Genomic DNA, 141,699 nt, shown 5'->3' on the forward strand with positions numbered 1-141,699 from the left:
GTAGAGGGGCCGTCCCGCCTCCATGGGGCCGGGGAGTGCCTCTGGAGGGGCCGTCCCGTCTCCACGGGGCCAGGGCGTGCCCGCCACTGCTCCGCCCCACTAGCTGGCAGCTATGGCACTGCCGGCTCCCTCCGCGGCTTGCAGCTCTCACTTCCGGGTAGGCAAATTTCCGAACTTTGCACATCAGATAAGGCGCACCGGACTATAAGGCGCACTTCCGGGTTTGGGGGGAAATTTTAGTTAAAAGGGTGTGCCTTATAGTTGTGAAATTACTGTACTTTCCATTTTAGTGTTCAGCCTCTCCTACATTAACAGAAGTCAATAAATTGTACTAGCATGATTTATTATAAATAAAAAAATGTGAAATTTATACCTTTTGAAACATGTACCAGAAGTCCTAAAATTGGAAAGCCAAGGAACTAGTGTTAATCTTAATTTGAAGGGAAAAAAACCAGTGTAATTATTAACCTGTTTTCACATGAGGTATTGCTATACTGAGAGACTTTGCTGCTATAACTATACTCTAAATCTTTCTTGTGGCTGCTTTGACAAGCAGGAGACATTTATTTGTTTATTTTGAAAGTTTTAAGCTTAAAATACTTAAAATAGCATATTATCATTATAGAGTGGTTTGGGATGGAAGGGACCTCAAGGATCATCTACTTCCGACTCCCCTGACAGGGACAGGGCAGGACACCTTTCACTAGACCAGGTTGTTCAGAGTCTCATCCAGCCTGGCCTTGAACACTTCCAGGGATGGGGCATCCACAACTTCTCTGGAAAAGCTATTCCATGCCTATTCATTGATCATTTTCTGTATTGCAGCTGATGACTTTAATTAATGGGGAAGAAAATTGAGTGGATTTTTTTTTTTTAATTAGGTACTTCTGAGCCAGCAGTAATAGCTAAGCCACTCACATAGAAATATAGAGATGTAGAGATGTTTCCTGATGATAGCTACATCAGTAAGAGCTTTTTAATGCTTACAGTGCCTTAGCAGAGCTAATGTGAAAACATTTTAAAAATATATAACTGCATCTTTAAGTTCTTAATCACAGAGGCAAGAACTAAATGCGGTGTTGAGTCAGCTGGACACCAACCACATCTATTTAGTGATGCTGTGAATCAAGGTGAGCAGCTTGTCAAGAAAAGCACATCAGGTTTTCTTTTGGCAAGTCAATTAGTCTTTTTCTTTTCTAAAGCAGAGGTTAAGAGTTCTGATGGGTACTTATTGGAAGTCAGAGATGCTGTCTCTCCAAGAAGAAAGATGCTGCCAGCCAATTAATTGGCAATATCTTGCCTCTGTGTACAGCAGCAGCTCTCGGTTTCTGTTCTGTGCAAGTCAGGAGCTGGGAGCTGATGAGGACTCTGGATGCACTGGGATGCTGACCCTGTGCCAGCCTGCCAGCATGGCCTTCAGCACTAGCCATAGCACTTCCTTTTGTGCCAGCACCATGGGATGCTGATGTCTACTTTGTAGGAAGGACAGAGGTCAAACTGGAAGCTGTTTTTCCTTGCCCACTGCCAAATGCAGCATAATCATTTGTTTTGTTGTTACTGATGCTAAAGCAAATTTAACTCATGCTCATAAAATGCCTGCTGTGTGAGTCCTGTATTTTTAGTGGAATACAGAAGTAAAACAGCTGGTATAATAATGAGACCTGCTGCTTGCCATGGATCTGAAGGTATATTTGGGAATGCAGTCCTGGCTTATAATGTTACTGGTGACAATTGAGCTGGAATGACATAAATAAATGATGTTTGAAATCCTCAAATCCAAAACTATCAACTTTCCTCTGCTGAAAACAGTCTAACTAGAGTTCTTTGCTGAAAAGCAGAGCTATGAAAGAAAGCTGCTTTGTCCTATCTTTGCAGTGGCACATAAAAGGCATAAAAAGAAATTGCAGTGTTGCTTAGACGCACAGATGTGTGCAGAAGTGTACTTCATATTGGCCCTTTGGATCTGATGCCTTTGTAGCATTCTAACCCTTACGAAAGTAGTAGATTTTCTTAACAAATTTATTTACATAATAGGACCCTGTGATTCCAGCTTTAGGGTTTTTTTGTGCCTGTTCTTTTTTGCGAGCTGCTCCAGTGATCTCCTTTCATTTTTGAATGCTGACCGGAGGACCAGAGCTTTAGAGGATCCTACTGGCTCTTTTTCCTGAGGATATGCTAAGTGTCACTTTAACAGGCTGAAGAGAAGTATGTACCTTGTTCCTGCAGCTCTTGCTGTGTGGAGGAGCTGTGGGCATAGGAACAGACAGCTGGGACAGAGAGTGGCCAGGACTTGTCTTGCATCCTCAGAATGGTGCAAAAGTTGGGGCTGCTCTACACTTGATACTGGCCTTTCCTCTAGCTGCTAGGGCCTGGAATTGCCCGATGACTTTTTCCTCATCTGCCTTTCCTCACCGTGGGCTATGCCCAGCTGGATAACACTTGATCGTAACTGAAATGCCACCCCTCTGTCTCCTTCAAACAATTTCAGAGGCTAAGCATTGTTTTCTCCCTCTGTTAATAGCTGGGAAAAGTTCTTCTAATCTGTGAAGCTGAAGCTTATAAAGCATCAAGTGTAGAGAAAACATTCAGATGATTCTTTATCTGAAGAGGTAAGAGTGACTGAAGTTCATTTCGGAGTAAATGGTATATCATAATATGTTAGGATCCATTCACATCCTAGAGGAGAAATGTTGTTATGTTGCTAAATATGATGCACACTCAGCTTCAGGCTATAAGGGATGAGGAAAGCATGATGCTGAAGTAAAGTTAAGAAGAATCAAGCTTAGAAGTCTGTTGGCATGGTTCTGGTAGTTAAATATTTACCAGAAGCAGACAGCTCTCAGAGTCTCATTTTTCTTCAGCCATCGGTATAATGAGGTAATAAACCATGCATAGATCATAGGTTTCCAGGGAAGTGGCTGCAAAGGGTCCTGCTTCTTGAGCAAGGACAGTTAATATCCAGTTCCTTTAAGAAAAAAACTAGAACATACTGAGTATTTATTGAGAATCACCAGAAAACAAGTTTCTGCTTGATCTGTGGAGTTGGTGTAGTGCAGCTGGTTTCATGCGGGGTAGAGTTAATTTTCTTCACAGTGGCTGGTATAGGGCATAAGTTTTGGATTTGTGCTGATTACTCAAGGCCTCTCTCTCTGTATCATAGATCACTTTTGCAGGTATGGTCATGAGTTTGCCGGCTTCCTTCCCAGCCCCTCTTATGGTCTCTCTGGCTTCTCCCTCTGGACTGCAATCTTAATGTGCCTGCAGAGGTCCAGAATCTGTGTTACATGGAAGGAAGAGCAACAGCAGTAGAGCAACACCTGCTGTGTGTTAACATAGCTGCCAACATCACCCTGCAGCTGCTACTGCTGAATAGAGAGACTGTGCTTATGTGTACCTTATGGTTTGCATAGGCAAAATACAAGATGAATTTCTGAAGTGGCTGATGGTTTTGGTTTTTTTCCAGGCTATGCTGTCTCACTGGAGCTGAAAATAGAGCCATTTGATAATATAGATTAATAACTGTAAATTCCTTTTGTGTCCCAGTGAAATCAAATGGCATAGATGTTGAGAGAGAATCTGAAAGGCACCTGAAGAGAAATGTGAGAGGCTTTATTAAGATTAACATAGGGCTTATTTTGTAATTTTTGTTGTAATAAATTAAACTTGAAGTCACTTGATATTCCATTTCACTTGGCATTATCTCAGTGCTAGACCAAAAATTGCTGATTAAAATAAAAAGAGGAACGTAATACCTTGGTCGTGCTCTTCCCCATCTCCCTGTGAGGAAACCCACTGAATTTTGGCACTCCTGAATAAAGGTTTTAAATGAGATTTTAAATCCCTGTGAATATGCTAGGGTGGTAGGAAATGTCAGTGTAGTTGTGTTGCATGTGTAGGAGGAGTTGTTTCAGGAGACAAGGGAAGAAGAGCACTGGTACAACAGTAGTTGAAATATTATATTAGTGTTCATGTTACAAAGACAGTGGTCATTGAAGAGAACTCTGAAGCAGTAAATGGATAGAAGCTGTGTAGATTAATTTATGAGGGAAAATGTAAGAATTAAATATGTATAACTTGCCTAAGCAGTTACTGCTGGGGGTTCATAAATCTAACAACTGTGAGAGGTATAAGGAGACACACACATAAAAAAGGAACTCTGCATATAGTTGGAGCTATGTCTGAAATGGAAACTTCGGGTATCCTATGCGTGACTTCCTAGATGGGTATCTAGTAAATATGTAGCAATGAATAGCTTGTCTTTTTAGGGTGATTAGAGAAATCTGTTGAGCCTGGCTGCATCCCATGATGTTAGTCACATGAGCTGTCAGCGTTATTTGAATCTAACATTCATCTAGAGTTAGCTGTGCTGTCTTAGGTCCTAGAGACAAATGCTAGTACTGAAACCTGACAAACTTCACTCTCTTCTCATCCTTGAACACCAGGCTGGGGGAAGGAGTGTCACAATCCTTTTCAATCTCTCAGATTTACAGAACAATATACCCTATAAACTAAACTTATTTAATGAACTAAGTTTTAAATAAATAAAAATAAAAAAATAAATAGAGTAATTTCACGACCATAAGGCGCACCAGACTATAAGGCGCACCCCCCTGGAGTCGGCAAAATTCGCAACTTTGTAGATCAGATAAGGCGCACTTTTTTTTTGCAGCGAGGCTCCGCCCCCAGCATACCCTTCGTGGTTGCTGGCCAAGGCCCTGCCTCAGCCCGGCAGCCATTGGCCCCTGGGCCCGCCTGTACCGGGAAGGGGGGTGCCGTGGGCCCCCTAGCCCGCATTCACCTGGCAGCCATGGGCCCCTGGGCCCACCTCCACCCGGCAGGGCCGGTACCGCAGGCCTCTGGGCCCGCCTCCAGCCAGCTGCCGTGGCACTTCCGGCTCCCCCCACGGCTCACAGCTCACACTTCCAGTTTGGCAAATGTCGCAACTTTGTCCATCAGATAAGGCGCACCGGACTATACGGCGCATTTCTGGGTTCGAGGGAAAATTTTAGTCAAAAGGGTGCGCCTTATAGTCATGACATTACTGTAATAGCTTTTAAAGCCCTTCCAGCTAATTTGATTGTAAGTCTATTCCTCACAGTATAATTGAGCATCTCAGCCTGTGATCCTCAGGCAACATCTGCAGGCAGGAAAAAACAAATACTTCTTTATGTGCTTTGAAAAACCAACACAGTTTAAATAATCTCAGTTACTTAAAGGTAACATAGGTGACATTACCAAGTTCTCTGATTTGTGACTTGTGTACCAGTGAGTGAAGCAGTGACCTCACTGTGCTGATCCTTTCTTCTCCCACACAGGGGGTCTCACTGAGATGAGCAAAAGCCTCAGCAGTCTGACTGCTGCTGGATCTGCTTCAAAAGCTTTTGGGGTCAGCTGAGGAAGTTGGGTCTATAGCATTTCCCTGGGATTCTGAAAAAACTGCCGGGCAATCGTAATGTGAAGGTGATGGCTGCAGGAGATAGCACGCTGTAGGTAATAACAGCTTCTCCTCCTTTGCCAGGGACTCTTTCTTAGAGTTTTGCCACTTTTCCGTGGTGTTCTTCTTTGAGGATGTGCCAGTTGCATTTTTTGCTGTTTATGGTCCCTGAAACATGCAGGAGCAACAGGAGTCCACCTGAAGCAGGCCCCTCTGTGCTGCATTTGCTGTTTGTTGAAGCTGTTTTCTATGTTTGGCAAAATAACTGAAGCCTATGAACTTAGATCTTGTTAATGTAAGTTGGTGAACGTCTTTAATACATGTGATCTTTGCAGTGATAGTTGTGAGACAAAGCAGAATCACAGTGTGGCAGGGATGTCAAGCTGCTGCATTTTGTGAAAGCTACTTTAAAGGTAGAGTAATTTCACGATTACAAGCCGCACCATTTTGACTACAGTTTTGGTCTTTACCCAGAAGTGCGGCCTGTAATCCGGAGCGGCTAATATATGAACAAGATTCTAAAAGTTACCAACACGGAAGTGAGAGCCCGTGGCAGCCCCAAGCCAAGCTGGAGCCTGGCCGGCCCCGGCAGAGGTGGGAAAGCCTGGCAGAGGCAGGGCCAGTGGTGCGGGGGGCAGGCGGCTGAGCCCGAGCCAGCAGCATGGGGGAGCCTGGCGGCGCGGGGAAGCCCAGCAGAACCGTGGCTAGCAGTGAGGGGGAGCCTGGCGGCGCGAGGCTGCCCGGCAGTGCGGGGAAGCCCAGCAGAACCGGGGCTAGCAGTGAGGGGAAGCCCAGCGGCGCGGGGAAGCCCAGCAGAACTGGGGCTAGCAGCGCAGGGGAGCCCAGCAGAACCGAGGCTAGCAGCGTGGGGAGCCCGGCAGCGCGGGAAAGCCCAGCAGAACCGGGGCTAGCAGTGCAGGGGAGCCCAGCAGAACCGGGGCTAGCAGTGCAGGGGAGCCCAGCAGAACCGGGGCCAGCAGCGTGGGGGAGCCCGGCGGCGCCGGGGCCGGCAGTGCCGGCCAGGGCGAGCAAACGCAGCAGTGGCGGTGCAGGTGGCGGGGGGGGCGAGCGAGCCTGGTGGCGGTGGCAACAGCACCACCCGGCCGGCCCCAAGCGGCCCCGCCAAGCTGTAGCGCCAAGCTGGGCCACCTGGCCCTGTCGGCATCCATGAGCGGGCCGAGCCTGCTGGCCCTGCCCTGAGCCAGTAAACCCCGCTATGCCGCGATTCTGTTACTAATTGGCAAATTTGTGAAAGTTGCACACGGATCCTCGCTACGAACTAAAGTGCAGCTAATAATCCGTTGTGGCTTATGTATGGACAAGGACCTAAACGTTGCCGACACCCCGGAAATGCGGTTTATAATCTGTGCGGCTTGTAATCGTGAAATTACTGTATTTTATATTGCTCTTTCAGAGTGGAAATTTGTAAAATGGGCAGTGAAAAGGAGTGAAAACATTTTTTCCTTGTTCTCATTCCTCCTTGGTTACCCCTAAGGGATTTTGGGAGGTTATTGAGCAAACTGGACTGTTGTTGGACCACGAGGACCATTCAGAGGGTTTAAGAGCAGTTCTTGGCTTTCATGCAGTTCTTGTTTCTTCACAGCTGATCTGCTATGCCCTCAAAATACAAGGAGCAGATATTTTGACAACACTCCAAAAAAAACAAGGACCCTTAATAAAAAATATTAAGTCAACAAAAATATGCACTTATAAAAGTAATAGATTTAGACATAAAAGATCTAAAATTAAAAAGTTTTTTGTGGATATGTCCTGGTTTAGGGGACGGTATTGCCAGGAAAGAAAAAGGAGAGAGTTTTTCCCAAAATGGAGAGTGAAAATTCCCTCCCTCCCAGTTTAGTATTATTTGGAAATTAAGGGTTTCTCAGGCAAAAGGTATGGGCTTAGGAATAACAGTTCTTTACTGATATATCTACAACACAAACAAGAGCAACATCAGCTATGAACAGATCAGTGACAAAACAGAAGGAAACTCCATCTCAGTCCTTTTGTCCAGTCAGGTGCCCTCCTCCTCCACACAGTTCCGGTGGAGCAGGGGCGGAGTGGCTTTTTTTTCTCAGTTGCAGGAACTGCAGGAGCAGGCAGGTGGCTGCGGCAGGGGGGTCCCAGGTAGGAGAAGGGTGAAGGAAAAGAAACCTCCGCTCAGTGTTTGTGTCCCGGTTCTCAGCGCTGTTCTCAGAAGCAGGAAGCTGTAGCAGTGTCGGAGTGCAGGGCCTGGTCGCACCACAGAGAAAGAAAGAAGTTCTCTCCTCCGTGTTCGGGCGGTGAGCGCGAGTGGCTCATCGCAAGGACAAAGCAACTTAGAGCTATTCATCCCCACTCCCTCTTTTGTCTTGAGTAATTAGAAAACAGGGAGTTGCCCGGGCCAGGTTCCTTTGACATGCTAATGGCAAAAATTTTCTTCACTGAGGGAAAGAGTAAAAACTCCCCCAACAGGATAGTTTAAATGTAATGTTTATCTTGGTAGGGGTTTTTTTCTGCTGAGTCTTAGGACAGGGAGGCACACAGCACTCTTTCACATGTGATGCAGAGATGGTATTCACACAGACCGGGTTTATTCTTTCCTCTACCGTAAGTTTTTTATGTTACCTGTAAGTAACTTAAATTATTTAAACTGTATTTGTTTTTCAAAGTTGATAAAAGAAATTAATTGTTCTTCCCGGCTTGCAGCAGTTGTCTGAGATTCAGAGACAGTTCTGCTGTGAAGAAGAGACTTCAAATTAGCTGGAAGCGCTCTAAAAGATAAGAATATATTTCCTGCCTCCAACCTTTCCCTGTTCTGCAAATCAGTTTTTTCTAAAACATCTTTTGGCAGGCTCACTGGTCTGTTGTTGAACTGCAGATACTGGCAGCTGTTATGTTCTGTGCAGAGGTGTTCTTTGCTGCCTGTTCCTCAACACCCAGCAGTTGCAAATAAAGCACTGGAAAAGATCAAGATGCCAGGTGCTCATTCTGTCTCATATTTCAGATGTCAGCTGTGATTACTACGTGGGCCAGGCTGTTGAAGCAGAGGCATCTTCTAGAGAATGTGGAGTGTGGAGCTGCAGAGGGCTGTCTTAGGGCACGCCTTTAATCCGTCCTTGGCAGGTGTCAATCAGCTGCTGTCTGTCACAGGCTGAAAGTGTTGGACCTACAAGAACAGCTGCTCCTCAGGCATCAGCTATACTGAGAAGAAGCATGACTTTTTCCTTGACAGGAACTAAACAGCAGCATGAACTAAAGCTAATGGTTTGGTGTAAAGAAACAGCACTCCATGGAGACCTAGGAAATGTGCATCCCTGTAAGAATTTTTGCTCTTGTTCCAGTTTAATTTTCAGGAAGCTCTTCCTCTTTTCTACATTTGAGCTGTTTTCTTTTTGTTGAAATGTTAATTTAGTCAGGTAGTTTACTGTTACTTTATAAAATCCAGGTGAATTACACAGGGTAAAGTGAATACAGGTTTTCAGCACTTTGACTCACACAGACTTGCAATTAGCCTGGCTAAATCTTCGTTCTCCAGGCTGATGAATATTGTTGATAGTTGTTCCAGTTCAATCATCCATTAAATATTAACAGATTTATAGTTGACATAGAAGTGAAACTGTCAAAACAACTTGCCTGATTATGACAAAGAAATAGCTATCAGTGAAATGGCAGGCAGCCTCTGTGCTGAAGTATTTCACTTCAGAAATTTCAGTACCATTTGCATTTTGTATCATTTCTGAGAAATGCATAATGTGCAAAATGCATTTGTGGTTTTTTAAGAATTTTGATATGTCCAAATTTGTCATCTGGCTATTGCTTTTCATGGTACTTTTCTTTGGGGAAAAAAAAGAAAAAGTAAATAGGTTAATTGCTTACAGCATGTATTATTAAAAATACATAGTGATGGGTGAATTTCTACAGCTTAACTGCCTGACCCCATGGTGTGCAGGCAAGTGGTTGAATCTCATTTTTTTAAGTTTTCAGAAGAGACTGTCATGTCAATAATGAAATTGGATAAGTACCAACAGCTAGAAACACAGCAGTTTATGTCAGCTGTTTCTTACCAGATTTCTTAAACACAGGTCTACTTTTCAGATGAGGAAAGTGAAGAGAAATGGTGCAATTGTTCTTACCTTCTTGGCTCCATGTGGAAGGTTTTCCTTTCATGATTCTGATAATAGGAACATGATGTGGAAATGGTCTAATCTGGGATAAAAGTATTATGAGAGAGTGTGGAGAGATTAAAATCTGTTTGTGAGCACCATGAGGTGAGCTAATAGAGTTGCAGGAGTAGTGAAGATTGACAGCAGTGCTCCCAACAGCTTCCCTGAAGCCTTTCTTTTCGTGCCCCAGGCATCTGTCCTCCCTGCCCTGCAGAGCTCCAGCAGAAAGGTTGCTTACCCTTATTATGGAGGGTCTGCCCACTCTGGATTGCTCTTAAGGGTCAAATGTTAAGTCTAGAAACAAACAAACAAACCCCATCATTTGCAGTTTATTTTTGTTGACATCCAAGGCACTGTTGGAGTAAATTCAGGCTGTACAGAATTCCTGTAAAATGTAGGTGATAATAGCAAAATTAGGTGTGATCGCTGGGTTATTGAAATGGACACCGGAAGTGAGAGGGAGGTGTCACTACAGGAATGGTGGCACTGGTGTGGAGGCAAGGCTAAGGTATATAAGGGGCTGTGGAGAGAAAAAACAGCAAATCTGTGGTGCTGTAGGTTGGTGTTGTGTTGCTGGTCACATTTGCCTTGCTGAACTCCCTGTGATAGACTCAAACAGTACAGAAAATCCAAACATTATTGCTGGAACAATGTACTTCGATTTTGTACCTTCAGACCTGTAACATGTTGTGAAGGCTTGAGCCATTTTACAGCTACAGCAACTCCCTTCCCTTGCCTGTCTGCCATGTTCTCACTGAAGTACCACTTTGTTTTGGGCTGAATTGCTCTGGAACGACAGAGGATGTGAATCTTGCCTTGTGGGAACTCTCTGTTCTGTGTGAATTTTACTTATGTGCAAAACTGATGCAGAGCTAAAAGATCCCTTTTTGATGTTTCTATTCAGGTAGCCTGTAATTATGTGATTATAGGTTGCACAAGACAAGCTATTGAAGTTAGATGGCTCATAGACCTAACAAGGCTGTTTTTCTGCAGGTATGTGACAAATATTCCCCTAGTCATCTTTGCCTTGCCCACAGGAAATGCCATGTTGAACTGAGAGTGGGAAGTGTCAGTGGGTCCACAGTTGGTTATGCAAGGACTGTCTGTGTGCCTGCTGTCTCTCAAGACTGAGTGGAAATTTGTTAGCAGGTTCAGGAGCTCCAAGGGTAATTCTCTGTTGAGATTCTCTTCATCCTTTTGTCAATGTAGTGTTTTGATGACCTCGGTCAGGTAGATTTGGGGGGGTGGTGGGATATATGTGATGAATCTCTCCCAATATGCAGCTGATAAATGTGAGAGACTTTCTTTAAAGACAAAAGTAATGTTTGGCCTACTGAAGACCTTTGGGAGCTCAATGTGTCTGGTCACAATGTCTGTGTTTGTATTCCTGGTTGGTAAGAATAAATGCTGTGCTGCTTTTGGAAAACTGGATGCCACATTTCCAGGAGTTAAAGATAGTGAGGATGCAATGCAAATGTTAATGTTCTGGAAATAAGCATGGTTTAGCAGCAAAACAGAAATAGATCAAGTTGAATCAAGCCAAAATAGTATTTTTGTTCCTTACCAGAAGAGAATTCTGAAGCAAACTGGGGAGTTCACTGACCAAAATCCACCTGGTTTTCAGGCTTTTCTAATTTAAACTAAGGACAGGAAGGCTATATATATATGTGTGTGTGTATATATACATATATGTATCTTTTTATATAGAGAAAGATAAAGGTATCTCTGTATCTATATATATAGGTATTAAATAGCTGTTGAAGTGCCTTTGATACCATTTTCCCATACCTCTGGTTTTGGATTGGAAAATCTTGGCTCCAGGCAGAACAGGAGTATGAATCTCTGCAGTGTAGCCTGTCATTTACCTTTAACAGTTAAGATTAAGCTCTGGATAATAATTATAAAGAATAATAAAGAATAGTATTCTTTGAGTTGTTGCTTTAATCTTCTAGAGAGACCACTGAGCTTTAGACTTTGCCTCCCTTTCCTTGGAAAAATAATTGAGTCATTAAGTTCTTTGAAGACAGTAAATGGTTTACTTCCAATTCTTTTCATGTACAGGTGATTGCACTGCTTTTACTTGTAGGACATTAATTATGAAACGAAAGTGAGATTTTTTTATTATTATTTTTATTTTTTTAGTTATGGTGCTAGAGGCATTTTACTGATTACCTTGGAAATTGCGTGTGGCTGGCAGCTTGGTATTTCAAAACAGAAAGAAATTCAACTATTCACCGTTTGACAAAAACTGGGCTCTGACTGCTGTGCAATTTTGTAAGGAAATGGGTAATCACACATAATGTAACAGACTTATGAGATGGCAGGTTAGCTTGACCGTGAAAAAGAAGTGGTGGTTTTTTTTCTTTCTGATTGCAAGGGATTCTTGAGCAGTCATTATGTTTGCATGATGTGAAACCTTTTGCTGTTGTCTATTGCATTTCATCTTTAATTTATATTCTTGAAGCCAGTTGTCCTTATAAAATTGACTTGAAAGCTGTCTTCCTCCTTTTTGTAAAGGAATATCTCTGACACTATGAAAGGTGCAGTAATCCATTTAAAATTCTAAAGTTTGACAAACTGGAGGTGGAAACAAGCAATGCCTAACTGGCCTCCCTGCATATCAATTACTAACACCTAAAATGTACATCTTGAATTTCTAAACGGGATGGCACAAAATAAACTGTGAATGCAGTGATGCCACGTGTTTGGTGTGACTGTGTAAGAGCTCTTACCTGCTGATGGTTTAGTATCCTCAGTGTCTAGAGCAAAATACAATTACTGGTAAGATATAAAAATTACCCAAACTTTTTACTAGTTTTACCAGTTGCTTTGCTGATTAATGGAGAGGTCAGTGGTAGAAAACTCTGTCCTTGCTGAAATTGATTCCTTTGTATCCCTTATATATAAAGGTGAGCAGAAGTTAGGTTAAGTGTCATTATTTCCATCTTAGAGGTGCAGTAACATGTCCAAGGTTTTCCAGTAAGCTACCAAACCTAGTAGTGTTGTTTCGATATAGTTTAAAAAAAAGTAAAAGAAAATTATAGGATATAATAAATAAGATCTGCCATCTGGAAACAGAGAATGTAAATGATCGGTATGTCCTGTAAAATGGCTGTTTGAAAGAAGCATGAGGATAGTGATGGCTGTATTTGAACCCCATTGTAAGGTTGTACTCAAAAGATTTTGGGGCAGGTGGGTATGGGGAGTGTACTGTAAGGTAGGAGTTTTCTCCCAGTGTAGCCTTAGTGAGTCTGGAATTCTGAATGCTGGAAAACTGGAAAGTTTTGAGTTTTCTTTAAAGAAACGACAAGAACTGTTTGCAGAGTGAAAAAATATTATTTTACAACAAAACCCTGAAGATTTTCAATCTGAGTGGTTTATTGTGGTCTACAGGTACCTACAAACAAGAGACATTTCTGAAGCTAGAGAATTGTTAATATAAGAAGGTTAAACTCTACAGATAATGGGCTTGACTCACTGAAGAAAAATACACCACCTGGGCTTTTTTGATTATGCTAGTTTATTATTGTCATCTCTGATTTATGGAGTATCCACAACATCCCTCTATTAAAATCTCTTAAATCAAGTCAAAGATGCTTTCTGGCAAAAAAAAAAAAAAAAAAAAAAAAAAAAACCCAAAAAAAACAAACAAACAAACAAACAAAAACCCATGGAATTCCAGCTTAGGCTGAGCTTTGCAAAGAAATTGCCATGCTGTACATGTACAGCACATCAGATAGGATCAACCTCTCTGGTCCATTCTGGCCTTAATATCTTGGGCTGTGTTTGCTCGTATGTGCTACTGTTTTGATTACTGAGCTATATTTAATAGCTCACCAGAATAGCAAAATGTCCCCAAACCAAACAAAAAGGTTCTTCCTCTTCAGCGTTTTTTTTGGAAATAAATGTACCTGCTTTTCAATGCTTGGTTTGGTTGCTTGTGAGAACCCTAAGCTGAAATAGTGCAAATGCAGTTTAAATAAGATTTTGTCCTAAGTAGTCTTGGCTGCAGTTGCGTACTGGAAGTATATAAATGGTCTTAATATATTGTGACACTTTTTCACAATTATTTTTCTAATAAAAGTGTGGGAAGATAAAAACTGACAACAACCAGAGTTCTTTGCTGTCATTATGTGTTGTTTAGTTGATCAAATCAGATACTTGCTTTCATTTAGTTTTTATTACTGCAAAGACATTGGTTGGGGGTTTTTTGGGCACTACTGGAACAAATTAATTTGTGTAACCTCTTGGCTGTTGAGGTCTCAACCTTAACTAAAAAGTAAATTTTATTCATGGCATTTTAAATGTGTGGCAAAAAAAAAGAGAAAGAATGAATTCAGATATTGCTAGTGGTGTTGTGACACTCTCAGTTGTACCGAGGAGTACCAATACATCCCTATGCCATTTGTTTTCTGCTCTCCAGTATATCCTCTGAAGTCACCAACATTTTGTTTGTGATAGGCATTTATAGCTAGACCTTTCATTGTTTTGCATGCTGCAGTTCCCCTCAACTAGCCATTAGCTGTGTACAAAGTACTCTCTATGTACATCTCACTGGTATGAAAACATGATGCACCAATGTACACTTTGAATTGAACCCCATGAGTGCTATGTGCCCCAAGGAAACCAAAGTGTATTAGGTGATGAATGTTGTACAAAGTCTTGTAAGGGTCTGTATGGAAATCTCTAGTTCTTTTTGCTCTAATCTACTCTCTGCTGAGCGAAAACTCATGAGACAGACCTTGTTAAATCTCATCCTCACAGAATCACAGAATTGTTCAGGTTGGAAAAGACTTCCTAAAATCATCATGTCCAACTATTCAGTGATGTTTTTAATAGATTACGGCAAGTTATGGCTGGCTACATGGTCTGCTGAAAGTCTTACAGCTACATTTCAGTATGAAGCTGAAGTTTAGAAACTGAAAACCCCAGCACCTTATGAGGTGCACGCAGATTTGAGGTTGGAAGGCATGTGAGATTGAGGTTGAAGTGTGTAGTAACTTTAGGGTGCTTAATGCCTGTCTTAAACACCTTGAGGGTACTGCTCTACCTTAAAACTTGGATGTGAATGCCTTTGCCAAGTCTAGACTGTTAAACAAAACCAGAGTTACCATTTGGTCTGACTTCCAGCTCACCTGCTTGCATTGCCAGCAGGAAGAAAATTGCTGCACTGTAGAATGGCAGAGAATGCACCAACATGGTTGTCACTTTTATGGATGTTAAAATTGGTGCCTTTGCTGAGATATGAAAGATATACTCGTATAATAGACTCAGAACAGTTTGTGCTGTCCTTCTCCAGGGGCAACTTAGGCTGTGAAGAGCTTGAAAAAGGACTCTGGGGAAAAAAGCCTGAGAAGTGCGGCAAAGGTGAAGAATATTTTAGGCAGTTTATTAAGCCATTTTCCTACAGAAGGGTGATTTCTTAGTGTAGGTTGCACATCTTCTCTATGTTTTGGACAACACCTTTGTTATAACTTGATTATTCCAAGAAGGGCATGTCTTTGAATACGGTGCCCACAGTGCACTTAGCTTGCCAGCACTCAGGCTTTGTGAGAGGCCACGGACTCTGCACAGCGATATCTGCAGTGCTCCAGTACCCATTCTGCAGGCCATCCTGCTGCTGACCCTTGTGAAAGGTGACGGTCTTTCCTCATTGATAGGGATGTAAAGTGGTTTTTTTGTTTGGTTGGGTGTAGTTTTGTCCACATGCATAGAAAAAACATGTTAAAACTATTTTGCATACAAATTAATTGTTGTTAGAAGGTAGCCTTGCTCTCTTGTTTTGGGGGTACAAGGTGACAAGTTTGCTGTCAGGAGTGAGCAGATATTAAATGTCAGTTTTGAGTAACCTCTCTAATCATATTTAATTTAAAATTAACATCCCTAATGCACTAAAGTATCGTGTGTCCCAGTAGAGGCAATGCAGGCTGTCGGATCTTTGAGCAATGGTTAACTGTTTCTAACTGATGTCTGGCAAGCAGCATAAATAAATTATCTTAAATCTTACTGGAAGCTGACTTTGGTAGACAGACATCTGGTATAATTGTGCTCCTCTTTGTTCTAGGAAGTCACACTACCGAAAAAAAAAAAACCAACCAAAGCCAACAAACCAGGTCATTCTTAACTCTGCATAATAGTCCTATCTTCAGGTGGGACATTAATTATAGGGGGTTTTCCCTATTCTTCTGTTGGCAGAGTTAGTAAGGCTTTGAGTTGCCCCTGATGAACTGAGAAACTTCACCTGGAAAAATACTAGGTCACTTGGAAATTCAGAAGTGCCAGTTAATGAGATAGCTAACAGAGAGCTGCCTTTGCTAATGAGTTTAAAAAGCTTTTCAAGACACCTTAGATTTGTTCAGAACAAGAAATGCTTGCAGTTGTTGATACAAACCTGTACTCTACATCTTCCTTCAGATCAAAACTGAAGGAAGAAACAGAATCCATAATTTTTAAGAACTTTCCACTAAATGGTTTGGTTGATATATAAAAAAAAAAAAACAGGTTGTCCCTCAGTGTTTTAGGGATGAATTTTTCTGCTCTTTCAAGAGAAATTTGATGCAACATGTTAGAGGACCTGTTGGCTTCCTCCAATCTTTTTTTTCCCCCTTCATAAATTTGATCTATATAATGCTTTATAAAATAAGACAAACTTGATATTCTTTGATACTTAATGTCAAAATATAGTGGCAGAATATTTTCCAGGTAGGAAATCTCTTTGCATATGCACATTTTTGTAACAGAGGGAAGGGGTAACTTTAATTTTCCAGTGATCCTGTGTTAAGATTCCAAGAACTGAGTAGTTTTCAGGCCCTTGGAATACAAGTATGTAGTACTGCTTGCTCTGAGTAGTAAAGCATTAATGATGCGTATGCCAAAACCCACAATTCTAAGTTATTTGAAATTGAACTTTACATGGAATTCCTGTGTGAGTTGGGGTGTATGTTGAGAGTGAGGTGAATAGAGAGACCACAGACCATTCGTTTTGTAGGACAGTATTGTGACTTATTCTGGAGTACAGGCTATAAACATGTCAACCTGATGTGGAGTATTCTGTGGGATTTATTTATCCTATATTAGAGTTTTCTTCTAGTATTACTTTCCCAGAATTAGATGCTTCTGCTTAATTAGGAGCAAGTCCAGGGAAAAAAATGGGCTTTAACTTTATTAACTAACAACCTGAGAGAATTTATTGGAGATAGCTTAGAGAAAACTTGCCACCATGACTTCTGTTAGTGCTCCAGGCTAGAGGCTCTGCCCTCTGCAGGAGTCTGATCCATAGATGGCACCTGCATTTAAATATATGCCAAAGATGGAGCTGGGTAAGAGATTCTGTCTTACAATCACATTTACAGCAATCTGCTTGTGTTGGAAGACAAGATGACTACGTACAATATATATATTGGTGTTACTGTAGGCTTGAGGAGAAAAAAAGCAACAGTTTTGAGCTGCTTGCTCTGTGTGGCATTGAATTCTTGTTTGCTGTAGCAACAAAATCCTAAAAACATGTGGTAAACTTGCATGCGGAAGATCAGATTTTTGCCCTGTCTGTTGCATCAGTTAAATGTCTTTCAGATGCAATCTTTCAGTTACGTGTCCTGAATGAATTAATAGAGGAAGAGGAAATAGAACAGCCCTTAACTGCCTGGGGTTCAAAGGCTCTAGGGTGAAAAGCAAGCAGCTAACATGCAGTTTTGCTCACTTCCCCCCTGGGAGGCACAGCGGGCAGGTTCTGGTCCATCCGGGGCACACAGAGCCTTTTACCTTCTTGTACTGGTTGTGATTGTTTTTCTTGAGATAATAAGCTTTAGGAAAAAAACACTAGAAACCTCATTTTGTGTTTGTTTTGCCTGCTCTCTAAAAACGGATAGATGTGCAAGCATGTTATACAGAGTAAAACTGAAGGTCAGAACAATAGCTCAGTGTATCACAGCCAGTACTGGTTGTTGATTTCAGAATTTCATTGCTGTCTGTATGATTTGTGCTTTTACAGGAAAGAAGGTAAAAATCTGTTCATAATGGATTTGGTGTTGCAAATGAGTTCACTCAGTTGCTGGTTCAGCTAAATTATGTTTTTAAAACTTTGATGCCAACAACTGAAACACGGAAGTGGATAGTATCACCAAAGCCACAGCCACTTGACTGTTTTAGTTTAAAATAGCTTTTTGAATAGCAGGGGAAGAACATAGATTTCCAAAAGAAAATTTAAAAATAAAGCAAAAATGTTTCCTTTTTGACATCTGACAACATTTTGGTGTGTCTCTTTCGGAATAGCCATGTTGAGACTTCTGTCCACAAGTATTTGGGAGTGACGGGTCCTTAGACACTAATCATGAAGTGCCAGAAACACCCATGCTCACTGGACCTTTGCTGAACTGTTGGGCTAGTGAGACCTCTGTACTCTTGGCAGCATGTTTGTGTTTCATGCCAGAATGGTTGGATTTTCTAGCTACCTCTGCTGTGGCTGCTTTTCTGTCAGGAATGCTCTTGAGGTGGCTTCTCCCAGCAGAGCTCTCATTCAAGAAAATAAACATACGGTTTTAAACTTGCCTGCAAGATGAGTTTCATAGTTTTGAAACTATTAATGTAGATCTCTGATAAGGACTTTGAATGAAGTTGTCTTCTTCTGTGAAGTGTTGGTCCTGCTAAACCCAGTTTGTTGAAACCACTCTGCAAAATGTGCATGAAAGCTGGAAGCTCTTGAAACTGGTGCATTTGTAGTAGCCCCTTCGATCTTATTCCTTAGAAATATTTACTTCCTTTGGTTTTGTCTGATTTTTTAATTTGTTACGTTTCTTCTGTCAGGCTCTATTAAATGGCAGTTCTGCGGTTTCTGACACCACCTGGTGAACTTTCTATGAAGTTGTGATTTTAAGTTTGCAGCTGGTTGCTCAGTGTGGATGTTTTCATAGTGTCTGCCCTAGACATTTTTAAAAACGTTATTCATACGAAACTATCAGAAGGGAAAGTATTAGGATTCTCTGTTTACTTCAGTTCTTATGTTTTTGTTTTCTTGGGTTGCTTTCTAATAACGGTAAAAAGTGTGTTCTGTACTCCCTGCAAATAATTTGAGCACCCACGAGAATGTAGCAGCATATAAAGCTGAAATATAAACATTTTGAAATTGCTTCATAACTATCTGTTATAAAGGATACAGATCATGATACCTACATCCTGATGCCAGCTGCAAATAGAGAAAGGCATTTGATTTGATCTAGTTTGTCAGTTGTTTTGTTGTTCTGTGTTCTGCTCCTGCTTTTTCTTTTTTTTCTTTTTTCTTTTTTTTTTTTTTAATATTCAATCAGAAGAAATATGTGTTTTCCCTGTTTACAACTGCCTACAAAAAACATGGGTTCTTAAGTGTTTGGGCTAGTCTAATTAGAGATCTTTAAAGAAAAAAAAAAAAGAAATACTATTGTGTTTCTGAAACCATCAGTATATGATGTGCTATTTTAGAATAATTATATAGACAATGCATATCTGGAATTGTTGTGGCAGGAGAAAAAGAAGAAACCTCTTAATAGTGGAACAACAGATAGTCTCAGTATAATTTAGAGCAAATCTAGGTGTGATTAACGCAGACATGGACTGTTACTGTCCTCTGTTGTCTTAGATTTGATCCCTAACATTTTCCTGCCCCTCCAAGCAGTAAATAGTCTGCATTGCCAAGGAAAGTTTTGCCTTTGGGGTGGTGTTTCGGCAGGAAAAATTGCTAGCTGTGGGAAATGCTCTTCAACAGAGCAAAGTTTCTCTGCTATTTCATAGAATAGTGTGGTTAGGTTTTCAGGGAGTAGAAGAAAAGAAGCAGTACAATTGAACAGGGGAGATGGCTGCTTAGATTTTGCAGAGTATTATGGTTTCTCATGATTTATGGTCGGACCCTGGAGGGGGACTAGATGGGAAACATCCCTAGCAGGAGAGAGATAGAAACCCTTTGCTGGACAGGTGGCTGCATAAGGAATGGAATGGATGTGGAGAGCCAGCTCTCCTTGCCTGGGGTGTTGCAGCAGCTGCTGAGCTGGTTCCCTTTCCAATACCTGTTTGATCAAGCGATTCTGAAGTGTGTTACCTGCTAATAAGCTGGGGGAGAGCTGCCACTGGGAATTTCTCCCTGCTGGTAATTTTGACGGACTTTTCCGCACAAATCTATCAGATACTAATTCTAAACCTTGAGTCAGTCAGATTTTCCAAGCATTCTCTTCTTTATTAGCCTAACTGTAAATGCCATAAGGCTTTTGAAATCTGCAGTTGAGTAAAGGAAAGCCTGGGAGAAGGGGAAAGAATGCCCCTAGAAGGGAAGTGAAGTAAATGGGCCAGGAGACCTGCTCCTTTGAAAGGCCTTTATTAGTGAGATCAGCTCTGGGGGGGTTCGCGGGGATGCGCACCCTGCCGCTGCTCCCAATGACGACCCAGAGGAGGAGGAGTGCAGCTGTGTCCTCGCAGGCAGAGCTGGGTCTTCTGTCCTCGACGGAAATCCCTGGGAAGACCAACTCTGTCCGTGGTCTAGGGGTGTCATGTTGGTGGGGCACTTCTTACATCATGGTGTAAATCCAAGCAGCTTGGGGTGGTCCACATCATTTTTCCAGCCTGGGGACACTGGTCTTAGCTCCTGGTGTCATTTGGGCTCGTTGTCCTAAGGGGTGTTAAATCCAAAAAATGTCCCAGTGTCCCTCGCACTCCCCTCATTTGCATGTGGGTCCATGATGTCACCCTCCTCCAGGTGCCATTTTCAGGGAAGCAGCAGCAGCAGCACACTCGACGGAGGGAAAAAGAGACACACAGGTGAGACAGGGTGGGGGCTGGGGCAAAATGGGGGTCAACAATTTAACATTTAACAACTAACATCAATTAACAACCAGAACAGGGAAAAGCTTAACATGAAAAGCTAAAACTTATGAACTTTTTCATAACAATTCCCCCCTCTATTTCTTTGATCAGGCCTTAGCCTGCATCAAACACTGACCTCTGATTCCTGAATATAAAATTTTTTTTTTTTAATTTTTTTTTTTAGTTTCTGATATTGTTAATATATTTCTCTGACCCCTTCTTGCTCTTGCTTCTGACTTTTTTGTTCCCGACTTTCCATTAACATGATTTTGGTGTGTCTTTGGTTAGTTAACTCTGGGAGTTGTATGCTGGCTTGGATGGTAGAGCTCACCATTCGGATTAGGCAGGGAAGTAGGCATGGCAAGAATAACATTCCAGTGATTGCACATACTATAACAAACGCAGCCTTCTTCCACCATGTCCCTTTAAAAGACCAGAAGTTGTCCCACCAATTGGAGTTGATTAGAGGAGTCCATTCTTGATTACCTACATATGCCAGTTTTCGGATTTCTTTGGAAATATTTTTGATAACTGAACTTTTGTCATCAATCTCCAGACAGCACTCAGACGAATTAAACTTTCCACATATTCCCCCTTCATCAGCCAATAGATAGTCCACGGCTAATCTGATCTGGTAGATCACTGCTCTTGTTTGGGTCAGCTGGTCACTGATGTGATCGAGTGCAAGGGCTGTCCGGTTGGAAACTACCTCGAGCACTGCCTGGAGCCTGATGATCCGGTTTAGCATATAAATTGGGGTTCGGTATCCCCATGACCCGTCCTGTGCCCACGTGGCTGGTCCGTAAGTTTTAATAATTTTCTCGGGTGTCCAGATTGTACCTTTCCACTTTTGGCTGCCCCCCATTTCAATTATGCTCCTCTTTCTTTTCTTAGTTTTTCTCAAGTCATCATATACTGGGACTCCTAGATGTGCTCCTGATTCCTTAGGTAGTAAGAAGAAGGCCGGTTTGATAATTCCTATCGTACAACTCCCTGCCCAATCTCCAGGTAATTTAGTATATGCTGTATCACCACAAATCCAAAATAGAGGAGGCGGAGCTTCCCAGAACGTGTCTTCAATTTCAGTTGGGGATTCCCAAAATTTTGATAACTCTCTAATTCCCCAAAAGGGATTCACTCCTTTTCCAGCACATTGGTGTAATTCATATCCCGCATGGTAAATACACCCTCTTTCTTTCTTTCCAATTGACCAGTATCTGTTGGGTTCTCTGGGTACCCATCTGGTGCCAAGATTTTTAGTTACTAGGTACCTTTTGCAGGCCATTTTCCCCATGGGAGTATGGTATCTTTTTCCAGTCCTCATAATGCACTCTTCTCCAATTACCTTAGATTTTAAGTCCCATTGTTCTTTTCCTCTCTCTACCCCAGTTTGTGGCTCCTGTCTGATTTGTTCCCATCTTAGTATTTCCAATGGGCTTAGGCTTATTCCCTCCCATGGCCAGATGTCAGTCATTTGGGTGTTTCCACAAACCCAGCAATCTGTCAAATTTAGCTCTTTACTGATCTTTTCTACCAGGTCGATGAATAAATTCTTTCTTAGAGGAGTGTCTAGGTCATCCCTTTCCTGTGTTTTTACTGGCTTTTCTTTCACGAGGTCTTCTAATCCATTTTGGTTCGCTTCATACTCAAAGCAAAGCCAAGTATCTCCTACAGGGCATTCCCCATACAGGCGTTGCCTATAAGAGGCTGTATTCTTTACTAGCCAATATACCTTCCCATCTTCCTGACAGGTACTTAACTGGGAGCTATTGAAGCACTTGGGATCTAAGTTGGTATGCACCCTTAAGAGGGACTTGAGGTTTTCCCCGTCGTACAGGGGATGATAACATTTGGTGCAGGCATCTTCTTTAGTTCCCAAAGTGTTGTATATGAGTGAGATTACCATTATTCCTCCCAAGAGTCCAGTATGAGCCATCTCCTGCGGCCTCACCTGGTCTTGCCTCTCAGGGAACTGGAAAACTTTCTGGATGCGTGCCAAAGTCCCTCTTCTCAGGGGCCGGCTCCCTTCACTCCCGATTCCCTACCAATTTAGTCACCCCTCTGGGGAATATCCTGTAGGAGATTAGTGCTGTTCTGGGCTCAGAGAATAATATATGAACTTTTTAATATTTTTGGTCAGTTATTGGGGCATATAAACAAAACACTGAACTTGCCAACTTTCAAAACTTTGAATTTCAGGAATCACTTAAGTAACCAACAACAATATCAGAGGAAAAATATGGGTTGAACACACTATCAGGTAACTTCAGGAAATATCAACTCTTATTACAACATAATGTCCATTTACACACAAACTTTTAAGACATAACCAGTTAGTCTTTCCGTATAAATTTCTTAACCGTCTCTTGGTTTCTTTCTCAATGTTACTTTAAGATTCTCTGGGTCTCGAGTAGCAGTCCATTCAAGGGCATCTGTCGATGGTGTTACAGCATCTGGGTCACTGCTGGGAGGCGATACTGGTCCTTTAACCCGAGAGATATGTGTCCAGCCTCGCTCCTGGGTCCGCACTGCAGTGTGTGTGGTTAGCAACACTTGAAATGGGCCTTCAAACCTAGGGGTTAGGGGTTGATTGTTCCAGGATTTTATTAGCACCCAATCTCCAGGATTGATCTGGTGTACATCTGCATCGAGGGGGGAAGTTTGGGGAAGGTATCCCTTTCTTCTGAGATTCCTCAATGTCCTCCCAATAGCCTCTATATATTTTCGGGTTGCTGTCTCTCCTTCTATGTAGTTCCCTGTACTGAAAGGAGTGATAAGGAAAGGAAGTCCAAACATCATTTCATAGGGGGAAACTCCTATGTCTGACCGGGGCCTCGTTCTTATTCTTAGAAGGGCAAGAGGCAAACACTTAAGCCAATTCATCTGAGTTTCAGAAATCAATTTTGTTAAAACATTTTTGAGGGTTTTATTCATTCTTTCTACCCTTCCTGAACTCTGGGGATGCCATGGGGTATGTAACCTCCATTTCATTCCCAAAGCTCTTATTACTTCTTTTAGGGCTTGTGCAGTAAAATGTGAGCCTCGGTCCGAATCAATATTGTTTACTAGTCCATACCTCGGGACTATCTCTTCCAAAATTATTTTAGCAACTACCTCTGCAGTTTCTTTCTTTGTGGGAAAGGCTTCTACCCAGTGGGTAAGATGATCTACCAGTACCAAGAGATGTTTATATCCTTGTATAGGGGGCATTTCCGTAAAGTCCACTTGTATATTTTGAAAAGGTCTCAAAGCTAGCTCTCTCCCTCCTGGTGTTGCCTTTCTCATAACCTTTTGGTCTACCTTCTGGCAGATGACACATCCTTTTGTAACTGCCTTTGCTAGGTTATATACCCCAATACATACGTTTTCTCTCAGGAAGTGGTCACAAAGTCCTTGAATTCCCCAGTGGGTTAGTTCATGTATTTCTGTTAATACTCTCTGGGCCAAGGCTTTATTCAGGAATTTTCGCCCATCAGATGTTAACCATTCCCCGTGTTCCCCTTGATGTAATCCTAACTCTTTTATTTCTCTCATTTCCTTTTCACTAAATGTTGGCCTTCCTTCTCCCTCTCCTTGACCTGATGTTTCTTCCAACCTTAGGATTTTTATTGGCCCTTCTGGGTCTAAAGCTGCCTCTTTGGCCATTTGGTCTGCTAATTGATTTCCCCTCCCCTCAAAGGTGTCTGCCTTCTGATGTCCTTTAATGTGCACTACTGCTATTTCTGCTGGTTTATATAGGGATTCAAGTATCAATTTTATTAACTCTTTATGTACCAAGCTCTTTCCTTTTGAATTTAAGTATCCTCGTTCCTCCCAGATTTTACCAAACGTATGAACAATCCCAAATGCATATTGTGAATCGGTGTAAATGGTCCCCCGATCCTTTTCCAACAAATCTAATCCTCTTTTCAGTGCATAGATCTCACAACACTGAGCAGACCAGTTGGATGGTAACTTCCCCCTTTCTGCAACCTTCATATCTGTCCCTTCTATAATTGCATATCCTGATACCCTCTTCCCTTCTATTACTCTTGAGGACCCATCAGTGAACAAGACCCTCCCATATGGCAGAGGGGTGTCTTCCAGATCTTCCCTTACTTTCGTTTGTAGGTTTATTAATTCGATACAATCGTGTTCTAAATCAGTTAGGGGTTCCCCAGATAGAAATTGTGCAGGATTCAAACTTTTAGAGGTGTTTAATTCTAAATTCTCAGAGTTCATCAGGATGATTTCATATTTTAATATTCGAGAATCAGTCAGCCACTGTTGGGCTTTGTGGCTTAGGACTGTTTTGAGGTCATGTGGTGTATGTATTTTGATTTTTCTTTGTAGGGTCAATTTTTGGGCCTCTTCTAGTAGGACGGCTGTAGCAGCAATCGCTTGTAAACAGGTTGGCCATCCTCTAGCCACTGGGTCTAATAATTTTGATAAAAATGCAACTGGCTTTTTACTCCCTCCCCATTCCTGGGTTAACACCCCATATGCTATTCCTTTCTCGGTGTTAACAAACAATTCAAAACCCTTCTTAAGATCTGGCAGGCTTAGTACAGGTGCTGAGGATAATTTATCTTTTAATTCTTGCAATTGCTCTTCATCTTCTGTTGTCCACCTTACTGGCTCAGGATTAACTAATTTATCATATAGAAATTTAACACTTTGGGTATATTGGTCTAACCACAACTTGCAGTACCCAAATAGACCTAAGAGCTTCCTTATATCCCGCCTAGTTTTAGGGGCGGGGATAGACAGGATTCCTGCAATTCTTTCAGGACTTAATCTCTTATACCCCTTCCCGATAATGTGGCCAAGGTACGTGACTTCAATCTCTACAAACTGTAATTTGTCCCGAGAAACCTTCAAACCTCTTTCACCTAGAAAGTTTAAAAGTCCAATACTAGCTGTTTTCACTTCATTCTGCTCTTTCCCTGATATTAACAAATCATCCACATATTGTAGAATTTGTACCTCTTTTTCCAGGACAAATTGTTCAAGTAACTCCTCTAGAGCTTGCCCAAAAAGGTTTGGAGATTCTGTGAACCCTTGAGGTAAACGAGTCCATCTTAATTGTTGTTTCCTTTTCCTATCTAGATCTTCCCATTCAAATGCAAACCAGTCACGACATTCCTCTGCTAGGGGACATGCCCAGAAGGCATCTTTCAAATCTATAACTGTAAACCAAGCATGATCTTGTGGGATTCGGCTTAAAAGGGTATATGGATTGGATACCACTGGGTGCCTTGTAATGGTTCTTTTATTAACTTCTCTTAGGTCTTGAACCAGTCTGTATTTGTTATCTGCTTTCTTAACTGCCAGTATAGGAGTGTTATGGGGGGACATACATGGTTCTAAAATCCCTGCCTTCAGCAGATGGTCGATTACAGGCCCTAGCCCTTTCCTCCCTTCTGGGGATATTGGGTATTGTCTGATTTGAATGGGAGGAGTATCTTTTTGCATTTCAATATGGATTGGTGGAATATTAAGATAGCCATATTTTCCTTCTTCTGCCCAGACCCGCGGGTTAATTTCTTCTATAATCCACTTGGGTTAATTTCATGATTTTGACCACCATCTTTCCATCCTGGGGATAATTCCCCACCTAACTGAACTTGAAGATCTCTTCCCAACAAGCATCTCTCTAGATGGGGTAAATAAATAAAATCAGCTAGACATTGTCTAGAATTTCCCTTGATTTCCACTCTCTCAAGAACAGATGCTTTGAATGGTTTCCCTTCTGCCCCTAATACCTCACAGACCCTTGTTCCAATGGTAACTCCTAGGGGAGCTCATTCATGCTGGATCGATCGGCTCCTGTGTCCACTAAAATTCAAATTCTTCACTTTGGGGACCTATTTCAAAAGTTTACCAAGGGCTCTTCCTGGTGACTCATTGGATCCCCTAATTTATAGAGCCCCTGACACCCCTAGTCGTCTCCCCTCAAAACTCTCTCCAGGGCCTCTTGTTCTTCTGCTATCGCTTCATCGAGTGTAAGTTTCTTACAGTCCCTCTTCCAATGTCCTAGTTCCCCACAGTAATAACACCTCTGATTATTCATAGATGATACCTTGAGCCTCCCATAATCAGTACACTCTCTGTTAGCCCCTGACAGTGCTCCACCTCTGGATCTTCCACGGGGAGCCTTGATCTATAATCATTATCTTTAACATAGGGTTTTGGTTGATCTTGATTTGCCCTTAAGCTTTCTCTGGCCACAGCTACCATGACTCGTGCATCTGTTTTTACCTTCTCTTCTCCTCTTCTTTGATACACCCTGAGAAGCATCTTTAACAACTCATTTATATTTTTCTCTTGCCAATCTTCCATTTTCCTCTAATTTTCTCCTTATGTCAGGCCAAGACTTGGTGACAAATTGTACTTTCAATAGTCACCTGGCCTTCCGGGACTATCAGGGTCAATATTGGAAGTACAGTTGGAAAGTTTCTCCTTAGCCGGTTAAGCCAAGTGGCTGGGGCCTCATCTCTTTCTTGAGCACTAGTCAAAGGCCAACTTGGTGTTATTACTTCGGGGAACGGACTCTCTTATACCCCTGACCATAAGTGACCGGTAGTCCTGCATGGTCCTCCTACCTTCCTCCCGGTTTGGGTCCCACCCTGGGTCTACTAGGGGCATTTGTTGTCTCCTGGGGGCCCTAACCTATTCTCCTATCCCAGATCCTCATGCCAGCTGCCCGGAATCATCCGAACCTCTTCAGGGCAGAACAATATGTTAAGGATGGAATTCAACTCCCCCCATGTATAAATATTGGGTCCCAAAAACTGATCAACCTGATTGGAGAGTTCCTATCGGATCCTCCACCAAGTTCCCTAGGTCCTTCTTGAATCCTCGAACTTCAGAAGCCGTCAATGGAGCATTCCACAAATCCTACTCCTCCGGCCATTCCACCCATAGGGACCTCTCTTAGGGGGAAGAGTCTCTCTGCCTCTCAATGCCCTAGACCTGGTATGATAGTAAGGTTCTTCCCCCTGAGCGCTACCTTGGGGGACAGAGGTGTTAGGGGCTGAGTTAATGGTTCAATGCCTGTGGGTTCAATTCCCAGTCCGGGGAGGAAAAGGAAGGGTATTGGGCAAGGGGGAGGATATTACAGGGGACACTGGGGATGAGGTCGAGGTTGTATGTGAAGGAACAACAGAAGGGGTTGGTAGTATGGCGCAATGAGGATAGAGGTTGGGGCAGTGGATGGGGTAGGTGAAGGAGTTGGGTTTCGGACAGGAACACCAGGGCAGTTAATGGCTGGTCGCTGATGGTAAAGAAGCAGAGATGTTAGGCTCTGTAGGGGATGGGAGTGAGGTTTATTGGCCAGCAATCAGTGGGGGTACTAGGGTTTCAGTGGGAGAAGAAACCTGAAGCGTAGCTGGAGGAGCTGGAAGGGGGGGCTTCAGACAATGCTGGATAGACAGGAGAGGAGAGTGGTAAATATTCAAGGGGGTCCCATTTCTTGCCTTTTTCCCTTACCTCCTCATCCTCCTCCTTTTTGTCCTTTTTGTTCTTTGTAATTTGTAAATCTTGGCATTATCCAGCCTGTGGGCAATTTCTTGCCAACAGGCGGCATAAGCCAGTTGTTCCATATCGGGACAACTTTGGTTCTTTAAATACTGGTTTAATTGTGTACATAACCACTGGTCTTGAGGTCCCGTACCAAGGCCATTCCCTTGCATTTGTAATTGGGGCCAAACCTTTGTGCATAATATATCAATTTGATTTTGTCTAGACCCGTTGTCACTGTTAGGGTCTTCCATCTATCCAGCAATTGTCCCAAGAGGACTACCAGGGGAATGTTCCTAACCTTCTCCTTAGAGGGGCTTGCCCTCTTGCTGTAACAACCTCCCATTTCTCAGGCCGAAAAAAAAACTTCAACGGTGCCTCTACCCAAAAGGAAATAGACTGACAGGCAACCACAACTCTAAACAACTGAAAATTACTTGGCCCTTCTAAATTATAAGTCAAAAAGTTACTTTACCAAAATCTAAAATGCCCTTACTTAAACTTAATTCATCAATAGCAACACAACTAAAAAGACCTCTTTGTTATAATCTACCTTTTCAGGCCAGAAATAAAAACTTTAAACGGTGCCCCTACCCAAAAGGAAATAGACTGACGGGCAACCTAACACTTAAACAACTTAAACTGCTCAAGCTGGCCTCTCAAATTAACTCCTTTCAAAAGTTTTGCAACTTAAATTCTAACAACACAACTCCTTTTAATTCACTTAAATTTACCGCCAAAAACTCTTAAACGTAAACCTTAAATATGCTTAACCGAACCTGCAATCCCTTTAAGTGACTGCAAACCTCACAAACAGAACGACAAGCCTCTAGAGGCTTAGGTCCAACCCTCCCCGTTGAACCTTTTGGGGCTGGTCCTAGTGATCAGCCCCCTACGTACCCCCGCGCCTCGCCCCAGCGGGACTCTGAGCACCTTTTTCCGACGCTGCCGGGGTCCCTAGCACCAGGCCTCCCTAAGGACCTCCCCTGCCTAGCCTCCCGCCGGGCCGGACGTGTCCAACACCGGACTACAAGCAGTCCTTTCCCTGGTGCCGGTCACTTTCCTAGTTTTTAAAGAGAGTTGGGAAAGCGAAAAAAAAACTCTCCAGGGTTACCTGGGGGCGAAGCTCTCCGTTACCAGGAGAGTCACCCAAGCAGGGCCCGACCCTTTGCCGTCCGCCGGCCCGGCTTGACCACCCTCCCCCAGTAGGATGGCCTAGGCAACAGGGATGCGTGGGTGTGTGTGTGCTGCCTGCCTCGCCAGTCCTCACGCGATTCCCTGACTCCCCGCCCCTGTGCTCTGGGCGGCGGGTTTACAAACTCCACCCTCCCCTGGAGTCGCGACAGGCGCAACACCTACGGCGCGTCTGGTCCGGCCCTGGGGAATGGGGCCCTCCTGGACGCTCGGCGCAGGCAGTTACCTGGGGGTACCCTGACCAAAAACTGCGTGCCACTCACACCACTGCCTAGGCCTCCGCACGAGCCCGAGTCACCTAGGCTGCCTTGGGAGGGGAGCTTAATGCGTGCCACTCACACCCTGGGTTTTCCTCCGCACGCCCGGAGGGGGGGAAACCTACCCCCAAGGAGACGCCTCACGCACTTCGCTAGGCCTTGGCTAGGCCTCACTCGCTTCCCCTTGTTCCCGGCCGGCCCCCTCGCGGGAGATCCGGAACCGCGGTAACTGAAGGGTCCGCACTCACTTCGGGGGTCCGAGCTGCCGGCCCCCGTCTCATGCACACACCACTCGCTCGCCTCCTATTCCCGGCCACGGCTATACTTACCCCGGCGCTCCTCTGGTCCGTCGGCCCTGCGCTGATCTCCCGGTCCTCGTAGCCAGCTGTCCCTCGAGGTCCGGTGGGGCGGGTGGCCGGTCCGTCCCTGGTCCTCTTCGGGCGTGGCTATCCCGGACGAGCCCCCAAAATGAAGTAAATGGGCCAGGAGAGACAGCTCCTTTGAAAAGGCCTTTATTGGTGAGATCAGCTCGGGGGGTGGTCCGCGGGGATGCGCACGCCGCCGCTGCTCCCGATGACGGCCCGGAGGAGGAGGAGGAGTGCAGCTGTGTCCTCGCAGGCAGAGCTGGGTCTTCTGTCCTCGTCGGGAATCCCTGGGAAGACAAAGTCTGCTCGTGGTCCAGGGGTGTCATGTTGGTGTGGTACTTCTACATCATGGTGGTAAATCCGAGCAACTCCGGGTGGTCCACATCACTTTTCCAGCCTGGGGACACTGGTTTTAGCTCCAGGCTGTCATTTGGGCTCGTTGTCCTAAGGGGCGTTAAGTCTGGAAAATGTCCCTGTGTCCCCCTGCACTCCCCGCATTTGCATGTGGGTCCATGATGTCACCTCCTTCCAGGCGCCATTTTCAGGGAAGCAGCAGCAGCAGCACTCGACGGAGGGAAAAAGAAACACAGAGGTGAGACAGGGTGGGGGCTAAGGCAAAATGGGGGAGGCCAACAACTTAAACGTTAACAACTAACATTAGTTTTAACCAACCAGAACAGGGAAAAGCTTAACATGAGAAGCTAAAAACTTATGAACTTGTTCATAACAGGAAGTATATCCTTGTAGGTGTATGAAAACCTGATTCTGTTGAATTGTGGGGAAGAGGGACATGGTTATTTATGTTGTAAATAGAAATGTCCAATGAAAATGTTGACTAGCGGTTCCGTTTTCTGAGTTTCATCATCTTTTTTCCTGTGTGTTAAAACCTGCTCAGTGCTTTCAATCTGAAAAGTCCTGTGGGAGAAAAAGAAGACCTGGCTGTAATTTTGATAAACATGTAAGTGTATTCATCTGACTTTGCATCTTTGTGTCTCTTGTTATCTCATTTCAGCTGAAATTTAAACAAGCTTTTTCTTGTCTGACAATTTGAACAAATAATGTTATTCCTAGAGAAGAGTTTGAGCAAATTTTCTTTTCTTTTTAAGAAATATGAAAGCAGCTGTGTACATTAAGATAGAGTCTTTCTAGAACCTTTGTAGGAAAATGTGCAGCAAGTCCATTTTCTTATCTAATAAAATATATTTTTGAAAACAAAGTCACTCTTGCAACTCTTAAAGTTTTGCAGCATTTCCCAGATCAGCATGCCTTCCCAAAAGATGCACAAGAGCAAAGATCTGTTCTGTGGGTCAAATTAAAAATCCTGTCTGTGCTGACAGTTTAGTCTTTTGACGTAGACTATTCTGGGGAACAGATGATACAGCTCTTGGATGTAGGCTTGATTTTGCTTTTGATAAAGCACAAATACATTTTCATGCTATAATCCCTCTCTCTCAAATTCTTAGCCCTATCTGATTTGCAAACTGCATTTTAGATGTTGCATCTTATCTTTCCCTCTGAAGTAGATTGGGAAGAACACAGCTTTCAGACAAACAGACTTAATTGAAACTGGATGAAAATGCAGTATTTCTAATAACATAAAACTTGTAGACTCAGAAGAGATTTAAGATCTGTTTTTCTTTGTAGGAAGAGAAGAAAAACGTTTGACAAAATAAGATGCAATGGTGTGCTCCTAAAAATGCACTTGGCCTACACAGCTGTCTTGGTTTTAGACCTTTTTTTACACTGATTTGGAGATTGGCTTGTTTTGAAAATGGAGAATAGTTGTACCTTCAGAGTCAGCTGATGGTCATCCTTCTCATCTCCTCAATGCTTCTGGTGTTGCTTCTTTGCAGTGAGGAGTCACTGCAGTGAGGAGTTACTGAAATCATGCTTTTGGTTAGAGAAGGGCAAGGCTTAATTTCAGCCTGCTTTAAATGTCAGTGTTTTCAGCATCTGTTTTTATGGCTTGTAAAACTGATATGGATGCAAATCTTAGTAATTCCCTAGAGCTCTGGATCTGTAAGTGCCTGGTGTAGAGTCAGACGACCCAATGAGACACATCTCAGGAAGAGGGACTTCTACCCCTGTTGCACATTCTCTCCTCTATGTGCATGCACCCAGTGGAGTGGGGTGTGCATGTGGGCAGGGAGAGTTTGGGCAGGGAGTGGATGAGAGAGCACAAAGGAGTAGTGAGAAAGCAGAATGCAGCTGGAGGATGCACACTTGCCCAGCAGGAGATTAGGTGAAAGGTCTCCCTGGCAAAACCCCTCTGCAGTGGTGGGTTTGACCTGGTGGACCTTCATAAAAGAGGTTCTTGGTGACCAGTTGCCTCGATGTACTTCTTACCATAGCTGTCATTTTGATCATTGGTAATGTTTGGCTGATTAAATCTGGTGGCAGCTGTTCTTGGAATCTGAGCAGAGGCAGGAAATGAAAGATCAGCAGGGATGATAAAAGCACAAAAAATAACAGGCACATGAAACCAAAATTTGTTTGCTTGGGCTCTTTTATCGGGTTTTAACAGTGCTGTAAGGCAGGTGAGTTTTGAGGAAAAGTTATACGAATCCTGTATTGCTCTTGCTTCTTCAAGATCCCTGGAACATACATATTCTTGTTGAAACGACTGCTTTGCTGGAAGAGACCTTCTGGTTACTTCTTTTAAAGTTGATTTGTACTGAGGAAGAGGTTAAAATATTGCTGATTTCTAATTAGCTGCATTGAAAGGTTTGAAATATAAATGATTGAAATATAAATGTTGCAGTGCAGTTCCTACAGTGCCTTGTGAAACAGCTGTGATAAGATATTCACTGCATAGCCCATTGAGACAGGAAAACTGTCTCTCAGGAAAAAAAAAAAAAAATCAAAATCTGTCCTCTTTTTGGTTTTTGTCCTAGGAAAGAGAAATGTATCTTGAATATTCCCAAGTGTCAAAAGTATAAAGTATCTTCCCCGGCCTAAAGTGATTTATTGGTATAGGGGTGTTATGACAGAATGAGTGATGTGTCTATTGCAGGGATTTTGTTTGTTTAGTTTAGTTGGGCTTTCAGAAATCTGAAGGATGGCTAAATCTGAGTGATGTGCTCTGAAGCTGCTGTTTGCATTGAGGTTGTTGTTGCATGGTCGTCTAAATCAGTTCTGGGACCAGTGAAGGAACAATGACAATCCTTTAAGTGTAGGAAGAGACAAAAAAAGTTAGTAAGAGAGAAATCATCTTTATCTCAAATGGGCACTTGTAAAATTATTGTAGGCGGTTGTTAGGGCTCCATATGTCTTATTTTCTTGATCATGTAGGATTGCTTGCAAAATCAGCACAGTTATTGAACAGCAGATATCTCCAAAATGGCCTTAGTGACTAATTTTAAAAAGGGAAATACCTTATGTGTGCTTCTTGTAAACTTGACTGGAACAATGATTCATTTTTGGTTAGCTTGGTTGTGCATGATCTGCAGACTTAGTAGACTGTGGCAGCACTTGCTTTTTTTCCTCCTGTCCCTAGGTTTTCAACCATTCTGAAATGTCTGTAGATTATTCTGAAACTGCAGATTGTTATTCTGTAATTAATTAATCTCGGTCAGTTTCTCTCAGAGAGGCAGACAGAAACCAACATCATTCATCTGCAGAGAACTTCTAAGTGTGTTTATCAGAAAAACACGTGTCAATATGGAAAATACACATAGCTATTTATAGCACATGCCTTTACTGAACAGTGGTTAACACATACCTGCCCTCATTTTTCTCCTGCCCTTTCAAGCAGGCAGCACCCAGGGAGGTGACTTGTCCTGCACTGTGCTTCACAAACTGCGTGAGATCAGGATGTGATGAGAACAATGGATACTCAGGATGCTGGCTTGTCTGCTGACCCAAAATTCATTCTTAGGCATTGCAGCTACTAGTTTCCCCCTTGAATTGTCTCCTGTTCCTTTCCCATAGTCCTCCTTCAGTAGCTGTGTGGAGGGAGCTGTACCAGCTGTTGGACAAGGAATCCAGGAGATACCTGAGCTCTCCTCTTCTGTCTGTAACACTATATTACTATGGAAAAGCAAACTACAAGATATGTTGTAATTAGAACATGTTTTGCTGCAGTGTAATTAAGGGTAAAATGCTTGTGCTTTGTGAAGTATGGCATTTTATTATTGTGCTTTTCCATATCAGATTCTTATCATTGCCTCAGAGAGGAGGAAATGAGAATGTGGGAGACCGTTTAGATGATAGTCTGCATTCTTTTTTTGTGAAGACTACTCATGAGTTTGACCTGGGGCAGTCTCTAAAGGATCTTACACTGAAGGAATATAGTATTTCACTCTGTAGTATTGCATGTCCCTTCAGGAAGAGGGCAGACAAAGTTGAGCTGACTCTAGTTTTGGTTGCTTTCTCTAATAAATGCAAGTTATTCGGGACTCAAATGTTGAAGGAGTGTTACATATTTTTTTTGCTGTTGAAATAACAAACAAAAACTGTCATGTCTTCCAAGATACATATAAGCAAAGACAAAAATTTCAAAAATATTATTGCTGGCCAGCTGCATTTTGATTCAGATTTCATATTTTGGTGTGGTAAGTCAAAATTAAGGAAACAGTAATTCAGAAAGTGTTCTCAGAAAGTGTCCTAATAACATCTTCTTGTAGAATTCTATTTTCAAGATGACTTTTTCGTGTGAAAAATATTTTATTTCTGTACTCTCTCTCTTCCCATTCACATTGTAATGTTCTACAGTACAGAAGTTACAGTTCCTGATGAATTTACTATTTGCATATGCAGTGCTGAGGAAGATCAGAGGCTTTCATGTCGCCTCATATGCTGGTAATGATACCAACTTCATAGACATAACTGGTCACAAGTGAATTTGAGCTTAAGTTTGCAGGAACAATCACTTAACATCATAAGAGTTAGATTATTTGGAACAGTTAGCTCCAGAAACTGCAGTGTAGGTAGGTTCAGTCATTTGCCACTCTCAAAAGGGAAAAATACAGTATGTCTATTCCAGTCTCTCCCACTCATCATGTCTGGCTGCCTGGTTTTCCATCTCAGTTATGCTGCTGCATTAGTCCATAAAGCTTTGCTGTAAACCACCAGGTTGTTGACATTTCTACTCTTGACTTTAGCAGTGGCAACTTCTCTTCTGTTAGAGACCAGAGGTGCCCTTAACAGAGGAAGTACTTCTTTAAACTGCACATATATTTTCTGTTTTGTAACAACTGGTGTTTTTAACAGAATATTGGATTATTTTTATCACAATTAACACTCTGTGCCCTAAATTCTCATGGGATTCACTCCCAGGAGAGTCCATGCCTTGAACTGAGTCAAGAGATGTGGCTGACTGCAGCCGGCAGGTATTTTGCATTAGGAAGCAGGTATAGCTGGGGGAGGAGAGGTGTTTCACAGCTACGTGCTGTTCATGAGCCTTTGACTCCTGAATGTAATTGTGGTTGTGTTAGAGGTGTTTTAGCCCGATGTTCTGCCACACGTGAATTCAAATTGAAGAAAGGTGTAGAATGGCTTGCTTAGCCTTTGCATGGTTAGAGGAATTAGCCAAGAAGTTCACGTGCTGGCATATAAAAGAGTTGTAAGTAGTATGCTGTGCTCCTACTAGGTTGTGATGCAGTTAATTCAGGGCACACATTCCTGTTTCAGCTCTCACTATGTTGTGGTGAGGGCAGTCTTGTTGTTTTGATCCTGTAGTTTAAATCTTTCTTGTAGCTGCAGTGCTTGCTGACTAACATATCTTTTCCAGGAGTAGGATAGGGGTCATTCTAAGTATCTCAAAAGGAGCACAATGATTTGGCTGTAGGGTATTAGGTTAATGTTTTAATAACTTCACTGAAAGTGGAGATCTAAATCTAGAAACAGAGGGAGAAAGTTAACCCAGCCCTTCATGCTTCCCAGTTCATCAATCCATAGCTAATATGGAAAGAGTTAATTATTTGGAAATTAGTTCAACTCCATGGCTTTTGCTTTTCTTCTTCTTTGCAGAAAATTTTAATGAGTAGTCTGCATTTAGAGACAACTTTTAAAAAAACCAACAAAACAGCTCCAGTATATAGAGATTCTTTCAGTGGATCATGAATGGTAATGTCAAAATCTAAAGAATAATAGAGTGAATTACAGTGAAGATCTTATTTCAATAAATGTGATTTAATAAGTATTTTAAATTAATATATTAATATATTTAATTTGCACTAATTGTTGAATACATTGTTTCTTCTGTTAGTAAAGTAGATAATTCATTTCTTTTGTTGGAAACTTTCAAATATAGGCAGGGTGCAGTTCATTGCCTGGGGCATGTTGGATGATCAATATCTAGATATTGATTGCAAAGTTACATATTAGATGTCTGTAAAAAGAAAATCATTCCTTATTATCCCTTTTGCATCCCCCTGAAGAAACAACAGTTGCTGTTATGTTCAAAGCTATTGAGTTTTCTGCATACTGTTCCAAAGCAAATCCTGTGTTGAGGACTGTCTCCCTGCTCCAGGCTGTGTGTTCCTAAATGTGTGTTCCTAAATCTTTTGTGGGTACAGGTGCCCCCTGTAAATGGGGTGAGAACTGGTGATCTGTGCTGTGTCCTGACCTGCTCCAGGGAAAGTCTCTTGCTCTGGTGAAGAAAACAGACAAGTTATTGGATGCATCCTAGCTCCGGCTTGTCAACATTCCTGTGCTCCTGCTGTCTGTCTTTTTTCAAACAGTACTCTTGGGTTTAAGGTATTCTGCTGTTGGGTCTAGGTTTCTGACTGTCTTTGATACCTGAAGATTACAACACAAAAATTTCTCAGTGCTGAAAACTCCCAGAATTACTTATTTTTTTTAAATCCTGAAAAGTTTCAGGATTCGGTTCCAGGTAAAAAGTTAGGGCAGTGTCAGCCTCTTTGAAACACAAGATTCATTTATAGATGATTTTTTTATTCAACCAAATAGCATATTCCTATCCAGACAGCCAAGGTTGTATTTCTTTAAAAACAAATAAATCATGTGAATGTGGTAAGCAGTGTTTGGCATATTGAATACCCAGAACCTTGTGCATTTACAGTTTTGTCTTCCTGCCTTGTCAAAAAAATATTATCTTGCAGACTCTGAAAATGCTTTGGCCCTCAAAAGATGAGCTATAAAGCTCAGCAGGGGAAAATCGATTCTTATCCTCTCTCTCTCTCCACATTGTTTTCCACCTTCCTCAGCTGTCATATTTCAGATCCCAGGCCTTGGGCCAGCCCCTATGCAGTTTTTTTAAACTGGCTTGATCAGGGATGTGATTTCCCTCCTTTTACCAGTTACACTTAGTTTATAACAATAACATCTGCTATATGGCATCACTGCAATAGAATTGTTCCTCTCCTTGTGCAGGGGGATTAGCTGTAGAAGCAAAGGACATTGCACCTTCCACAGCCTGGGTGGACAGCTTTAAGTAATGGGTCTGATCAGAGCAGTTTGTCTTCTGTGTTTTGATATGACTGTGCTGAAGTATATCGATGGTTCTCCCCAGTGGCTCTGGAAGGGGCAAGCTTTAGCATGTAACCCTGCAGGTTCAAAAACCTGCTGTCATTTCTGTCCCAGGGCAGAGAGGATACTCACTGCATCTGGCTATGCCTCCTTCAGTCTGGCTCCAGAGAACAGTGGTTCTGGTAGGTGCAGCAGCATCTCTCAGCATGCAATTGAAACAGCCATTCACATTTAAAACATAAAAGATCTTCAAGCTGTATTGTTGTTAGCAGCACAAATCTCAACAACCAGTTTTTGGTACACAATATATAATTACGAAGCAACAGGAAGTGACTCCAGTCCCTTATTATTTTATTTGTGATTGTTGTTCAGGATTCAGCAGTGAGTCTTCACTGAAGCCATGCCCTCTGTTGGAAGTTACATTGTGGAATTCTGCCTTTAGGCACCACAAAGTAGAGGTTTTTCAAGCGGCTGTTTTGTAGGGAGAGGAGATGTTTTATTGCAAGAGTTGCATGAAGCACTTGAGAAATACTGCAGGTTTTTTTCCCTTTCTTTCCTTCCCTTTCCTTTTTTTCCTTGAGTTAATTAAACCACAACAGACAAAAAGTTTTTCTATAGGCAATACTGTAAAACATTTAGCACAAATCATGATTTCTCTAAGGATGGTTTCACCTTTTACATAGAATTGCCAAGTAGGGGGCGGTTTTCTTCAGGCAGGCACCTCTGATGTCATATCACATGGAAGCAGACCACAGTGACAGGCTGGATGCTGCCTTTAACCAGGTACGCCTTGCATCCAGACTATTCTAAGGCAAGTTCCCTTGTGTCCGTGCTGCAGGTGGGGCTCTGGAGGCACACCAGAGCTTGGAGGGACAAGGAAGGAGCACCTTACAGCACACTGGTGCCATCTGATGGTAAGCTTTCACAGCAAACTTCCCCCCTTCCCATCAGTGTAAACAAGCTTTTTATTTATTTTATGAGAGTCTGTGAGATAACATTAGTAGCATGGTTTTATATATATCTTCCAGAAACAGAAGTACTATATTAATTTTTAAAAATCTAGAAATGTTTTGGATAATTTTTCCTTATTTATCCTGTGTTTTAAAAACAGCTTTACATTGAGCTACAAACTACAATGCAACTTTTTCACTTAGTTTTCTTTTTTTACCTCCCAGAAGTAACTGTTAATTACAGACATGGCCTTCCTGTGATAACGCTTATGCTGCCCACAAGAAGTGAACGCTGTCAGTTCACTGTCAAGCCGGTAGTGACCACTGTAGGAGCATTTCTGCAGGATGTGCAAAGAGAAGATAAAGGAATTAAGAGAGCTGAAGTCTTTATAACAGGTATCTTGTATTTCTGCTATTCCCTGAAATAAATGCATTCCTTTTCAAATGGACTGTATTTCTCTTCTGGAGCATAAGTTCAATCCTCTGTCAGGTTTAGCACTGTTGCTGTTGGAGTACCTCTTGAATGCTTCCAGGGTTTATTGTTGTTTCAGAGTTAATAACTGAGTCCTTTTGAAAAGGCTGATTTAAAATGCAGAATTTGATCTATTACTGTAATTCTCCTTTCATCCCAGTAATGTCCTCTGTTATCTTTTTCAATGAGTTTCTCTTTGTAGCACTGTCTTTAAATAAGTATCTCCGGATTTCCTTGATGTCTCTTTCCTTGGCCTCCATGATCATTGTTAAAAGACAACCTGTTGGGCTACTGGATGTGATGCCTGCCAGTTGTTCAGTGTTACCAAGAGCTAAAAGAATCCAAATTTGTGTATGAAAAACTCAAAAATTAAGCAACCAGATAATGTATACAATAGCAAAGGACAGTTTTTTAAGACAGTGAGGAGATTTCATTTATCAGCTGGAGTACAATATTTCACGGTCCTGGGTTGAAAGGAAGATGATTGCTAGGGTCAAAGGGTAACTGGTATTTTAGCATTAGTGTGGACTTTCCTCTAATATCCTGTTAATCCAATTGTCCCAAGTTTTCAGATAATTTTCTCAAGCTTTTCTCACTGTTCTCTTCTATTTTGTCTCTTTGGTTTGTCCATTGATAAAAACTAACATTGAGTTAACCTTATTCTCCATTTTATTTCCAAGAAAACTTGGTGTTGTATTTTGGCAGCGCTCTTGCATCCCCAGCCCTGGTACTAGAGAAGGGTTCAATCTTAAAACTAGGATTGGGATGAAGGTTTTTTTGTCTGAATCTGGTAGAATGGTACTTGAATTTGGCTAATTAAAAGCATCTATTTCTCCCCTTCCCCACTTGCACCCCTAAAAATAAAGAAAAATAAGGACACCTATATATCTATGGAAAGATTGATTTAACAGCAGGTAACACATAAGTAGAAGAAAGGATGGTGTCAATGGAAGTTGGTCTGGTTTCATAGCTGGGTGGATTCATAGCATTCTTTCTGGTTGATACTACAGAGGCCTGCAGGGGCTTTTAAAGAAACTGAAAATAGGTTGATGTTGCCAGAAGGTCAGAAAGCCACATAGACCTAAGATGCTTTACTTTCTTAGTGGGCACATTTAGTAAAATAGGAAAAATACCCCACAGAGCAATTTATTGATATCCTCTGGAGCAATGGAGATGAGATCTGTGTGAATCCCAGTGTGTGCATGAGCTTCAGGAGCTTCATGTACATAGGAGCTTTGGTATTGGGGTTGTTTTGGTCTTGTTTTGCTTTGTTTTGATAGTTTGTTTGCCAGCAGGAGCCGCACAGGGTGGGCGGGACCAGGTGGCCGCAGGCAGCCCCCGGCCAGCAGGAACTGCACAGGTAGAGAGGGAGCAGGCAGCCCCACACCACCCCGAGCTGCGGGCGGCCCCGAGCTGCCCCAAGCCACGGGCGGTCCCAAGCTGCCACGGGCGGCCCCAAGCCACCCCGAGCCGTGGACGGCCCCGAGCCGCCCCGAGCCACGGGCAGCCCTGAGCTGCCCTGAGCTGCGGGTGGCCCCGAGCCGCCCTGAACCGCAGCAACTCCAAGGTGTGAGCCGTGCCCACCCTGAACCGCAGCAGCTTCAAACCGTGGCTGCGCCGAGCCCTGCCTCACCAGGTGGGTGCGGGCGGGAGTGCCGGGGCCCGCGCACGGGGAGGGCACTTGGGGCTGTGTTTAAAGGCTACACCAATCTGTGAAAAATGTTTGCAAATTGAGCACCTGCCAGTAAACTCCACGATTGCAGGATTCCGTTACTAATTTGTTACTTTGTTGCGCGCGGCACAATCTTCGCTGCAAAAAAAAAGTGCGCCTTATAGTCCAGTGTGCCTTATATAATGTACAAAGTTGCAAAATTCGCTGACTCCCAGAGGTGCGCCTTATAATCCGGTGCGCCTTATAGTTGTGAAATTACTGTACTTGCTTTCATTATCTGTAGATTTGGTTTTTGTCCTGCAAACCTTTTGCAGACAAAACGTGACCCTTTGTCCACATTGGAACACTTCTGTTTAGGCACAGGATTATAAGCAGCCTTTGCTTAAAGCCTGTGGGAAATTTTCTAAAATAAAATACCTCCCTTTCCTCAAAACTTTTCTTCTTTTCAATTAATAAAAGGTTGCACAGTTTAATAAGTCAGTGGTGTATCCAGAACATCCAGAACAAAGAGCCTGTCTGGCAATTCTTTTGAAACACATCTTTCCTTTACATGTTATAGAAAGAATTATAAATTCATCTTAATAATGTACATGCAGATGAGCTTTGATGTTTTATTACACTGGAAAAGAAAAAAGAAATGAGTGAATGGGCACATTAAAATTCTGGATTGAAAGCGATTGATTTCTGGATTTGCGTTTCTACCCACACAGAGTGGACAGGCAAGCCAGCTGGGGCATGTGCTTGCAGAGTTCAGTAGTCTAAGCCTCATCAGATGGGGCCTGAGGACAGGGTTCTGGTGAACAAATTATTGAAGATGTAAGATTGTCTGTGAAACCTTTCTGTAATGAGGACAGGTGGAGGGGCTGGGGCAGTAGCACTGTGACAAATATCTGCATATAAAATTCTTGGTATTTTGTAGCCTGTTTGGTTATTCATCTTGGGAGAAAAGCTGCCTAGACCTTGGCAAGGGAAAGGGAAGGTGCCCTTTTTGTGTATAGAAAATGAGAATTGTCTCAAACAGTTACTCTGGGACAACTGCTCCATGGCTTTTCAAACCCTCATGCCAGAGTGATGTGTCCAGCAGCAGTGGTGTGTGGCTCTGGGGGCTCTTGGGCCATCTGAACCCCCAGTGTGCTCCTGGCAACCACTGTTACATGTTCCTACTAACTGATCCAGAGCTCCTTTTTGATAGGAGCTGTAAAATTGCATGTAAAATTTGTGGGGTACCATTCATGTAAATTTCTGATTTAAAAAAATTACAGTAAATTCACGAATACAAGCCGCACTGAGTATAAACCACATCTCTGGGTGTTGGCAAATATTTCGTTTTTTGTCCATAAATAAGCCGCACCTGAATATAAGCCGCTCTGTCGTTCGCAGCGAGGACCCGCGTGCAACAAAGTTGCCAAATAGTAACAGAACGGCGGCAGGGCGGGGTTTACTGGCTCAGCTAAGGCTGTGCAGGCTCGGCCCGCTAGGGGCTGCTGATGGGGCCAGGTGGCCCAGCCCGGCGCTGCCACTGGGCTCGGTCACCACGGTGCTGCCCGGTGCTGCCCTGTGGCGGCAGGCAGGGACGGAGCCCCCCCCGCTCCCGCGGCGGGCAGGGACGGAGCTCCCCGCTCCTCCCCGAGCCGCGGCAGTGGCGGCCCGGGTCCCCCACCGCCTCCCCGAGCCACGGCAGTGGCGGCCCGGGTCCCCCGGGCTGTAGTAGAGGAGGGAAGGAGGGAGCTCTCCTGCCTCTCTCCCTGCCCCCCATGCTGCCTGCAGGCAGCCAGGCTCCACCCGCGGTGCAACAGAGTAGCAATTTGTAACAATCGCAAAATGCCGACTTTGCAGCAGCTCGGCTCGGCACTCTGGCTGGCACTTCGGAGGTTGTAAATGTCAGAAAATTATTCACATATTAGCCGCTCCTGAGTATTAGCCGCATTTCCAGTTTAGGAGCAAAATCTTAGTCAAATTGGTGCGGCTTGTATTCGTGAAATTACTGTAAGTAGAAAAGTGTTCTCCAGTGCTTCAAAGTTCAGCTCCATTCCCTGCACAGCACGGCTGCAAGAATTCAACCATGTGTTCCTCCTGACTGTTTTCTACAGGGTACTCCTCCCAGCACTTTTCTACAGGGTTATCTGCTAATGTTTAAAACTCCTCATGATAAGTGATCTAGAACTGAAATCTTTCTTCTGCAGATGGTAGCAAGGTCTCTGATGCAACTTTGATGGAGGTCTTATTGATGAATGACTTTAAGCTTGTTATCAACAACACAGCATACAATGTGTCACCTCCTGTAAAAGGTAAGAGGAATCCTTAATAACTGATCATCTCACTTCATTTAGTGAAAGATATGGGAAGTGTCAGAAAACTGGGACCTAGGGGAAAGGTATTTCTCCTTGACTTTGTCTTTTTACCATTGGATGGTCCTGCTTTTGGGGTTGGAGGTGGAGAGAATGAAGAAGGGATGTGTTGAAATGGTTTCTATGACAAATATTTTCTTTTCAGATAAGCTGAGTAGTGAGCATGCTACTGAAATGGAAGATATCAAATCCTTGGTTCACAGACTGTTTGTGGCTTTACATTTAGAAAATCACCAGATCAGGAAAGAGAGAGAATTGCTACAGAAACTGGACCATCTGAAAGGAGAACTGCTGCCTCTTGAACAGGTTGGGAAGTGGGGGTACTTGTTTTTTAAACTCAAAAGCATTTCCTTTCATCAGAAGCGAGTCCTGTGGCAGAAGAAAATCAGCATGAATGTCTAGGGTGTGTCTGGTCTGTTTGTTATGTAAATTAGGTCAACTCAAGTAGAATGCAAATTATTTTCAATTCAGTTCTTTTTCTTCCTGTTGTGGACATTAGTGGGGTAGAAACCACAACACCTGGAGAAGGCTATTATGAACATGGCTAGTACTGAGATTGAAAGGCCATTTGTTGAAGTGTCATTGAAAGTCACCTGTTGCTTTATGAGTTCTGAATACTCATGACAGCAAAAAGCCAGAGTAGTGGGTTGATATCATCTGTGTCTTAGGATAGTGGACAACAGGACTCCTGCTTTATGAGGGCCAGCCTCAGTGTTACCCAGAACTGCCTTGAATGGTAATTGGAAATCCAACAGACAAAGATCCCTAGTCGTGCAAAAGGGAGATTAAAAGCAGGAATTCTTGGTGCACAATGGCAAGAAGATCTGGTTGCTCTTGGACTTCAGTGCTTTTATTTTCTCAGCAGGGTAAGTCAGTAAGAGGTGTTGGAAAGCGGTCCTGAGAAAGGATCTAGCCCAGGGGGAGAAAACATAGCTGGGAAGCTGTTCATCAGAGGAGCACTCATGTTTATTTGAACAGGTTTCTGCATTTCTTTTCTTTAGATGAAAGCCAAAATCATGGACAGTGCAGATGCAAAAACCTCCAGGCTTTTATGGGTTGGCCTAGCTCTAATGTCAACTCAGGGGGGAGCGCTGGCGTGGCTCACGTGGTGGGTCTACTCATGGGACATCATGGAGCCAGTCACATACTTCATCACCTATGGGAGTGCCATGGCTTTCTATGCCTACTTCGTTCTTACCAAGCAGGTGAGTCCTTGTCTTCTAAAGGAATGTCTGGAATGTTGGAAAGGGAGAAAACTGAGTCTGTGAATCACAATGTTTGAGCTCTGATGAATTCAGCAAGTGGCCTTGATTGATTCTTAATGAGGCTAGATACAAACATTACATCATGCAAAATCAGGCAGGTACTGCTGCACATGAACTGCAGGCTAGCTGCTGAGCATAACTACTGTTGGTAAGATTTCATAACCTAGGAAACAAAAAGCGAGGAAAGAAGTCTCTCCTTTAAAATGGTTGTAGATCACAAGTGGCATTAAATGGCACCTTGGTCACTGCAGTAATGGGAGAGCAACTGGTAGTGTTGTGCCAGTTTGTGAATGCTGCCTTACTTGAAAACAAATAAAAATAGTAGTTTTTATTTGGTGGAGTTTACATATATGCAGTGCACAGTACCAAGTTTTTGGAACTTTTTGTTTTGGAACCGTGGCAGTTGCATTCCTGAAATATACTGAAATATATCTAGTGCATGAAAAAATGTTACTGCTCCGCTCTTCATAATCTGACTGCTTTTCCATGATTTAGAATGGATCAAGGTAAATACAGGACAGCTGAGATGGAGCAGGAAGCAGGGACTGTGTGGAAGCAAAAAGTTCCCTCAGATCTTAACTTAGCTTCACAATACAGATTTGTTCTGAAATCCTGTTAAGACTTTGAGAAATGTTCTTTTTCCTGTTTTAGCTCGGTACTTTACTCTCAAAGTGGACATCTTGATGTTGAACTTCCTATGATTGAGAGCAAAACTGTTTTTGTTGTGGAATTATGTGGAAGAATACCAGTACTTTATTCCATTATACCAGTGGATCTACAGACCTTGTTGAGAAATTAGGTACCTTTTTTGATGAAGAGCTGGCTCAGAATGTGAGTTTTACTCCTTCTGACTGGTTTTTAAGTAGGGCTAAGCCACTCCTACTTTTTGTAAGTAGATAAAGAGATTACTGCTTGGCTGTGTTGAACAGCTGCTGGTGCTATTGCTTAAGACTTTCAAGTAAGTACTCAGGAAGTAGTTCCTGAATTTTCTCTGACTCCTTGGAAGTAGACTCCATTGACTGAGGTGGCTCGTCATGAAGATCACACTGTGTCTTTATTATAACTGAAAATTCCTTCAGACATGATAGCAATGACTCCTAATATGTGCTTTAAAAGCCCTTATGGCCCCGTAAAGAGCATAACTTAATGTAGGCTCTTCACAAAAAAATATACATGGGTGCTGGACAAGGTAAGTCTTCCTGAAACAGGCTGAGTTTCTAATGTGCTGACCTCTACTCAGTTTCCTTGCTCACCACAAATCTATGTCCTCCTTCCTTCCCCAGGATTACATTTATCCTCATGCTAAGGACAGGCAGTTCCTCCACTACTTCTACCGCAAATCCAAAAAGGAGCGTTTTAATGTGGAGCGATACAACAAGCTCAAAGATGACCTAGCAGAGGTATTTTTAAGAGCAGTCCCTCAATAATGATGCAGCTTCTGGCTGAAGACTTTTTCAGTAAACTCTCAGCTAACAGAAGATTGACCTCAGGGCTTGGTATCAAAACACTGTATTGCTTATCAGCCAGTTTCAGCTGTTCAGATCATCATACAATGTTTGCCTTTGATGTATAAATTACTTCTGCAGGTTATCAGAAAGGGAGACCTTCATGAACTTAATTTAAAACAAATACAGTAATTTCACAACCATAAGGCGCACCGGACTATAAGGCGCACCCCCCGGGAGTCAGCAAAATTCGCAGCTTTGTAGATCATATAAGGCGCACCGGACTATAGGGTGCACTTTTTTTTTGCAGCGAGGCTCCGCCCCCAGCTCCCCCCACATGGTTGCTGGCCGAGGCCCCGCCTCAACCTGGCAGCCATGGGCCCCCGGGCCCGCCTGTACCCGGGAGGGACGGTGCCGCGGGCCCCCAGGCCCACCCAGACCCGACAGGGGTGGTGTCGCGGGCCCCCGGGCCCACCTGGACCCGACAGGGGCGGCACCGCGGGCCCCTGGGGCCGCCTCCACCTGGCAGGGGCGGTGCCAGGGCCCCCCGGGCCCGCCTCCACCCGGCAGCCATGGGCCCCCAGGCCCGCCTCCACCCGGCTGCAGCGGCACTGCCGGCTCCCTCCATGGCTCACGGCTCACACTTCCGGGGTGGCAAATGTCGCAGCTTTGTACATCATAAGGTGCACTTCCGGGTTCAGGGGAAAATTTTAGTCAAAAGGGTGTGCCTTATAGTCGTGAAATTACTGTAAGTCAGTTTATCAGTATGACATCTATTTCTTGCATACTCTAAATAATGTTAACAATATCTGCATTTATTTTGGGCACAGCATGTTTGCTGCACTGCTGTGGTAAACCAATCTCCTCCCTTTCTTGGAAGGAGATTGCCTTGTAGAGTTCAGCATTTGACATCATAACTTTATTCTTTAAGAATAAAGAATAAGATAAAATACTTAGATTTACTGAATGTGGATGGTTGGATGGAAAAGGTGTTATGTACACCTAAGAGAAATTTGGTGGCCTTAATGAAATAATTGCAGCAGATCTCTTACTCCTCAGTTATTACTCCTTCATCCCAACAGCCCTGTGTTCAATGTCTCATAAAAGAAAATGGAAACTACCTCTAATTTTAGCTCAAAACCAATAGTTCAGGTTGTAATTTCATCTGCCATAATTTACATAACGTTAGAATTTGATGCTTCTTCAGTGCCCTGGGGGTATGAGTTTTTTAACTGTCATTTCAGGAAAATAATACTATGGGGTGTGGGTGAGTGAGTTCATGAGCAGGGTTTATTCTTCTCTCTGGAGACTGTATGACTTGAGCAGGTCTGTCAGTGTTCAGCATCCATTTGGTTGGTTTAATTCCTTGCCTAAGACCAGTGCCTTCTATTAAAAGAAAGAAAATGCCTGTGTGAAAGAGGAGAAAACAGAGGCTACAGAAGGATAAACTCTCTCTCTCTTTTTTGTTGACAGGCAGAAGAATCCCTAAGGCGTCTGCGCCAACCTCTGCACCTAAAGCTTCCTATCCAGGAAATCAATGACAAGGACTGACTTTGGTTTTGTGTATATTGGAGGTGCCCTTTCAAAGCTGATATGGACATTTAATTAATCCATAGTACCTGGGTATTTTTGACCACTAACATTTTTAAAAGTTGTAATAAATTGCTTTAAAAATTATTTGGTCGCTTGATGGTTTGGGTTTGTTTTGCTTGTTTTTATTTTTTTAACCCTATGAAGAAACTGCTGAAGCAAAGTTCTTCAAAATATTTGTCACATCTCATTAGTACAATGGAGGCATTCTTACTGCTGGTAAAATGACAGAACAAACAAGGATAGCCTTTTTAGTACCATTTACTGTAACACAGCAGTAGCTCATAGGATAATTAACTTCTGCATGGAGTAGTGAGGATTTTTTTTCCCCACAATTACTGCTTGCATTTCCCTGGTCTGTGCATTGACTCTTCCTAACACCACAGGTAAGTTTAGATTAGCATGACACCTAAGCTTTCTTAGTAAATAGTGCTGGAAAAGTAAGGTATCTCAAACTTGCTATAAAATCATTTATGTTTCACTGTTGCATTTTATTGAAAGAATTTATCAAAACATTCAAACATACATGATTTATACAAAGTTTAAAAGTAGGTGTAGTAAGATCCAACATTTATGGCTCAGAACATAGTATATGGAAAGACTTAACTAAAGCAGAGACAGTAAACTAATTTTTTTTCCCCTCAGGAAAGTGGATTAAAACACTTTGCTCAATTTGAGTTCTCTCTTGTCCCTCAGAGGAACAACTAATAATGTTTAAAAAACACCAACCAGAAAACAAAGAAAATAAGGATTTGCTTCAAGTCAGCACCACTGCAATTACTGATGCTGCAGCAGTAACAATCCTGTAGTGACCATGCACTTTCAGTTTTATGTACCCAATGACAGAGGTATGGCTGATCTTCTTCAAGGCCAAGAGGAGGCCTGATCCAACTCAAAGGCCTGAAGTATGGAGGTTTGCATATGTTATATTTTGTAGAGCTGCCTAGAGATGTCCAGCAGCTTTAGCTTTAGAGATGCGGACAAGGCAAGCTCACCCTGAGCAAGCAGCATATGGTCTCATCTCACTACTGCTGTTTTTCTCCTGAGGATGCAAAGCTGTAATTGTGCCCCAAGCATAAGTTACATTCAAGCAAAAGAAAACCCTTTATTAATCAACCCTATTTGGTTAATCCTATATTAATGCTACAACAGTACTCAACGCATTAATTTCCTTTTTAGTGTTGCAAGAAAATTTAAAAATGCCCAAAAAGCCCAATAAAGCTACAGAAGTTGTGGATTCTGCTGTCCACAAATTTTAAAAGATGCCCTACATACTATATTCCCTGTAAACTGTGCTCTTGGGAGCAAGACAGGTTATTCTAATGGAACATTAGAAATGTTTCGGAAATAGTAAAATGTGCCATAATTAGATGGCAATCAAGCAAGAAGCTTTTAAGAAAAAATAGTTTGGAGCATCAATTTCAATAAAATCTGAGCACCTTCCAATAGTTTGGCACCACTCAAGTTTTCCCAAATTACCTGAGCTTAATTCCCTGGTTTAATTCTAGCTTTAAAACCGCTTTAAGATTTTAGAAACTGTTAGGTATACAAACTGTAATGTTCGATCTTATAGAATATTAAGTCTCCTCAACTAAGATGGTATTCTTTACTTTTGCAACAAGTAAGAGTACTAGTCATCACTGCTAAATAATCTACTTAAATTTTGGATGAAAATACAATTTTTTAGTTAACATTGAGGTAAAACAAGGAATCTGTTTTTTCTCTACAGCATTAGTCTTGTTGAACACATACACTTTGCGATCCGATACTTTCCTGTTAACAACAGTAAGAAGTTCTGTGAACTCCAAGGAAGATCTGTGCTTCCTAAGAGTCTCGCACAAATCTTGGATGTACCAAGAGCCATTTACAATGTCACGATGAGAATAGTAGCCTAGAGTAGAAAAAATGCATAAAATTACATCCAAATGTAAGTAGTGATAACCTCTTGAAAAAATATTTGTGAACAGTCACTGTTTGCTAGCTACTATCTCTAAGGAATCACTAATAGGTGTAAATCTTACTTTGCCAATTATGTAATTTCACTGAAAATTGTAGATGGGAAATGGCTTTGACACCACTTGTAGTGCTCAGCTAAGAGGAACAAGATTCAGGGATTGGTAGTTTAAAGGACTGCACCTCCACTTCATAAGACAGCAGATGGGACTGAGGATAACACATTGGGGGACTGGAGAGAACTGCCATGTAGTGCAGGAAAATTTATAAGCCACCAGAATCCTGGAAAAGAGATGGATGTTTGCTGTCAGGAAGCAGCTCAGCCGCAAGACTGATGACAATGCTTTTGTTTGGCAAATTTAATGCACCTTGATACTTTACTTTCTCTTTTTCTTGAGCACGTAACATTCTTTGCCAGGCAAGGTGCTACTTATCAGACATATAAATCAGATGACCTGGAACTGTTCTCAGTTTTTGGACTGCAAAATGAAGAAGTGTTCGGGTTGTTACAGAGAAGCATGAGACACTGGATGCAAAATATTGGAACTCACCTTGCGCCACAGAGTAGCACATGATAAAGTCCGCACCAGCAGGCAGAGTATTGACACCAGCTGCATCCACTTCAGTCTCATTGACAAGAGATTCACTGCTGCTGTCTGTTGAATCATGAGCAATGACTGCATCATCATGTTTATCACCTCGACAGGCCTGTTGGTGAGAAATGTTGTTATGCTTGCATCCCTGCTGAGCTCACTGTTCATAGATAATTCTGACACTAACCAGAGCACTTCTGTTCAGCTAGGTGTGCCACATTGCCATGACTCTGCCTTCAGAAAGACCCATTTACTTACTTCTCTATCACTTAAAATGTTGGGGACAAAGTCCATGGAAAGCTCAAAGATGATCTCAGAATCACTAATGCTGGAAGGGATCTCTTGAGATCATCTAGTCCAACCCCGTGACTCAAGCAGTGTTAGCTACAGCATGTTGTCCAAGATTATGTGCAGTCAGCTTTTGAGGATCCTCATACATGGAGACTCCACAATCTGTATCGGTGACCTATTCCATTGTTTGACCAACCTCACATTAAAAAAAAAGGTTCCCTTCTGTTGAGATGACATTTTGTATGTTTTAATTTGGCCCAGTTGCCTCTTAACCTGTCCCTTGGGTACCACTGAAGAGCCTGTCTCTCTCTTATGCCCTCCCACCAGGTTTAGAACATTGGTAAGAATTCCCTGAGCCATCTCCTCCAAGCTGAACAGTCCAGCTCTCTCAGCCTCTCCTGATATCAAACATGCTCCAGAGTCCCTTAATCACCTTTGTGGCCCTTCTTTGCAGGACTCACTCCAGTAAGTCTGTATTTTTTCCTTGAACTGGGGAACTCAGGACTGGACACAACACTTCAGATGCAGCCTCACCAGTGCTGAGTAGAGAGGAAGAACTGCCTCCCTTGCTGGCAAGGCAGTCTTAATCACAGTAATTTCACGACCATAAGGCGCACCAGACTATAAGGCGCATCTCCGGGAGTTGGCAAATTTCACAACTTTGTAGATCATATGAGGCACACCGGACTATAAGGCACACTTTTTTTCTTGCCGCGAAGATCCGTGCCGCGTGCAACAAAGTAAATAATTAGTAATGGAATCCTGCGTTCGTAGAGTTTACTGGCAGGTGCTCAATTTGCAAACATTTTTCACAGATTGGCATAGCCTTTAAACGCAGCCCCAAGCGCCCTCCCTGTGCGCGGGGCCCAGCACTCCCGCACGACGCCAGCTGGCGAGGCGGGGCTCAAGGCTGCTGCGGCTCGCGGCTTCTGCGACAGCCCGCTCCCTCCCTCCCCATGCCGCCCCAGTGCTCCGGCAGCCCTGTGCAGCTCCGGGAGCCCCGTGCTCCCCCTGCGCTCTGAGAGCCGTGTGCCACTCTGGGAGGCCCGCGCCCCTCTGGGCTTTTCCCTGTGCCGCCGCTGCCCTGATGCCGGCGGCTTTTCCCCACTGCCCGGGCTGTACTGCCGCACTTTCCCCCAGCCACCTGGGCAGCGCCGCCACTGCCACTTTCCCCCAGCCGCCCGGGCCTTCGCCGCCGCGGCGCTTTCCTGCAGCCACCCAGGCTGCGCCGCTGCTGCCCCGATGCCAGTGGGCTCATACTGCACCACCGCTTCCCTGATGCCGGTGGGCTTGCATCACGCCGCCACTGCCCCGATGCCGCCGCCGGGCAGGCTCTGCTCAGCTCGGGGCTGTTGCGGGCTTGCACTTCTCGTTTCCCCCGCGCCCGGGCTGGCACCGCCCTGCTTCTCATTCCCCCTGACCCCGCGCCCGGGGCGGCACCGCCCAGCTTCTTGTTCCGTCCGCGCCCGGGCCTCCCTCCCCGTGTGGCTCCTGCTGGCCGTGGCCGCCCAATCCCGCCCCACCTCTCGACTCAGTGCTCCCGCGGCACTGCCCCCACATTGCGGCTCACACTTCCAGGTTGGCAAATTTCGCAACTTTGTCCATTATATAAGGCGCACCAGACTATAAGGCGCACTTCTGGGTTCAGGAGAAAATTTTAGTCAAAAGGGTGCGCCTTATAGTCATGAAATTACTGTACTGTCTGAAGCACTGCCATTATTATATGCTGTTACACTTCTGCTCCTAGTGAAATCTCAAATGTGTTTGTTGAGGGAGGGTTTCTTTGTGAGAAGTCAGTAGTGATCCCACTATTGTCAGTGATGCAGAAAGGCTACACATGGAGGATAACAAGGTGAAAACACTCAAAAGATACAAAGGAGCATCACTTCAGAACTACCACTAAAAAAAGAAAACACAAAGAATCTTCTTTACAGTGATAAAGTTTCATCTTGATGTTTCTTCTGATTTCCAGAAGTTAGTGATTTCCAGCCAATTGTGCTGGGAAAGAACTCAGCTGATGAACTAAGTTTCAGTAATTTCACGATTATAAGCCGCACCATTCTGACTAAAATTTTGGTTTGAACCCATAAGTGTGGCTTATAATCAGATGTGGCAAATATATTGATGAGGTTCAGAAATTTGCCAACCCAGAATGCGAGCCTGCCTGGCCCTGGCAGGGGGAAGGCGGAGCCGATCCGAGCCCGCACGGCGCCAGCGGGAGAAAGGTGGGGCCAATCCGAGTACGCATGGCCCCAAGCTAAGCCAGTAAACTCCGCGATCCCGCAATTCTGTTACTAATTGGCAACTTTGTGAAAGTTATGCAAGCATCCTTGCTGCGAACAAAAGTGCAGCTTATAATCAGGTGTGGTTTGTAATCGTGAAATTACTGTAATTAACCTTTTGATGTGTATATTTTATAAATGTTTCCAAGTATTACTTCAAATTGAAATATGAAAGTTTTTTTTCCATCTTTGGCACCAGGTTAAAAAAAAAGGAAATCTAAGTAAATCCTAATGAAAGGTGAATTAATAATATGCTGCTTCTTGCAGCAACCTTGTTCCTAAGGAAGCTTTCATTTGCAGAAAAAAAAGGAAATACTTAGAATTACTCTGTAAATTACTACAGTTACAATCTGCTGAAGGCAAGGTTCATATATGAGTTTGCTAATTGTAATCTGGATAAAGATGGGATAAAGCCCTCATGGTCTGGTTTGACCCCATGACTCTGCTTTGAACGGAAGGCTGGACTAGAGACCTCCTGAGGTACCTCCCAATTTTCATTCTCCTGTGAACCAAGGAAAGAAACAGGAGGCTACATATGGTCTTTATCTGACCACTTAGCACAAACAGTATTCCTGAGACAATGAAGCCTTAATTTGATTCTTTAGATTCTACAGAGATGCCAAGTAGAGATCTCTGTAGGTCATAGACAAAAAAACAACCAACCAACAACAACAAAAAATGAAAATCACTACCACCACAAAAACCAACCAACCAAAAAGTCCCACAAAAAAAAAAGAAAACAAACAGACAAAAAACCCAAACACAAAACCCAACTTCACTGAGGATCAAGTAAAGGGACTTGCCTGGAAGGAAGCAGTGAAGATACAAAGGTTTGATAGCTTATCAGCTTAGCCTAGGGCTGTGAAGTGTGACCAATAGGAACTGAGCTGAGGCTGCACTTAAAAACTCTGGTACTGCCTTCTCTGCTATTAAATACACACTGGCAGTCGATCTGACATAGGCTTAATTTGTGTTTCTTTTCACAGAAGTACTTATTAAGTACAGTTGTAGTAATAGTATTAGCAGTAGTATACATTAGATTTTGTAATAAAAAGAGAAGATGTCTGAAATGCCTTGTGGGAAGACTGCATCAGAAGAATGGACATCTGTATTGCAGGAAGACACAAGTCCATGTTAACTCCACTGAATTCAGAAAGCAACATCTTACCTGAATGATAAATATCTTTGGTTTTCCTACCAAACTCTGGCACTTGTCTCCTCTGAACATGTCTGTGATTGTCTGAATTTTGATTTTGTCATCATATGCATAAATGTGATCATCTTCACCGTGACTCAGGAACACACACACAAAGCAGTCAGCATTGCTATGGTCATCCTTAGAGGCTGAAATAGTCAAGTGGTGTTTAAATGACAAAACTGTCAGGTCTAAAAAACATTGTACATTTGTATCATAAAATTTAATCACCAATCAGTCCTTTTTCAAATGGATGCTATTTTCAGGTAGTGCCACACTGTAGGGATTTCAAGGTGCATTGATTCAACCTGGATGAAGGGCCACTAACAATAAAAAGAAGAATGTAATTATCTTCTCCCAGCTGCATGTACTGTCTGTCAGCTTTAAGTGACTTAATTAGTTCTCTCCACAGAAGCTTCACTTACTTTGCAATAAAATCATCTTCAGTCTAACCTTTAAGTCCTTCTAATTTTAAATTCCTTGTGCACAAGAATTGATTTTGAGTTAGATGAACAGAGAGATTGGAAGAAAAGGTATCTGGGAATTCTGCTGCAATAATTTAGACATAAGCAATACATAGTTTCTTCATAAATTACCTTCATAAATTTTCTGCCGCACATCTTCTGCTTTCAGATCATCAAAAAGTTTGACTTCAAACCCAAGGTCTGTCAAACTATTGTTAGAACAGTATTAGTATTAGTAAAAACCTTGCTCAAATTATACACCAATTACTACCAACTCAGTTTCTTTCCCTGTGGGGGAATTCATATTCTTAGGCATTATTTATGAATGAAACTACGAAAGTTGATTTTGAATTCAAACTGGTGTCAAATACAGGTCTAACACCTAAAGTTACTTCAAACAGTTTGTCCAAAGGTAGTTCTGGACTCACTGAACTCAATAGGACTTGTGCCAGCAGTTTCTGTGAGCTAAAAAAAATGTGCCTTGAAATGTTTTAATTTCAGCTTTATTCACCCAAGTTGCATAGGTGCTATGTCTGCAAAATCTTCCAGCCTCTACTTAAAAACAAGATTTAGGTAGCTCCCGTATTTGACCATGACTTATAAAGTTTCAATTTTTTTAAGGGTTAGTAGGGCAACCAAGTTTCTTACCTGCGTTTCAGATTATTTCCGTCTGCCAAAGTCCCACGTCTGTCTTTCAGCATTAAACGCCATAAAAAGTGCTCGTGATTGAAGATTAATGCAACTCCTCTTCTTTGATGATTCATTTTGTATTCCACTGCAGAATCAAGTGATGTTCTGTTGCCACAGATGGAAAACATTCTTGGTAAATGATGCTGTTTCATTAGTTAAGGCAAATAATGGTGCATTTCAGACATGGCTCCAATTCTCCATGTTACGTGTTTAGCTAAAGTTTAACACAATTGGATAGTACACATATACATATTTGGAACTGTAGCTGTCTGTGATTTGCTTCAAGTTCTTCTAAGTAAATCAAGTGCTGCATTCAAATCAGTAGACTATAAACTGGGGATGAGGTGCTAAATGTAGTCTATCATGCAAAAGGAGAACGAATGCTTATTATTTACCCTAATGAAATGAACGCTATGACAATACAACGTTTCATCGAAGTTTTTAGCAAACAGCCCACAAAATCCTGAAGTTGAAGGACAGAGGTCTCCTTAAGGACAGAATAAATTACCTACCCAGTTTCTAAGTAGAGGACTTTATCATGGCACCAAACACATAGAATACCTGTGTGTTTGGGAGTAGCATTCCACAATTTTTCTTAGTTTATGAGCATAGGATGTGTGACAGCACACTCTGGACTTGACTGTGGACCCACAGCCATGCCACACTTGGACCCAAAAGATCCTAAGTGCTGACATTGCTGTAATGAGAAAGAAAAAGCCAACTATCTTTCTGCTTTTGTACTTATTGGTGCAGAAAACAGAAACTGAAACACTTCTGGCAACAGCACTGGCAATACACAGGTCCAGAGTTCAAGGTACACAGAATGAAAGTCCAGGTCATGCTGCCCTAGGACTGGCTCTGGTCTGAGCTCTCATTTTTGCAATGTTAACACTTTCTTTCATGCTACAGAATATTCAGGTTTGTGCAATTACAGGAGAAAGCTGCTCAGAATATTTGCCTGCGGATGTTCAAATCAGAGCTTCATTAGCATATGCTTTTGTTTCACAAGAAAACCACCATTGTTATCTGTAGACTATCTCTGCTTCTCCGCTTTGTTATGAGTATCACCTTAATGAAACACCTTTTTGTAAATCTATGTAAGAATTCAGAGAGAGAACAGGAATTTAGGCTGATTGTTCAAAATCAGAGAGGTTCTACAATGTTCTACAATGTTGGTTGGATAATCAACAAGAGAAGTTGGGTGCTTTTTCACATTCTTCTGATTCTGAGTACCAAACATGATAAAATGTAAAGATATAAATTTAAGCCTTGTAATTATGAACAATTTCACCTGTACCAGTACCAGTTCAGATTTGGCAATTTCTCTTCCTTAGGATTTGGCTAGGTGCATGGTTAGCAGGGATTTTGGACAGTTTGGTTGCCAGATCCTGTGAATGACCATTGAAGGATGATTCCCTAAATAGTTCTTTCTCTACTCAGCTGTATGGATGAGGCAAAGTTATCAGGCAGGTAGTCTAGTATTTTCAGGGTTTTCATGGAATCACTGTTCCGTGGTCCATTTCCCCTCCTCCCAGAGGAATACATTCCTGTGCTACAATCTACCACTTAGTCTGTCCAGCGGCTCCTTACATTGTGATGGTCTCTGCACATTGCCTACAATAAAAAGACAACACTCCTCATAGTCCCTTCCACATGCCTTGACATCTGCATCTGCTGTAGCCAAAACTAGAAACATGTTTTGTAAGCGGGTGGAGTTGAATCAAATAATCCTGTCAAATTCTTAAAAAAAACCAGAAAACCCTGCACTGAGCTCAGTCCCCTCATTGCCACCACAACTTTACCTTATATTCAATGCATCTACTTCTGTGATGTTCTTATTTCCATCTGTTAGAGAAATCAAAAAGTTATTTAGCCACAAAAATCATTCATTAAAAACAAACAAAACCAATTTTAACTGATGCATCCAGCCTTAAAGTATAGCTGTTAATGTGAACCAAAAGCTCACACATCAGGTAAGTAGGCATGCAGGTAAACAGCCTCATTAGTGTTTGCACCCACAGCCTTTGGAGGCTGTTCTGGAAGTTATGACTCCATCAGTCTGAATTTCAGGTGGTCAAGACATGCAGATTTTCCGTCTATCTATACCTATATAAACATATTCAGAGATTGTGAGTTTATATAACTAGCTGGGTGTAATTTTTAAAAGAACCTCTAACTCAATAGTTACGATTTTACATAACTTAAAAATACACTGGTGTTTCTTTTCTTTCAGTAATGTTGCTAATACAATGCTGAGCATTCCCTTTGAGGTTGGATGCAGCACGCGATAGTGTAACAGCTATTGACAACTGAGAAGATGCAAGATTTAAACCTTTTCTTCTGCTGAACTATACAGACTTCAAGTACCTCCAGTGCAGAATGGACATAAAAGTAACAATGTGGGAACAACAAGGAACGCACATCTTGGGAGTGTGCAGAACAACAGAAGTGCAGTGCTACAGAACTTACAGATGGCTAGGGCAAAATATGCGTCTCCTCTCCCCACTTAAGCATTTCAGTGGGCTATTAAATCACTACTGCTACTGGTAGAGACCAACTACCACATTATGAGAACTGTATATGACACTGTACCTGTGGTGGCTAATATAGGTCTGCTATCCAGCTGGACATGGCCTGCAATTATAAGAAGAATCACATGTACATGTATTTTACAAACTACTTCGCACTTACTGTACTAGCTTTTCACGTCGATTTTTCAAATGTTATTAATGCCTTTTGCAAAACACAGCTATGTATTGACAGAGGACAAAAGCTCTTGGTGATCCACTCCCCCCAAAACAGATCATAAAATTTTACATGATCAAACTTCAAGACAGAAAATATAGACACAGGAGGAACAGAATTCCTGGGCTACAGGAATCTAGGCAAAGATGGTTTTCATGTTAATTACATCCTGTTTAGTAACCCAGTGTTTGGCTTTTCATTGTCACTGTCATATCACAGTTTCATTCACTTAAACACTATTTGAATTATCATGATCTGTGGAAAGTTTTCTGTTTGTCTTACACAGGAGCAAGCTTGTTCTAAAATCTGATTGAGACCAACAGGACTACCTGTCTTTAATGTCGTGAAGATGAATTGCTTCAAAGGAGTCAAAAATCAGGTATCCACTAGGTTGCACTGGAGTCTCACATCATCTTTCCCTGGATGCGTTTCCATCTCAACCATCGAGACCAAAGGGCAAGGCACGTAGAAACAACCCAATGGCATACAAAAGAAGTCCCTTTAAGCCTAGCTGCATCTCCGGGAACCCAACTCATTTGCTGCCCTGCCTTCTCCTGCCCTCCAGTTACACGCCGGGGACTTTCCCCGCTTTCCTGTCCCGCGGCCGCGCCCGGGGCTGCGGGGGGGTTTCCCCTGGGCGAGGTGCGCTGGATTTTCGTGCAAATCCATTTCCTCCTCGGCCGCCGCCATCCTTCGCCGCACACCTCCCCCATTCCCTTCCTCCTCCAGAAGGAAGCACAGAAGGACAGAAGGAAAGGTCCCGCTCCCCATGAGCGCCGGCAGAGCCCTCCGGGCAGCGCTCCCACTCTGGGGGCAGCCCCGCTGCCGCCGGCCCCATGCAAACATTCCCCATCCCGCTCCTGCTCCGCGCGGCTCCGGCAGGAACCCAGCGGGCGGCGCGTCCCGGCCCTTCCCCGCCGCGTCCCCTCCGCACACGCACCCGCCGCTGAGCGCCGCTCCGAGCCCGACATCGCCGTGGACCGAGGCACCGGCGGGACACGGACACACGCTCAGCCGGGCCGAGCCTGACCGTCTCTTCCGCTCCCGTGCCTTCCGGGGGTCAGCCTGTCCCCTCCTCCCGGGGGCGGGCACTTTGTGGCCTTTTACTCCCGGGGCTGCCGCCTCCGCCGGGAGCGAGGCGAGGGACGGGGCCAGGAAAGCCCGAGGGTGAGGTGTTAAAGTGCTCCGTGTGTTACCTGTGCTCCTACTTCAGCGACCGTGGTCGAGTAACTGCACTGCCTTGTCCAAAACCATCGTCCTGAAATATGGTGAGAGCCTCCCCTGTTCACCTAGTTTATTAATTTTCGGAAATTGTACTCAGATTCCCATTTCATGCGCACACAGTTTTCTTTCCTGTAAAGCTCCTGTTCATCAAAGTGCGTTTTCATTCGGGCACCCGCACACAGCCCTTGAGAGGTTTGGATGTGTGGGTCGTTCTGCAGCTTTGCTCTGTTCTCGCTTCAGTTCTCTTCGACGATTTCGGAACTGTGAGCGAGTGACAAGGTAGTGACGAGAGTGCCCAGGTACCTTAACGAGTATTCCCCAACGGGGAATTACGCGGCGCTTACCGGTCACTGATCGACTGCATAACAAACAAGTTTCTAAACTAAAGCCAATGACAAAACCCCATTCTTCTGCATAAGAGCTTTACAGACTGTACCCTAGAGGGATCTGAATTTTCTATCCAGCCTACTTTTAGGGTGATAAACTCAGAAATTAATGTGCACTTAAGAGGGTGCTGCTTCAAGTACAAACAGAAACAGATTTAGAGAAGAATTATAGGCATTTTTACCCAGTCTGGTTTTACCCAGGCTTCTTGCATGGGTAAAGATTTCAGACAAGATGTCTCCCTTTGATTAAAGGAGTCACGGGTATTTAAAATTATCTTTGCTGGATTTTCTCTTGTTCGGGCATGTTACCCTCAGACTGCCAGTAAGCAGCTGGCTCAAGATAGAAGTTTGTTTCAACTGTCTTTGTGTTTACTTTAGTTAGAACATGACACTATCACAAAGCTTGGGTCTTACATGTAGGCTCCTACAAAACAGATTCATTTTTTGTCAACTGCAAATCCCAGTTCTCACAGCTCACGCTAAAGCTGCCCCTGAACCCACCGACAGCGAGACTGCCGTGTGAAGCAGCAGCTGCAGAACCAAAATCTAGGACTCTGTAGCAGCAGACTGAACTCATATCAGTCATGTTCCTCAGTCCAACAGTTCGCTTAGATCTTTGTGAGACAGTGTTTTTCTGCTTTGTTTTGCTGGAGGCTGAGAGCAGACTCAGCCGCTGTGCTCAGGTGAGTCGCGGGTAACTCGATCGCAGTGTATGCTGCCCCAGGTAGCGCTGGGCTGGTGCGCGTTTCCAGCTCCTTGTAATACATGAAACTTTTACTGTGAGACATGGCCATGCGTTTAGAAACACTTTCGGATTGCTGCAGTGGCTTCCCCGTAGGTGGGTATTTTTGGAAAAAAGCATTGTGGATGGATCCAAACTGCAGTCTGAAGCAGGAAGTTTGATTGCGGACACACTCCTGTGCAGTATTACTGACTACACAAAAGCATGCAGTATTGAGTTAAATGAGCTGCTATCTATAAATAGTATTGTTATGCTTTAGTCCAGCATGAAGCAAAACACCACAGGGCTGTTCACTCACTCTGCCCCAGTGGGATAAGGGAGAAAATCAGAATAAAAGTAAAGACAGTTTAACAGGACAGAAAAGAAGCGGAAGATAATAATGAAAGGATATACAAGATGAGTGACACACAGTACAGTTGGTCACCACCCACGGATCGATGCCAGCCAGTCCCAAAGGAGTGATCAGTGCCCTTCCCTGGCCAACTCTTCCCCCCAGTTTTATTGTTCAGCATGATTCCACATGGTGTGGGATATCCCTTGGGTCAGCTGGGGTCTGCTGACCTGGCTGTGTCTGCTCCCAAATCCTTGTGCACATCTGCCTCCCCACTGTCAGGGCAGCAGGAGAAGCTGTCTTTTATCAACATTATTCTCATCCTCAAACCAAAACACAGCATTATATCAGCTACTAAGGAAACATTAACTACAATTGCCACAACCAGGACAAGCATTACATTTTTCTGTGTATAGATATATATAAATATATAAGTTTGTAAATGGTATGATTAATCCTGGTGTTCATAGCTAGCCTTCATCTTAGGGCTATGCTCTACAAAATGCATTTTTGTGTAACTTGCAGGTAACTCTAATCAAGGATTTCTGCACCTGGAAAACTTGTGCAAAGACTACCTGGAAGAAGTGAAATGCCTCCTGTGGTTTGCAAGCAGAACTATCAAAGTGCTATCCAGAAGTATTAAAGCTCTTTTTAGTGTTTTACATGGTTTGAAAGGAACGTCAGGAGGCTGTCATGGTATAATTAGAGGTCAGTACAAGAGAGAACAAAACTCAGCTCTTTCCAACAGTGAAAATTTTCTGTCATGGCTTAACCCCAGACAGTGACTAAGCATATGTGTGTACACACACGGGATGAGGAGATGGAGAATCAGAAAAAGTAAAACTCATGGGTTTAGGTAAGAACACTTTAATAACTGAAATAAAGGAAACAAATAAAAATAACAATAAAATGAAAAGGATAAAGAGAGAGATGAATAAACTCCCAGACAGACAAGTGATACACAATACAGTTGCTCACCACCCCTGTCTAGCCCCTAGGCAGCAGTTGGCGTCTTCTGGCTGATCAGGATATAAACTCCCCTCTATTTATATACTGGGCATGATGCTCTGTGGTGTGAAATATTCCTTTGGGCAGTTTGGTGAGCTGTCCTGGCCATGCTTCCTTCCACCTTCTTGTGCATCTCCTCACTGGCAGAGTACGGTAAACTGAGAAACCCCGGATTTAAGGTAGACACGGCTCAGCAACAACTAAATCATCAGTGTGTTACCACCATTATTCTCACACTACATCCAAAACACAGCACTGCATCAGCTACGAGGAAGAAAATGAACTCTATCCCATCCAAGCCCATTGCATTCATTTAAGCATCTAGTTTAATCCCATTTGTACAGAACTCAACAAGCCATCTAGCTGAATTACAGTGGTTTGGACTCATTGTGGTATTTTTGCCATTTTAAACAGACAACACCATTACCATTCCCTGCTTTAATGTTGAAAAGATTTTTAGGGTTACAACCATGGAATTCCAGGGTAATTCAGAATTGTTTCAATTCTTTGGTAGAAAATAAATGTCACCGAAGTTAGGGGAACTACAAGTTCATCTAGCAAAGTTTCATAAAACTCTACAGTAATACTTCTCTTTTAGTGCTATTTCATATCCACAAATAAGAAAAGAAACCTTGAGGCATGACCAAAGAACTTCTGCAGAAACTTTTGTTTATGAGGCCTTTATATTCACTGTCACATACACTAAGCTTTAGTAACAAACCAAAAACGCAACTGGTAAAGAAAAACCACAAGAAATTATATTACATTATAGTCCATGAGTCCACTAAATTTTATGCATTTAGTTTCACAGATGCAGTATTTTAATTTTCATTCCTCTCCTGCGAATATCCAATGCAGAACTGCTTTTTAATGAAAGCAAATCATTATCTAACAGAGGACCTAATGCGAAAGTTAACTAAGGACTGACATATGTAGATAAGAAACAAGCACAGAGAGTACAAAGAGCAAATGCCAAATAATTCAGACACCAGGTGATTTTAGCTAGAGAAGTCGGAGAGGGAACAGCTGACAAGCACAGGCTCATATATCCATCAGCCTCACAGAGGGCATCTTAAATAAGTTTTTTGGGCACACTGATCTTAACTATGGAACTTGCTTTTAGTTTTCATCAGAACAGACTAAATGAAAGCAAAGAGGAATACAGTAGCCAAGTTGTGCCACAACAGAAGTACAAATCAACATACTTATACATATATACTTTCCAAGCATACAATACCCAACACAAAACGTTTTATTCAAAAACAGACATGAATTGATGAATTTTTAACACATAACATAGAAACTACATTTCACCATTCTGTCAAATCAAAAGTATATCCTTGGGCTGCAAACTGTTCATGTTACTGGAGAGCCCTTAAAAGGATCAACATATTTGATCTGAAAAGTGCTGCAGAAGCAAGGCATTGATACAGAATCAGGTAGAAATATGTAGTGCGTGTACATTGGCTTGGGGCATTTTCCTTGTTTCTTTAACAACAAACCTGCATACAAAACTCTCACATACATGAGAGAGAACTGAAGGCAATTGCAGCAGAAACACACAAATACAGCCTGTGTAAGATGTCATAATGGTACACACAACACACACTTTCCTGTTGAACCCATCAGATGCTTCAACTGCTAGTAAACCCAAATTTGACCTGTATTAAAAATCACCTGAGAATTCAATATTAACTCTTTGATGTGTCTGACATCCCCACTATGGAGTTTTCTTGGGAACATTAAAATGGCACCAGCATTTTAAAACAGCATGTCCTAGGTGAACAAACACCAAAGGAAAGCAATTTCAGTTCCCAAGCTTCTGATATAAAATGGAGAGAAGGACGTAATTCTTTTTTTTTTACATGATTAAGAGTATTGTAGTGATCTTCAAATCAGTAAATTCCTGTCAGTGTTTAATGTATCACTGTCTGAAAAGCACAAAGGTTTGTAACAGAAGCCTTGCTTCATTTTGGCTGAATCTTCAGCTTTGTTCTACACCATGAGGTCTCAGTGCCTTCTTTCAGAGATCTGTTTTGTCCTCGTAACGACACATACAAGCAGCTCTCTGGCTATCCAGGTACGGTTTGCATCCCAAATGTATAACTGCATCAAACAGCAGCTGAACAGTTGATTCACAAGCTGCAAGCAAAGAAGAGTTCAGTTAAAAGTATCCTTTGAGTGGAATATGAAACTAACAGGAGAAAACTCTGGCAAACTGGGAATGACTCTAAGAAAGAGGCAATCTTCTCTGAGGATAGCAAATAGACTGTCAAATGAAAGACGGGACCAACACAAAGTCATTAAAGTTTTGAGTAAAGATTTTTTTATATGCCAAACAAAATGAAAATTCATTGCATATGGAATGTTATCTGTGTTGGAAACATACTGAATCTTGGAAGATGAAAGAGCTGGTTTACCGCCACACTCTTTGCATCCCAGTTTATGCATCAGCTCAACAGAACTGAACAAATATTCACCAGTTCTGACACTAAAGACTAACATTATGCTTTATTTACAGTTAAGTAAATTCGAGAAGTTCAAACAGAAGATTGTTCTAAAATCTTACTGCATTCAGTAGGAGTATTTATTGTGAAAGTGACATTGTCCAAGTTCAAAAAATGGTTATGTCATGTATCAGATCCATCAGATGCAGGCCAATGACCAGAAGAAATATCACATGGCCTGTTACTAAGAAACTTTACATTTACTCACTAGGGGACAGCATTAACTACTTCCACTATGACAGTATCTTATTTTAATACCTTATTTCATAACAGGGAAAGATTCTGTATTTTCCTACAGTTTACTAGCAATCACCAGTAGAAGTGTGGAAATCACACAGAAGAACAGACATGTTACAATAAATGCAAGAATAATAAAGGCATTTTGATCAAGTTGTATTCCCATAGTCATAGTCCCAAATGGGCAGCATTATTTTTTCCCCTAATGTTAAAACTAACCTTAACTCAAATTTAGTTTTAACCCTGATCATTTTCCTATGCTGTGTCACCCCTCTGCTGTACAAGCACCTGAGCTGCACAGCAGAGGGACAGAACAAAGCATCTTTCATCAGCTTATGAAAATGTGGCCTTGCTGCACTACACAAAATTCTTTGCCAAATTAAGCTCAGGTTAAACTTGGAAAAAACCAAAAAACCAAAACAAAACAATAAAAAGATTTTCCACACTTACCCTGGACACTCTCTGAGATTCCAAGCGTTTTCTGCACATCTCTGCAAATTTTTGAGAGGCAGGTCTGAAACTGCTCATCACAATCATTTTTTTTATTGCCACAAGTATCATAGCATCTGTCATGGTGATTGCAGCACCTTGTCATTGAAGGGATACCAATGTCAAACTGTGAAGAAAATACACACACCCTCCATTGGTACTCCAGTATAAGAAAAATATAGCCTATGGACAAACTGTAACAGTTAAAAATCAACACTAATGTGATGGGTTGAGATAAAGACAGTTTAATAGATGAATACAAGGAGACAAAAATGTCCCAAAATGAGCAATGGAAAAACCACATGTCAAATTCACCACATGTCAAAGCAGATGGGATACCAAACCAGTCTCTGAGCAACAGCCACCTGGGAGTCATACACAGCTCTACCTTGACTCCCTCCCCACCTTCACCCACGGATCCAGTTTTCATTGCTGAGCACCACTGTTTAGCATGGACTATCCCTCCCTTCAGTGTAGGTCTGCTACCCCAGCTATGTCCCCATCCAACCTCTTGCCCAGCGCCAGCCTACACTCTGGGGTGGTGGATGGGCCAAGTGGGGGAAAAAAGAGAAAGTCCCAAAGCTGGGGGACAACTCCTAACTCCAAGCTAACTCTTATTTTCATTCTAGCATTCAGGAAAAAGGGTTAGTGTCAGTAAGGACAGCAAGAGTTGTAGCCAAACCCTCCACTCTCACACAGCTACAGCTGCAGTTATTCAAAGCCTTCAAGACTGTGCAAACAAAATACTAAACCAAACACTCAAAAACCCAAGAAATTTATCATCATTACATTTTATGCGTGTAATCTTTGAAAATGTTTATGCTATGTTCGTTTACAATACTAACATATGTTGTTACCAGGAACAAGGACCTAGTATATGGATGCTGTCTCAGAAGGGGGGATGAAAAAAATCATCTACATTAAGGAAAGGTGATGTATGAAAGACAAAAAAGAAGCCCCAAAATGGAAATACTTACCTGAACTCCAAATACAGGGGATCCACACCCATTTGGTGGTGATGGTTTATATCCATAGCGAGGAACGGACCTTGATCCTTGAAAAGGTAATTTGTCATGTCACAAATAGATTTTTTTGCACAGGATTTTAGTAGTTTTAAAACTCACCACAGACATTTGTTTGGCTCAAGACAGTATCAGTTATATTTTTAACTTAAAAACATATATTCAGGAACCTGCATATCAACAGTTTTTTCCAAATCACAACTTATGGGGACTATGCAAATTTTTTTTAGAAAGGGGGAGAGGAGAAGGCACCTGAGCAAGTGTTAATGTTTGCTTCCAAAGTTTAAAAAAAAAGATTACTAAAATCAATGTGTTGTTTAAGAGTACAGTAATTTCATGAATACAAGCCTCACCAATTTGACTAAGATTTTGCTCCTAAACTGGAAATGCGGCTAATACTCAGGAGCGGCTAATATGTGAATAATTTTCTGACATTTACAACCTCAGAAGTGCCAGCCAGAGTGCCGAGCCGAGCTGCTGCAAAGTCGGCATTTTGCGATTGTTACAAATTGTTACTCTGTTGCACCGCAGGTGGAGCCTGGCTGCCTGCAGGCAGCACAGGGGCGGGGAGAGAGGCGGGAGAGCTCCCTCCTTCCCTCCTGTACCACAGACCGGGGGAGAGACGGGGGGGCCTCGCGCCGCCACTGCCGCGGCTCGGGGAGGAGCGGGGGGAACCCGGGCCACCACTGCCGTGGCTCTGGGAGGCGGCGAGGAACCCGGGCCGCCACTGCCGCGGCTCTGGGAGGCGGCGGGGGGCTCCGTCCCCGCCCGCCGCCGCGGGAGCGAGGGGGGCTCCGTCCTTGCCTGCCACCACAGGGCAGCGCCGGGCTGTGGTGACCGAGCCCAGTGGCAGTGGCGGCTGGCCCCCAGTGGCCCCGCCGAGCGGCAGCGCCGGGCTGGGCTACCTGGCCCTGTCAGCAGCCCCTAGCGGGCCGAGCCTGCACAGCCTTAGCTGAGCCAGCAAACCCCGCCCTGCCGCGGTTCTGTTACTATTTGGCAACTTTGTTGCACGCGGGTCCTCGCTGCGAACGACAGAGCGGCTTATATTCAGGTGCGGCTTATTTATGGACAAAAAGTATTTGCCAACACGCAGAGATGCGGCTTATACTCAGTGCGGCTTGTATTAGTGAATTTACTGTATATTAACAGAGTACTTCAGTGTAAGTTCAATAACACTTCCATGCTCTATATGCAATCAACACATTTGAAAGTTGCATATTTTAGTGCATATTTAAGTGTCACAGTGTCCTGGCCACTCTTGCGGAGCCAGCCAGGGTGTCACCACCAGACTACAGTAATTTCACAATTACAAGCCACACCAATTATAAGCTGCACTTCCGGGGTGTCAGCAACGTTTTGTTTTTCCTCCATAAATAAGCCGCACCGGATTGTAAGCCACACTTTCATTCACAGCGAGGATCCGCGTGCAACTTTCACAAAGTTGCCAAATAGTAACAGAATCGTGGGATCATGGGGTTTACTGGCTCGGCCCTGCTCGGGGCGGCCACCAGGGAGCGGCCCCGGCCCCGCTCACTGCTGCTGCCGGGAGGCAGGGGAGCGGCGTGTCCGGCCGATGCCGCCGGGAGAAGGGAGAGAGGCTTGCCCGGCCAGTGCCGCTGGGAGGAGGGAGAGGGGCGTCCCTGACTGCTGCTGCCAGGAGGAGGGAGAGGGGCGTCCCTGGCTGCTGCCACTGGGAAGAGGGAGAGGGGCGTGCCCGGCCATTGCCGCTGGGAGGAGGGAGAGGGGCATGCCCAGCCGGTGATGCTGCTGCGCCCCCTGGGGCCGGGCAGTGCTGCTGTTGCACCGCCACTGCCCCGCCGCTGCCTGCGGCCGGGTGGGCTCCGCCTTGGCTCGTGGCTGCTGCTGACTTGGACTTCCTGGTTGGGAAATTTCCAAAATTTGTTCATATATAAGCCGCTCCTGAATGTAAGCCGCACTTCCGGTTTGGGAGCAAAATTTTAGTCAAAATGGTGTGGCTTATAATCGTGAAATTACTGTAATTTCCTGGTTTAACAAATAATCCAGCACAGTAAACCGGAGTGTGCAATTCCACCACACCAGGCTATGTGAACCTCCCATTTTGGGGTGCTCTTGAAGCACCAGTGAAAAGCCTGGAAAGAAATCCCGTTTCTGAAACACTGCCTGCCGGGCACCCAGGATGGGCACAGCAGGGGAGGTGATCACCGAATGGGTCAGGCACCACTGTGAGTCACCTGGTCCAAACAGGGTCAAGCAGGGTCATCCTAATAACAACAGTCTAAAAATATAATAATAATAATGATGATTATGAAAATAATAATAACCATCATCATCTATCAGGTCATGCCCACTTGAGCTGCCTCAATTATTGTTCAGGTAAACCAGGCAGCTGAAACGCAGGGAACAAAAGAGCACAGATGTCCTCTGCTGGTAGCAGCAGGATTTACGAATAGCAGGATGCATTCCTTCCACTGGCAAACGCGGCTGCTATTAAAACCTGTTACTCAAATGCGACTTCAAAACAACAAATTCTTAGCTCAGATTTAAGCTCTTCTGTCCCAAACCGAAATGCTCAGGAGTACCCGTAAATAAGCAGCCACTCCAGGGTTTTTCCCTGTACACAACAGCTACATGTCTGGCAGTGGTAAGCCCTTCTCCAAGGCAAACTTCTAGGAGAGGTTTAAAAGGAGCTATTTGAAAGTCGCGTTAAGAGAACTGCTTACGTGTATACATGTACACGTTGTACACTTATTTAAACACACATACACGTGCAAGAGCTTGCTCGCCGAGGTTCATACACGTATTTATAGGTATGTACGCCGGTGAGAACCCGCCGGCGAGGTTTGCCCGGGAGCGGCGCTGGGCCCCGGCCGCCCTGCCCGGGACAAGGGTCGCGCCGCCAGCCCCGCTCACCGTCGCTGCACTTGTACTGGCAGAGCCCGTCCTCGCCGCCCAGCAGGTCGAGGGCCGCGTTCAGGTACATGTCGATCTTGTGTACGCCATTGCGGATCGTCTTCAGCGTCATCCGCCAGTCCGGGGTCTGCGGCGCCTCCTGGCCCCGCGCCGGCCGCCAGGCGCAGTCTGCGACCACCAGCAGCAGCAGCAGCGGGGGCAGCCGGGCCGGGGCCATGCCGAGCCCGCTAAGCAGCCGCCTTCTCCTCCGCCGCCCGGCCGGCCCGGCCCACGGTCCCCACCGCCACGGCCGCCATGGTCCTCAGGCCCCGCCCGTGCGCCCGGCCGCGGGGAGGAGCGTCCTCGGCCGCCCGCCCCATGGCAGCGCCGCGGAGCGGTCCTTGTCGCGTGTGCTGTGTCGCCTCCGCCCTCACCCCTGTGCTGTGTCCCCTGTGCCGTGCGTGGCCTTCCAAACCGGGGCAGAGACAACGATCTGCCCTAGCACCTCGGCGCTGGCTGAGCGGGTCCCGGAGGGACCGGAGATGTTGGGTGGGAAGGAAACTGACCCGGTCATGTTTGCACATGTGAATGGTTCTCTTGGCATCGTCGAAAGCGCAAGGCGAGATCGTAAAGCAGAGCAAAATGAAAGCGTATCTGTTAATCTGGTAAAAGTCCAGCCTTGATTTGTTCAAAAGAAAAATCAGACCAAAACGAATTTGCTTACTTAAGCACCGTGTTTGGTTTTCAGAATTAAAAAAAAAAAAGTCTAAGTGCTAGATGCTTCACAGATGAACTGAAAATTATTTTAATTTTTGTAATGAAAACTCTTAATTGATTTTGTGTTGAATCCCTCAGATTTGGCTTCAAAGCAAAAGTTTAAATGTAAAGAAGAAGGAAATGGAAAGAGAACTGAGACACTTTCAGAACTGACGGACCATAAAGACATACATTCTACTGTTTTGTTGTTTTGTTTGTTGTTGTTGTTGACGGGGGTGGGGTTTTTTTGTTTTGTTTTGGGTTTTTTGTTTGTTTTTGTTTTGTTTGTTTTTGTTTTATTGGGTTTGGGTTTTTTTTTTTTTAATCTGCAGTTTCGTCATTTAATATTATGTGTACTTAACTAACAAAATTGTTGGGAAAAGTTCTTCACAGAAAAATTAAGTCAAACAAAAGAGGGAGCTCTTTGTACACCTGTCCAGCTTTTTCCTATTTAGAATTTCTTTACAAAGACCCTGAGCCAGCAAAATAATTTCTGTGTAGGAATATACTTAAATACTTTCCTGATAGCAAACATCATTGAGTGTGTGTGTGTTTGTAGGAGAAGGAATTCATACTTTCTTTAATTATCTTGGTGATGGATGGTATCTTTACATGACAAAGTCATGCTGATGTGGGGTTTTTACAAACCTGGAAGATGAAGAAAAGTCAATGAACATGTAAAAATTGTTGTTGTCTGACCGTGGTGAATTATAGGAGAAACAGCACAACTCTGCTGTTTCAACTTTATGCCATTTATTCAGTGGGATAATTAATTAGAGGAATAAAATAAAATAGACATTAAAAGTGTTTGTCATTAGAATACAGTGAAAATATTCTAAAGCTATTGATAATTTTCATACAACTCGGTGGAGTTATGTGAGTTTTGTGTTGAGGGTACAAATGCACAAATCAAATTCCATAGCATCAAAAAGAATTTCACTCTTTGTGAACAGCTCTTGCTGAATGTGAAGATATTATGTATAGACTGATGTTTTCTTTATGACAGCAAGAAGTCTAACTTTGTATCTACTACTTGATTTTGTAGAACTAAAACTATGTGTATAAGGGATTGTCTTTTTATGTATTTATATTGCTGTATAAAATGTATGTTTATAAGAATACATATGCACATACAGCGTGTGATAGTATGTAAAGTAAAAATCAACTCAGTGTTGAGATTCTGTTGGATACCTGATATATATATATATACATACACAGAGGTCTTAAGATGTAAAGATGCTTTTGACTTAAGTTAAAGATTTAATTTTAAAAATTTCTTTGTTGTTTGTGACAAGCTGACGTTGAATTAATAAAACCTAAGAGCTACAAAAATCATCCCAGGCTAGATGATCAGATGATGTATATTAACTAGATATGAATTGTCTGAGTTTGTACCTGCAAAAACTACCAAGCTTTGAGTAATTGTTGCACTACAACAAATCTCATGGTCATAGCCAATCTGTTGAGTAATAGATGGTCTGAAGTCTACTTCTGCAATAGGCCTAAGGAATCAAGTGCCAAGCCAGGCAGCCTGCTGAGGGTTTCTGGTGACTTAGACCTTGAGATGAAGTAAGATCTTTAAAACAGGCTGGCTGCTGTCCTTTCTGTGAAGTTCGCATGTTGCCAGTGCAGTCATTTTCCAACCACTGCTTCCAGTATCATTACCCCTTTTAGCTAAATAAACAATGGCAATTGAAATGCGATGTGAAAAGTGGAAAAATCCCCAATATTGCAAGAAAAAAAATTTTAATATCTGCTTTTATTAGAGACCCTTGCAGTGGACTTGTGCCTTGTGTCTAAAATTCTCACAGGCTCTGTATAAATGTGGTATTATTTAAGAATTTTTAAAATACATTCCTTGAAGATTTGTACTGATTGTTGCTAAGTTACATGACAGCTGATTGTGGAAAAGGACTATTTTTGCATACGTGATATGAAGGAAGCATTTAATTTTCTGAGCTTCAGATATTGTATCGTGAAATGAGACCCCTTGTGACATGGTGGCTAATCCAGTCATAATAGCTGGCAACTTGTGTGTACACGCCAGGGTGACCAGCCTCCCCACAGTTCTCACCCCAGCTCACAATACCCCAGACATAGGCCACATTTTCTGCGTCAAAGCAGACCAGGGGGCCTCCTGAATCACCTTTACAACTGTCTGTGGAGCCATCATAAGTACCTGAAGAGGAAATAAAAAGCAAAAGTAGGTTAAGGTACAAGCTGGCACATGAAGCAGAGCTCAGGAGATTTTTCAGGTCTGTGTCGCTTTCTGACAAGTATTTGCCTAATGGTCACCAGGAAAGAAGATTCTGAACCTCTTCAAGTCTGTTACTTCTCATTTCAAGTGCAGGGCCTCTCTTCATACTTGTAGCTGGCCCAAATTCTCATTTGCTTTTTCATCAGTGCAATAGCAAAGAATTCAGCCATATTCCCTACTATAACAAGTAGCCCATAAAAATGGAACAAGGTATAAAGATTTGAAGACAGATTCCTTTGAAAGTGGAGATACCATAATGTGTGTACACCTCTGTGTCTGCCTTTGGTGTCCTCTCTACCTGTCAACTGTCTCCAAGTGCCCCCACTGCATGGTCGGTCTCGGTGAGGACCTTTAGCAACACCAGGTAGCAGCCCTGAGGCAAAGGTGTGCAGGATCCAGTGCCCTTTATGCTTCAGTGTTCACAAACCTACTCATTTTCAGGTCAGCAAATATGGTGTTTGTGAAAAAAAATACAGTAATTTCAAGATTATAAGCCACGCTTGATTGTAAGCCGCATGTCTGGGTGTTGGCAACTTTTCGTTCTTTGTCCATATATAAGCCGAACTGGATTATAAACCGCACTTTCGTTCGCAGTGAGGATCTGCGTGCAACTTTTGCAGTTGCCAATTAGTAACAGAATCGCGGGATTGCGGGGTTTACTGGCTCAGCTCGGCACTGCCCCGCCCCTGCTGGGGAGTGGCCCCAGCCCGGCTCCCCCGCCCCCACCGGCCTCAGCCCTGCTCCCCCATGGCCATATATTAGCCGCTCCAGAGTACAAGCTGCACTTCCGGGTTGGGACCAAAAATTTAGTCAAAAGGGTGCGGCTTATAATTATGAAATTACTGTAATCAAGATGGATGTGATACAAACAGAAATGCTGCTACAGAGCTAGAATATGATTTATGTTTTTTTCCTATATACTCATACTAATTTTAACACCCTTACTACACTTTTCCGCTTGACTGACTGTCCTAGTACAAAGGAGTCCATACAAAGCACAAGCTCCCAAGCTTTTAAATAACCTCTTTCTTGAATCTGTACATTACTGAGAAGGAGTTATGTGAACTCTTCAGAGTTAGTATTACTAATCCTATGAAACAAGATTTTATTGCCTTTAATCAGTTTAATTAATACTTGCATGTATTACTAACACCTGTGAATACCAGCCCTTAATTTTAAAGTTTTTATTTGCATCAGGGAGGGGATATTAACCCCAGATATCCCCTTTCTGAATGTGTCTCATGTGGTACTGCCACTGGCCCCTCATGGTAAAGTTGGATCACTTGAAATATACTGAAGAAATGGGAGATAAGTTACAGAGCCAATGCAGTAAATAAACACAGTATCTTAAAGATGACATCCTGAATTTATCACAAATGATTTTGCGTTTATATCTGGTTTTAATTTTCTTGCTGAGCAGTTTGTTTGAAGATTGTATTTTCTTTTCAATTTAACACACAGTTGATACCACCTGCCTTGTAAGCTGAATACTCACTGTGCTTTTACTCATTTTTGGCAAGACTTTTTGTCACTTGAGAAGCAAAAAATGTGTATCCAAAATCCTAATTTTAATACTAGGAGTGACAACCAGCTTCCTGGACAGACTAAGTTGGAAAAGTTAATTGTATTTTCCTGGCATCCAGTGTCGTTGACGCAAATGTCTAAGCAGATGAATTGTTACATCCTAGTCAACAGGGCTGTGTGTTCTAGGACAGGCATTTGCTTAAATATGTTGCTGAATCAAAATCAAATATAGCAAAGGTAGGAGGTTGAGTAGGCAGTAAAGTGCTTGTGTATTTAGAAAACATAACTCAAATTACATGCAAAAATTTACCCAAATAATCACAGAAACTCGTCATGCTGTCATCTAAACTCTGTTTACAAATTGGTATATAATGATGGATGCCACAGGCTCCAGTGGCTGGCATTTAGCCAACAGCGATATTGTGCTAGTTCATTTATTGTCTTTCTTAAGTCTAGAAGATTCCCAGCCAGTATGTCTGGCCTAAACTGAGAGCTTGATGGTAGAGAAATCACAGCAAGAAAATTGATGCTTACCTGCACATGCCATTTTTTTAAAAAATCGTCCTGGATACAATTCAGAACAATTGTGAAATAAATTAACATTTCCCCACTTGAGGATAAATTGTTTTGTGTAACCTGGAAAAAAATAATTCACAATTTAAAATGTCAAGTACAAATTAGACATATTTAATATAATAATTTGAAAGTTAGTTATTTACTTATTTACAGAATATTATCTTAAGTATTATAAACTAGAAACCTTAAACTGCCAGTAATATTTACCCCATATGAATTACATTGCGTTGGCCATATATTTCCAAATAAAAGCAGTGTGGTTCAATTGCAGTGTAAACTACAGTACTTTCATTTTGTGACCTTTCCACCCTTTCCATTTCCTTGTATTCCTCAGGGTTTTTTTTCTGTGTTTTCCATATCAAAGTTCCAGGCACATGTAAATGTTCTTTGTGAACTGGAGATGTGGCTGTGATTCATCCTTATTACCTTTTTTCCAACTCTGCTCTATCTTTATGGAGCAGTTACTGAAGATACAGGCGAGCTATGTATTCACAAGTCTAAAGAGGTGCTCTATTTTGTTCTCTGTCTGTTTGCTAGCAATTCCCAACTTTGCATTTGCTGGATGGATGCTACCGAGCATGGAGAGGAGAAACCTCACGACTAGTACATGGTAGCTCCAATGCCAGGCTGTAACAATGTGACACAAAATAAATGCTTCCTAAATCTTCCTAAATCTTTGAAAGCATGATTATATTTGGCTTAGCTGTCTCTGTGCAAGCTTCTCTGGGCTGAACCCAAACATTGGCAGAGACAGCATATGCTGAGTTTCATGACTGCTGGATGCAGCTCAGATCCTGTTGGGAAGGGGACAGAGAACAGGCGGTGACTATGGGCCCCTGTGAGCTACCAAACAACATCTGTTACATGTTAACTGGTCTCCACAGCTGACAGAATTATTAGGTGGACAAAAGGAACATTTCTTACTTTCAGGGTAGTTTTCATCCAGGTGTGTCCTCCATATCAATCTACAATTTAATATTATGTGTCACATAAGCAGAGGAAGCACTATAGAAAAGAGAACCCAACAGTGATACCTGAGTACCTGACAGCCTACATTTTCTGTACTCAGCCTCTTCTGAGTGCTTTGTCCACAACTGTTCTTCAGCCTTTTCAAAATGAAAACTCACCACAATTATAAAATGAGTTATACAAATAATACATTCCTGAAACAAGCACTAAAGCAAATACCTTTCTCTAGGCCCCATCCAGAAACCTTGCATCTGTCACCAGTCTTAAACATATACTCTGACCAAGGGACACAGGCAGGTATACTGCTGTCTTCCAGGGAGCATTCACCATGCCCAGAACCTTTCAGTTCCAGCAGGGCAATGTCATTTTCATAAGTTGATGCATTGTAATTTTCATGAATTATCACTTGGTTTACTTTGAAAGTATCTGTCTCTTTGTCATATGCTATTGTGTTCAACATTCCAACCCAGACAAGGTAGAGATGGACTCGATTTGCCCTGGAAAAAAAACAGTGAAATAAACACAAGCCTTACATTTCAGCTAGTTCAAAGCTGTAAACTGTTGCATTTTATAGAAGTTTCTCTAGAATAAAAGTCCACAGTAGATACATATATTTTCTTTCTGGACTTAATGCCCGGGTTTTTCTGCAGTGTAGCAAATTCAGGGCAGATGACACATGCTGGGTACTGCAACTAATACAGAAAATTATGTCAAAGCCAGGTTCTGTATAGTGTTGTGACAAAAAGAAAACAGGTGTTTATGCTGCTCTGACAAAAAAGTGAGCAGATATGGATGGGACTGGCAAATCTTATGTCTGCTCTTGGCTTGTTCTGGGGGATATATGACCCCAGGGACATTCTCTGGGAACAGATGCTGGACTTCCACAATGGAGAAGAGGTCCCTTGGATTTAACTTCAAGTAGAGTGGCTACAATGAACCTTTCCTGCCTGCTTCTCTCTGACTGAAGTATGCCAGGTCTCTTCAAACTCATAGTTACTTTTAATCTTTCCATTCACTGCCAAAACACTCTTATTTTCTCTGAGTCTTCCTCATCGTTAATGTGGGTGAGTCAGTGTTCTGAACGGTTCTATTCAACAGACAAATAGAAACTAAAAAACAAGTAGTTGAGAAGAGCAGGAATATCCAAATCAATCTTTCTGCCTTAGAGAAAGAAAATAATTTCAGAATTATTTGTTTTTACCTGACACAGTGAGCAGCAGTCAGAATCCAACAGCCACCAATATAAACCCCTCCACAGTACACTGCTGAACCTTCTTTGCTGGTGTCTTTAATTGCAACTTGCCAAGGAAATTCACCCTATTCAATCAACAAGCACAAATAATGAGAAATCATTACAACTGTACAACTTTTAGTGCATAAAGGGAAAAACATCTCTTGGTATCTTCTTGACTATGTCTGATTTTAATAAAAGATCTGCTATTCAGAAATGGTAAATTGGGCTCCATCAGATGTAAAGGATATATATATGTATGTATATATATATATATGAAAATTCAGTAATTTTATTCAATCTTCTGACTTTGTGCAATGCATCCTTCCTTCCCTCTAGCTTTCAGTCATGAAACACCTTGTAGTCAGAAAAAACAGATGGAGCATCTGACCTGGTTTGAATACATTTTTGCAGAGATGCAAATTTTAATTCCATTTTGCCAGAATTGTTATTTTTGGCTGTTGTTTTAAAGGCTTTTCTGAGCAATTTTCAGGGTCTACTTGTACTTCAATGCTTAATTTTGTAACTCCATATTTTACTTTATAAACTGTGCTTCTCTTTACTTTCATTCAGTGCAATGCCATTACTGCTGCAAAATATGACCTAAGCATTGTAGCTGATTTTATTATTTCCATAACTTTAACAGAAGGCAAATAATGCCCATTTAAATCAATGCTGAATGAACTCATATCTGCTAAGGTTATTTTTTTACCTTTCCTGCAATCTCTCCACCTATGATTCTTTTCCATCGAGTTAGAGTGTGATTCCTAACACCGCAGTGCAGTTGGGGAAGATGTGTCTTTATCATTTTTCTTTCTTTAACAAAAAGGAGAAATATACTTCAGAATTCAGGTATACAGTCTCATTAAAATTTGTGTGCTGTGAATATGCCAGTAGCTGAAATAGCAGGAAAACAAACACCAAAAATTTTGGCATCTGTTTTTGCTTTGAAAATTGCTTGTGACTTAGCATCACATTACTTCTTTCCATTTTCCAATGCTGCTTGCATTCAGGCAAATAATTTCAAGGATGTACCCCTAGATTTGCTGAGAGTTTACCTCAGCTGAGAGTTTAACAGTTCCCAAAACATGCAGATATAAGTCCTCAGCTAGGATGAATTATTATGGCATTCTTGAAATCAGTGAAAGGTGATACAAACACTAAGAGTGTATATTAGTAAATCACAAAGTCAGAATATCTGAGTGTTCTAGATCTGAGCAGCTGGATGGTAGTTTGAAAGTCACTAAGGGTAAGCTGTTTATTTTGGAGGGCTAATTACACTTACCTTCATCCATACTGTCCTTATTACTATCTTCTTCTTTGCCTGTAGTAGAATAACAAAATATTTAAATTATTGGCAAATGTTTACTTGAATATATGCTTGTGTGCCAAGATCATGAAACACATCTCAAATGCATAAGGGCATACTGTTCACATGGAGAGCAATATTCTCCAGCTTCATGCCTGTTGTTTCCTTTCCTGCTAGGCACTGTTTGGCTGCCTCACCCTACAAATGATCAGCAGCCAGCAGATACTCGTTCATAACTATGAGCATCTCCTATGCTCTCCAAACCTAGGGAGCCCTTCTTCCAGGAAACCCTGAGAAATATTCTTTGTTTTGTTTGTGATCTCTGGGGAGATGTCCCACTCTTCTCCTCCAGAAACAACCAAAATTTCTCCTCCTGACCCCTCAACCTTTTGAAACTTTCTAAAACCCAAAGGAGCATTAAATAACAGGTTTTTGTTTGGTTTTTTTTCCCCCAATTTAGATTATGCTGTTGAAGGTACTGTGTGCCTTCTTTAATAGGGTAAGGGAGGATATTCAACATGAGAGGTAAATTAAATGCTTCCTGAATCCAGTTTGTCAGCTTTTATGAAAACAAAGTGCCCACTGAATTCAGTCCCTAAATGGAGGCTGAGCATTGTGTCTGTTCTCATGTCACTGACAGTAATGTTTACATTTAGAATTCAGTTTACCTGTACTAATTACAATTTACCAATAGCTTTTACTTTTTTGGCCTTAGACTTTGTCTCTTTTGAGAGCAAGGAAAACATTCTAATTTTCAAACAAAACATAATCTTTTCAACAGAGAGGGCAACAGTACACAAGAATTATTCTAGTGACAAACTAGCTGAATTCCTCATTTGTGAGGAAAGTGTTCCTGCTCATCCTCTCTACACTTTCTTAGAGGATACCAGTTTGACAGCTGGCCACATAAACAAAAGACATAATCTGCCTTAAGCTTCCCAAAACATCATCTGTTTCTTCCTTCCTTTAGTTTTCTTGTCATACCTTTCCAGAAAGAAAAGAAAGAAAATTCGATGACCTTTTCTTCCTACTATGCGTAACATAACATTAGGAAGACTGATTCTTGCATAATAAATAAAATAGTAATATGCATTGTGTAGCCTCTAGTTAAAATTGAGCTGAATGAAAGAAACAAAAACATCTTTCAGAAGAAAACCTGCACAGAGATCTCCAGCTTCATCCTCTCCTGTGAGGCAGTCAATTTCTTTGTTGCAGACATTCTTATTTGGAATACAGATATTTGACCGACAGTGGAAACTGTTGTCTTTGCACTCTGTAACACAGGAGAATTACAAATGTAAATCACAGGATAATTTGGTTCAGCAACTTCACACCGTAAGAGAACTTTTTAAAATGTAAACCAAATGTACAGTAATTTCACGAATACAAGCCGCAGCAAGAAGACTAAAATTTTGGTGGACACCCGAAAATGCGGCCAATATTCCGGTGCGGCTAATCTATGGACAAAAATGTGATATCTGCCCTTACCTAGTATCATGCTGGTCCAGTCCCGAGCCAAAACAGTCTGAAATCCATGGTTTCCCGTTGTTCCGACGATGAACCAATCAGAGAACAGCTTATTGCCTGCCTGTGGATGGCGGCGTTACTGAGGGGCGGGGGTTGTTATCGGGGTGAGTTACCTCGGCAGTTCGATAAAAGTGTGTGATATTTCTCTGTACTTTTTAAAGTGTTTTCAGTCTTGTGCGGCTACGGGGCTGGCTGGGCTCGCAGGGAGAGGGCTGGGGGAGCCTCTCTCCCCGCAGGGAGAGGGATGAAGCGGGCAATCGGCTCGCAGGGAGAGGGCTGGGGGAGCTGCTCAGCCCGCAGGGAGAGGGCTACAACGGCCGCTCCCCCCGCAGTCGCAACGGCTACAACGGGGCCGCTGCCCCTGGGGGGCTGCGAGGGCCAGAGCGGCGCTCGCCCCGCGGGCCGCGGGGGCTAAAACGGGGCCGCTCCCCCCGCGGGCTGCGAGGGCCGGAGCGGCGCTCCCCCCGCGGGCCGCGAGGGCTAAAACGGGGCCGCTCCCCCCGCGGACTGCGAGGGCCGGAGCGGCGCTCCCCCCGCGGGCCGCGAGGGCTAAAACGGGGCCGCTCCCCCCGCGGACTGCGAGGGCCGGAGCGGCGCTCCCCCCGCGGGCCGCGAGGGCTAAAACGGGGCCGCTGGCCCCCGCGGGGCTGCGAGGGCCAGAGCGGCGCTCGCCCCGCGGGCCGCGAGGGCTAAAACGGGGCCGCTCCCCCCGTGGGCCGCAAGGGCTACAACGGCCGCTCCTGTGCCAGCACGGAGCACGGAGATGTGACTCCGCTCGGAGCTCAGCTGCCTGCCCGCGCGGCTGAGCGGCTGTTTAAAGGCAACGCGGATCCATTGGGAATGCTCGCAAAATGACCACACTATTGTTCCTGTCTTTTTCGGCTTGTAAATAAAGGGTGTGTCTTTTTTCACTTGGAAACAATGTTTCCGAGGTCGGCAGTAAGCCAGTAAGCCCCAGCGATCCCGCGATTGTGTTACTAAATGACGATTTTGTGAAAGTTCGCTGCGAACTAAAGTGCGGCTAATATTCCGGGTGCGGCTTATCTATTAACAAAGGCAACAATGTTGCCAACACACCAGCAGTGCGGCTTATATTCCGTGCGGCTTGTATTCGTGAATTTACTGTATATCCATATTACAGGGAACCTGGCTGTTCATAAAGAGATTATAAAAGCAGGCTCTGTGCATGTAAACAAAATGAATATTTGGCTTTCCTCACTTCAAAACCTTGAAGTTATAAGACTTGAAAAATGTGGATCTCTGTTACAACTGCACTACTGTACTGCTACTTGGTGTCACTCCATACCAGCTTCATCCATAACATGTCCACACTCAACCTCAGCTAAAAGATCTCCAATTTTGCCAGCATTACTGATCACCTCAAATGAGGAACTGATGACGCTTACGCCAAATCCCAGCCACCTCTCAAAGACCAATATGATTTTTCGTTGAATGAGCTAAATGCAGAGTTAGGAATCAAGAGTCCTGACAGGAAAACACTGACTGTAATAACTTACATCTTCTAAAATTCTTGGTTATATGAAAAGGTATTATGAACTGGAGAACCCCCATCCTTTTAAATTTTGTGATCCCTTTGAATGTTATCAAAAGCAAAGCAGTGCTTGAATTCATTGCAGGGTCTTTTGAGCTAATTTAAAATCTTATGCCAATCTATTATTTAAGACATTTGTCTTTAATAGAAAATAAGACAGTGCTCTAAAAGTATCCAGATATCTGAAGATGATCCAAAGACCTCTCAACTCAGTTGAAATACTTATTTTGATTTCAGGAAGCATTGTTTTCAGCCTATTCAGCTGAAACAGCACTATTTTTGTCATGTGGAATCCAAATACATGTCCACTATGAAATTACAGGTTTTGGGGTTTTTTTCCTAAAATTACTGTGACTGTGTTTCCACAATTATCTGATTAAACTGACTTATAATTGTAACACTACAAAATTAAGGTTATGCAGGGATAATGACGGGATTTTTAACCCACAATAGCATTTGGCACCTGACACCCAAATTCTGAAAGTATACTCCTGCATTCTCGGGTCAGGCTAGATCCATTCCTCATTTCTAATTTTTACAGCTGGAATTGCAGATGCTGAAAGAATGACTGCTCATGAACAAGCAGTGTGCCAGGAACTCTTCACAAGTGTTCCATGGATGACCTTGCATTAGTAATAACTTTGAGAGCTCTTACTTTCGTTTAAAGATAGTTCATTGGAAAACCAGTGTCTTTATTTAATTAATGTTGATTTTTTCCAAGTAAAAGTCCATTTTCATTCTATTAGGATTAATTTTTTGTATCAATCTTCAACAGCCTCCTAAATGATCTCATTGTGTTTTCTCATTCTCTGAAGAAATCCAGATTCTCAAAAGATCACTTGTCTGTTTCAAAATGGTATTTCATGCCTGCTTTTTTGCACTTGCCTAGGTATAAATTATGGTCTGATTTGTTTAATGTAGTGACTTAATGGAAAAGAGAATTTAGCTGTTATATCACTTTAAAAATTCTTTGAGGGTAGATTTCTTCTGAAATTATTTTGAAACACCTGACAAAGGAAATTGTTACCTCTACAGCACAGTTCATCACTCAGGTCTCCACAGTCATTGATCCCATCACAGGTTTTATTCAGAGAAATGCACTTCTCGTTGACACAGTGAAACTCCCCATCTGAACAATCTGTGCAGCAAGATGAATATTAAGTTAGTGTGGAATTGACTGTAGGCGCATAACTGCTCAGGGAAATACTCTGCCTGCATATTTGATTCTGTCAGCAGTTTGGCCTATCAGCAGTAGGTACACTGGGAACCAGTCAGGTAAATAGGAATCTTTTTAAATTGTTTTGGTTACCTTTTCAGAAGGGTTTCAGTGTGACCACTCATTTTCTTTCTCCAAATTCCAGTAGCCTGGCAAAGGGGAATTAATTTTCTTCTAATTAAAGGGCTGGCGAGGACTAAACCAGAAATGATCAGTTCAAATCCACTGTAAATGATTCAAGGGATAAGGATGATGGACGTTCCCCCTCTAGAAAGAACTCATCAAGAGTCTTTGAATAACTACTTTTTAAGAAAAAACAGAATGATTCATAGCGCTTGTAGCCAGCAGCATCTCAGGCTGATGCTCACCAGTGCAAAAGAAAGCTCCCTACAGAGAACGAAAAGCCTTTTGAATTCTAAATAAGGCTTTGATTCCGCTTTTACAGTGAGAAACTCAGGAGTCCTGAAAGCCCGCAGGAGACACAGCAGTTTCACACCGCAGTCATGCTTGTCTGGCTGTGGTGCTAATGGTGTGCTAATTGATGTCCCTCGAACAGGGAGCACCACATTTCACCTGTCTCCTCACCAGTTAAGCCAGGAGAGGTAAGATTCTTGGGATGCAATATACCTTGGTCCCTTGGAAGGAATGGTAGAACAAACAGAACCATGGGTGAAATAAGTTTCCTTTGGGGAAATATCTGTAAAAATACCTCGGAGCAACAGTGATATTTCAAACTTGAAAACTCAAGACTATCTTGACTCCAGATTGCCTCAATTGTCCTAAAGTCGGCAAAATGATGATTTAAAACAATCAAAAGGTTTCAGTGCAGGGTTGCTGAGAGTTCAGCAAACTGGGTCCTCATTATTTAAAATAAACTTAAAATGTAAAATTACCAAATAGATATTAAACTAAAAAGAACTACTAACCTCTGAGATTTTCATGGCACTGCAAGCTAACCAGTCCCTCATTACTATCTCTTGATTTCATCTCTATGTGACATTCAGCAAGACTTGTCTCTAGGCCCCTGCAACTTATTTGCAGACAGTTTAATGAATTTAAGGCAGATTCTATGACGTTGAAAGTGGCTTGGAAATATTCAGCACCTCTGTGAAGATAATAACAACAACAACAAATTATATAATTTCACTATGGATTTTCCACTGCTTTTATTGTTTAGAATTTATACAATTTCCCTCAGTGTCAAAGAATTTTGGTCATGCCTAAGAAAAAGAGCAGATTCCCCATGGAGATGTCTGGGGTAAACAGGAGATGTTTACTTTGGAAGAAAAAGTAAAGTGCTAATTTTTGCAGGCTGCTACATAGAACTATCTTCAAATCAGTGTGTAGGTCTATGAAAGTCACTGTGTATCACAGTGGATAGAAAAATCTCCTGATGCAGCAAAACCTGTAAGCTCGGACTTCTATCTCTTTGTGGACATTGGTGAGCCTTAAGTTGGGAACCATCCTGCGGGGGGTCAGCTCTCCTTGGTGCCATCAAAACCAGTGAATATTGAAGAAACTCAGGCCACTGCAAGGCTGGGATTGATTAATTTTATCTTTCTTAGTTTTATCTGAGTAGTATTCTCCTTACACTGAAAGAAATATGGATCGAGTAAATAAATAGCTAGAGAGGCTTTCAATGAGACTCCATGGATGAATGCTCTGTCTCATGGCAAACTCTTCTCTGCTATCTGAAGATAACACTGATCAGGACTAGGAAACACTTGCTTCTCACCTAGAGAGGCACTGAAATATCAGTTTTCGTTTTCTGGTGACTTTTTAAAGATTTTTTTCTGGTAAGGCTGGGGAGACAATGCTACCTAAGTTAAATTAGTTGTACAAGTGTAAAATGACTATGTATGGGATACAGAGGTAACTTTATGAGGAGATGAATATGCAGCTTGGGTCATCAGTGTGGTCACAGGAAAAAGAACAAGCTCTGTGTGGCTTCAGCCATCCATGGGGATAGAGCAAGCAGTGGTAGCAGGGACAAGGGGTGGAGGAAAAAAACCCATGTTCTGCCCCTCTAGTTCCCCTAACGTAAGTGGCAAAACAGAGCTGTATCCTATCATCAGTTGTCCTGAGAAACCTTTCTCTGTACACAGACCATTGCTCAGAGCTACCCGGGGATGGTCCATCTATGCACTTTCCCTAACACAGGCCTGAGAACACCTCCACATTGGTCTCCATCTTTATTTTAAAGTAAAGCAGTTATACAGGCTTGTATAGTTGTAACCTGTAACATAACACAGAAATCTGTGTTTTGGCTTTCACTCTCAGGTGTCAGTTCAAAACGTTTTATCAGAATATTGCAGCCAATACAATGTTCACGAGTTTTGTCTTAACTCCTGGCTGTGACTGACACTTCTGGGAAGCATCACTACTTTTTCAGATCCCCTGCAGTTATCCAGAGATAAATTCCCCAAACTTACAATTCAAAGCCAAGGTGCCTGCAAGCCACATTTGCTTCATTCATAGTCCACTCACTAGTGCATACAAAACTGTTGTCCTTATGTTTCACAGGTTTTACTCGAAGCAAACTCAGATCTTCATGACCCAGAGAGACTGAAAATGTTTCTTAAAAAATAAAAAAGAGACAAATTTAAAATATCCCCAAACAAATCATATTATATAGATGTATCTAGTGGAAAGACAGCACAAAATCAAATTGGGACTAATTTTGTATTTACAGCCAAAGGTCATATGGACAGAACAGCAGATTGGGAATTAGAAGCTTCAAGTATTATTTCTGAATTTTATGAGGATTGACTTTGTGTCTTTGAACCTGCTAATTTCTCAGAATATGCCAGTTTAAGGACAAATGAGGGTAATGGGTCCATAAGAGTTCTTGAAGATCTACCAAGAACAGATTGCATTTTAGTATAGTGACCTTCTTTAGGGGGTTTTTGATTACCAACCAGTAATACTTGAAGTGAGAGGGCCAGATCCTACTTCTACTACCTGTGTCACAAGATGCCTGCAGCAATCTGTGTAGCAAAAATAGCAGCAGGGTGACCTAGGCCTGTCAATAACTTTATTTTGTTATGAAAATCAACAGATACTGCCCATTTTCAGTGACTTTTCATTTTCTGTTTCATGTTGTTACTAGAGTAAGAGAATGAACAGACTTTCTGAGCTGTAGTGTAAGCATCTCCTCAGTGGATAAATGGATTTACCCTGATGGATAAATTTCGAAAAGGGAGGTGTTAATACCTTCAGGCATGCATGGTCCCTTGTGCAGAAACTTTGCTTTGGGTTGTTGACACTCATAGCTCTTTAGCTGACAGTAAGAACGGAAGTTCTTTCCACTGGTAGAACAAACTGCAGAGCCATTCTTTGGGCACTGGTAGGGAAGCTTGCAAAGGCATTTTCCCTCCACACATCGTTCCCATGGGTGACAAAAAACTTTTTTACAGGACTTGTGGGTGTACTGATTGCCTAAGCATTCTTCTATGAGGTAGTTGTCTTGCTCAGCTGGCTGGGCAGGCTTAATCTGTTGAAGGTAATTTTCTTTAGCATTAGATGCTGCATTCTGCAAGGCATACAAAAAATAATTAAAATAAAAGCAAGATTAGGGACTGCACCAAGAGTTTTGTGGATCCCTTCAATGACCTCAGCAAAGTGCCCATTTATAAGCCTTTTCCTATCTAATAAAAAATTCCTAAATACCATTTATAGTGTTTACATCCTTGTCTTTGGCCACCTCATCTTTCTCATTCTATCTGAACTCTTTTTTTCTTTTTGGATCATTTACTCTGTGATCTTCACTCTTACTGATCTCCCACTGATGCCTTGGGAGATTTATACTTTATACTCTTTATTTTTCAAACATCAGCTGAAGTGCACAGCAGATTATAAATATTTTTAAAGGCATTGGTTTATAACATATCCAAGCAATGGGACTGTAAGCAGATAAAAACATAAAGGAATTTAGGCACCAGAAAAAGAATAGCAATTTGGGGGTTTTGTTTCCCTAAAATTTGTTTAATTGGCCTGGTTTACTTTGGATTTAAATATCACCTGTAAATATTTCTGAACTACTTACTAGCAAATCTATCTATAATTAAAAATTTGTTTTACAGAGTGCACGTGACTGCTCAAGTAATGAACACAAGTATCTTAACAAGTATCTGAAAGCAATTGAGAATTAAATGCTCATCCTTATCAGCTTTTTTTCTGTACCTTGAACAGCAGTGGCTTTGCAGTGTGGTTGCTGGCCATCACTGGACGGCAGATACAGATTCTGACCCTCCCTCTGATGGCCTGTGGGTGAGTGGCTCTGCACCTGTTTGTGCAGCTCTCTGGTGACATCAGTGCTGCCCGAATGCTTTTGCTTACTAAGATCTGTGGGTAGGATGAATCTTGGAACATGAAAAATATATATGGATGGATTCAGTGTAAAAATGGGAGAAAAACATTAGTCCTCAAATGTGATTGATCAGCTTTGACTGCGTCAGCTGGATCAATAGAGCTGAAGTTTAAAGTTCTCATGAAGAAATCCTGCCCACAGTAAAGTCAGTGAGGATGTAGCTGGGGCAGAATTTAATCCAATATCTCCTCTTTTAATGGCTGTATAATCTTACTAAATTCTTCCTGCTGTTCTCTGGTCAGTAGAATCCAAACTGTGAGCCAGATCTGGCTTGGCACAACTCCCATATTGTGCTAGGTGTTCCTCCTCAACAGAAACACCAGGTGCTGATTTAATCTCAGAATTTCTCTGAAAGACTTGGGTTTTGCTGAATGCCCAGCCTAGACTGACTTTCCTGGACACTTCTGCCAAGAGGCAATTTGCAGGAAACCTTCTGGCAGTGAGATGATACCATGTTGCCATATTACAAGACTGCAATCCCATTTCTCAAAAAAGGGAAGGGGAAAATTGCAGCACCTTTCTGTGGTCAGCCATGCTTTGGTTTAGGATAGGATCATAATTAAAATCTTTTCCAGACCCCCATTAGCATAAGCCCCACATAGAATCAAAACATGAAAGAGAAACAGCAAAGTTTAAACATTCAGGCTGGGCTAAAACAAATGTATGAAACACAAATACTATGAAAGGAAACTTTAAAGAAATAAATAGGTTTTGCTTTTATAACAATTAACTGTTTATTAAATGTTGTAAAAAATTACTGCTAACACAATAAAACATATCTTACCTCTGATCCACAAAGACAAAAGAGACACAAGAAAACCAAGCAAACTGGAAGCAATTGCATGATGAAATTTTATCTCCCCTTCCTAGACAAATTCCTCTGGCTGGGATTCTTTTGAATGTCAGCTGTTAGATTTGTGTTTAATTTTTAACCATTAGAAAAATATTTTAAAGTGTGTTTAGAAATAAAGTACAGGAGTCTCAACTATTAACTGATAAACCTGATCTCTTCAAAAGATCCTGCCTTAACTGGTTTTATCGTAAGTGTATGACAAGATAACAAAAGTAAAGCCCTTGAAGTAAATGATTAAAGGAAGCGCTTTTTGGGGTTACACTTTTCTTTGCGCAGAGGAGTCCGATCGATCCATCACACCGGCTCTCCTGATTGTAGGCGTTCATGTCTGCCCGGCTGTTGTGAAAGATCAATGCGGTCATATACGCTGTCTATCTATGGAGAGCCCTCCTATCATTGTCACGCCCATCCCACAGAAGTGCGGGATACGCGCTCTCGGCGCACGGCAATTTTTTTAGGACTTTAAAGCCGTTTGCGACAGTGTCGGCCGGCAGGTGCCCTTTCATTTACGGCAAGCAGCCCCGTTTGCGGCAGCGCGGGTGTTTTCGGGCGGGGGAGCGCGCACGTGCAGGTACGTCCCGCGCGGCAGGGGACGGAGCACCTGGCATGTCCGTCCGTCCGTCCGTCTGTCTGTCCGTCATCTCTCAGGGAATGACCCCGGGAGCCGCGGTCCCCGCGCCGTGGCTGCAGGCCGCGTCCCGAGGGCCCTGTGAGGCGCTGCGGGTGCGCACCCAGTGGGGCCGAGCCCGAGCAATGCGGCTTCCTGAGGGAACTTCCTGAGGTTTAACGGGGCCGAGCAGAAGGGTCGGGGCTGCCTCTGCTACCAGCACAGGCTGGGGGTGAACAGACCGAGAACAGCCTTGCCGAGGACTTGGGGGTGCTGGTGGGCGAGAGGTTGGACATGACCCAGCCGTGGGCAGTCCCAGGCTGCATCCAAAGCAGTGTGGGCAGCAGGGTGAGGGAGGAGATTCTGTTCCTCTGCTCTGCTCTGCTCTGGTGAGACCCCACCTGCAGGGCTGCATCCAGCTCTGGAGTTCTCAGCACAGAAAAGACGTGGAGTTTTTGGAGCAGATCCAGAGGAGGCCACGAAGGTAGTCAGGGAGCTGGAGCACCTCTCCTCTGCAGTCAGGCTGAGAGTAGGGATTGTTCAGAGAAGCTTCTGGGAAGATTTTACAGCAGCATTCCAGTGCCTGAAAGAGGCTACAGCAGAGCTTGAGAGGGAGTTTTTCACAAAGGCATGTAGGGATAGAATAAAAGAAGATAGTTTTAAACTGAAAGAGGGTAGGTTGAGATAGAATATACTGTGAACTGAGAGTGGTGAGGCACTGGAACAGTGCCTCAGGTTGCCCAGAGAAGCTGTGGATGCCCCATCCGAGGGAGTGTTCAAGGCCAGGTTGGATGGTGCCCTTAACAAACTATGGAAGGTGTTCCTGCACATAGCAGAGGGGTTGGAAGTAGGTGACCTTTAGAATCTCTTCCAACCCAAAACCCAAACCATTACATGATGTTCTCACTTTGTGCCACTTGTGGGGCTGGGGACTGTCATCAGCCTTTATACAGACAAGTGAAAAAAGTGCTGATCACCGCTAGTCACTTTGGGCAGTTGGATGTTGGAGTGGGTGACATCTTAGGTGTAAACTTGATTTTTCATAGGCTAGCATGTTTTTAGTGAGGTTTGAAAAGGACAAACAATTAAATTAACAAACCAGGCTGATGGGAGACTAATTTGGACAGCAAATCAGATGTGATACATCTTTTATATCTTAAACAACTGATTTTTTTGTTCACAATGTAGGAAACAGTAGAGAATGTCTTTTCGTGGAAGAGGAGGTGGTGGAGGAAGAGGAGGTGGCTTCAACCGTGGAGGAGGTGGCGGTGACAGAAGTGGCTTTAACCGTGGTGGAGGACGAGGTGGCTTTGGACGGGGAGGTGGAAGAGGAGGCTTCAACAGAGGAGGATATGACCAGGGCCCTCCAGAAAGGGTAGTTTGTAAGTTACATGGAGAAACTTAGTTTATTTAATTTATATTGTCTGCTCCAGCTCTTTAGCTTGTTTGTTCCTTATTTCAGTGTTGGGAGAGTTCATGCATCCCTGTGAAGATGACATAGTTTGCAAATGTAAAACAGAGGAAAACAAGGTGCCTTATTTCAATGCCCCGGTGTACCTGGATAATAAGGAGCAAATTGGCAAAGTGGATGAAATATTTGGACAACTGAGAGACTTTGTATCCTTAAAAAAAATGTGACTTATGATATTTGTCTTTTTAAAATGGTTTGGATATTAAATGCTATTTCTCTAGGATTTTAAAATAGTTCAGGGTTTGGCTACCAGTTGTATATGAGTCTCAATGCAATTGTTGGTGTCAATAGGTACTTAATTCACATTAAGTGGCTGTCTTAGAGCTTTTTTTGACATGATGGAATACTTGAAGTCAATCAGAGATTTTCACTCTGTACCAGTACTAATGGTATCTTTTGTATACATGGTAGTTCAAGTTGTTACTTTTTCTGGCTAACTGACCAAATTTTCTGCTGTAGGTTACTAAGCCGTAACAAAGTTGGATCAAGGGCCTTGGGGTATTTTTGTGCGTTAGGGGCCTTTGGTCATGCTCCAGCTTATTATTTAATTATAAAGTGAGTTTATGCTAAGATGTCCTGTTGCTCATTGCCCAGTTTATTACTTAACCTGCTTCTTTCATTCATTATTGCACATACTTACTTTATTATGTAAATTTATAATTTTATTTTTGTAATTTTAAGGTATTACTTTATTAATTATATATAATTACATAATTATTTCATAATTAATAAAGAAATGTATTAATTTAAATGGATACAGTAGATAATTGTAAATTGTAAAAAAAAAATAATTTACTTATTAAAAATAAAAGTGGCATATGCCAGGACATCTCTGGCAAAGCCAGCCTGACACAGAGGCACTGGGTACATTCTGTTGTCACTGCCAGATGAACAGAATCCATGACAAAAGCAGGATAGCTGCGGGAGTAACCCTGTAACATGTTAGTTAAGACTCAGCCTGTGTTAGTTGGTTGAGCACCAGTCAGTAGCTACATGCATTTTCCTCTCCCACATTAAATGTGAAGTAAAATGTGCAGGTTTAAACCACTTTTAATTGCAATTGTGATGAAATTTAGCTGAATTTCTTAAATACTAACTTAGAAAATGTTCAAATGTTCCTTCTGTATACTGATCAAAATCACAGCTTTTAATGTTTTATTACTGCAGTACTCCTTAACGAAACCAACAGTATTTTTCAGTGAAACTGTCTGAGAACATGAAAGCCTCTTCATTTAAAAAAATGCAAAAGGTAAGTCAATCTCAATAACAGAATTTTACTGAATGTCATCAGTTAGCTAAGTCTAATTTGTCAGCTAATAAAGCTTTGTCAGATAATAAAGCTTTATGAAGTTTTTAATAACTTTAAAAGGTGATTGTCCTTTGCAAACATAGGAATTAAGTTCCTCGTCCTTTTCAGTTTTGTGGTTGCCACATTATTCCTTCTCCCTCTCCCATGAAAAAAGATGTGACAAAATCACACAAATATCACCTATATTTTAGCAGCTTTTTAATTCTGTGATTTACTTCTTGTGTACTTTATTTGGCTTTTTGCAGAAGACAGTTTGATATAATAGGATAAGAACAAATTGTGGATATTTTTAAGGGCGATATTAATGTGCTTTTTAGTCTTGGTATTTTAAAAGCCTAATGGAACTCTATTCCTGCAGTTCTACATTGATCCAGCAAAGCTGCTACCTCTTCAGAGATTTTTACCAAGGCCCCCTGGAGAAAAAGGTGCTCCCAGAGGAAGTGGTAGAGGAGGACGTGGTGGTGGACGTGGAGGAGGAAGAGGCGGTGGTAGAGGTAGGATCACAAGAATGAACCCTGCAGAATGTTTGAGTTGTTTGAGATGCCATGGGTTGCTTTGGTCACTTGTTCTGTAGAGTATTTGTGTTTTTTTATGCTGGTGAGTACTTGAATATCAACAGCTGTACTGCAAATAAAAATGTTTCTGTTTGACTTTATAGAAGAGGCAGTGATACCTTTCAAGTGGCGAGACTGACTAAATAACAGCTCCAAAGGGAGCTGTATAGGGAGGAGAGAATGCTAATTGGTCGCAAAGACAGAAAACTTTTTGAACATCACCTGTGATGTACTCTTCAATTAAAGCTGAAGTTTCTTTTTTTTTACATCACAGTATCTTACCTCTTTTCTATACCCTGCCCCTTTGGAGCTAGGCATGAGTATTTCAAAGTGGTTTGGTTTGTTTGTTTTAATGTTCTGTTGAGTTGTAATTAATAGGTAATAATTACTGACAGTTTTAATGAATTACTGACTAATATATGTAATTAATTTTTTGCTCTTGTGAGAGAAGCTAAGTCTCTTTAGTATTTTGGACATGGTATATCAGATATTAAACAATACCTAAAATGCTCCAGATGGTCCCTAGAAGAAGCAAGGTACTAGTAATTAACCTGGTAATTGTCCAGCAATTGACAGTTTCTTTATGTTTCTTTTTGTTGTTGTTAGTTTCATTTCAGAACCTATTAATGAAATAAATTGCTGTGCATAACCAAGAATTTATATGCTCCTCAAAGGGTAATTTCTTTCTTTTGTTAAGGAGGATTTGGAGGAGGCAGAGGTGGAGGAAGAGGAGGAGGATTCAGAGGAGGTAGAGGTGGAGGAGGAGGATTCAGAGGAAGAGGTGGTGGAGGAGGCTTTCGGGGTGAGTGTGTGGTTTTTACCTTTCAGTATTAAGAATAGCTCCTGATTACTAAAGCTTGTAAATATTAAATAAAATATTGTGATTTTTAATGTCTTCTAGATGTTTATAGTTCTATGCAATAGATTTCTGTGCATCCTGGTAGTTTAAACTGAAGCACAGTATTCTCTATTTATTGATTCATGTGTAAAACCATGTTAGTTTTTAGATTTTATTCTATCAACTCATTCAATGTTATGTATAGAATTTGCTTTAACCACAAACAAGATAAGAATTGTTTGATGTATTTTTCTTTTCTCTTAAAATAGGAAGAGGACATTAAAAATGGAGCCACGAGTATCTCATTGTCCCATCAGGTCATCTGCAGAAGCAAAGAACCATGAAAAATTTTTGTAAAGGACTCTGAAAATCTTTTTATAAAGAACTTGAAGCTACAAATTACAATTATTTTTACATTTAATGACTGTTGATGGACGCACGAGGAGAGTGTAGCCCCAGCCGAAGAGCTGAAGACTGCTCAGAATATGTGTAAAGTTTTCTAACTAAGCCATGATTCAATGTTATTCTTAAACTGCTTGTTTCTGACAAGCACTGCAGTCAATGCTTAACTCCCTGTTGGAATTTGGAGTAAACAATCACTTGAAATGGCTTTTCAAAAGACCCTACAGGTTCACTGCATGCACATACTTCAGTGTGAACATAAGCATGACTGATCCCTGGTTCTCATCCTCCTTCTATATTGAATCTTCCGGGCTACTCTGAAATCACATGCCATTTAAACAACCTTTGTGAACTTTTTTTTTATAAATTAAATTTCGAACTTTTGTGTTGTTCATTTTTTCAATGTGTGATAATGTATAAAGAGATAAGGTAGCAAAGTACAGTAAATTCACGAATACAAGCCGCACTGACTATAAGCCGCATCTCTGGGTGTTGGTAAACATTTCGGTTTTTGTCCATAGATAAGCCGCACACGAATATAAGCCGCTCTGTCGTTCGCAGCGAGGACCCGCGTGCAATTAGAAACAGAACCGCGGGAGGGCGGGGTTTACTGGCTGAGCTAAGGCTGTGCAGGCTCGGCCCGCTAGGGGCCGCTGACAGGGCCAGATGGCCCAGCCCGGCGCTGCCGCTCGGGGCCGGCCGCCGCTGCCACTGGGCTTGGTCACCCCGGGTCGGCGCCGCCCCGGGGTGGCAGGCAGGGACGGAGCTTCCCCCGCTCCTATGGCAGCGGCGGCGGGTGGGGACGGAGCTTTCCCGCGCCCGTGGCGCCGGCGGCGGCCAGGGACGGAGTTTCCCCGCTCCTGCCGCGGCGGCGGCGGGCGGGGACAAAGCACCCCGTCGGCTCCCCGAGCCGCGGCAATGGCGGCGCGGGGCTCCCGTCGGCTCCCCGGGCCACAGCAATGGCGGCGCGCGCTTCCCCCCCCTCCCCGGGCCACAGCAATGGCGGCGCGCGCTTCCCCCCCCTCCCCGGGCCACGGCAATGGCGGCGCGCGCTTCCCCCCCCTCCCCGGGCCGCAGCAATGGCTGCGCGGGGCTCCCGTCGGCTCCCCGGGCCGCAGCAATGGCGGCGCGGGCTTCCCCCCCCCTCCCCGGGCCGCAGCAATGGTGGCGCGGGCTTCCACCCCCCTCCCCGGGCCGCGGTAGGGGCGGCCCGGGTCCCCCCTCTCCTCCCCCGGCCGCGGTAGGGGCGGCCCGGGTCCCCCCTCTCCTCCCCGGGCCGCAGCAATGGCGGCGCCGGGCCCCCCCCCGTCTCTCCCCTGGGCTGTGGCAGAGGAGGAAAGAGAGCTCCCCCGCCTCTCTCCCCGCCCCCGTGCTCCCTGCAGGCAGCCAGGCTCCACCCGCGGTGCAACAAAGTAGCGATTTGTAACAATCGCAAAATGCTGACTTTGCAGCTGCTCGGCTCGGCACTCTGGCAGGCACTTCTGAGGTTGTATTAGCCGCTCCTGATTATTAGCCGCATTTCCGGTTTAGGAGCAAAATCTTAGTCAAATTGGTGCGGCTTGTATTCGTGAAATTACTGTATGTTTGGTGAATTTTTCTTTATTATAAATATTAATGAAAGCCAAAGGCATTAAGACATAGTCTTCTTAGAAACTGCTGTCTGATGAACAAGGCAAGGTTAATACCACAGTCATCAAATGATACCTAATTACACTGATATTAAAATGCTAAGGGTTTTTAATTGGCCCTGCATCCCCCCTTAGCCTGTTTCTCTTGAGGTTTTGATGTCCTGGTACTGCGCCTCTGTGGTGCTCTGGGTGTAGAGCTGAGATTAAATAGCCCATCATAGGGCTCCTCTGCACACAGCGCTTTCAGTTGTGTTGCTTAGAAAGGCATGACAAACTCTGCATGAGTCTTTGGGCTCTTTAAATGGATGTATAATGAGGATTGTTGGAAAAATTGTGTGACTGTGTCTTCCTAAGGATGGAGGTCAGGGTGGCCTCTCTGCATTGGAACTTTGGAAATAAAATGAGTGAAAATAGAACTTTCCTGATTTTCTTCCAGTTGGAGCCAGGAGTCTGTTCACAGAGCTCTCCTACCAAGCACTTTTGAAATGGGGTATGTATAAGTATTTTGAACATGTTGTTCAGTGTGAGAAAAGTTCCTTTCAGAATTGATTGCGCTGTTGCACTTTTAAACTGATGAATGCACTAGCAGGCAGTTTAATTATGTTAGCCTTATGCTTAACAAAGGCAACAGGTAATTTTTCAGTACCAGTATTGGACAGTTACTGCATGTTTTAAAAAATGTGACCATTACTTATAATAATGTTGAACAAAACTTGAACGAGTGGAAAAACAAACGGTAACGAATTTATTTAAATGTGAATAGATGCTGCAAAGGAAAACAGATTAAAATGTTCTTCAGTGTAAAAAACAAAACACAGAACATTGAATTTCTGCTAGGTCTGCTTTTGTGAGAAGAAGCTGAGTCTACTCTTAACCCCAGGAAATTAGGGATTCCAGGTTTTTTCCTGGTATTGGTACAGGCCTAGTTTTAGCGAGGTCAGTTAAATCCAGAACTGTGGGAATGATTTTGTTGCTGTGCCTTGCTGGGCCTAAATGTCTCAGGGTGTTGACTTGAGGCTTTGTAAAATTGCCTTGTCTCTAAATTTGCAAGTATTTGCATTTTGGGCATTCCACATTGCTGCTGAGTAAAGCAAAGCAAGTGCATCTGCCATGTCAGTACTTCTGTCATTTGAGCAGCTGGCTTGGATCTTGTTATTGTTCTGACTTTGGAAGACTAACATAAGACAGTCCTCACACCCAAATTCATGCTCCTCTGTGCTATACTTCAGGGACTTTTTTTTGCCAGGGTGTCAAAAGGCTCCTGCCATGACCTGTGAAGTGCAGGGTGTGACAGACAGCGTTTGCCTGCAGGCAATGGCAGCCCAGGAGCAGTGTGCTGAGTCTCTCAGCAGATGGAGCAGTGAGTCAGCCTAAGGCGCTGCAAGGGCAAAGAAAAGGCTTTGACCTCTATGTGCAGAGGGGCTTAACAGCAATATCCATTGCAGCTCTGGAGGAGAGATTGGCCTCTTGATTATAGGGAAGGGATCGCAGTCCCAATGCACAAATGCACGAGTAGCATTATGGCATGGCCTATGCATACAAACAATGCTTGATGGATTTTATGCAAATATCCAGAGAAAATTTATAATCTTGGCTCTTCATGATGTTCTTAGGATGGAAGAACATACAGGGAAACTGAATGTGTTTACCATATGATGATGCCTTTTCCTTCTCCGTTCTGGGGAAGGGGGATATTTGCAAGGCACATTCAGTCACTGTTCTTCATTGTCTTCTCTGTCATGTTGTGACCCTTCCCTCCTAATATAAGTAAGGTGCTAAAAGTAAGATTAAAATTCAGTCCAAAAAAAATTAAGATGCCTTGTCTGCAGTGTAATGCTGTAATGAACTAAGGGATTCTCTAATTTTATGACACCTTTCTCTCAGTCTTGAACTTCAAATTCTAGCTGTGAGGCTGTCACAGTGCTCCTGATCTGAGTAAGTGAAATGCTCCGGTTTTATTTATGTGTACAATTACAGATACTCTGTGCTGCTGCTGCAGAGAATAGGAGAGAGGTTCAAAGGTAGTGTGACAGAAATAGGCATGTTGGCAGAAATGGCAAATTTCGAGTGGTTGTGGCTGGGGAGGAAAAGTCACAATGAAGTCTGAAGTGAGAGGAGTGGAGGTAAAGTGTTAGTATAGGCTCTGGATGACAATTTGGTGTTCCCTGTATTCATTCGTCTTTCTGGTAGCCTTTGGAGCACATAGCTGGACCATCTAAATAGCTTCTCACCTGTCACCTACTCCAGCAGCCCAAGGGGAGGTTGCTGTCCTGGAAATTCCTTTGAAGCTCAGGTGGGCTTCAGAGCAGTTCAGTACGCAGCAGTAGCGGTGTCACCTACCTGTGTCCTCCTCCATTGCCATGGCAGTGTTTGATCCAGGTGTAGGGTCTGACTTTCAGCTGATTTTGAAAACGACACCTTGTGCATCACCAGGATCAGATTGCTCACAGGTATTTAGAAGACCTGGAGCCTTTTGTCCACGCCACAGCAAAATTTTGGGATTATTTTATTTTTCTATTTGGGATCTAAATACACTTTAAGCAGAGGGTGATACATGGAGGTGTATTATAAAGCTTAAATTGTAACCTATTGAGAATGGCTTTAGTGTCCCCTGCATTCCTTGCACAGTTGCTTATTTTCCCTGTATTTTCTGCAGATGCTGGGATAGGATGCCTCAGTGTAGTTCATAGATTTGCCATGTTACTTAGTCAGAGAAATTTGATGAAGTGCAGAAAATAATTGGGATATTTTAATGTAAATCTGCAACATTGACAGTAGTAGAACAAGAAGGATTTTCTCTGGTACCGACTTATACATGTGGATGTTTGCCTGAAGAAATGCTGGATGTCATATGTATACTGGTGCAAAGTAATTTTCAACTGTGTAAAGCATTGTCTTGTCAAGAAATAGTATTGTTTATTTTAAAAAAAAGTGTATCTATTGTGTGATGTATGGCAAATAAAAATCTTAGTTGGGTTATGCATTTTTCAGGGCTGTCAGCTGAAAATCTCTATAGAGCAAAACTTTTTTAACCAACAGTTTAAATCTAGAAAAGGTCTCTGCAAACGAGGAGAAAGAGGTAAGTGATTAATTTGTTTTCCTTGGGGTTTGAACCATTTGCATCTGTTTGGGAAAAGATTGAAAGGACGTTTTGCCTTAGAGGGCTCTCTACCGGTGGAGGGCGTAGTAAACGTGGGAGGGGTTGGGTTTGGGATGGGTTTGTAGCAGGGTTACTGCTGGAAATAGGAAGAGGTTTGGGGTTGGTTTTAGTTTCCAATTTATTTATTTTTAATGCAAAAGGTACGTTTCTCTACTCACATCATTCATACATTGATACATATTTTACACATAACTGAAAGCAGCTTGCTAAACCTCATATTGCAATGCCCCACATGCATATAGAGATACATGCAAGCTGAAGAATGGATTTAAATAGAAGCTACATTTTGTTTTGTTTTGGGACAAATGGGAAGGAAAAGCATCACATGACTTTATAAAGTGCCCCTCTGACACCTGTAATGCTATTTTATTGAAGGATAAAAACAGGCTGAGGTTTTGGATTTTATATTCTTATACCAGTATTAATAAGCAATGCGGTAAGACATATTTTATCTAGCATAGAAGCTGTGGATTATTTTCATACTTTGATATTTAATTCCTTGTTTTATCTTTTTGACTGCATTTTATGAACTACAGTGTTGCAGAAAAAATACTTTTGATGATGTCTGCCTTTAGTTTTGACTTTTCTCTTCAATTCTAGTTACTGTAAATTTAGCCAAATTTGAGAAGAGACAGAAACACTTGGTACATAGGAGGGACTGCATTTATTAGAAAGTTGCATTTAAATGAACAAGAATAAAATTCCTTTTGTTACTTGCTAGTGTACATCTGGAATCCTATCTGAATAAAATAGTAATGGTTTGCTTTTCTGAGACATTCAGCATTGCAAGCTCTGACTTCTGTGGAAGCTGCAAGATCTGAGGTGCTTTTGAAAATCTTGTGAAAGTGTTAGAGGAAGAAAGCAAAGATTTCAAATTATCACCATGCCTTTATCTTTCAGGGCCGGACAGTGTTGTATGAGGAAAAGTGGCTCATTGCCAAACGGATCATCTTTCCTTTCAGAACCCTCCCACCCTGTTCCTGCCTAATCCATTTCTGACAGAAAAAATATTGTAATGATACAAATACCTGGAGAGCTGTGAGTGTAGATGTGGGGCGTTAAAACATTTGCTTGAAGGATTGTGATGTGAGATCATATGTAGTAATGAGGACTAAATGCTGTAACTGCACAAGTTTATATAAAAATTTTCTTACCTTTATACTCAAAGATGCCGGATGTTTGTTTTAGAAAACTGAGGATTGGGAAGAAATGCTCTATGAGTATCTCACAGGTTGGAGAGAGCTCTTCAGGTATACTTTCTATGGGATGATTGTATTCCTGTGTCGCTGCACCCTTATTGCTTCTCAGTAACACACAACCTCAACCTGGGGCCTGCTTGTCCTACCTGTGAACCACATACAGCTGAAGAACCACTGGTTCTCATTTTTGTCACTTTTACATCCAGCATGAATACTGACTGAAGGCAAAAATTATATGAAGGCAGGACTGAGGGGGAGCAGCTGCTTTCTGATATGGTGTATAAGTCCTTTGGGCAGGAACTTATTGTGGCTATTATTTATGCAGGGTTTTTTAAAAAGTCTTTGCTTTGGTTTGCTGGTACCTCATCACTGAAGGGAAGAAAACATGAGCTTTTGCTGCTCAGATCTTTGAAAAATGTGCAGTAAGATGCTTTGGAAAATTTGCTCAAAGTAATCTTACATGTACTGTGTTTAGAAGAGGGAAGCATATTCTACAACCATGTTGTGTAGAACAGGCTATTTTAGAAATGTAGCAACTCAGTTTTCTGAAAGTCAAGTTTAACTTAGGAAAATACTGGAATGTGTCTATCTTGTGCCTTTGTCAGAGAGTTTAAACCAAACAAAGAAACTTGAAGAAGTAAGTAAAAATTTGAAGGGATGGGCTTTAGAGTACAGTAATTTCACGAATACAAGCCGCACCAATTTGACTAAGATTTTGCTCCTAAACCGGAAATGCGGCTAATAATCAGGAGCGGCTAATACAACCTCAGAAGTGCCTGCCAGAGTGCTGAGCCGAGCAGCTGCAAAGTCGGCATTTTGCGATTGTTACAAATCGCTACTCTGTTGCACTGCGGGTGGAGCCTGGCTCCCTGCAGGCAGCACGGGGGGCGGGGAGGAGAGGCGGGAGAGCTCTCTTTCCTCCTCTGCCACAGCCCAGGGGAGAAACGGGGGGGGCCCGGCGCCGCCATTGCTGCGGCCCGGGGAGGAGAGGGGGGACCCGGGCCGCCCCTACCGTGGCCCGGGGAGGTGGGGGGGAAGCGCACGCCGCCATTGCTGTGGCCCGGGGAGCCGACGGGAGCCCCGCGCAGCCATTGCCGTGGCTCGGGGGGCTGACGGGGTGCTTTGTCCCCGCCCGCCGCCGCCGCGGCAGGAGCGGGGAAACTCCGTCCCTGCCCGCCGCCGGCGCCACGGGTGCGGGAAAGCTCCGTCCCCGCCCGCCGCCGCTGCCGTAGGAGCGGGGGAAGCTCCGTCCCTGCCTGCCACCGCGGGGCAGCGCCGACCCGGGGTGACCGAGCCCAGTGGCAGCGGCGGCGGGCCCCGAGCGGCAGCACCGGGGCTGGGCCACCTGGCCCCATCAGCGGCCCCTAGCGGGCCGAGCCTGCACAGCCTTAGCTCAGCCAGTAAACCCCGCCCTGCCGTGGCTCTGTTACTAATTGCACGCAGGTCCTCGCTGCGAATGACAAAGCGGCTTATATTCGGGTGCGGCTTATCTATGGACAAAAACTGAAATGTTTGCCAACACCCAGAGATGCGGCTTATAATCAGTGCGGCTTGTATTCGTGAATTTACTGTAAATGTATCCTGGTTTTAAGGAAACTGACATTTGTCTCTCCATGTTGTACTGCAGGGTTTTGTGCATTGCGTGATGATGGGAATTAGTTTCCAAGACAGGCTGATGATTGATTGAACTGAGTCAACTTTTGTTGAGGTTTCCAAAACATTGCACAAGAGGTTTGAGGGGAAAAAGTTTGGGGGCATGTGACAGTTAATCTCATTAGCAGTAAGAATGAAGTTTAAGCACACTGTTCAAAATTTACTCAGTACTGTGCTGCTCTTTGTTTTAATTAAAAATCTCCTGCATAGATTGGGAGTGTAAACTTCTTTCCACTTTAGTCCAATTAAATCATGCTTGGAAGCTGTCAGTGGTGGGGGGGGAACTCCTCCCAACCCCCCTTCTTTTAACTGTTCAGTGAGTGTGTTGAATAATGAAAGAATTTGCCTGACAGGGTTTTGTAGTATTTCGTCTTCTTGATGAAATATTGCAGAGGATAGACAACAGTCTTTGTCGAAAATGCATTGGAATGACTCATTCAATTCCTCAGAAAGTGACAATGAAGCTCATTCAGCCTTCACACAGACTGAGCACAACATAGTCGCAGCTTACTTAATAACAGCAGGTATGGGCCTTGGCAAATTGTTGCGTAACTTTTTAAAATAGAACTTGTAGATCTGAATGCGCATTTTGTACAGTAACAGTGGTGGTTTAATTTTGTGTTAGACAGCTGTCTGATGGCTTTTCTCCATGTTTACTGACAAGTTAGCAATCAGCTGCCTGACTGAAATATGGAGAAACATCTGAAGTGTGCAGAACCTAAGTTTTCTGCTCTATATTTGAAGGCAGCATTGTGTCTCAAAAAATACATTTTGTTGATATTTAATTATAGAAGAGAGTGAGAATTAGCTTCTGCCAGCTTGCAAAAGAGGTAAAAATAGGGCATAGCTGTCACATCTTGCATTTTTCTGTGATGTGCTCGAAACTATCTTGAGATTTCTCCTGGCCCACATGTTTGTAGTAATATATGTGTAGTCTGAGCATGTGAGCGGGTGTCTGTTAGGGGGATGTAAGGGGAAGGGTTGGAATGTGACTTAGAGGGAGGGAGCTGGTCATTAATCAGAGAAGAGCAGATTCCAGTTGCAGCTGTATTTTTTACCAATGACATGTGTTAGAAAAGCACGCTGTGGGGCTTCACATCGTGTTTGTTCCCTGTGACTGCAGTGGTCTTTGGCTAAACTTGAATGATTATAGAATTATTTTTATTCTGCCCTTAAAAACTTACTCTTTGTAGAACCACAACTTCTTCAGAAGTGCTTTTCTGAAGCATTGAGTGCCATAGTAATGAAATATCCACCTAACCAAAACTGAAACCTATTGAGTTTAAAAACAAACCTATACCTTTATTATGGAAAATCAAACCAATTTAGTCTTTATTGATTGACTATACCACAAATTTTTCCATGTTGTAGTTAGATTTTAAAATACTTTAAAATATTAATGCATTTTACATTTATATGAAATAATATCACTGGTGGTTGCAGTTTATTTAGCATATGTGTCTGAAGTGGTGAGTATCAAATTGTTGTTCTTGCCAAAGTGTGTATTTTTGGTTGCAAAAACAATAATTTTTTTAAAGTCTTGGAGAAATTATTAGAAACAGCTATACAGAACAGTAGGCTTCTTAAGAAGCTGTAGAATAAGTAACAATAAAGTATTGGAAGCCTAGATATACTTTCTTATATATTTTTAAAAAATTGATTATGTAGTATGTAACAAGGAGGTATTTTCAGTTAGTTTTGACCAGCTGGTGTTTGGGATCAAAGCTATCATTGGTGATCATAGGGTATCAATTGAACTAGCCAGAATCAACCAGGTTCTTCTTTCTAATCTTGCATGGAAGTTAAATGTCTTGGGGGAAAAAAAAGAAGTTGGATTACTTTGCTGTTTTAGGTTTTTAAAAAAAAATTTATTTCTAATGATAATTGGGAAAGTCTAATAAATCTTTACTTTCTTAATGAGAAATGTTTTTTGACAATGAAGTCCATAAAATATTTGAAAGTATGATTGATTGCTTTGCAAAAGCCTTACCCCAGCAAATTTCACAAATTTCAGCCTTGTTAATAAGCAGAAGTATAAGAATAAGGAATGAACTCTGGGTACAGTGTTCATCATTATGCACTCTTTGAAAGATTTAAGTGTTTCTCTCTTGTTTCTGAGAAGGGAGTACTTGCTAAGCATTACACTGGTCAGTATATTCATTTTCGTATGACAATGGGGATACCCAGGCTGCAGCAAGCTATGCTGCCTCATGGATTGTCTTTCTGCTTATAGTGGTGAAATGCTCTGGTATAATTTTAAAATGGTAGCTGGAAAGGTAAATTCCCATGTTATACATGTGCCTGATTTCTTTTTTTACTTTGGTGCTACTACCCAACATTGCCATGTTCCACCCTAAACTATGTTTCTAAGCACCATATCTACACATTCCAAGGGATGACAAATCAAATCACTTCCTTAGGCAGCCTGTTCCAGTGCTTGATAATCCTTTCAGTGAAGAAATATTCCTAATATCCAAAAGTACTCTTCCCTGGTGCAACCTGAGGCCATTTCCTTTCACCTTATTGCTTGTTCCTTGGGAAAAGAGACCAACCCCCCACCTGGCTACATTCCCCTTTCAAGTGGTTGTAGAGAATGATAAGGTCAGCTTGATCCTCCTTTTCTCCAGACTGAAAAACCCCAACTCCCTCAGCTGCTTCTCATAAGAATTGTGGTCCAGCACTTTTACCAGCTTCAATGCTCTTTTAATAGGTGCTGCTTTAACTAGAGAAACTTCGTTCATCTGCTTGACCTGTTCCTCAGAAACAGAGATAATTTCTTGTATCTACATGTTTTTTTCTCACTTTGTTCAAGATGGAATCCATCTTCCATCTTGTATTTTGTTCCTCAAAACTTCCTTTTTAAACTCTATTATTAGTTTGTTTTAGTGATAATAACATTTTAAATTAATATAGGTTTCCCCTTTTTCTTCACTGCTTTTTGTTGCTTCCCCCCTCCCCCTTACTTTTAAGACTGGACTCTGAAGTATTAAATGTAAGTGTGTCTAGAAGGATCTTTTCTTCACTCTGAGGATATGATTTGCAGTCCTGTTGTATGTCTGATTTCATTATTGGTAACTGTAACATCTGTTAAACATGCCTCATAAGAAACCTGTATTATTAAATTTGTAATTCTCCTTTGCTCCCTCTCTCCAGGAGATGACATGCTATCTGTCAGCAGGAGAGCTGACAGAACTGGCACTGCAAGTGTTTTTTTTACTGGGGTGTTCATTTCAGATCAGATCCTCAGCTCCTTGTTTATTTAAATTTTAGGAGCGCATAGGATCAGTGTCATTCCTGAAATCTGTGAGTATATGAATATGATAGATGATGGTGTCAGAGTGGCCAAAAGATGTTGGACCTCCAACAGGAGATCTGCCACCTGAGAACAGACATCCTTTGTGGTGTTAAAAGAGAGATAGCTGAGGGTTAATTATGATTTTGCCTCATTTGATTTTAAAATTACTGAATCTCAGGGGGCTGGCAGGGGCCTTCTGCTAGATCAGGTGCATAAGGTTTTTTCCAGTGCTTTTTTTTTTTTTTGCCTGTCACCACCCTGCCATTCTTCTCTGCCATGGAGGTCAGCACTGTATTTGGTGACCAGTGTTTGAAATGTAATCCTAGATGCATTTGAATTTCTGCTATGCTTGTCATCGTTGCTTTGAAAGTCTTAGATTTGGCAAATGTTCCCCTGTGGCGCTTACTGAATCCGTGTGAAGGTTGCCTAATTGGAAAAGCTTTTTTCTCCTTTTCAGGTATCTATCCTCTTTGCAAAATTGCACTTGACTGAAAAGAAATCTTTTTTGTGACTTACATATTACAATAGTCTTCATTTTCTTCTGTGTGTGTATGATTGTCCTGTGTACTTTTGTAAAGTTTTCCTTTTTTTGTTTTTACAGGAGTGATAAGTATTTTCAGTAACGTTGTTGTGTTAGGCATCTTTGTGAAGTACAAAGAGCTTCGGACAGCAACCACGCAATTATTATCAACTTGGCTTTTACTGATATTGGTGTTAGTGGCATTGGTTACCCCATGTCTGCTGCCTCAGACCTGCATGGAAGCTGGAAATTTGGATATACTGGATGCCAGGTATTGCACTTCAGTTAGAGAGAAAGTTTTCAGCACTTAAAAAGCAAACTGAGAAATAAGTAATGACTCTACCTCGTGTTATTTTAAGAGAAAAGGCAGATATGCAGAATTTGACTTTGGACCTGAAGCTGATGTTCTGTGATGTCTGCAATTTCTGGAGACGGTATATTGTGTGAAGTTCACTTCAAGCTAATATTTACAATCTGAAAACATTAAAGTGTAACCTTACATCTATCAATAGACATTTTAAAATATCTTTAGGAAGGCTTACAAAATCAAATCCTGAAATGAAGATGATTATAGTAGCACAGGCACATTTGATGATTTTGCTGATAGCTATAAAACTTTGATTGTGGCTCCTATTTTGATGGTGAACTTGAGAGATCTCGGTGAATTCTGCTTGGCAAATGCGCGTTCTTTTTGGATGGGACTAATAGGATATCCACAGTGAAGGCACCTAAAGTTTTTGGTTTCCATTAAAGATTCAGCCTGCTTTTAAGTCTGTTTTTTAAAAATAGACTGACTGAAAAACCTATACTTCCATAGGAGAGAGATGGCAACCTTTGCTCACTGTCTATTGTCATTTTAATTTACATTATTGATAGACTGTTGGGCTTAAGTGCCCAGGACTATGAGTAGTAATGTGAAGGCATATACTGAAAATGTGTCATAAGGCAAACATTTTGGACATTTATATAATGGATGCTTATCACAATCTGACATCACTTGCCTTGGTAGACAGTACCTTCAAGCTCAAAATTCAGTCATTGTTTGGCAGGAAGCCCCACTTTTAACATCTTTGGATCTGGATTGACTTGTGATGTGTTCAGGTTGATGAGAGATCTCACTGATCTGAGAGTTAAGACCACTTGAAGCACAACTCATGTCAACCTAAACCAAATTAATACACTGATCTGAGGTGGCTGAATGCCATGTGGTTCTGTTATAACTGCTGGTGCCGTGTGCTCTGGCTCAGGGCTCTGTATTACTGGGGTACCAGTGGTAACACAGCTCTCCCAGTCATCCTTCCTGATCAGGCTTCCCATGGGATGATGGGGCAGATGCATTTGGAGCATGATGGGATTGCAGCCTGTGTTGCTCTGTGCAAAAGATTTGGCACACTTAAAAATGGAGCCTGGGGGTTAAATCAGTGGGCCATATTTGTGAAATCATCACAACAGATGAAAGAGTGGTAATTCAGAACCTCACATTTGCTAAAGCTGTAACTCTTTCTGATGGGCCAAATGCTCCTCAGGTTTCCTTAACACATATTGAAAACATGAAATAAACCCCTCCAAACTCTGAATCTCAAAATTTACTTATTGAAGGACAGTGTTTCTTTGATTTTGAGACTTCTGTCTTTCTGATTTCTAATATGCACATAAGCAGGTGCTTTTGAAATGTTTACTTTTTAATAAGCCACCTTCAAATTGCCTGCATTGAATTAAGACCTTCAAGACCTTGCATACGAAAGAGAATTCTGGCTGAATTGTGTTTGATTCAGTACGCAGATTTGGGCTTGTATCTTTGAAAGATTTTCTCAGAAATTATTTTCTTGCTTGTTTGTTTTACTTTCAGATCTATGCTGCCTTAAATATCTTTTTTGGGATGGCGAGTATTGGTTTTGCTGACTGTTGTTGCCGTTGATCGTTACCTGACCATCTGCAGGCCTGATATAGGTACTGACTTAGGGTCAAAACTCAGTCTCTGTGGGGAGGAATAAAATTCTGATTTGATTGTATTGTTTTCTCATTAATGACTCCATACTTACAGTGCTGGGCAGAACTCAAACCTACCATGCCTGGTTAAGTGAGTTACCTAGTTGGCATATTTGTTCATTAAATTGAAAAATTAATAATTAGACTGTTGATCTGTTTATAAATTGTGTTTTAATGGTCCATTTTCAGTCTTCAAAGGGCCACATCCATGCAAAAAGAAGCACACAAAAAGTCTCTAGCTGTGTGAGGTTTTGACCTCTGCCAAGAAGGTGTGTGCTTCTGTTGTTGTGCTAACACCACCCTGGGTGTTTTTCTCTGCTCTGTTAAAGCTGTGTCGTAATAGTAAATTCCTCCCCTGCAATCTTCCAAGGATGTACTTGAATGCAGTGTTGCATAATAAGCTTTTGGCGTGGGCTTGGGATCAGGTATTGCCTGTATGCTGAGTTGGAATGGGTGATGGTGTTCAGGTGGCTTTTAAGGCTGCAAGGACTGAGATGTCAGTCAGCAGAATGAAACAGGTACGCTACTGTGTTTGGGACTTGGGAAGGGTCTTTATTAACTTGTAATGTGCTTGCTGGAAGCTGCTTGTCACTCTAGTTTGACACTGGAAAGAAGCAGCAGATGAGAACCATTTGTGACTGTCTGTGTTTGGCTGCAGGAAGAAGAATGACCACCCGTAGCTATGCCACCCTCATCCTTGCTGCTTGGATAAATGCAGTCTTCTGGTCTTCCATGCCTACTGCAGGCTGGGCCAGCTACTCCTCCTGATCCCACTGGAGCAACGTGCACAGTAAATTGGAGGAAAAAATGATGCGTAAGACTCCCCCTTGTGCTTTCTTTTAACTTTGCTGGCCCACTGAAGTCTAAGATTGTTTAATTCACCACTATAGGAGCATACCTTCTTTCTTAAGTATGAAGCAAAATTTTTAACCATAATTTAAAACATGGAAACAACATAGAGCAAGTCTAGGAAAAACACCCATAGGAGTTGAGATATGCTTCAAAGCTTCAATACTTGTAGTTTCTAATAAAAAATAATTAGCTAAAGAAAATTTTCCTTATTATTTTAGAGCTTGTTACAAAATGTCATAATCAAATCAAAATACCAAATTCTTTGGTAACTTTTCCTGGATGGCTATTTGTAAGTTACTCTGTTTTGTTTTTCTGTCTTATCAGGTCCTTTATTTCCTACACAATGAGTGTAATTGCTGTTAATTTTGTTGTGCCCTTAACAGTCATGTTTTACTGTTATTACAATGTTTCCCGGACCAATGAAACAATATGCCAGCAGTAACTGCATGGAGAGCATTAACATAGATTGGTCTGACCAAGTAGATGTGACAAAGGTAAATGAGTGCATTTTTGTTTTAAACATGTTCTTTGTGTTAAAGTCCTATTGGCAAAGAATGGTGCATCCTTTTAAGCATTTCAATTTCCTACATTCCTCCTTTTCTTTTATACTAAATATTAGCTGATATTGAGCCTTGGTAGAAAACACTTAGCTTGAATTATCACACTAGATTCTTTTTTTTGGTCTAATACCCTTTCCAGATGGAATAGCTACTTTGAAGGCTGGGAACACTTAAATTTACCTTGCCTCTGTCCTCTATTATTACCTAGAATGTACCTCTGAGGTGCCCTAGGAGAACTTACTCTGTGTCTGCAGAGTCCCTGGGCTTCCTGCTTGTTTCACACGTGTCTGGTCTAAAATGGATTGAGTCAGCTCTCATTTGAACTCATGGCCTAGAAATGAGAGTGCATTTCCAGATCCCAAAACTGTGTAATACCAATCCCTTGCTCTTTTCAGTCTGTTGAGTTATCTCTTATGTAAGCAGTAACAAATGTGAGTTATGGCATGAAAATGGTATATTCCTGCCTGAAAGCCTGACATTCTTTTAATGTATAAAGGTCTTTGAGAAATCTTGAAGTTCACCAGCTCCTGTGATTTTCTGTAAAAATGTGATTTGTGGTTGTGCATGATGAAAAAGAGAGAGAATTGGACAGAAGAGTATGTACCCATGTTTTTAATTACTTATCAGTGCAAACAACATTCCTTGGAAAGCTTTTCTCACTGCTAAGTTCTGAAGAATAGTATTTTTAACTTAAAAAAGTAATTTGAGTGTTTTACTTTTGTGAACAACTTTCAGAACTTTAAAAATTTTAAACTTATGTTTCTGAAGAAAATGCGTTTTTTCCTATTTTGCAATGAAGACACTAGTTATAATCAAAAATTTAAAAAAAAAAAAAGAGAAAAAGAATCAATGCTTTGGAGTTAAACGATATCCTTCTTTAGATCTGGGACTACTATCTGCTTTTGGCAAATTACCATCCTCTAAGCTTCAATGCACCAAACTCTAAATGAAAGGGTTTTTGATACTGTGTTTGGTATTTAAATAGGGATCTTCTGTGGAGAGTCACTGCTTGTGTATTGATTGTGCTCTAAAGCAGCTCATACAAAATAGCTTTTTACTTCTTGTTTCTCATTTTGTTCATCTCTGAAAGACTAACTAGGGGTGTAGGTGAGCAGCACTAGAGAATCCTGTGTGTATGCAGCCCTGCAGTTTTGGTTGGTTTTCTAGTGGTTTGTTTTGTCCTCTCAAATTATTTGAGATTTCCATTCTACTTTCTGCTATTGATTCATGTTCCTGACAAAAGCCAGAAAAGTCTGTCTCAGTTGATAACCTGTCCTACCTTTTAATACCCCCAGTATGTCACTGCCCAGGTCTGGCTGTGGCATGGCATGTCTTAGGGTGAGGGGCCCAACCTGCTCAGGTTGCTCTCTCTGCAGGAAAGCAGAGAAAACACGACAGCTCAGATACTTCCTTTGTACCATACTTGAACATGTCTATAATGCTTCATTAAACCAGGCAGACACTTCTGGCTTCCTTAACTGCACGTCCTAGACCGCTTAGTTTCTTTTATTTAATAGTACCATAATTAAGCCTTATGTAACATTTTTATTAACAGCCTAATTAAATATTTGGCTTAAAGTTTAGTCTCTGTTGATCTTTGTTGTTTGTAATGACATGCCAGAGTGACTTGTTATGGAGGTCATAATTCATGTGTGAAGTTCTCTCTGGTGTTTAAACTCCTGATGGGCAGATTTAACATAACGAGTATTACTGATTTTGAAGGACTATTGTATGTAATGAAATGACACCATGCCAAACACATGGGCAGTGAGGTGTGCTATTAAATCCCCAAAGCGAGATCTCAGTGTAAACTGTCAGAATGTGTCAGGTGTGCTTGTTATATTTATTGTTTCATTCCAGGATAGCTGTTTTACCTAGGTACATGTGCTTTTGATATGAGGTTTTGTTGCGGGGTCTTCATCTTGAGGTAATACTGGTTATGTATCTGTTTCTCATTTTACAGATGTCTGTTGTGATGATTATAATGTTCTTGGTGGCATGGTCTCCATATTCTATTGTGTGTTTGTGGTCTTCCTTTGGAGACCCAAAGAAAATTTCTCCTGCAATGGCGATCATAGCTCCTCTCTTTGCAAAATCTTCCACATTCTATAATCCCTGCATTTATGTCATTGCAAACAAAAAGTAAGTGTTCTGAAATTACTACCAGTCTATTTCATGATTTTAGCATATCATGTGAATATAGAAGGACTCCCTGAAAATATGGCAAGCTGATTAGTGAAGAGCAAAGGGTACACCACTTTTAATTTATTGAAGATGACCTTTTGGACAGGAAAGCCTGAAACAGATTGTTACTATCATGATCAGAACATCCTGAATTAATACATATTTTTGAGAAAATAATAAAATAGCTTTTGAATGTCCGATTTCTTTTTTCAAGGGGATTCAGTATGGAATTTGGGTTGCATCAGTAGTAGACGGTTAGGTTTTAATGACTGTGGCCGAAGTGTGTGCATCTTAGTGACATGTAACGTGTAGATTTTCTTGTTTGAGTTGGGATGTATCATATTCTGATGGATTAGGATGGATTGACCCTTTATTAAAGTAAATAGGTTAAGCCTATTCTGATTCGAGCAAGCATAACAAATACTCTAATCAAGCCAGTGCCTCTGACTGAGGACTGTCTTGCAAAGAGGCATTCTTCCTGTTTCTGCTACCAACCTTCAAGCAGAGCCTGTGATCTCTGCCTAGGTGAACATACCTGATCCTGCTGAGTCAATGGAAAAACATCTGTGTTTTTTTCCCATTCTGCAAGTTTATCTTTGTTGTGGCTACACACTCTCCTGGAATAAACAAAAGCTGCTGTGATCCCTATTTAAAATGAATTAGCTTTACACTTTTGTATCTGGAAGTGAAAAAGACCCAGGTCTTTTTGCATTCCAATACATGTTTCTTTAATTAAGTACATTCTACAAAAATTGAAAACTATTGTAATAGTTAAGACCATCTTACCAAATTTTTCCCTTGTGTTTGGTCCTCCAGCTAATGCTCTTTCTGTTTTCCCTTTCTTGCCCTTTGTAGGTTTCGGAGGGCAATCCTGGCAATGGTGCGATGTCAGACAAGACAAGAGATAACCATAAACAATGCTTTGCCCATGAGTGTATCTCAAAGAGCACTGACATCACAGAACTCCAGTCATTTGCCTGCCTAAGTACATGGAAAGGATGTGAAATCTGAGCTCAAGTTCATTATTTGAATAATAATCTTTCCCAGCTAACTGTTTTGTGTTAGTCACATTAATTTTTTTAGAGAGTTAAGGAGAAAAACATGCCAAGGCTTTGGCTTTGAGAGTAAGGTTTATTGGTCCAATATGTCTGTCCCAAACAAAAAAAGGATAGCAAGGTGGCCGCTGTGACTTTTACAGAGTTAGGCAGAGTGACAGAGGGGCCAGGGAAGACAGAAGTGCAAAGTTCTTAGGCCTCATAACCCCAGATTTTTTATATATAGTACAGTAATTTCATGACTATAAGGTGCACACTTTTGACTAAATTTTTTCCCCAAAACTGGAAGTGCGCCTTATAGTCCGGCACGCCTTATCTGATGGACAAAGTTGCGAAATTTGCCAACCGGAAGTGCGAGCCGCAATGGGTGGGCGGTGCCGCGGGAGCGCCGAGTCACGGAGGGGGGGCGTGAGCGGGTGGCCACAGCCGGCAGGAGCCAAGAGGGGAGGGAGGGACCCAGCGCCGGCCCGGGCGGAACAAGAAGCCGGGCGGTGCCGGCCCTGGTGAGGGGGAAACGAGAACCCGGGCGACCCTGACCCGGGCGCGGAGGGAACGAGAAAGTGCGAGACCTGCAACAGCCCCGAGCAGAGCCCGCCCGGAGGCGGCATCAAAGCAGCAGTGGCGAAGCCCCTGCGACCGCCAAAAGGCGGTGCCGGCCAAGCCACTGCGGCCGCCAAAAAGCGGCGGTGGTGAAACCCCTGTTGGCCGCTGAAAAGTGGCGGCGGCGAAGCGGCGGCGGGGAAGCCCCCGCGACCGGCCGCAATCCCGGCACTAGCCGAGCCCCCGCGGCCGCCGAATCGCAGGCGCCACCGGAGCCCCCGCGGCCGCCAAGAAGCGGTGGCGGGGAAGCCCCTGCGGGTGCCGAGAAGCGGCGGCGGGGAAGCCCCTTGTGGCCGCCAAATCGCGACGCTGGCCAAGCCCCTACGGGTGCCGAGAAGCGGTGGCGGTGAAGCCCCCGCGGCTGCCGAATCGCGGCGCCGGCCGAGCCCTTTGCGGCCACCGAGAAGCGGCGGCGGACAAGCCCCGCAGCTGCCGCATCCCGGCTCTAACTGAGCCCCTGCGGCCACCGAGAAGCGGCGGCAGAGAAGCCCCTTGCGGCCACCAAATTGTGGCAGCGTCCAAGCCCCTTGCAGCCCCCCAAATCGCGGCGCTGCTGGAGCCCTTTGCGGCCGCTGAAAAGCAGCGGCGGCGAAACCCCCGCGGCCGCCGATTCATGGCGCCGCCGGAGCCCTGTGGCGGCCGAAAAGTGGCGACGGTGAAGCGGCGGCGGGGGAAACCCCCGCGGCCGCCACATCCCGGCGCTAGCCGAGCCCCCGCGGCCACCAAGAAGCGGCGTCGGGGAAGCCCCTGTGGGTGCCGAGAAGCGGCGGCGGGGAAGCCCCTGTGGGCGCCGAGAAGCGGTGGCGGGGGAAGCCCCGCAGCTGCCGCATCCCGGCGCTAGCTGAGCCCCTTGCGGCCGCCGAGAAGCGACAGCGGGGAAGCCCCTTGTGGCCACCAAATCGTGGTGCTGGCCAAGCCCCTTGCGGCCCCAAATCGCAGCGCTGCTGGAGCCCTTTGCGGCCGCTGATTCGCGGTGCCACCGGATGTTCCCGCGACCGCCGAGATGCGGCGCCGCCGGAGCCCCCGTGGCCACCGAGAAGCGGCAGCGGGGAACCCCCCACGGCCGCCGAGAAGCGGCAACAAGTGGCGCAGCCCCCGGGAAGCGGAGAAAAGCGGCGCAGCCGCAGGGAAGCAACGGAAGCGCCGCCGCCGGCCGGCCGCAGGGAAGCCGGGACGCAGTGCCGTCGCGCGGTGGGAGCCGGGTGCCGTGAGCTGTGCCAGCTGGCGCCGGGGGCGGGCGGGAGTTCCGGGGCCCGCTGCACGGGGAGGGCGCCTGGGGCTGCATTTAAAGGCTACACCGATCTTTGAAAAATGTTTGCAAATTGAGCACCTGCCAGCAATTCGTTACTTTGTTGCGCGCCGTGCGGCTCCTCGCTGCAAAAAAAAAAGTGTGCCTTATAGTCCGGTGCGCCTTATCTGATCTACAAAGTTGTGAAATGTACCGACTCCTGGGGGGTGCACCTTATAGTCCGGTGCGCCTTATGGTCATGAAATTACTGTAATTCCTTTCATGAAGTACTTTCCACCAAATTCCCTTGAATGTTTTCCATGCTTCAAATATTCTGGATTCTCCCTATGGCCATATATGTGCATACCAAGTGTCCACATTGATATGCTTTGCAAAGTTCTGTTTCTGTGAATATGTTAGGGTGTCAAATATCTACACTGACCCCACAGAATCTTTTATTAAGTTTTAGGATTTTGAAGGAATTTCAGCATATTTTAAATTATTTTTTAAAAATTTAACTGGCAGAACCAAGTTAATTTGTAATAAGACAGCTTTTGTTTTGTAAGTACAGTAATTTCACGAATACAAGCCGCACAAATTGACCAAAATTTTGGTGGAAACCCGGAAGTGCGGCTAATATTCCGGGGCGGCTAATACATTAACAAAATTCTAAAAGCTGCCAACATGGAAGTGAGAGCCCACGGCAGCCCCAAGCCAAGCTGGAGCCCGGCCGGCCCCGGCAGAGGTGGGAAAGCCTGGCAGAGGCGGGGCCAGCAGTGTGGGGGGCGGGCGGCAGAGCCTGAGCCAGCAGGGCGGGGGCTAGGGGGGCGGCAGAGCCGGGTCAGTAGGGCGGGGGAGCCTGGAGAACTGGGGCTAGCAGTGCAGGGGAGCATGGCAGAAGCAGGAAGGCCGGCGGGTGGGGCTGCCTGGCAGCGGGGGAAGCCCAGCAGAATCGGGGCCAGCAGCATGGGGGAGCCCGGCGGTGCGGGGGCCTGCAGTGCCGTGCCAGGGCGAGGAAACGCGGCGGCGGTGCAGACGGGAGGGGGCGGCCGGCGAGCCCGGCGGCGGCAGCCCGCCGGCAGGGCTAGGGAACGCGGCGCGGCGCGGCCGGCGAGCCGGGCGGCGGCGGCGGCAGCCCGCCGGCAGGGGCTAGGGAACGCGGCGCGGCGCGGCCGGCGAGCCGGGCGGCGGCGGCGGCAGCCCGCCGGCAGGGCTGGGGAACGCGGCGCGGCCGGCGAACCGGGCGGCGGCAGCCCGCCGGCAGGGCTAGGGAACGCGGCGCGGCCGGCGAGCCGGGCGGCGGCAGCCCGCCGGCAGGGCTAGGGAACGCGGCAGCGGGGCGGTGCTGACGGGAGAGGGGGGCCAGCGAGCCCGGCGGCGGCGGCAGTGGCTGGCCCCACTGGCAGGGCTAGGGAACGCGGCGCGGCCGGCGAGCCGGGCGGCGGCAGCCCGCCGGCAGGGCTAGGGAACGCGGCAGCGGGGCGGTGCTGACGGGAGAGGGGGGGCCAGCGAGCCCGGCGGCGGCAGCAGTGGCTGGCCCGCCGGCAGGGCGACTACGTAAACAACGCAGCGGCGAGGCGGCCGGCATGCCTGCCAGCGGCGGCAGTGGCTGGTCCGCCGGCAGGGCGACTACGTAAACAGCGCAGCGGCGAGGCGGCCGGTATGCCTGCCAGCGGGCGGCAAGTGGCTGGTCCGCCGGCAGGGCGACTACGTAAACAACGCAGCGGCGAGGTGGCCGGCATGCCTGCCAGCGGCGGCAGTGGCTGGCCCGCCGCAGGGCGACTACGTAAACAGCGCAGCGGCGAGGCGGCCGGTATGCCTGCCAGCGGCGGCAGTGGCTGGTCCGCCGGCAGGGCGACTACGTAAACAACGCAGCGGCGAGGTGGCCGGCATGCCTGCCAGCGGCGGCAGTGGCTGGCCCGCCGGCAGGGCGAGTACGTAAACGTAGCGGCGAGGCGGTGCTGACGGGAGAGGGGGGCCAGTGAGCCCGGCGGCGGCTGCAGCACCACCCGGCCGGCCCCGTCAGCAACCATGAGCGGGCCGAGCCTTCCTGGCCCCGCCCCGAGCCAGTAAAGCCCTCTATGCCGCGATCCTGTTACTAATTGGCCAATTTGTGAAAGCTGCGCACGGATTCTCGCGAACGAACGAAAGTGCGGCTAATATTCGGGGTGCGGCTTATCTATTGACAAAGACAGCAACATTGTCGAGGCACCGGAAGTGCGGCTTATAATCCGTGCGGCTTGTATTCGTGAAACTACTGTAGTATGTTTCTAGTGCTTGTGACTGCACAGCAAATCCTGAAAATATGACAAAATATACCCTAAAGCTTCACACTTCGGAGGCCTATAAAACTGAGTAAATATTTATGGTAATTTCTCATCACTTCTAAGTCAGTCTTGTGTTTATATAGGTCTGATGTTTATTTCAAATACCTTTGTTAGTATGAGCAATGGATTTATTCAGGGTGAAAAGATGGACTGTATAGATTTAGATTCAACTATTATGTGTGTGCACATATGCAGTTTGGCTTTGCAGGTGTAAAATTTATTTAAAGGTATATTAGGTATTTTTGGCAAAACCCTCTTTTATGGGATTTTTTAAAGCTCTGGAATCTAGGCTTCCTATAATTTGCAATTTTCGTATTAAGAAAATGCCATGCAATATCCTCATGGTGTACTAGATTTCCTTCAGGAACCTTGGAACCCTTATAGACAGTATAATATATGCACTGCCTCTTAGGAGAAGAAAGAGATATTTTATTAACACACTAACTTTATAATCTACATATTAAAACAACCTTGGAACATGGTTGGATGTGATTTGAAGCAGAGTGTGTTCTTTCAGAATAAAGAAGGTTTAACTGATGCATTCAGGATACATTTGAAGGTTAAGCAACTACAGATCTCGGCTAATCTGCTGTAATCTGCTGTTACTAAATGGATGGCTACATTCACCTTCGTAGCACACTGCACATGAGTGCCTAGGAATAAAACTTTCACATTTTTTCATGTCTGTGCCTTCTGGGAGGAAACCATGTATCTGTTTATTTTCTTCTACCTCTTAATGAGTTTTTTTGAAGAAGTTCATGGCTTTTGTCCTTCACAAATGCACTTGCGTTTACCATGGCAGAAGTGATGGCACTGGACAAGGTATAGATTTTATCATTTGTTATATAAGCAATTTTATGAGGAAAAATGTTGAAGAAATTGGAGATAACTTCTCAGGCATTGCAAACAAATTTCTACATAGTTGCAATGAAGGCATATTTGACATTCGCGTTCTATGGCTAGCAGATTCCTGAACAGGAGCAGATGGTGATTATGGCTTTGTACTTAGCAAATAGCTACTCTAAATTAATTTTTTGCAGGAAGAAATTTGTTTCTGCTCCATGTCATTCCTACTATTGCAATATCCTTTCTATTTCTACAAACTAGTTAACTAGTGTAAGGTGATTCTGGTTTAAATAATACAGTAGTTTCTTATTATTTTTTTAATCTGCAGTAAATCATGTAACTTTTGATAGTAAGGAAGTTAATTTGAAATGTGGTGACCTGGTATTATCGAGTCAATTTTAGGACATACTCTTTGTCATTGCTATTTATTGCCATAGCCTATGTGGTATAAGCTGCATGAGGAAAAAGTAAAACAGAGGAATAATCTAGAGAAAAAGGGGAGAAAAATTAAGGATAGACGTACTGAAGGCAGGGGAGTCTTCAAGCTAGTATGTGCAAACAATATACCCTAAAGAAATTGTTTCCTGAAATCAAATAACTGAAAATGCTGAGAAATCTCATTTGCGCGTGAAATCATTGTGAGCAGAAAGTTCTTTTCATCTCTATAAAGCAAGTAATTTGTGCACAGACATCAAAAAGAGGGCTAGAAAGCTCTTCTTTACCTGAATTTTCTTTGGTATATTTTCAATTTCAGGTCTATTCTGAAAGGTAAGTATAGAAAATACTTTGAATCTTCATCATACAGAAAATTAGAATAATCTTAATTTTGAATTTATTATTTATTATTCCTTGTACAATGGCTTTTGTCTTTCAGTTGTCAGTAGCGTTAGGGGTGGATAGAGAATATTGCTTACATGCGTTAGAATAAAGCAAATCTAGATTTCATGTGAAAGGATCAGTTCTGGTTTGCATTCTTTTTGTCCTTTGACACTCCATGTTTGAGGAGTTTGTTCAACTTTTAAATGCAGACAACAATTATTGATTCCATGTCCTTAGTTCTGGTCGTAGTGTTGCAGAAAGTTACAGCATTTGCATTTAAATCTGAAATTCAAATTTCTGATAAAATAAATGTAAATATATTTCTCTCCCTCTTTTTTTTTTTCTTTTCTCCTCTTGCTAAGGTCTGTACTCTGTAATGACCCTGACATGTATGAGATCCCTGTGAATGTTCCTGTGGATACTGTGAAACTCCGTATAGAGAAAACTTGTCATACGAAGGATTCCGACTGAAGCCTTCTACTACCTGGTAGATCTCAAATACCTGTGGGTCACTTACAACTGTGTAGCCACATTGATATCAGCAGCTTCTATAACTTGAACAACTGCATGAGCTGAGGCTGGATGGTAATCTGCTTTCAAACTTTTCCCGTGGGAATCCCTGGCAGAGATGCCCAATTTACGGACTCTCGATCTTCACTAACAACAAACTGACCAGCATTCCTGCTGACGCTGGCCGATATCTGAGAAACCTGACCTACCTGGACCTATCCAGCAACAAACTGACCACCTTGCCATCAGACCTCATGGACATTTGGCCCCCCTTTTCAGGAGCTATCGTGATCCAAGAACACAGATATTCTGGTGACACAGAGAGTAATCTTGGGTATGTTGAACAGTCTGTCTCATTCATCACTGAAATACACCTGAACATTAAATTGCAAGTGAGAGTGGTTAGGGGACCAGCCTAGGATTCAGGAGAGGGGTTTTACCCAGGTCACTCTTGTAGTTTGCTCTGTGGTAATTTATTTAATTTCTACTGGTAACAGAAAACCATGAAATGAAGATAGTGACCTCTGTGTGTGTTGTTATCTCACAGCTATAAAACAGAAGTAAAAGCTATGAGAATCCAGTTTGCAGGCATACGGGCCATTCAGTAGCTATATAAATACAGGACTTACATTCTATTCCTGGTGACACTTCCCTCATCTTTGTATGTGTTTGCAGCTGTAAGCATGTCTTTTGCAACTGCTTTTTTCCAGAGGCTCCCAAGCCAAGTAAGCAACTAAAGCTGATGCTCATATAAAGCCTGTCCTGTGGCACAATGCTGCAGATAGTGTTGGTGGCTCAAAATAGGGTAACTCTGGTCTCCCTGGGACCTCTGTTGACCTTGCATTACTGTAAAGCTGACTTTACCCTGAAGTTTTTCGCAATTTACATATTGAATATGAGAGAGAATAGGAGTCTCATCACTAGATAGTCACGGTACTTTTTACAGTGTTTGAGGTAAGTATTTAAGAATGATTTAGTAAGATTGATTTTTTTTTCATAATTTGATCCCCTTCTCTAGTATGCAATTGCATCAGTTCTCTTTGTGGCACTGTGCTTTATCTGACACTTTGTCTCCACTTCCTAGTCTTGCCAGGGTAACCCTTTTTCTTCTTCAGTCTCAGGCTGGAACAGTTCTATCAATACTGTTCTTTTCTGTCACTGTTTACATATAAGTGCACATTTTGATGTGTTTGTAATGCAGCAGGTGGAAGGGAGGAGAACCTGCTTGCTGTCTCTACTGCAGTAATTCTGTGCACTGGTAAAGATCTGTCCTGCATTGTACTGCCCAGTATTTCCAATTTCTTGATCCAAACCCCCAGTATTCAGTGTCCATTTGTTCAGCTGCTTTGTTTGCAGCAGCAGCTGCAGCTTGAAACTCTAATTCAGATCATATTTTATATAAGTAAATTAATAGATGCAAGTAGGCTGCGTGACTTCATAAACATCGTAGTCTTATAAGCATATAAGCATATATACAGTTTATAAGCATAAACTGTAGGCTTGCATCATTAATGGGTTTTCATTTATTCAGGATTAAAAAAAAAAAAAGGAGTAAAAGCTGTAAAAGTAAGTTAATCTCAGTACTCCTTTCCCTGTCCCCACACTAAAGACTACAGGAGGCTGTAAAGTGGGAGCTGATTGTGCTAGATCTAATCTTCATGATCTCATAAGGTTTATTGGTTTCCTGGCCTTATATTGTTCTCAGCACTTCAGACAAAACAAAGGAACTAAGAAAAAAAAGTAACCCCTGACACAAAAAAAACACCAAAAAATCTTAAACCCTCACACACACTTCTCTCCCCTTAACGCTGGGAATCACTTGCAGGCTTCCTTGGTGCAGACGTTTTTCCAGCCTCCTGTAGTCCTGGCAAACCCTCTGGTGCGAACATAGAGTTCTTTGAGGGCCTGGGATGTGACCCTTGGACCATTTTGTGTTATGAACTACAACTGTGTTTTAACACAGGTGTGCTGGTTTTGTGCATTTGACATTAAATAAGGAAAGAAGAAGCCACCCACGAAAATTATTTTTCTAAGAAAAACTGTAAGAGTGTCCCTCGTGTCTGACAAAAACCGATCAGTGATTAGTTTTGAGAACTGACAACTGGTTAAACCACTGAGAAAGCTGAACACACCTCTGTGAACACATCTGTTAAAAATGCACAAGTCTGAGAAAAAACCCTCTTACTTTCCAACCTTTGGAGAGAGAAGTTCCCCACCATAAACAGCTCCAACCACCATCCAGCAGAGATAGCAGGACTCTGCAAACCTTAGGCAAAATATTAACTCTTCTAGTGCACAAATAAAGTTTACAGACCTTCAGTCCTCTCTCATGTAAAAAAAAAAAAAGATAGGTAAGAGTGTAAAAATGACAACACAAAACCACCACAATCAACAAAGAAAAAGTCAAGCCCCAAATAAGAAAAAAAAATTTAAATCCTTAGTCTTAAGGTAAAATTCTTTTGTAAATCATAGTTGTAAACTATAATATGCTAAATATCCCTACAAATCATAGAAAAAAATTAGAATGTGTTCACATTGTAAACATAAGCAAAAACATCAATGCTAAACAAGCAGCTATTAAAGTAACTATAATCCCATTAAAAATTTGAACAAAAAAACCAAAACAAAACTGAAAACAACCCTTCACCCCCTCAAAAAGAAAAATGCCTCTTTCCCCAAAATAAAAATAATCTCAAAAATAAATAAATAAAACCTTTACAGTTCATCCTTAAAATAGTACCCTGTAAATTAACAGAGCCCATAAATATAGCTATAAAAAAGCTACAAAGAGAAACTTCATAATTATGAGTTCCCAACAGCTAGTATTCATAAAATTAAAAACCACAAAAAACTATATTCTTGTAAAAGTCTCCATAACATAACAAAAAACCTCCTTGTCCCTAAGTAAACTAAAAAAAAAACCCCTACAACCTATTCTAGAAGTAATAAACTGTCTAAATTGTTTCTATACATAGTCAATTAAAAAAATGTAACAGAGAGAAAAATTCTAAAATTTTATTCTAATTCTTTTTATTCTTTTAGTTCTATTAATAAAGTTCTTCTTTATACACTTTAAAGTTTAAGTCTACTATGCCTTCCTCCTAATCCTATGTCACAACAAAAAATAAGTAAATAATTCTAATAAGTGCACTAACAATTTAGCCAACACTAAACCCACCACATAAATTAGTACATTAACCAAATGTTAGCAAATTAGCAAACCAAAACCGCTACAATATGTCTCCAGAGAGGAACACACACAGGGTTTAAACAGAACCTTACTTCTCTTATTTTTTTTTCTTTTACTGTTAGGCGCTAAGGGGGGCTCTGTGCAACCTTTTGCACCTGAGCATACAAAATGCCAGGTAGTACTTTCCTTGTGTTACATGGAGTAAATTTACCTTGGGTACTTTTATCTTGTGAATGAAGTAACTGATTTCTTTTTTTCATTCACATCATACCTCTCTATGAGTATATCCCAATGCAGATAGGCAGTGCTTGCTACGTAAGAAACTCTATAGTGGATAAGAAAACATCCCCTTTCTCTGGAGATTAGAAAGTGCAGTGCTCTTTATGTCATGGGTTATTTTGACAAGTTTATTTAGACTCCATTGAGTGTTAGTTCTTTCTTTCTGATAGCTCTCCTTTCACTACTGGGTTTGCTGGAGTCTGAGAAAGAAGTGCATCCCACAGATATTCTCCTCCTCATCCTCTGAGCTGCAGATAGGGATCACAGAGGTATGTGGTCAGGAAGGACCTGGCCTACTGGGATACAGATCCAGAGGAGCTGAGCCATTCTGGTAAAGTCTGTTCTTAAACCTGTGGCCAGACCACCCCAGAGCCTTCCATGGTAACCTCCTTCAGTGCTTATCTATCAGGGTAATGAGAAAGTTTCTCCTAATATCTAACCTCAATCTCCCTTACTGCAAACTAAGCTGATTACCTCTTGTCCTACAGGGCATGGGCATACAGAAAAACTAATCACCATCTCGTGTAGTAATCTTTCATAAGTTTTTCTTCCCTATTTGCCATCATAACTAACCACACAATTTCTTCAACCAGCTTCTAATATAATGTAAAGGATTTTGTGGTGGGTTTTTGTTTTCTTTTGGGTTTTTTGGTTGGTTATTTTTTGTTTGAATTTTTTTGGTTGGTTTGGTTTTGATGATTTTTTTATTTGTTTGGTTTTGGTTTGGCATTATTTTGCTGTATGTGGTATTTTTATTTTCTTTTCATTTTCTACCATAGTTAGAGGTTCCCTTTGGACACCTTTAGGTTTAAAAAGATGTTTCTGTTAAAATGTGATGCCCACAATAGCACGCTTTGATGCTCAAGAGTGTCCTGTGTGCTCCAGTCACTCTCTGTGGGAGCATTCAGCATGACCTGTGTACCTACATGGAAGGATCACTGCAGAACTCATCTGGAAGCTGGAACCTAGAGTAAATAAATGCTGGTTTTGTCTAGTCAGGAAATAGCAGTCAGATTCTAATTAGTGTAATCAGTTATGGCTTGAGCTGTCTTCTCTCCTGGTTTGGCAAAATAAGATTGTCACGTGTACGTAATTATCAAGACCAAAACCAGCAAGGCCCTAAACTCTTAGGCTTGTGCAAATATACATTTTTAACACCAGGAGGAAATTTTATCTTCAGTGTCTTTGCTGAGCTTCAAGACACTTCCTCGTATGAGAAAGTTCAGGCTTCCCATGTTTAATTAAAGGGTTCTTGCAGGAGCCAAATGGTACTTTTGCCAGAGAACTGGTGTGTTAGCATCTCCTTATTCCAGTTCATCATCTCTGTACTAAGAGGCTGGGGTTTTTTAACTACCTCCCACTGTATGATGTTCCACTGAGTATGTGCTATGCTAAATGAAAGAGGATTAGGGAACGATTCCTGGCCCTTTGGCCAAGTGGCTCACTCTGGCTCTCATCCACACAGTTTAGGAGCAGCACTCTTTAAAGCTGACTGTCAGTTTCACACTTTGTAAGGTTTAGCCTTTGGCTCTCTGTGGCCTCTACAGGATCCTATAGTGACTCTCAAATGTAATTCCGGGAATGGGGGTGTTTTTCCTTCAGTCTAACCTGCCTGAAGTTATGTGAGAATTGCATTGGAAATCATTCATCTGTGCTTTTGGAATATGAAGTAACAGGGGTATGTTGTATGCCTGAAGGGCTGAAAGACATGCAGAATATTTTGGAGGTACAAAACCTGCTACCCTTGCTTCGGGGGAAATAACAGAGAGAGACAGAGAGAACCATCCTTGGAATGGTCTCATCCGTAAGCCTTTCAGGGGGCAACCCCTGGAGTGCCAACTGTCCCTGGACCCATGTTTGGCTTTGTCTTGGAAAGTGCCCTTTGGAACAACTCAAAACACAGCTGTGGAGTGAGCTGAAAATTAAACAGTACAAATGACTGGAGGACCAGTGTGTGAATTCATCTGGCCCTCTTGGTTACCTCTGGAGCCATAGCCTGATTCTTTGATTCCAAAACACAGCTAAATTTCAGCACTGGCTGCTGTACAGAGATTTACATTTCTGGCAGGAATGGTGATAGCAGCATTTTCCATATGCTGCACTCTAGTGAGTCACTGAGAGGAATAGAAGAGTCCAGTATTTGACAGAGTGGCAGTTATTTGAGATCTTGTCTCTGTTGCATGTAGAGGTGCCAAAAATTTGGAATACTACAGGTCCGTCAGGCTCCCACCTGTTATGCTGAGCCACTGGGTAGATAACGCTTTTCCTGAAACTACTCCCTTAGCAATTTCCATGGGGTAAGAATGCTGTGATACAGTCCTGGATATGGAATTTACTGTTTAGAACCATGGATCAAAATGGTAGGTGTGGGTTCAGTTGGAAAGAGCCTGGGGTAAGCTGGCCCAAGCTGTGGTGAATATTTCTATCAGCCCAAAACGTGAATATTTTACATCTTGCTGTTTTGCAGCAACTGAAAATCAGTGTGTTACACAGGTTATGGTCTGGTTCTGGTTACTGATTTACAGAGGAAATTTTGCTCATAGCTAAAGTCCATATTTTCCAGCCCAGGGAAACCCTGCTTACTGAGAAGACTACAAAAATGTGCATGCACAGACACACATATGCCTAAGTTTGCCATTGAATGTGCAAGCATACATATAAATTGTGACAGTAAATATAAAATATGCTTAATCTAGAATAAAGAGTATTGAGCAATTTATAGTTAATAATTTATATTAAAATAACACTACATTGGTATATCAAAATGCCATAAATATTTGTCAATGTTTGTTTTGCCTTGGCTAGTATTTCTTTCTCAGATCAGCATGCTGCTTTGATATATCTACAAAAGAATCCAGGGTTTATAAAGATATTCTCTCTCCTCAGATACATGTGCCATCAGAGATTTATCATAATTATTTTAATTTTTGCTTCTTAAGAAATTATTTCTTTAATTAAATCTCCCTAATCTTTTCCATTTTCTTATTTCCCTCCTTTTTTTACCTTTTCTTTATTCTTTCAAGTGTTTGTTCTCACTTCTAACATCTAGTCAACACAGGCTGTTAAAATTCAAAATGCCCCTTGTAGTTTAGAAACTAGGTTTGCATTCACATTTCTGTTCTCTTCAACACTAACTGAAGTATAATGAAATTCAGTCTTTTATCTTGCTTCCAACTCAATACTACTTTCATCTTTTAATTTTGGGAATTCACATAACTTGGTGATTTACAATGGCTAGAAATAATGTGAATACTGTCAGATATTGGCAAGACACAGATGAACTGAGGGGCTGCGCTTTGGGGGCAAGGAAGGAAGTTGTGTAGCTCTATTTATTATATATATTTGTCTAAGTCCTTCTTTTTTAGGCAGTTCCATTGGGAAACATGTGGATGGGGAAGATGAAGTGGCTGACTGACATAACTCTTATTTTGTCCTGCACTCAGATGATCAAACCTGTACCCTGACTGGACTAAACAATCATCCAGTCTGTGTACTGTTCATTGTTGCTTCATCATTCTTTTCATTTTGTCAGTTTCTGATACTTATTATAATGACTTTGGCTTTTCTTCAGGACACTGGGAGATTATGAAAGCTCTGTAGGTATATATATTAGGAAAAGTTCCTTCACTGAAGGGGGGCTCAGGGAAGTGATGGAGTGACCATTCCTGGAGGTATTTAAAAGACATGTAAATGTGGCATGGTTTAGTGCTGGATTTGCCAGTGTTGGGTTAGCCATTGGACTTAATAGTCTTAGAGGTATTTTCTAATGTTACCATTCTTTGATTCTATTTCAAAGGCTTTTGAGTGCTTCATGTAGGTTAAAAAACAATACTAAACCCCTTCCTTTCCTGCAGTAAATTTCTCAACGTAGTGGAGAAAATTGCAAGAAAGTGAGAAGAAAAAGAAAATTACAGGAGTATTGTCTCTGCAGAGCTTCCCTAATTGAAAAGATGAGCACAAATAGTTACATATATGTGCTTGATTGAGCAGAATTTTTATAAGCACAAGCAGTTCATGTGCCTAGATATAGAAAACACTTGTATAGTATCTTTTCTCCTTATGAATATATGTGTATAGTTCACAGGCAAAATTTTTATGTTTTGGAGATTTTTTAAGGAAAAGCGTTGCTGATGCACTTTCATTTGACTTCTCTGTGCCCGCAAACAATGAGTAGTGAATAGATGTTAAATCTCTTCTGTCTGGAAGGGTTGAAATTGGATTGATGTCAAGGTCATGGAATCTCTTCAGGTCAAGCCTTGTTTTAAAGAGCAGGGATTAATTGGGGTTTACCACCGTTTTAACCAATCACTACCACTGTGCTTAAAATAACCTAATCTTGGTCTGGTGATAAAAGGAAGAAACAGTTAATTATTCATGATTCTTTCATCTGCAGGTTTTTTTCCAGAACAAGCCATCATTTTTCCAATAGCTGTTTTGATAATTCTTAACAATACACTCTGAAAATTATTTGCAGATGTTTAGGGCTCTTTTTTTCTTTCAATAATGGTTTGACTTATATGGCTTGTTTATGGTACTGATCAGTAAATTCAGTAGCAAGGAGGCCTTGTGTACTATTTCTTATTTCAGTCCATAAGTTATGTTTATTAGTAGAATTTGGTGAAAATGAGAAAGGCATATTCAAAAGTATAAATCTCAATAAGAAAATACTTGAACTCCTGAGTGATATGCTGTGTTGTATTTTACCTGTTGAAGCCACTGCTGCCCTATGAAAGTCAACATAGTGGAGTGATGAATACCAGCTGAGGATTTAGACAGATATTCCTCAGAAATGGCTATTCTTTTCCATCATCATAAGTTTACAGAGAGGGAAAAACTTCTAATTCATAGTCTAGAACCAAGAGACAAACGTTATTGACTCTGACAGAAGAGAGAGAAGGTTCTTGTGTGCCGTCATAAAAATATTGTAGTCATTACAGTGTTTTGTAGTCCTTCCTATTTTCTGTTCTTCTGCTATCTTCTTGAATATATTTCAGAAACTTCTGACAGCATTGGTGTAGTTCAGAGCCAGATAAAAATTTTGTAGGCCTAAAGCTTTTCCTCCTTAGCCTTTATCCCTTTTCTCAAGGGGCAGAGATGCTGATGTAAACCTTAAACCCTTAAATCAGTGTGTTCTGCTCAAGCATTGAAAAGAGGGTCAGAGAAGGTCAAGCTGTAAGAGCCCAAAGAAGGACTAAGAGCAGAGGAGAGTGACACGAAACAATAGCCCTGAGAAACTGTCTTTCCAGGAGGCACAGGCAGGTGAAAATGTATCATCAGTCATAAGACATCTTTCAAAGTGGTTTTAAATGTGGTAGATAAATAGCAAAGTTAAGCACAAGTTATGCCAACGCATCACTGTGCTCCCATAAACTTCTGTGAAGAAGAAGTTTAGCTTAATAAACATTCATACTGTTCTCCCTAACCTCTGAAAAATATTCCCCCACCAATCAGCTGAACAAAAAACACAAGTTGAAAGAGAAATTATTAACTCAAAATAGGTCCAGTGTTGTCCTTGATTGTATTTGGTGGTAGTCATATGTCATACTGTAATCACAATATCCATATATTGACTCACAACATTTTTTTTCTTTCTCCTCTTCCCTCCTTGTCTCAGTTTTCAGACAACCCATGGTTTTGTGACTGTCGCATTTCAAAGCTAATTGAATTTTCCAAAATTGTGGACACCTCTGTTGTACTTCTTGATCCTTTGGTTTCATGTAGTGGACCTGAGAGCCTGGCAGGAATTTTGTTCCAGAGAGCTGAGTTAGAGCAGTGTCTTAAACCATCTGTGATGACCTCAGCAACAAAAATCACCTCCCCGCTGGGCAGCAATGTCCTACTACGCTGTGATGCCACAGGGTACCCAACACCACAGCTCACCTGGAATAGGTCAGACAATATTCCAGTGAACTATACAGGTATAACTGCTCTTTAATCAGAAATGGGAGAACCAAAAATTGTTGGGTTGCTTGTCCTTTAAGATCATTGTAATGAGTAACAATGGACCATGTATTTTGTTAACCTGGCAATCGTATCTGTGCAACAGCTGTTATGAAATTCTCTGTTTAGTTCTCAATCTTAACAGGTCCAGCAGACTGTTTGATTCTGGATGTGGGCTGTTGCAAGACAATGTGTGTGGAAGAGAGAAATGGATGAAGTAGGGGAAGGATAATGGAAAATGGAGTTTGGATTAGTTGGACCCTAACTCAGAGGCTAGAAAGTAGAAAGGAGAATTTTTTTCTGGAACCTTTGTTTGAAAATGTTCATGTTAAAGCCAGTGAGGTCATATCTGAATGACTTAAACTCTGTAAACTCTTAAAGCACTGTAAAGACAAAATTTTCCAAATTAATATTTTTTGTGTGCAAATTATTCAAGGCTATAATTGTCTTACATGATTCTAGCTACTATGACAGACACTTATGTAGTAACTTAATTGTAAAAGATGCTACTTGCTAGGTAGTTAGCAGTTGTCATAGGACTGATGAAGATAAGAGAACTGAAACATCTTAGGACAAAAGTAATTTTGAATAGTGTTTCAAATGGGTAACATGGTTAGGTGTCACAGGAAGTCAGTGGGTCTTGTATTTAAGAGTCAATAGAAGCTTTAAGACATTTGATTTCACTTTATGTAGTTTTGTTTTTCTTAGTAAAACTGCAAACTGTATTCTAATTACTCCAGACATTTATTTCCATTTTGACCCAAACTGAACTTTATTTGATAATAAAGTATGACTGGGAATTTCATAGTTGTTTTAGACATTTGGTTTGTTTTTTTATTTTGTTTTCGGTTGTTGTGTTTTTTGACTTACTCGTGTTTCATGTAAAAAATTTTCATACATGTGATTCCTTCTGGCAGAAAGGGAAGAAGTAGCCTAATAGTGTTTACTTCCTCTTTACTTCCCATTCAATGATGCTTTGTTCTTTGCATTTTCCCATAGTAATTCAAGAAACTCCTGGAGAGGGTGTCAGATGGTCCATAATGAGCTTGACGGGAATTTCATACAAGGACCGCAGGAGAATACAGATGTAAAGCCAAGAACTTGGCAGGAATGTCAGAAGCTGCTGTGACTGTCACAGTGGTTGGTGTAATTACTACAACTGTGTCACCACAGAAGTATGGGAAGAAGCCAGAGGCTGAGAGGCAGAATATAACTCAGGAGGAATCCAAGCTGGAATCCGAGCAGACAGCCACACCTCTTCCCACCACACCAACCACCACAGCTCTGGCTAGCACTGAAAGATCAACTAGCATGACATTTACTGACAAAAAGCAATCCAGGCTCATGTTAGATGGAAAGAAAAGTTTCAAAGGCAGTGTCAAATGGAAGCAAAAAGCAGATTGGAGATTTAAGCAAGAAAGGTGAAGATACTTCATTGAATACAGCAGGTACAGTTGAGCAAAATGTTGCTGTGAAGAACCTAAGAGTGATCAGTGAAACTGATGAAAGAGTGACCTTAACTTGGAAAACTGTGAATGCCACAGGCAATTCTGCTGTGACTGTGTTGTACTCCAAGTATGGTGAGAAAGATATGTTGCCTCTCAGCACTGATTCTAACAAAAACAAAGTCACAATCGATGGTTTGCAACCTAGTACTCAATATATGGCATGTGTGTCACCCAAAGGCATGCCACCTACAAAAGAGCAGTGTGTTGTTTTCTCTACAGATGGGTTAAATGATGAAAGCAGCTCTGAGTTTTCTATTCTGATAGTGACCAGCAGTGCAGCATGCGTGGTTGTTTTACCTTTGAATATTTTCTTACTCTACAAGTTTTAAAACTTCATTTGAAACCAAAATCTGCAAAGGAAGCTGAACTTGCAAAAGAGACTTATGTGCAATTTGAAACTCTGTCACTGAAGCCTCGAACACTGGGTGCAGGTGACCAGCTCTGGGCACGAAGGTACACAGATGAGTCAGAAAGACTTCTGCTTTGCTCTAGATCAAGCATGGATTCTCAAATGACCTTTAAAAGTGAGGGCTCCAGATCTGAGTATCTGTGCTGAATGTGGATGAGGGTGGAGATGAAAAAAATAATACGTAAAATTAATTCAAAATGGTGATGCTGCATCTGGAAGCAGGTTGATGCTAGATGATGGTCAGAATATGTTGTCTGGTGTAATAGAGTCTTACTGAATGGTGGTGGGTAGGAGGGAGAATAGAAGAAAAATATTGCCTGTTGATTTTCTTTGTTTTGATGTTTGTGATTTTGAATGTGAAGCAGTGATGTTCTTCCAAAGAAAAATACAGCATGAAGTGCATCCATGGTTAAAGATATTCTATTGTTTATTAAAACATTCTGTTTTCTCTCATTTTACCACGACTTGATAGTGGCATATATCAACATGAATCACAATCTTCTCGAAAGTGATGTACTTCAACATAATAGGAAAACAGTTTTAACTACTTCTGTTGTGATCAAAACTTTATTTGAATATACAAGTTTTCTTCTGACATCAGCTTGTGCTTTGAGGTGTCATACAGCTGTTTTGTGCAGTATCTTGGGTTGAACTATTCTCAGGACAGTCAGATGGAATTCATAGGTCTCGAGAGGTACAATACACATCGTATTGTCATTTTGCAGATGTTATTGCAAAGCTTCTTTAGTGTCCTGAAGCTCAAGTAAGAGGAGTGACTCTGAGAGACACTAGATAATTATGTTAACTTACATCAGATGATCTTACTGCAAAATCTCAGCCTTAGAATTTGCTTAGATGTGTATGTCTGTATACCTCAATTTCAGAAATCTCTGTAGAGAAAACTCTGTAATACTGTGTATATAGCACACACTCTTATATGTCAACATATTACACAGATATTGCACAATATTATGTAGTACACTGCAGTAATATAATACCTTTTGATAAACAATAAGAGGAGTTTTTATCCTCAGGGCATATTTGATGTGCAGTTGAATGAGCATAGTGAAAGTTAATTGTGAATGTGCTTCCCGATGTTTAAAAGTCAGGAATTAATAGTAATTGATGAATTCAGAATTGCCTGTTAATGATAATAATGAATAGTTTATTCTGATGCTACTTTTTAAATGCCTGAAGTAAATAAGTGAACTTTTGTTGGTTTAGGTTCAGATATTATGTTTAGAAGTAAGTATGAATTGTGAGCCACTGTTTTTCCTGGAAATCACAGCTGTGTTGTTTTCTTGGATCTTTCTATGCCTAGAGGAACTGCTTGTTTTGCTAGGAAATTGGGAATTGCCATTTTCCAGAGGGAGAAATATTATTCAAAGTTACAAACCAAAGCTTAGTTTGTCAGCTTCAAAACGGTACCATTTCTCATTGTCACTAATGTAGGATGAAAATTTGCCTGCTGGAATGCTGACAAGCCTATCTTGTAAGGCATAGCTTGGTGATAGGTGTCAAAAATCCTCTGACACAAAATTATGGCAGAAAATGAACACACTGAAAAATCTCTGTAGCACCCACACCATGGTGTCCAGTGACCAGGATTAGTAGGAATGAGTATTTGAGACTATGGGAACTGTAATAAAGAAGCAGGTGAGACATTCAAAAGTGCAAAATTAGCTTGCCTGCTTAGAATTAGCCTTGTGCTCCTTTCTGTGTCACAAGTATGTGTGGTTAAAAATCAGTCTTTCTTTTTTTTCATTAATAATTCTGATTGCAATGAAAATGGTTTTAGCTTTCTAAGCTATTTTACTTTGGCAGTCTTTTTTTTTAATTTAGGATTTTTTAGGAAAAGAGATTCTCTGTGTGTCAAAACTAAGGTTCATCTGATATGTTAATGACAAACCAAGTTTGAACAGGACCTGAAGTGTTAACAATATTTGCCTTCTATTTTCCTGATAGACTGTATAGTCAGTAGTTGTTGAAGGCGTTTCCAATTAAAAACACCATGTTTTTTTTTAATGAGAACAATTGTTTTAACTTTTCCTTTCTTGGAGAGTATTTGATTTCAGGTTTCAAAGCTCTAAATCTTATTCTGGAGTTCAAAAGTGGTATCACCTGACTTGTGGTGATCCATCAATATATTGAACTGAGGTGGTGCGCAGTTCATTGAGAAAGCTCTCTTGTGAATGTTAAACATTTTGGTATGACTAATGCTTGTGGAATTATCATGTCCTAAGTTAGAAATTAATCTCTGGCCACAAGGGCTATCAGTATATCAAAGATGAAATTTACTATCAGAGAATGTTCTTTCAAGAAAACACGCTATACATTATTTTTTCACAGTTCATAAGAACATAAGAGTTACATAATTCAGACATGCTTCTGTTACTCATGACAGAACACCAAATATACTGGGGAATTTTGGCAGGAATTGGACACAAAGGGCAAATCACAGAATAAAGATGTTTGCACTGTATCACCCAGGATTGGTTTTAATTAAAGATCTGAAGAATACTTTGCTAACAGATGTAATTCTTTATATTGTCAATTGTTAACTGGATCATTGTGAGATAGATTTTGTCACCATAATTATTTGTATACAGTAGTTTCACGGAATACAAGCCGCACGGATTATAAGCCGCACCCCCGGTGCCTCGATAATGTTGCTGTCTTTGTCAATAGATAAGCCGCACCCCGAATATTAGCCGCATTTTCGTTCGTCGCGAGAATCCGTGTGCAGCTTTCACAAATTGGCCAATTAGTAACAGGATCACGGCATAGCGGGCTTTACTGGCTCGGGGCGGGGCCAGGCAGGCCTCGGCCCGCTCATGGTTGCCGACGGGGCTGGGTGGCCCAGCTCAGCGCCACGGCTCGGCGGGGCTGGCCGGGTGGTGTCGACCGCCGCCGCCGGGCTCGCTGGCCCCCCTCTCCCGTCAGCACCGCCCCGCTGCCGCGTTCGCATCGCCCGGCTGGCAGGGCTGCCGCCGCCGCCGGGCTCGCCGCTCGACCCCGCGCCGGCGTTCGCTCGCCCCACGCCTCGCTCACAACCCGCGCCGCTTTCGCTCGCAGGCCGCTTTCGCTCGCGCCAGCGTTCGCTCGTGCCGCGCCGCGTTCGCATCGCGCCGCGCCTTCGCTCGCCCTGCAGCCGCGCCTCGCTCGCCCCGCGCCACGTTCGCATCGCGCCGCTTTCGCTCCGGCGGCCGCGCCTTCGCTTGCCCCGCGCCACGTTCGCTCGCCCCAGCCGGCAGGGCTGCCGCCCGCCGCTGCCAGGCTCGCCGGCCGCCCCCTGCCCGTCTGCACCGCCGCCCGCGTTCCTCGCCCTGACCGGCACTGCAGGCCCCCGCACCGCCGGGCTCCCCCACGCTGCTTGGCCCCGATTCTGCTGGGCTTCCCCCGCTGCCAGGCAGCCCCACCCGCCGGCCTTCCTGCTTCTCTGCCATGCTCCCCTGCACCTGCTAGCCCCAGTTTCTCCCTGGCTCCCCCGCCCTGCTGGCCCAGGCTCTGCCGCCCCCCTGCCCCGCCCTGCTGGCTCAGGCTCTGCCGCCCCGCCTCCCCCACACTGCTGGCCCCGCCTCTGCCAGGCTTTCCCACCTCTGCTGCGGGGCCGGCCGGGCTCCAGCTTGGCTTGAGGCTGCCGCGGGCTCTCACTTCCGTGTTGGCAGCTTTTAGAATTTTGTTAATGTATTAGCCGCCCCGGAATATTGGCCGCACTTCGGGTTTCCACCAAAATTTTGGTCAAATTGGTGCGGCTTGTATTCGTGAAATTACTGTAATTTCTTTTGAGGTGCAGTACTGGATCAAGTATCGGTACGAACAGTGATGACTATAATCTGTGCAGGAGAATTTGGATAGGATTTAACCAATGTTTATGTATCGCCTTTCATTTATTTTTGCACTTTGTTTTCTGAATTCATCCTACTTTTTACCAAAAAGGTTAGACCTCTTTTTATACATAACCTACAGTGAGTGTGTCAAAACTGCATGACCTAATGAAATACTTGAGTAATGTGAGCTGAATTCTAAGTAAATCTCATTTTTACTTAGAGTTTTTAGTGGATGTTAGTACTTAAAATATTAAACCATAATCTTGACTTCAATGTGCACTTACTAAGCAAAACTTATGGCATCTGTGCATCTATTTTAGTCCTTGCCATTGCTCACACTGGGCTTTATAATTCTTGCACCATCATCATTCTTATACTTTTCTCAGAAAGGAATTAAGAGAGAAAACTCTTTCATGTGTAACATGAAAATGTCTGTAATAGCAAAACCATTCACACTTGGACTGTGTCTAGGAAGCTAAACAAAGGACATTTCATACTCATTACATTTTCAAAGAAGTAAGTAAAATAGAAGTTGTTTTCATGTAAAAATAAAAAATTGTTTTTATATAAGACAGTGTGTTTGCCTGACCCTTTAATGTTTTTTTATAGCTTTAGACAATATGTGATGAGTCTGAAGTAGTTCTGGAAAGAAATGAGAGACAATACAAAAATAGGCTGAGAACAACAGAAGGATGCTATCCTAGAGAAGTCTGTCACACTGAGTGCCACAATGTCTTTTGCTTTCAATTCTGCCCTGTGTGGCAAGGGTGCTGTGGCATCTGCAGAGAGGTAGCTGTAAAACGAAGGATGAAGATACTACCTGATCATTACAATGATTGGAACTCTACGCATGCCCAGTTTTCACAAGGTGGGGACAGCTCTAAACTGGAGTGTGAAACAATGGAATTGGGGAAATTTGAAGAATGCACTTGAAGCTGGTCTTGAGGTCTGCCTGTGCCCCAGTGGAAATTGTGAAGTTTTTGGAGACCACTGCCTTTAAACTCAAAAGGGATGAATGGGCAAGTAGCTTATGAGTTTATTGCAAGAAAGAGGGGCATGCATCAGCAACAGTTCTGGAGAGGCTCTGAAACCAAGATATAATATACTACAATCATCCATCTTGATCTATGATTTTCTTTAAAAACAACCAGTTTGTTAGATTTGTGGCTGGGAGGTAAACACAAACTTGAATCCTCTTCATGGACCATAGATGAAATTTCACAATGAACCATTTTTTAAATTATCTAACTGTGTGTAGGTTGGAAACCTGCACATGATCTGGATGCCTTCTCTCACAGAACTCACTGCACTGTTTCAGGTGTTATAGAAAGCCACAGAAGCTCCTGGTCAGCATTGTCAAATTCCTTTGTAGAAAATGAGAAGTTCTCCATAGAGCAGATGTTTCTTTTTTATTTACAAATCACTGATTTTTTTTTACTCTGAATTTCAAGAGGTCAGAGTTCCCTTCAGAATGAAGGTACAAATAATGTGTCATTTTGATATATCTGAAAGACTCCCTTTCTAAATAGAGGAAAATCAAACAAATATTGGTCTGAAACAGCATGTATGAAGGAGAATTTTTTACAAAACTGTATTATTCATAAGTATTCAAGATAGGAATAATTTCAATCAAAAAGGCAGAAACCAACTATGAACAAAAGGATGTAATATTTCCCAACATAGGAGTAAGTGCACTTTTCTCCATTTTCTAGTTTTTTATGAAATAGCATCCTAATCTACTGTTTAAAAGAGAATATAGAATTGCTACAGTAAGATCAATAGCACCTACCAGGTGTATGTTTTAAGTATATTTGTTCTAACTTCAGATCTGGTATTTCTGAAAGACCCTTGATTAGCTTGAGTATTATGAAAGGAGCTGACTGTGGAAACACTACAATTAACCTCTCATAATAGTGGAATACCAGTTTACTGACAGTGTATGAATGTCTGCATTTTGTAGAAGAGGCTTTGACAAGAAAATAATTATAGAACATGATGAGCTATCAAATATTTGACTGAAATATTTTTTAAGGAGGAGTCAAAGGAATTTGGTAGTGGTGTGGCTTCTTGTTTTTGGGGATTTTTTTTTCTTATGATCTTTTGTGGAACTAAGGTGACTGAGAGGGGACTTGGTGAAATACTTATGCCCAGAGAAGGCTAAAAATGGAATGTGTTTTCTTACTGAGTTTTTATGCAGGAGAAAGGAGCTTTATATGCGTGTGAATTGAGGGCAGGAATAAAGTATTACAAGGTTGCTGCCTCAGACTAAGTTGAAACAAAGTCTTCTAAGGCCTCCACCTACGGGCTGCTGGCACTTGAGAATGCTACTGGGGTAGATGGAAAGCAGAACAATCCAAAATTACAATTATTAGAAGATTTGGTGCAACTCTAGTTTAAAATTCAGTGGGATTCTTGTTAGGTCAAGTGAATGAGTATTTTGTTGATTTTTTTTTTTTTAGTATTTTCATTCCTTTAGACAAATAGTTGGAGGAAATCTCTAGCATCCTCAAACAAATTTCTCTAAAACTTAGAAAAATAAATTAATTAACAAATCTCTAGATCAGGTTCTTGCTTGACTCTCATTTATTCCTCTGGTTTAGTATTGTTTTGGAAAAGAGGAATAGAACAACATGTATAGTCTACTATGTATTATTTTCCAGTCTCTAAGACAGTCACACCTTTGTTGAAGGAAAAGGAAATTGAATTCAATACTCTTAAGTACTATTTTTTGTAAGAACCTGATTTAATTAATGATGACAAAATCTAATGCCAAGGGCTTATTGGATGGACTACTAAGTCATGTATCTTGAATTTTCCTGCTAATATTTGAACCAAATGTTTGAGACTCCAAAAATAACATGTACCAATTATATTTTTTGTTTTATCGCTCAGTCCCTTGTGCTTAAGATCATGTGAAAGTTAAATCATAGAGAGAGAAAAGAAGGCAATATAAGTGTACAGTAAACAGGCACCTACATAGCTTGGCAAACTAAATTCAGAATAACATTATTCTCTTTTAATTGTTAGTTTTCTCTTTGTATAGGGACTTCTTCAATGTTAAACTTATCCTGCAGAGTATTGCTTGCTTCAGATTGCACTTGAATGATATTATCAGAGGAGTTTTTTCCAGAGCATGCTTTCAAGTTTTGAGTGACCTGTTCTGGTTTCTCAGTGATTCTCCAAAAAGCAATACTACTTGGTATTTCTTGTTTTCTGTATAGAAGTGACGTGGTGGAGTGATTTCCTCCTGCTGAAGCATGAATGTGAAAACAAGAATCATAACACTCCTGTTTGTTCTGAGCATCATGTTTCATAACTGAGGATTAGAGAAAGTAATATTATTCTGATTTAACTTACCATTCTCTATAGCTGGGTGTTTACTGCACTCTTATCTTGTCCTCTTTCTCCCTCTGTGATTTAATTTCCACATGAACTTAGGCACAGCACCTTACAATTGTACTGTTTGCTGTTGTGTCTGGATCAATGTCTCCAGAGCATTCAGTTCCTGGAGTTCTGTGTCAATCATTCTGGGTTCAACCTAAAATCTGAACATAGCATTTTCAGTGCTAAATTACTTCTCAACATCAGTAAAGGAACTCTCTAGAATGGCAGAAGGCATATTTTTCATACACAAAAGTGCTGTTTATTTGTTCCTTGCTTGAGCATTTTTTACTCTTTGACAGAGGAGCAGACATTCCCTTTGATAGAGTAATCAGCAGCAAAAACAAAGAAAGAAACATTTTTCACAAGCCAGAAAAATAATGGTCTTTGTTCTGGTCAGGCAAAATTATTGAATAGATATTCAGTAGCTATATGAGCTATTTCTTTCAAACTGTAACAGGAATTAATGGGGAGAGGTAAGTAATAAAGTCCCTTGTTTATTGATAGCAAAGTGACATTTTCTTGTGCCTTTGATAATTTAACACTAGAGAATGCCTGAATATGGACTGGCAGAGACAAGAATTTGGCTGTTCATAAGGTGATTAAGTTTTTGGTTTCTCACTACTGAAAATTCAGAGATTTAAAAATGAAATCTGAATCAATGATATGAGAAGAAAAAAGGATGATTCTTAAAGCTCATTGACCTTCATAAAGAAACTAGAAGAATGGTTATGAAAGTTCCTTTAAGGGGTGATCAGCCAGAAGTTGTGCCAAAAAATGGAATAATGTTTAACAATTGTTCTTTTTAAAATAAAAGACCGAAAATCCCAGAATCCATGGATGAACATTTAGAAAGGTACTCAGCATAAGCAGAACACATAAATGATGGTTTTGTGTCTGTAACAGGAAACAAGAATTTTTATTGTAACTATCTATGTGCAAGTGTGCCTTGAAGTTGAGTATTAAATTGGCACCTGATCAAACACATATTCTAAACTAACAAAAAGGCTGTGGTGGAGGGGTAATGCATGAGAAGCAAGGGAGATTCCTACAGAAAACACCCAAGTAAGATTAAGTAAAGAATAAACCACTCTGCTGAACAATATGCAGTCCCTAAGTGGAAGGACTTCATCCTCCAATTGTTTGGCTTGAAAAGACATGGGCAAGAGCTGAGAGGAGAAAGAATAATAACAATTCACCAGATCCAATAACTGATCCAGGAAAGATTTTCGGTAGAGTTTAGAGAAATCTGACCTGGGGGATAAAAAACTATTTGTGTACATGATTTTTTCACTATATTTGAGTCATTCAGAAGCTGAGGTAACTGCTTTGCAACAGGACTTGTGGATGGGGAAAACCTAGGCTGTGGGACAGAAAAAGGGCCTGCATAGGAAAGGAGCTGCAAAGACTGGCACCTTTGTTATCACTGGAATCTCACTGAAATGCAAAAATTAGATGGGCCCACATGTTAAGTGGAAAAGCTAGACCAGTATTTAATAACAGCTGGCAGCTAGAAAAATAGTTGAACTTGGACAGTGCTACCTGAAATGATTTTCAGTCTCACTGAGTAGGAATACTGAAACTGAAGAGAGAAATAATATATAGGTGATGTACTTTTATTGGATCTGTTACACGCAAAACATTCTTGCATTTCTTTCTGATCCTTCCCAGTTATAGTTCTGGGCAGAACTAATTGACAAAACTTTAACTATAGGAAGCCCAATACAGTACAAATAACTTGTGATTCATCAAAAGGGCAGGGGGACAGGCCTGGAGTAAGTTGAAATCAAATGTCACCGCTGAAAAATATAGCTGAAATGATGAGGTTACTTCCTCTGAATGAATGTTTGGAGTAAATTCCACAAAAGGGCCCTGTTCTTTGTGTACTGTATGATGCCAGCCTTGTGTGGGCTGGGGAGAAAAACATAGGAATAAGTTCTGAAAAGATGCTTTAAATGATTTATTGACAACATCCTGGGAACTGACATTTGATGATGTTTCTGAGCCCACAGCCATTTCAGCAAAAAGCCAGTAGTGAAAGATGTAGGAGGGCAGTGCTCCAGTTACAGTGAGATGAATACTGTCACACGTTGTTTCAGGCAGCATTCAGACACCAAGAATAAGTAGGCATAAATAGCAGGATGTCTGGTGAGAGGCTGGGACATGACAGAGGTTCAGATATGCTTCCACCTCTTGATAACTTCAGCAATGTGTCAGGTAGAGGCAAAGCCTCTTGTAATATTGATTAAAAGTACAGTAATTTCAAGACTATAAGGTGCACCCTTTTGACTAAAATTTTGGCCCTGAACCAGGAAGTGCGCCTTATAGTCCGGTGCGCCTTATAATATGGACAAAATTTGGAAATTTGCGAACCTGGAAGTGTGAGCTGCGAGCTGCGGAAGGAGCCAGCAGAGCTGTGGCAGCCGGTGGAGGCGGGGCCGCAACCAGGCACTGCGTGAAGGGAAGCCAGCAGCAGATCTTCGCTGCAAAAAAAAAAAAGTGCACCTTATAGTCCGGTGCGCCTTATACATGGGCAAAAGTTGGAAATTGCCACACCCGGAAGTGCGCCTTATAATCAGCTGCACCTTATAGTCATGAAATTACTGTAATAGATAAAAATACCCCTTATTAATGTATTTTCAACCTATACCAAAAAAAAGTCTCTGGGGTTGTTTTATTGACTGTTTATTGAGGAGAACATAGACAACTGAGATTTTGGCAGGGTAAGGACTCGTGGAGGTGCAATTGTAATGGTCTCATTTTATGACTGTATGAACCTGGTGTGGATAAATAAGTCACTGATGACTGTAGAAAATGAAAAATTCTCCATGATTTTTTGATTGGCTTACTAGCCGTCAGCAACCTCTGTTCTGCCCCACATGTTTTTGCAAGAGAGTTTTTGTTATGTACAGGTGTTCATAGCAATTCCACCATCCTCAAAGTTCAACAGTTTATGAGAAATTGTGCTTCAGTTGCCATTAAGTTGCCACTTACAGAATTTAACACATCTACTGTAGTAGTAAGTAGTGATGGTGCAGAAAGAAAAATGACTGCCATTCACAACGTAGCACACCAAATCCTTCTTTAGTGTAGGCTGAATTCTCTTTCTAGTTGTGGAAATGCCACTTCTCAGTAAATCTGCAATGCAGCTGGTCACAGAAAACTGCTTCGAGTTAATCTCCAGAGTATTATGTCAACTCCTAAAACCATTGCCTGAGCACTGGACTGCCAAGAATTTTGCTGTGTCCAAAAAGACTTCCCTCCTCCCAGGCTACTGAATAGGGTATTATGTTACTTCTATGAAAAATTCAGTTGGTTAGTGAGGAAAAATCCTGGCAATTTTTGAGGTAAGTTTTCACCATAAATATGTCTATATTAAACAGATGAAGCTAAGATATGGAAGTATTTTGTACTTAGTCTCCACAACACATAATCTGATGAGTCCTGGTAAAACCAGAATGAAATGGAAGATGAATGTTACCATTTATTCATTTTGGGTGCAGCATTAGCAGAGTTCATCAATAACAAAGTATCAGTACAGGCAAACCACTGAGCATTAGACCCTCTTGAAGGGTCCTGCACTTAATGGAGTGCTCATCTTATTACAAAAGCATTAGTAGTTGCTGCATGCTTGATCCACAGAACATTATGCCTTGAATAATCTTTAATAACTGATAATTTTTGAAGGTGTTATTTCTTTATTGTTGTAAGTTGTTTTTGGCAATAGAGAACAAGGAATATTGATGTCAATTGTTAACTAGTGTTTGCTGGTGGAATCTCCTGTAGACTTTGGATTGGGAAAATAAATGTCCTGTTGTATTCTCAAGCAGTGGCAACTTGTTGCTCAGGACAGGTGTAAAAGGGCATGGCATGAAAACCATGTCCCAAGGCTTAAACAGATTGTCCTCTTTTTGCTGTTATGTTTGCTAATATTTTCTAAAATATTAGAAATATTTTCAGATTTTCTCCTATTTCTCAGTGTCAGACCTAAGTTAAATTACACATATTTAAAAAATAATAACACTTAAGTAGGCCCTGGAGAGCATATGATAGTGATATTCTCATACCACTTTTGATTTCTGAGGGATAAAATAGAAATGTACTTCTTTAAGCTATGTTGATGGTTAAGACATCAAACAGAGCCTTTCTTAAGGTAGGCTGGTCCAATGTTTTTTATGTAATCAATGGAATTTGGTATCAATGAGCTCAGGATCAGTTTCTCCTTCACATCTGACAACAGAGAGCTGTCACTCTGGGTATTTAATCCTGGAATGTGAAGGTAAGCCTGTGATCCAGCAACATTTCAGGGGGCTCCCTGCCCTTAGTCTGTACATTTTGCAGCTATGAGAGGCTGTGAGCATCGAGAATGTAAGTAGGAATGAGTATCTTTGACATCTGTGCCAACACACATAGGTAGGCCCTTCTAGAAAGTCTCTCTTTGATATATGGATTGCAATAGAATTTGAGTGTTTGCCCTAGATATTTTAGGTGGTTGTGTTTCTTCTGACATGTCCTGCCTTGTCTGCCAGCCCAGTTCTAAATAAGGCAGCTAAATGCAAACATGCAAATGGAGAAGTCTCTCACCATTTGGAGTGCAGACTCTCAGAATAGATTTCCTGTGCCCCTCTCTGCTTACTGGAGTCTTATTTCATTTTGAAAACTGGGCACCTATAGCTAATTTCCAAAGCACTGCCCAAGAGGTACACCAAACCTTCTCCACGCACATTGCTGAGGAGGATTTGAGTGGGGGCTCCTTTTCAGAATCTTACCCTAATGCCCACTTATTATACAGAATGGCCCTGAAATATTCTGGTTTTTCATAAAGATGCTGTAATAGGTTGGGTTGCATCTTATAGATGGTGATTTTGGGTTAGATACTGTATTCATTATTACAGCAATTTTAGTTTGGTAGCTTGTGAAGTGACTCAAGTGTGTGGAACATTTTTTTATATAGTATATGGGGCAGTGGCCCTCAAAGCACTAATAGAAATTTTATTACAATAAACTTAGCTTGCACCTTGAAAAATATGTTTCTACAGTACAGTGAAATGATTTTTGGTATAAAAACACTACAAACCTTAACATACCTCCTTTGAAGAAAGTGTATTTTTACTGTGTTTTTCCATGTAGAAATTAACATATATTGAATTCTGAGAATAACAAGTGATATTTAAAAGTTTTCAGTACTTTGCACACCACTGTATTTCTGATACAACTCATGTACAAATCCAAATTAATTTTCTCTTTTTCCTTGTATTTTACAGCTTATTTTTTTCTCTATATATGATTTTAGCAGAAACAAATGAGCAACTACTTTGCAATTTTGAGTACAACCTTACATGCAAGAGTCTCAGTGTACTTTATCACAGCTGTTAAAATTAAATAACCTTTCTTCATGTATAATGAACAATTGGACTATTTGCACAGTATGCCAGGATCACTCAGGAAGCCAGTGGCAGGGATGTAGATGGAATAAAGTTACCTTTTAATATGCTGTGCATATGGTTATAGCATCCACATCTCTATGCATCCATAGACATTTTATTTTGCAAAGCCTAACTGTGACTTCAGTGATTTCACTGTTACTTTTTCTAGCCTGGTGTAAGGTAAAGGCTACACCAGCCAACACACACTGAAATTCTAAAGGAGATAGCTCTAGCTTCTAGGAATCTGTTCATTCACCCTTCAGCTAGACAGACATTGCTTGCTGTGTGCAGACAAGAAGACCTTCTGTGAGAATGTGTGCAAATGTTAGTGAGCACTTTGCTCTCTGTTTGTTGCTTACGCAATCATTTTATGCTGCCCTATTGCCAAGTGATTTTCCCCCATCTCTAATGCTTAACACAGTTCTTAGTACTTGCCTGACCAGTCCCTAAGACCAAGCCTTTGTTAGGTCATTTCGATTTCTTCAAAATTGCTGTAGAAATAATACAATTTCTGACTCCTGCAGGAAGTCTCAGGAGATTCCTGTAGTGCAGTAGTGTTTTCCAGGACTCCAGAGGGAAAATGACTACTGCAAGGTATGTTTTTCTCCCCTTTCTGAAATTAGTAAGTTGGAGCTTCCATATTCAGACTCCAACCAGCAATATGGAATCCGTTCAAAGCTTTGAAGTACAGAACCATTATCCAAAAGCTAAATATAATGTGGGCTATCGCTTGTGCTAATGCCCCAGCCTTTTCCCCCATTGCTCTTCTCTCCTTGTCCCTGATTAGATGGAGAATTGACAGCTGTGGCCTCAAGCAGGGTGTGTTTGGTAGCTGCAGGATTTGGATGCCAAGTCCTGGGATATCACGCTCACAGAGTCACAGAGGTATTTGGGTCTTTGATAGGTTCTGGCACTGCACTGCCTGCAGCTGTGAGGCTCCCTGAGGTGGTGTCAGGTCAAGCTGCCTCCTACACGGCAGAGCCCTTGCTTATCACTCTGTGCCAACTGCTTCCCAGTTTGGTATAAGAAATTCACTTTGGCTGCTGTGGGTAGGGTCTGACCCCCATATATTATTTTGCTTTTGTTCTATATTGCACCTGTAAAATTGTCTCACACAAGAAATGGCATTGCACCCAAAACTTATACTTCCAAGTGCAAGTTTGCTTTCAGCAGGCTCTGAGAAAATACTTCAGGAGATGCTCAATGCTCAAATATCTACTAATCAGGAAAAAGTTGCTTCCAGAGATCTCTTACATCTATGCTATGAATTGTAGGAAAATTGAACATTCCCAGCAGCTAGAAGTGTATTTTACTATACCTGCTCTTGGTTGCCTACCAATTTGCTGTGAATCCCTCTGACACCAGCTACATGGACATTTATAGGAAAATAACAAACTTCAATAAAGAGGATGTGGCTTGCAGCGTGCTCAGGATGTCATTGCCTCCTTCAGAGTGTTTGAGTACGGTAGCAACTGGGAGCATCCTGCAGCTTGTTTGCAGGGGCTCATTACTGGGTGCTGGCAAGATCTCTGGTAATTCCAGTCTTGGATTCACCTCAGGTGCTTTTATTGTGGAAAGCTGACTGTTTCAATGCCTGTTTCTACTGCTACTCCCATTTATTGTCTATCTTGTTTGATTTCTGTCATTGAGAGGTGCAAGACAGTATAAGTTTATGCAGATGTTGGTTTGTGTAGATGTGCCAAACTGGTGTGGTAGATGTGCCAGGTGAAATGGAATTAATCGGACAAAGTGAACTGGATTGGTAAGTGCAGTGATCCTGTTCCACATAGACAGCAAGGCAACCATGAAAAAAAACACATTAAATGTTCCTTGCTGTTTATTCTCTATTGTCATAAGAAGAATAAACCATTTGGAAAGGTCTGTAATGAGGTGGGAAAAGTTGACTAAAAAAGTAAATTTAATTGTTCACCTCCCAAGGCCAGAACTTACGGGATAAAGAAAGTAAAAGTATCAATACCTGGTAAAGATGGGCTTCAAATAAGAACCTATGGACTGACAGATAAATTCCTAATCTCTTACTGGTATCAGTGTAAATGATGAGTGCTCAG

General features: G+C 42.4%; 7 protein-coding genes and 1 long non-coding RNA gene across 16 annotated transcripts; 5 read left to right on the top strand and 3 right to left on the bottom strand.

Moving 5' to 3' along the window:
- Positions 1-7,625: 7,625 nt before the first annotated feature.
- Positions 7,626-46,979, top strand: MCUB (mitochondrial calcium uniporter dominant negative subunit beta). 3 transcript variants are annotated; one of them, XM_033060914.1, is made up of 8 exons: positions 7,626-8,732; positions 37,989-38,064; positions 38,326-38,496; positions 42,428-42,532; positions 42,738-42,898; positions 43,594-43,797; positions 45,141-45,257; positions 46,776-46,979. In XM_033060914.1, exons 1-8 carry the CDS (start codon positions 8,721-8,723, stop codon positions 46,851-46,853), a joined length of 924 nt encoding a protein of 307 aa, XP_032916805.1. In that variant the 5' UTR covers positions 7,626-8,720; the 3' UTR covers positions 46,854-46,979. The 3 variants fall into 3 exon arrangements, with proteins under 3 accessions (XP_032916805.1, XP_032916804.1, XP_032916803.1); XM_033060913.1 differs by lacking the exon at positions 7,626-8,732 and adding an exon at positions 9,629-10,572; XM_033060912.1 differs by lacking the exon at positions 7,626-8,732 and having other exon boundaries at positions 36,468-38,064.
- On the bottom strand, positions 38,646-58,156 carry CASP6 (caspase 6). Of its 5 annotated transcripts, none has more exons than XM_033060916.1 (8): positions 58,046-58,156; positions 56,953-56,994; positions 56,163-56,205; positions 54,319-54,465; positions 53,803-53,879; positions 53,180-53,355; positions 49,397-49,553; positions 38,646-38,903 (listed from the first exon to the last, which is right to left on the bottom strand). In XM_033060916.1, exons 1-8 carry the CDS (start codon positions 58,074-58,076, stop codon positions 38,707-38,709), a joined length of 870 nt encoding a protein of 289 aa, XP_032916807.1. In that variant the 5' UTR covers positions 58,077-58,156; the 3' UTR covers positions 38,646-38,706. The 5 variants fall into 5 exon arrangements, with proteins under 5 accessions (XP_032916807.1, XP_032916808.1, XP_032916806.1 ...); XM_033060915.2 differs by lacking the exon at positions 38,646-38,903 and adding an exon at positions 47,023-48,783; XM_033060919.2 differs by lacking the exons at positions 38,646-38,903; positions 58,046-58,156 and adding exons at positions 47,024-48,783; positions 57,435-58,019.
- Positions 58,157-58,196: 40 nt separating this feature from the next.
- LOC116996888 lies at positions 58,197-62,354 on the top strand. The gene is made up of 2 exons (XR_004418036.2): positions 58,197-58,373; positions 60,314-62,354. It is a non-coding gene; the product is annotated as an uncharacterized LOC116996888 (long non-coding RNA).
- On the bottom strand, positions 61,105-68,232 carry PLA2G12A (phospholipase A2 group XIIA). Its single transcript, XM_033060920.2, has 4 exons — positions 67,944-68,232; positions 65,007-65,083; positions 63,991-64,156; positions 61,105-62,938 (listed from the first exon to the last, which is right to left on the bottom strand). The coding sequence occupies exons 1-4, from the start codon at positions 68,158-68,160 to the stop codon at positions 62,820-62,822; spliced, it is 579 nt and encodes a 192-aa protein (XP_032916811.1). The 5' UTR covers positions 68,161-68,232; the 3' UTR covers positions 61,105-62,819.
- A 2,189-nt stretch (positions 68,233-70,421) lies between these two features.
- Positions 70,422-86,074, bottom strand: CFI (complement factor I). 3 transcript variants are annotated; one of them, XM_033061005.1, is made up of 13 exons: positions 85,993-86,055; positions 85,022-85,200; positions 84,053-84,371; positions 83,272-83,416; positions 81,766-81,944; positions 80,651-80,761; positions 77,701-77,817; positions 76,521-76,559; positions 75,948-76,051; positions 75,206-75,321; positions 74,224-74,501; positions 72,994-73,095; positions 70,422-70,857 (listed from the first exon to the last, which is right to left on the bottom strand). In XM_033061005.1, the coding sequence occupies exons 2-13, from the start codon at positions 85,148-85,150 to the stop codon at positions 70,640-70,642; spliced, it is 1,857 nt and encodes a 618-aa protein (XP_032916896.1). In that variant the 5' UTR covers positions 85,151-85,200; positions 85,993-86,055; the 3' UTR covers positions 70,422-70,639. The 3 variants fall into 3 exon arrangements, with proteins under 3 accessions (XP_032916896.1, XP_032916897.1, XP_032916898.1); XM_033061006.1 differs by lacking the exon at positions 85,022-85,200 and having other exon boundaries at positions 85,993-86,074; XM_033061007.1 differs by lacking the exon at positions 85,022-85,200 and having other exon boundaries at positions 84,053-84,332; positions 85,993-86,060.
- Positions 86,075-86,545: 471 nt separating this feature from the next.
- On the top strand, positions 86,546-91,636 carry GAR1 (GAR1 ribonucleoprotein). The gene is made up of 7 exons (XM_033061008.2): positions 86,546-86,632; positions 87,857-88,050; positions 88,131-88,285; positions 89,329-89,388; positions 89,807-89,942; positions 90,700-90,804; positions 91,110-91,636. The coding sequence occupies exons 2-7, from the start codon at positions 87,870-87,872 to the stop codon at positions 91,121-91,123; spliced, it is 651 nt and encodes a 216-aa protein (XP_032916899.1). The 5' UTR covers positions 86,546-86,632; positions 87,857-87,869; the 3' UTR covers positions 91,124-91,636.
- A 7,664-nt stretch (positions 91,637-99,300) lies between these two features.
- RRH (retinal pigment epithelium-derived rhodopsin homolog) lies at positions 99,301-109,366 on the top strand. Its single transcript, XM_033060926.2, is given in 12 exon segments — positions 99,301-99,406; positions 102,779-102,850; positions 102,853-102,968; positions 104,547-104,591; positions 104,593-104,647; positions 105,345-105,448; positions 105,450-105,488; positions 105,490-105,500; positions 105,863-105,956; positions 105,958-106,032; positions 108,062-108,240; positions 109,138-109,366. Coding segments are annotated over 12 exon segments (1,026 nt in total). The 3' UTR covers positions 109,268-109,366.
- Positions 109,367-114,198: 4,832 nt separating this feature from the next.
- Positions 114,199-127,140, top strand: LRIT3 (leucine rich repeat, Ig-like and transmembrane domains 3). Its single transcript, XM_033059336.1, is given in 15 exon segments — positions 114,199-114,270; positions 114,272-114,312; positions 115,517-115,604; positions 115,606-115,684; positions 115,687-115,713; positions 115,716-115,756; positions 115,759-115,815; positions 115,817-115,954; positions 120,472-120,498; positions 120,914-120,931; positions 124,751-125,054; positions 126,076-126,146; positions 126,148-126,444; positions 126,446-126,905; positions 126,908-127,140. Coding segments are annotated over 15 exon segments (1,953 nt in total).
- Positions 127,141-141,699: the final 14,559 nt, after the last annotated feature.

The sequence above is a fragment of the Catharus ustulatus genome, chromosome 5 (assembly GCF_009819885.2).
Source record: "Catharus ustulatus isolate bCatUst1 chromosome 5, bCatUst1.pri.v2, whole genome shotgun sequence".
NCBI lineage: Eukaryota > Metazoa > Chordata > Aves > Passeriformes > Turdidae > Catharus > Catharus ustulatus.

Bases quoted from the DNA above. Each gene is read 5' to 3' on its own strand.
- CASP6 (XM_033060915.2), bottom strand. From the start codon at position 58,076: ATGTCGGGCTCGGAGCGGCGCTCAGCGGCGG. The intron at 56,995-58,045 runs GTGCGTGTGCGG...TTATAATTGCAG, and splicing joins GGAGCGGCGCTCAGCGGCGG to GCCATGTCCAGCTGGATAGC. The intron at 49,554-53,179 runs GTAAGATGTTGC...TCTCACCAACAG, and splicing joins CAAAGATATTTATCATTCAG to GCCTGTCGAGGTGATAAACA.
- MCUB (XM_033060912.1), top strand. From the start codon at position 37,917: ATGCTGCCTTTAACCAGGTACGCCTTGCATCCAGACTATTCTAAGGCA. The intron at 38,497-42,427 runs GTATCTTGTATT...TTTCTTCTGCAG, and splicing joins AGCTGAAGTCTTTATAACAG to ATGGTAGCAAGGTCTCTGAT. The intron at 43,798-45,140 runs GTGAGTCCTTGT...TTCCTTCCCCAG, and splicing joins ACTTCGTTCTTACCAAGCAG to GATTACATTTATCCTCATGC.
- PLA2G12A (XM_033060920.2), bottom strand. From the start codon at position 68,160: ATGGCCCCGGCCCGGCTGCCCCCGCTGCTGCTGCTGCTGGTGGTCGCA. The intron at 64,157-65,006 runs GTAAGTATTTCC...TTTTCTTCACAG, and splicing joins CCCCTGTATTTGGAGTTCAG to TTTGACATTGGTATCCCTTC. The intron at 62,939-63,990 runs GTAAGTGTGGAA...CTTTGCTTGCAG, and splicing joins AATCTCAGAGAGTGTCCAGG to CTTGTGAATCAACTGTTCAG.
- GAR1 (XM_033061008.2), top strand. From the start codon at position 87,870: ATGTCTTTTCGTGGAAGAGGAGGTGGTGGAGGAAGAGGAGGTGGCTTC. The intron at 88,051-88,130 runs GTAAGTTACATG...TCCTTATTTCAG, and splicing joins CCCTCCAGAAAGGGTAGTTT to TGTTGGGAGAGTTCATGCAT. The intron at 89,389-89,806 runs GTAAGTCAATCT...CTATTCCTGCAG, and splicing joins CATTTAAAAAAATGCAAAAG to TTCTACATTGATCCAGCAAA.
- CFI (XM_033061005.1), bottom strand. From the start codon at position 85,150: ATGTCACCAGAGAGCTGCACAAACAGGTGCAGAGCCACTCACCCACAG. The intron at 83,417-84,052 runs GTATTAACACCT...TTATTTTTTAAG, and splicing joins GGGACCATGCATGCCTGAAG to AAACATTTTCAGTCTCTCTG. The intron at 73,096-74,223 runs GTATTTGCTTTA...ATTTTTTTCCAG, and splicing joins TGGATGGGGCCTAGAGAAAG to GTTACACAAAACAATTTATC.